The 143,471-nt window shown below is 45.1% G+C and overlaps 3 protein-coding genes, 3 long non-coding RNA genes, 11 other non-coding genes and 3 pseudogenes across 17 annotated transcripts; 7 read left to right on the top strand and 13 right to left on the bottom strand.

Annotated features, from left to right (window-relative positions):
- Nucleotides 1–9,750: 9,750 nt before the first annotated feature.
- Nucleotides 9,751–12,655, bottom strand: LOC148670617 (interferon-induced very large GTPase 1-like). Its single transcript, XM_088632450.1, has one exon. It carries the CDS (start codon nucleotides 12,609–12,611, stop codon nucleotides 10,737–10,739), a length of 1,875 nt encoding a protein of 624 aa, XP_088488576.1. The 5' UTR covers nucleotides 12,612–12,655; the 3' UTR covers nucleotides 9,751–10,736.
- Nucleotides 12,656–16,630: 3,975 nt separating this feature from the next.
- LOC148670616 (interferon-induced very large GTPase 1-like) lies at nucleotides 16,631–21,311 on the bottom strand. Its single transcript, XM_088631027.1, has 2 exons — nucleotides 20,688–21,311; nucleotides 16,631–19,204 (listed from the first exon to the last, which is right to left on the bottom strand). The coding sequence occupies exons 1-2, from the start codon at nucleotides 21,309–21,311 to the stop codon at nucleotides 16,631–16,633; spliced, it is 3,198 nt and encodes a 1,065-aa protein (XP_088487153.1).
- A 243-nt stretch (nucleotides 21,312–21,554) lies between these two features.
- On the bottom strand, nucleotides 21,555–25,030 carry LOC148670615 (uncharacterized). The gene is made up of 2 exons (XR_015936985.1): nucleotides 24,873–25,030; nucleotides 21,555–21,902 (listed from the first exon to the last, which is right to left on the bottom strand). It is a non-coding gene; the product is annotated as an uncharacterized LOC148670615 (long non-coding RNA).
- Nucleotides 25,031–40,098: 15,068 nt separating this feature from the next.
- LOC148670614 (5S ribosomal RNA) lies at nucleotides 40,099–40,217 on the bottom strand (annotated as a pseudogene).
- Nucleotides 40,218–40,749: 532 nt separating this feature from the next.
- Nucleotides 40,750–40,868, bottom strand: LOC148670613 (5S ribosomal RNA; annotated as a pseudogene).
- A 537-nt stretch (nucleotides 40,869–41,405) lies between these two features.
- On the bottom strand, nucleotides 41,406–41,524 carry LOC148670612 (5S ribosomal RNA). The gene has a single exon (XR_015937816.1). It is a non-coding gene; the product is annotated as a 5S ribosomal RNA (ribosomal RNA).
- A 3,208-nt stretch (nucleotides 41,525–44,732) lies between these two features.
- Nucleotides 44,733–44,897, top strand: LOC148670611 (U1 spliceosomal RNA). The gene has a single exon (XR_015938148.1). It is a non-coding gene; the product is annotated as a U1 spliceosomal RNA (small nuclear RNA).
- A 1,387-nt stretch (nucleotides 44,898–46,284) lies between these two features.
- Nucleotides 46,285–46,356, bottom strand: trnal-uaa (transfer RNA leucine (anticodon UAA)). Its single transcript has one exon. It is a non-coding gene; the product is annotated as a tRNA-Leu (tRNA).
- A 14,481-nt stretch (nucleotides 46,357–60,837) lies between these two features.
- On the top strand, nucleotides 60,838–60,956 carry LOC148670609 (5S ribosomal RNA; annotated as a pseudogene).
- A 9,861-nt stretch (nucleotides 60,957–70,817) lies between these two features.
- trnal-uaa (transfer RNA leucine (anticodon UAA)) lies at nucleotides 70,818–70,900 on the top strand. Its single transcript has one exon. It is a non-coding gene; the product is annotated as a tRNA-Leu (tRNA).
- Nucleotides 70,901–73,343: 2,443 nt separating this feature from the next.
- Nucleotides 73,344–73,415, top strand: trnaw-cca (transfer RNA tryptophan (anticodon CCA)). The gene has a single exon. It is a non-coding gene; the product is annotated as a tRNA-Trp (tRNA).
- Nucleotides 73,416–76,287: 2,872 nt separating this feature from the next.
- Nucleotides 76,288–78,055, bottom strand: LOC148670606 (uncharacterized). Its single transcript, XR_015937037.1, has 3 exons — nucleotides 77,721–78,055; nucleotides 77,520–77,633; nucleotides 76,288–76,839 (listed from the first exon to the last, which is right to left on the bottom strand). It is a non-coding gene; the product is annotated as an uncharacterized LOC148670606 (long non-coding RNA).
- A 16,050-nt stretch (nucleotides 78,056–94,105) lies between these two features.
- Nucleotides 94,106–94,177, bottom strand: trnaw-cca (transfer RNA tryptophan (anticodon CCA)). The gene has a single exon. It is a non-coding gene; the product is annotated as a tRNA-Trp (tRNA).
- Nucleotides 94,178–95,353: 1,176 nt separating this feature from the next.
- On the bottom strand, nucleotides 95,354–95,441 carry trnay-gua (transfer RNA tyrosine (anticodon GUA)). Its single transcript is given in 2 exon segments — nucleotides 95,354–95,389; nucleotides 95,405–95,441. It is a non-coding gene; the product is annotated as a tRNA-Tyr (tRNA).
- Nucleotides 95,442–99,945: 4,504 nt separating this feature from the next.
- Nucleotides 99,946–100,017, top strand: trnaw-cca (transfer RNA tryptophan (anticodon CCA)). Its single transcript has one exon. It is a non-coding gene; the product is annotated as a tRNA-Trp (tRNA).
- A 3,110-nt stretch (nucleotides 100,018–103,127) lies between these two features.
- Nucleotides 103,128–103,199, top strand: trnaw-cca (transfer RNA tryptophan (anticodon CCA)). The gene has a single exon. It is a non-coding gene; the product is annotated as a tRNA-Trp (tRNA).
- Nucleotides 103,200–120,686: 17,487 nt separating this feature from the next.
- On the bottom strand, nucleotides 120,687–120,769 carry trnal-uaa (transfer RNA leucine (anticodon UAA)). The gene has a single exon. It is a non-coding gene; the product is annotated as a tRNA-Leu (tRNA).
- Nucleotides 120,770–127,441: 6,672 nt separating this feature from the next.
- Nucleotides 127,442–128,627, bottom strand: LOC148670600 (uncharacterized). Its single transcript, XR_015937034.1, has 4 exons — nucleotides 128,564–128,627; nucleotides 128,311–128,445; nucleotides 127,997–128,062; nucleotides 127,442–127,524 (listed from the first exon to the last, which is right to left on the bottom strand). It is a non-coding gene; the product is annotated as an uncharacterized LOC148670600 (long non-coding RNA).
- A 4,811-nt stretch (nucleotides 128,628–133,438) lies between these two features.
- On the top strand, nucleotides 133,439–133,510 carry trnah-gug (transfer RNA histidin (anticodon GUG)). The gene has a single exon. It is a non-coding gene; the product is annotated as a tRNA-His (tRNA).
- Nucleotides 133,511–137,566: 4,056 nt separating this feature from the next.
- LOC148670598 (GTPase IMAP family member 1-like) lies at nucleotides 137,567–140,811 on the bottom strand. Its single transcript, XM_088631026.1, has 2 exons — nucleotides 140,753–140,811; nucleotides 137,567–138,540 (listed from the first exon to the last, which is right to left on the bottom strand). The coding sequence occupies exons 1-2, from the start codon at nucleotides 140,809–140,811 to the stop codon at nucleotides 137,712–137,714; spliced, it is 888 nt and encodes a 295-aa protein (XP_088487152.1). The 3' UTR covers nucleotides 137,567–137,711.
- Between the last annotated feature and the right edge of the window lie 2,660 nt (nucleotides 140,812–143,471).

Here is a 143,471-nt window from a genome sequence, read left to right as displayed (position 1 = left end):
ATGAGAGCAGCCTGTGGACCTGCTCTCCAGACAGTATCTGTTGATCCCGTTAGAGACACCTGTACTCATTTAAATCTCTTGCAGGGCAGCAGGCAGCTACTGTCTCAATAACAGGAGGTCCTACACTGAGGGGTCACTGTGCCCTGAGACTTACCTGCTCAGCGCTGTTTGTCGGTGGGTCAGGACGTCTCTCCAGGTGAGCTGTCTGTGCGATGTGTCTGTCTGTCTGTGTTCTTTATTCCTGACTCTCTCTCCTCCTCTCCTCTCGGACACAAACACAGACGCAGCCGGGATGCAAATCAGGGGGTTTCAGTGGGAACAGTGCGGAAGCACAAACCAGGCTGGAGGACGGATGGACACACACACACTCACTCACATACTCTCACACTCTCACACTCTCACACACACTCACACTCACACACAGCGCTGTGTTCTTTTCTCTTTCAAACACCAGAAATCTTGATCAAGGAGCTCCCTTCAGACTAAAGAGACTCAGTTCCTCCCGCCTGTCAGTGTGGGACACTCCCTTCAGACTAAAGAGACTCAGTTCCTCCCGCCTGTCAGTGTGGGACACTCCCTTCAGACTAAAGAGACTCAGTTCCTCCAGCCTGTCAGTGCGGGACACTCCCTACAGACTAAAGAGGCTCAGTTCCTCCGGCCTGTCAGTGCGAGACGCTCCCTTCAGACTAAAGAGACTCAGTTCCTCCAGCCTGTCAGTGCGGGACGCTCCCTACAGACTAAAGAGGCTCAGTTCCTCCGGCCTGTCAGTGCGAGACGCTCCCTTCAGACTGAAGAGACTCAGTTCCTCCCGCCTGTCAGTGTGGGACACTCCCTTCAGACTAAAGAGACTCAGTTCCTCCCGCCTGTCAGTGTGGGACACTCCCTTCAGACTAAAGAGACTCAGTTCCTCCAGCCTGTCAGTGCGGGACACTCCCTACAGACTAAAGAGGCTCAGTTCCTCCGGCCTGTCAGTGCGAGACGCTCCCTTCAGACTAAAGAGACTCAGTTCCTCCAGCCTGTCAGTGCGGGACGCTCCCTACAGACTAAAGAGGCTCAGTTTCTCCGGCCTGTCAGTGCGAGACGCTCCCTTCAGACTGAAGAGACTCAGTTCCTCCAGCCTGTCAGTGCGGGACGCTCCCTACAGACTAAAGAGGCTCAGTTCCTCCGGCCTGTCAGTGCGAGACGCTCCCTTCAGACTGAAGAGACTCAGTTCCTCCAGCCTGTCAGTGCGGGACGCTCCCTTCAGACTGAAGAGACTCAGTTCCTCCAGCCTGTCAGTGCGGGACGCTCCCTTCAGACTGAAGAGACTCAGTTCCTCCAGCCTGTCAGTGTGGGACACCCCCCTTCAGACTAAAGAGACTCAGTTCCTGTCGGTCCTCAAGCCCTCTACACTCTAGGGGAGACGGGGTCTCCTGCTGCTGCTGCACCCCAGAGCGCTGGAACCCTCTCCCCGTGGAACTCGGAGAGTCGCCCTCCCTGAGCTCGACGCCTGCGTCTTCAGAAACGCTCTCCGTTGGTTGTCTGCTCCCTTCCAACCCTCTACTACACTTCCAGTCCCTTGAATTTAATTGTACTACATCTGGTTTTTCCCATCCTTTGACATTGCTTTCCTCCTGAGGCTCACTTTGAGAAGCCACTTTCAGAGGTGTTCCAGTATTATTATCCAATTCAACTTGATTGTCATTATACTCACACAGGCACGTAGTTGAGTGAAAAGTGTTTCTCCTGAGTCACTCAGGTGCAGTAAGTAAATAGGACAGCAGATAAGACAATAGACAGTAACACAATAGCAATAACAGTAACATGTAATAACATAATAATATCATAATATAATTATATATTATTATTATATATAATAATTATTATTATAATTATTATTATTGGGATGAGACTGGGCAGTGGCTAACAGTGGCTCCACCCTGGCAGAAACACCCCCTGCTTTACAAGTTTACAATCCAACAGAACTTCAGCCGGAGCTCTTCCAGATCCTCTCTCTGGTTCCTTTCTCCTTGTGTCCCTTCGGAAGAGGGCAACAGAGGGGCTACAACTTCCTTTGCCTCGCCTGCAGACGACGGGAACGTGCCGCCACCACACAGCATGAGTGACAGTACGGGCACGGAGGGCCTGTTTCCCCACCCAGAGGGAGCGTCACACCCCCCCTTCTCTGGCTGCAGACGTGGGGGTGCACGGGGGTCTCCCCCAGAGCTCACAGCCGGTGCCCTCTGGCCGCCCTCTGGTGTCTTTCAGGACACACTGCGGTCCGAACCTTTGAGCGCAGCTTGTCTGAAAGGTGTTCACACCCGGTCTGGCTCCCAGGAAAGACTCTGATCTGGGCTTGAGTGACCTTTTGTAGAAAGATCGATACTTTATTGATCCCGTGAGGGGAAATTGCAGTGCGACAGCAGCTTAACACAGACAACACAGCCACAGTGTGCCGAATGATACAATAATAATAATAATACAATACAATACAATCAGTCCAGTGAGGGGTGCACTAAAAGAGTTTCTCACAGTCCAGGACACACAAAGAACAAACTAGAACAGCACAGCACGCAGACAAATTGTATCACACACATGAATATAAATATAGATGTAAATATAGATATAGATATAAATATAAATGTAAATGTATTTTTGTGTTGACAGCACAAAGACTGTCGAAGAATGTTTTGACTGAGAATTTAGGAGATCGTTCCTTTTGTCTATTTGCGTATTTGCTCCACTGTTATCTTCCTGTTTTTTTTAATTATTTGCTATATTTTCTCCTGTGATTCCTCCTATCGTTACCTTATATTGGGTCATTAAGCTACGGTGTTTCTTACCCATTCAGCCCTGTTTGCTGGGTTGTTAGATGGTCTGATTCCCAGTTTCGTCTCCTTTGTGTTTGATCGCAGCTCGTCTGGAAAAGGTCTTGACACCCTGTATCGTTCACACCACGCCGTGTCGCAGACAGTGGCTGCCGTCACCCACTTCATCTGTCTCTGGAGCTGTCATCGAGAGCACACGGAATTTGACCGGAAGCCAGTGCGGGGACTCCAGGATAGGAGTAACGTGAACACTTGCACTAGACCTGGTCAAATGACTTTATGTCATTGTCCAAAAATCATACATTCTGCACAACAAGCTAGGAAAAATGCCACTGGTGGGATGCGGACCCAGGATCTCCTGTTTACTAAACAGGCACTTTAGCCAACTAAGCTATGGCACCGCTCAGAGACATCTGTGCTCAGTGCGTGCTGAACCTGCTCAAAGAGCAAGTTGCCTCCTTTACATGCAATGGCAGCTCCGACACTAAGTGAAACGAAGAGAAATGGCTTTTATCTGCCACTTTTCATGTCCAATGGGCTTGACATCTCCCAAGGGCAACACAGTTCTTTTGTGAATTTTGGACCTACTGCAGCTTTCATGCAACCTTATCCTTCAGGTTAATTCATATAAGTACTCATAGACCGTAAACCTGTGCTGGTCTACTCATGTTAAGACTGTTTGCTCCAAAGGTCAGCAGCGTTAATATTTCCTGCGAAGACTACGAGTGTCTGTTGTTCGACAGGAAGTGATGCTTCTCTTCTGCCGCGCTGTAATCGAGAGCATGATCAGATACGGGATTTCAGTGTGGTTCGGTCATCTAGCAGTTCATTTTACATGGCAAATGACCCGACTCATCCAGACAGCTCTGAAGGTCAAGGGAGTGAGACAGCAGCCCCTCCCTGCTGACAATCTTTGAAAAATCAGCCAGGAAAAATGATATCAGGTCCTTCCCACATCCTCAGCCCTGACTACCAACTTCCTCCTTCTGGCCAACGTTTCAGGGCTCCCAAACGTAAGTCAAACAGATACAGACAGTTCCTTTGTTGCACTATGCGTGACGGCTGTCGCTGCAAATGTCCGGGATAAACACACTTTTGCCTCTTACAGCCCACTTGAGTGCGATATGTTTTGTCATGATGTGTCAGAAACGTCCCATGTTGTTATGTGTCCTACTGTACGTGTGCAATAGAGTGATGTGCCATGTTTTTCTGATTTTTTTGCGACAGTAAAATGTGCAACGATGTTCTTTTTTGCATGCTATTGAAGTGTACAGGAGTGCTTGGTGTCCATACAGACATTCCCTCGATGGGGACAGTAAAAGTCTTCTCTCTTTGCTGGACATTTTTTTTTCCCATCGGTTGAGAAAGTTTACATGTGAAAGAGTGTGGAGTGTTAAAGTAGTTTATTTTATTGCTGTTGCTTTGTGTGAATGTACTGTGATCTGTTGGGGGAATTTAAAGATGATCTCATCTGTGCCAGTGTGGGCATGACTCTGTAAATGGCTGGCTTAGCTTGTAACTCATAACTGCACACCAAGATAACGAGAAGCAGCAGACAAATGTCTCTTGTGATCTCTGTGATGGACTTGTCTCCTATCCAGGGTGTGTGAGTGTGTGTGTGTCCTGTGATGGACTGGTGTCCTGTCCAGGGTGTGTGAGTGTGTGTGTGTGTCCTGTGATGGACTGGTGTCCTGTCCAGGGTGTGTGTGTGTGTGTGTCCTGTGATGGAATGGTGTCCTGTCCAGGGTGTGTGTGTGTGTGTGTGTGTGTGTCCTGTGATGGACTTTATCCTGTCCAGGGTGTGTGTATGTGTCCTGTGATGGATTGTTGTCCTGTCCAGGGTGTGTGTGAGTGTGTCCTGTGATGGACTGGTGTCCTGTCCAGGGTGTGTGAGTGTGTGTCCTGTGATGGACTGGTGTCCTGTCCAGGGTGTGTGTGTGTGTGTGTGTGTGTCCTGTGATGGACTGATGTCCTGTCCAGGGTGTGTGTCCGTTTCTGCTTTTCTGCGTGGAATGAACCCGCGCCGCGCTCTTCCACGGAGCAGGGCTGTGGGTGTGTCGGGGTTCCTCTCCCACTCAGAAAAGTTCGGATCTGCGTCAGTGGTGGGTTTTTTTGTTTTAACGACCGATGCATGACGCAATCAGGATAAAAAGAGACACGCGCGTGGCTTTCTTGCGGGTTCCCCCGTCTCGCGTGAAGAGCACGAAAAAATGTCACTCGGTAAGAATTTGGACCTTCACTCCCACGATCCCCAGCAAACGCGGTAGAGGCAGCAGCTATAAGAGAAGATCAATTCACTTTATGATCACTTATGAGGAATTGGTCTTGTCGCAGAGCCCAGCTGGCTCTCCAGGAGACACACAGACAGGGAGAGAGAGAAGCTGGGGGTCAGAGCGCAGGGTCGGCCATTGTACAGCTCCACCTGGAGCAGCTGGGGTTTAGGGCCTCGCTCAGGGGCCCCAACGGAGTAGGATTCCTCTGCGGGCCGCGGGATTCGACCCGGCAAACTCCTTCCAGCCCCAGGCGCTGATCCTGAGCCACAGAGCCACCACTCCTTTGTATATAAGGAATTAATTCAACACACCAGCAACCCTGGAGCTGCCCCTATAATGAAGGATGCTGGAAAAAGTTTCCTCTTACACAAAAGGCAGCTCATATTATTCAACCCCCCCCGCCCCCCTGTACACCTATATAGCGCCTCTTCCGGACTCTCCAGCTCTCTCCGGGTCACGGGGATCCCCTCCACCGCAGCCCGGCCTGGATGACGTTTAGGGTATTGTTTTAAAAAAACAACAACAACAACAACAACAACAACATTTTGACTCCCCCGTCTCTTTCTTTTCCAGAAGTAGAGAAGATCAGCGACCGAAAATGGTCGGAGAACACGGGTAGGTGTGTCGGGAACCCCGAGGTCGAGAGGGACGCGCACAAGGCGGCTTAAAAGATCAGACGCTGTTAAATCCCGTTATATTAGAAGGACGGAAGTCTGAGAAAATCGAGGATATTCTTGAGCAGGAGCAGCGTTAAGTGAGATCTCATTTATAGACTTGAAACTTAATGCCCCCCCCCCAAACAGCCACGGGTGGGTATATTATCCTCGGGAATCTCTTCCCTCTGTCCAAATCGCTTCAACTGTGGGAACGCGTAGACCTGACGGAAGTCTGATAGGACTTTGGGCGCCCTCTGGCGGAAAAGGGCCGCATTACCAGCCGCCCGGCTGTTCAGCCATGAGGCGTCCTCAAACAACTAGTCAAAAAAAAAGTGTGTCCTCGTTACTGCTGAAGTTACGGCTCAAAGACCCGCTTATTAGATGTCAACTACCACCGTGTCCTCATCGATGTTCTAGCGAATTCATTTTTATTTCGGGATTTAAGCGAAAACGGCGCTGGGGTTCTCCTCCCGGGAAACCGCGCAAACTCCCGGCTCTCTCCTCCCTGTTGCCGGGACGAGCTTTTCCCGCAGCGGCCGAAGCAGCTGTATTTGAACACTCTCCCTCTCTCTCTCTCAAATCAATTCAAGGTGCTTTATTAGCATGACCGATGGGTACAATCAGTGTTGCCAAAGCAAATACAAATAATAAAATTAACATGGAACAAAACAAAAAATAGAAGTAAAATAAAATCTACAGACATGTTACAGACATTTACAACAAAGACATATTATAAAATATTGACATATACTGTAGGCGGCTGGAGCATTATTGGGAGACAGACTCACTGTTCCTCAGGCTGTGACAGGAGATCACATACTGGGCTGCCAGATCAGCTGAGTTCCCTCCTCCCTCTCCCAGTAGGATTGGGACCCGTTGTGATTCTGGCAGGTGTGGGAACTCTGGGATTAGATTTCTGAATTTCGGGAAGAATGTTTCTCTAATCCCAGAGTATCTGTCACAGTGCAGTAGGAAGTGCACCTCTGTCTCTATTTCTCCCCCTGGCAGTGGGAGCACAGCCTGTCCCCTCTGGGCAGCCAGGTCTGCCTGTGTCGCCCAGTTTCTATGGCCAGGTTGTGGTCACTGAGCCTGTACTTCATCAGGGTCTGTTTCTGTTTGCTATTTTTTATTTTGGTCAAATAATCAGGTAGTGTGTATTGTCTGTTTAGGGTTCTGTAGCATTCCAGTTGATGTTGTGTTTGTGTGTGTGTGTCCCAGTGTGTGAGATATTGCTGTTTGATCTGTGCTGTGATGTGGTTGAGTCTGGGTTGTGGTGCTCTAGCAGTGCTGTCCTGAGGCTGGTTAGGGTTGGTGTGGCTCAGGTCGGTGAGCCTCAGGACCAGCTGGCTCAGGGGGCTCTGTTTTGGGTTTAGCTCTTGGCTCAGCAGGGGTTTGTGGTGGTAGGAATTGTGGTCACTGTTTTTTAGGTGTAGCCAATACTTTAATATTCTTTTCTGTATGTTAATCAATAGTGGGTACTGGCCTAATTCGGCCCTGCACCCGTTGTTAGGTGTTTTTCTCTGCACACGGAGTATGTTTCTACAGATCTCCACGTGCAGAGTTTCTGTGGGGTGTTTGTCCCATTGAGTGTAATCCTGGTCTGTGAGGGGACCCCACACTTCACTGCCATATAGGGCAAGGGGTTGGATTACACTTTCAAATATTTGGAGCCAGATTCTTGTTGGTGGGTTGATGTTGAAGAGCCTCCTTCTTATTTCGTAGAAAGCCCTGAGTGCCTTCTCCCTCAGTGCCTTCACTGTCAGGTCAAAACTCCCGGAAGAGCTGATGGTGAGACCGAGATATGTGTAGCTGGATGTGTGCTCCAATGTGTTGTTGTTCAGTGTGAATTTGTACCTGTTTCCCTGAGGTCTGGCTTTCTTCTGGAAAACCATAACTCTGGTCTTGTCCAGATTGACTGTCAGCACCCAGGTCTGACAGTCCTGCTCCAGCAGTGCCAGGTTCTGCTGTTCTGGGTCCAGATGGGCTGTCAGTGCCCAGGTCTGACAGTCCTGTTGCAGCAGTGCCAGGTTCTGCTGTTCTGTGTCCAGATGGGCTGTCAGTGCCCAGGTCTGACAGTGCTGCTCCAGCAGTGCCAGGTTCTGCTGTTCTGGGTCCAGATTGACAGTCAGCGCCCAGGTCTGACAGTACTGCTCCAGCAGTGCCAGGTTCTGCTGCTCTGGGTCCAGATTGACAGCCAGATTGACTGCAGCCCCTGTTCTGTGGGCGACAGCAGGACCAGGTCATCTGCGTAGAGCAGGAACTTGATTTCTGTGTGGTGTAGTGTGAGACCAGGAGGTGCAGACTGCTCCAACATTCCTGCTAATTCGTTGATATAGATATTGAACAGTGTTGGGCCTCTCTCTCCCCTCTCCCCTTACTATCTCCTCTCTCTCCCCCTCATTCTCTCTCCTCTCTCTTTCTCCCCTCACTCTCTCCCCTCTCTCTCCCCTCTCTCCTTTCTCTAACAGGGACTGGAGGAGAGGCAGCAGCAGAGGGAGACAGAGCTGAGGCAGCAGCAGAGGGAGACAGAGCTGAGGCAGGAGCAGGAGGAGAGACAGAGACAGCAGCAGAGGGAGGCAGAGCTGAGGCAGGAGCTGGAGGAGAGGCAGAGGCAGCAGCAGAGGGAGGCAGAGCTGAGGCAGGAGCTGGAGGAGATACAGAGGCAGCAGCAGAGGGTGGCAGAGCTGAGGCAGGAGCTGGAGGAGATACAGAGGCAGCAGCAGAGGGAGTCAGAGCTGAGGCAGGAGCTGGAGGAGAAGCAGCAGCAGAGGGAGGCAGAGCTGAGGCAGGAGCTGGAGGAGAGGCAGCAGCAGAGGGAGGCAGAGCTGAGGCAGGAGCTGGAGGAGATACAGCAGTGGAGGCAGAAGAAATGGGCCCGGCCGAGGCAGAGGAGAGAGGAAGGCGCGCCGGACTCCGCCCAGCTCGGCCCGAAGCTGAGAATCCAGTACAAGCCTCCGCGCCGTGTTTCCCGCCGTAAGTACGCCTCCCGCTGGCACAGCCCTGCCACGACCAGAGCCTCGCGCCCTCAGTGCCTTCCTTACACTTCTGTATAGCGCCTTGCTGGACCCTCCCCTCAGAGCTCTTCCCAGGTCACGGGGAATCCCACTACCACCACCAGTGTGCAGCCCCCACCTGGAGGATGCTCCAGTCCGCTCCGCCCACAGCTGCTCTCTGGGGGGGAGGAGAGCAGAGGGATGCTCGTCACCCGCTGTGCTGCTCCCGTATTCCAGCCCCGTTTTCCCTGTGTTTTCCAGGATCCGGGACCGAAGGGACCGGGCCGGACTCGGGACACGTCCCGCACGGAGCGCAGCAGCCGGACAGCAGAGAAGCATCGCGCTGCAGCCTGCAGTAGCGTCGACAGCCAGCGACACACCCCACACAGAGACCCTCATCCAGGCAACTTAATCCACACAGAGACCTCATCCAGGCAACTTAATCCACACAGAGACCTCATCCAGCCAATTTAATCCGGACAGAGACCCACATCCACGCAAATTAATCCAGACAGAGACCTCAACCAGGCAATTTACTCGAGACAGAGACCCTCATCCAGGCAATTTAATCCACACAGACCCTCATCCAGGCAATTTAATCGAGACAGAGACCTCAACCAGGCAATTTAATCGAGACAGAGACCCTCATCCAGGCAATTTAATCGAGACAGCACCCTGATCAAGACAGCAGTTAAATCCAGACAGCAATCTCATCCGTGTTATTTCATCTCTGCCAGTGTGACTTTTGCAACTCCTGCTCTTAAAAAAGATGTATTCGGATTCTGAAGATTCTGACTTTGTAATGACAATAATAACTGTGATCATAAGAATGAAAAGCATAATAAAGACTGAAATGTTGGCTGTGCCCTCTTGAAATCTCTCTCCCAGAGCTTGTCAGGTGCGGAAGGAAGAACGGGCGGTAAGGTTTTGGGAGAGCAGATCCCATTTTCCGGTGGAATCTTCCGAGCCAAAACGTAACCTAGCATCTCTTTAAATAAAAAAAATCAACAGACAGACGCACTTTAATTCTATAAACAACCTTTACTTCCTTTAAATTCAATACAATCATAAGAAACAAATCAGATCATCAAAACCAAATAAGCGTTTGGCGCCTACAGCCCTGAATTGGAAAAAATGCTTCGAAAACAGATGGATGAACTATAAAAGTTACAACTGAGCAGTAATTCACACAACAGCATCAAATAGCAAACTGCAGGCATCAGATAGCATGGAAAATAACTCAGTCATCTATTATAAAGCTAGTCTTAAGGCTAAAGAATTTTTATACTAAAGTCTTGCTCTGAGTAAACATGCAGCAGTATATAAAATATCATTGGATTATAGAGCCTTGTAACTAAGATATGCTATTAAAGAATTGTTAAGATCTGTTTTGAAAATCGAGAAATAAACTTCATGCAAAATGCGAGTTAATCTCTGATGTTGCTTAAATACCCAATTTCTATGGAATTGGTCCATTTTTCAGTACAATGTACCATCGATGTCCCCTGGCTGTAGTTTGGTGTCCCACTGTTTCCCTCCTCTTCTGTCTCTGGAGTGAAGCACTGCCGGGTTTATGAGGCCCACGTCATGTGATCCAAGTCCACCAATCGCAACCAGACACCGGGCCATGAGGCTTTAAGACAGGTGTGCTTCAGCACAGGAAGTGACATCGACACTGTGTGTTGTGCACCCACCCAATCTGACTGGAGACAGAATAACTGGAAAACAGACAAAATAATCTAACAACCCAGTGAATATGGCTAAATACCTAAGAAACATTCAGAAATGAAATGAGAAATTATATAACAAACAAATAATCTTAGAGAAAATCTGATGAAGCAGTATAAAAAATGGATGAAAATAAACAAAACACAAGGTCACAATTGTCTTAAAATACCCAAGGTTTAAAACGGCAAAATATGGGATTGAAAGTTTGACCATGGGTTCTCCGACAATCTTACACAATAACTGTTATCTCTAGCATGTCACGTTTCTTATACCAATCTTTCACTTTTTTTGTAATTGCATTACAGAATCAATTTTTGACTTCCTCAGGCTTGTGTTGCACCCATGAATACCAGTGTTCACCAAAAGAGGACCAGCTCCGTGAAGCATTACTCTATTTGTTCTTAAACATGAACTTATGCACTGGCCTGATTTGCTGCGTTTTTCGAGGTCTTGTGGATGGACATGCTTCTTTTCACTGTCCAGAGAGCTCCACAATTTCACCGGTGCATCTATCTCCGCGTGGTCATACGTGTTAAATGTCTTCAGTTCTTCTATTGCGGATTTCTTGTCAATAGTTTTCCAGTATTCTGGTATCTCTCCTTTACCTTGAAAGGTCTTGCTATAACGCTTCTCCAGCTTGTCTTTAAAGGCACAGATGAACCACTTCCAATACATCTGTGCAGAGTTATCTGGGGTGATGTGCCATCTATTGAAGGGTGGACCTGCTTCTCTGTATCTCCTCCACGGAGTTTCTCTTGATTCGTCGTTATTGGGCAGGAAAGTCCCATCACTGCAGACGGAGGTGGTACAGATCTCTATGGAGAAGTTCTGAGTGCCGTGGTGAAACCAGCCATTCACAGCCCTGGGGCGATGAAATTGGACACAGTGATCTGTAGAGTGGTCAGGGATACTGTTGGTACAAACAGCGCAACAGAGAGGGCACTGCTCCCAGCACCCACTGAGCTGCTTCGACAGAATGTAATCGGGGCTTTCCCAGAACTTGTTGATGTCTACTCCACCTTTGGTTTCTTCTGATAAAGTGTGATGCATCGCTATGATGGATTCATATACCTTTTCTTTCAGACACTGCAGGTCAATGTCCTCTTTCTCAATAGTCCTAAAGTAATTCCGTGGAATGTCCATGTCACTCCCCAGTTCTGAACAAAATTCATCCAGCCACATGGAGACATTGCCCTGCTTATCTTCAACAAGCCCTGTTACTTTACAATCTGTGAATATAATGCGGTCTATCAGATATGTGAGATTATCGGTCAAGATCTCAGTAATTCTCTCCCTCCCACTGTGTTTACAGTATTTTTCAACACAGTCTGTTATATACCTGTCAAAACAATCCTTTGGTGCAACAAAGTATTCTTCATACAAATCAAATCTCTCCTTCTCAGCCAGGTATATCAGTAGGTGATTTTCCAGGTTGGATCTATTACTGTTGAAAGCTGGATGGGTCGACCTCATCTCGCCTGCAATTCTGATGCCAATTTTTTCATACACTGCCTGCTGGACAGCGGTTTTCAGTTTTCCATGAAGGAAATCAACAAGAATGTTGAGGGCTGTGCTTTGTTGGCAGAAACTCTTAAAGATTTGTAGATATTCCTCTCTCTTGCTTTTGAAGTACAGCATTGGGTCGTTTGCCTTCTTGAATGCTTCCTGCTTTACCTTGAACTGTTCTGTTGCAAACACACAAAGATGGGCAGATAACTCGATTCTGTAGTTATCTGTTAATGCAAAGTGTTTTGTATGTTCTTCAAAGTCTTTGATCCCTGATTGTATTAGATTTAGTATTGCATTGATGTAGCCCTCATCGAAGTCCAGTATCGCATCCTGCAGATCATCAATGTATTGTTTAATTGTTTTCGATATACTTGCTGAAAGATGGATTACACTTTCTTCATCTGTTGGAGTAAAAGAGTGTGTAAAAATTCCATATTTGGATTTTTTATGAATGTGTTTTTTCTCATCAAACTGAAAGGTTTGGGGACGCTCAGTAATTACTTGTCTGGAATTTGCTTTTGTTTTAAATGTTTCACAAAAGATTTTTTCCACTGCTGCATCGATGTTGACGTCTTTCTCTGCAGGGGTCTTTGAGGCAACTCTGGTCATCAGTTCCACCCAGAGTTTCTCAAACTCTTTATCCATTGTCTCATCACACTCGCTAATTAGATTAGAAGCCAGACATCTGCTTTTTGTGAGCAGCTCTGCCAGGTACTGGGATTTCTTTTGATCCAGTCCTGATCTAGACTTACGTTGTCCAATCCATTTTTTACATCTCCTCTGGGTGTCCTCGATGAGCTCCTCTTTCACTGTCTGTAATCTGAAATCAATGTTATTTTTCCACTGATTCAATATATGTGGATATTTCTCCTTTTTAAAGTACTCTTCAGTTTCTTCTGAAATGGCTTTTGCCTGCTGCTCAAACGACTTTTTAATGCTTGAGCTGTCTACTGCTTGCACTTGATCACTCATGATTTGGTGCCGCAGTGTCCTTTGCAGGTCAAGACCACATTTTCTCAGCTGCCATGTCCAATTTCCACAATTTACTTCTAACCTCTTATAAATATTCAAGATGGCGCCATGTTAGTGGCAGCCTGCTACAGCAGCTCCGTGTCTTTTTGTTGTCTTTTTGTTTCTTTCAGTTAGTTAATGCTAGTGTGTTAGTGTTTTTTCTTCATACCTTTCATGTTACTCTGCGTTTTTTCTTCATACCTTTGCCGGCAACTAGATTTGCGATCACAACATGATGGATACTAGGAAGCTGAGAAACTTTTTCTTGTTTTTTCTGATACTCGGACCTCTGTGGCTATCGAGTTGCAATGCCGATAGCCACAGAGGCATTGTCTACACGCGGGACCAGCTGATCGCGCTAGAGCGTCCGGCTCTACTCACTGGAGAGAAGCCATCGGTGCCGGAGGAGCTGAGGAGGAGAAGCCGAGGCTGTAGGGCTGGTGCGACGCGAAAGGCGAAGAGAAGGAGATTTAAACCCTACCTTCCTTCGATCATCATGGGAAATGTGCGGTCCTTAGTGAACAAGATGGACGAACTGGGAGCATTGGTGAGAAGCCAGAGGGAGTATCATGAATGCAGTATCATGTGTTTCACCGAGACGTGGCTGCAGGAACTTATTCCGGACTCGAACGTTACCATCGGCGGCTTTCAGACGGTGCGGGCGGACAGAAATACCGAAAGCGGTAAGAGGAAAGGAGGGGGGCTCGCGGTGCTTGTCAACAACAGATGGTGTAATCCTGGACATATTCATGTTAAGGAGCGCGTCTGTAACCCGGACATTGAACTGGTAGCCGTAGGACTGCGTCCGTACTATCTGCCGCGGGAGTTTACATGCGCCATCTTTGTTGTTGTTTACATTCCACCTACGGCAAATGCAGAGGTAGCGTGTGACGTCATAAACACAGTCACAGCCAGGCTACAAACAAAGCACCCAAGCGCTTTTATAGCTATTTCAGGAGACTTTAACCACGTATCTATTTCCACCACTCTGCCTACTTTCCACCAGTTTGTTAAGTGCCCGACCAGGGAAAACAAAACACTGGACTTATTATATGCCAATGCTAAGGATGCATATAGTTCCACAGCCCTTCCCCCCCTTGGCAGATCAGATCACAACCTTGTCTTGCTTACACCACTATACAAGCCTATTGTCCAGCGCCAACCTGTGACCATGAGGACCGTGAGGAGATGGTCTCAGGAGGCTATGGAGGATCTACGTGGTGCTTTGGAGGCCACCAACTGGGATGTGCTGTGCGAACCACATGGGGAGGACATAGACAGCATGGTGGACTGTGTCACTGACTATATTAACTTCTGCGTAGACAACACCATCCCCACCAAAGACGTACACTGCTTTTCAAATAACAAACCCTGGATCACCAGCGACCTGAAGGCTCTTCTGAATGACAAGAAGAGAGCCTTTAGGAGGGGAGATAAGGAAGAGGTCAAGCGTGTACAGAGGGAGCTAAAGCAGAAGTTAAGAGAGAGCAAGGATGCCTACAGGAGGAAGGTAGAGAACAAGCTGCAAAGGAATAGGGTGAGAGATGTATGGAGCAGCATGAGAGAGATCACTGGCTTCAAACAGGCTGGGGTTGCAACAGAAGGGAACCTGGAGATGGCCAACAAGTTGAACCAGTTCTTTAACAGGTTTGATTCTGGGTCCTCTGTGGCGCAACACCCATCCCCCCACAGCCACACGCTCCCTAACCCTTCACAGCTGCAACTGCCCAACACCTCCTCCATCCCCCCACAAACATGGCCGCCTACAGCTACAACCCCCGACGGCTGCTCACCCACCCATCCCCCACAGCTGCCACTCTCCAACACCTCCGCCATTAACACCTCCGGCACTGAAAGCACTATGAGCATCATCCCCCGGGCCAGGCTGACCATCACAGCTGACCAGGTGAAGAAGGAGCTGAAGAGGCTGCACGGGGGTAAGGCCACAGGACCAGATAACATCTGTCCCAGAGTTCTGAGGGCCTGTCCTGATCAGCTGAGCGGAGTGCTCCAGCGACTGTTCAACCTGAGCCTGCGCTTGGAGAGAGTCCCGGTGCTCTGGAAGACATCATGCCTGGTCCCGGTACCAAAGAAAGGGCGCCCCTCTGTCCTCAACGACTACAGACCAGTTGCACTGACTTCTCACATCATGAAGACACTGGAGAGGCTGGTCTTATCCCACCTGAGACCCATGGTCAGCTCATCACTGGACACCCTACAGTTTGCCTACCAGCCCAGTGTTGGTGTGGAGGATGCGATCATCTACATGCTGCAAAGGGCCTACTCACACCTGGACAGGGCTGGCAACACTGTAAGGATCATGTTTTTCGACTTCTCCAGTGCCTTCAATACCATCCAGCCCTTACTTCTAAGGAGGAAGCTGGAGGAGATGCAAGTCGATGCCTCCATGACCTCGTGGATCACTGACTACCTGACGGGCAGACCACAGTCTGTGAGACTTCAGAACTGCGTGTCTGAACTGGTAGTGAGTAACACAGGGGCACCTCAAGGGACAGTTCTTTCTCCATTCCTCTTCACCCTCTATACTTCGGACTTTAAGTACAACTCAAAGTCATGCCACCTGCAAAAGTTCTCAGATGACTCTGCAATTGTGGGATGTATCAAGGGTGAGCAGGAGGAGGAGTACAGAGGACTGGTCAGCAGCTTTGTGGAGTGGTGTGGGGTGAACCACTTGGAACTGAATGTTACAAAGACAAAGGAACTGGTGGTAGATTTCAGGAGGAAAAAGGTCAAACCTACTCCTGTCTACATCCATGGGAGTGGCGTGGAGATGGTGGACTCGTACAAGTACCTGGGAGTGCACATCGACGATAGACTGGAATGGTCTAAGAACATCGAGGCCATCTATAAGAACGGACAGAGCCGACTTTACTTCTTGAGGAGGCTGAGGTCCTTCAATGTGTGTAGTAAGATGCTACACATGTTTTATCAGTCGGTGGTAGCGAGTGACATTTTCTACGCAGTGGTGTGCTGGGGCTCTGGGATTAGAGCAGTAGATTCCAAAAGGCTGAACAAGCTCATCAGGAGAGCGAGCTCTGTCATTGGGTCTGACCTGGACCCCTTGGAGGTAGTGGCTGAGAGGAGAATGATGTCCAAACTGGAGGCCATCATGGACAACTTCTCCCATCCCCTCTATGACAGGCTTGCAGGAATGAAGAGCACGTTCAGCAATAGACTGATTCATCCACGGTGCGACAGGGAGCGCTACAGGAGGTCATTCTTGCCGTCTGCCATAAGACTGTACAACGCATCCACCTTGCGTCTTGGCAGAGGCAACAGCGACAGTGACCTGTTTCTGGACTAAACGCATATACACATATACTGCTACATCTGTTCTCTTTCTTTTTCTTTTTCCCGTTTACAACCACTTTTGTGCAATATATGCCAGGGACCTGTGCAATACAATTATATTTATATTTATATCTATGGTTACATCTATATTTATATTCATACGTGTGATACGATTTTCTGTTTACTGTTCTGTTCTAGTTTGTTCTTGTGTGTCCGGACTGTGAGTAACTCTTGTATTGTATGTATTGTACTATTAGTATATAATTCGTTACACTGTGGCTGTGTCGTGTGTGTTAAGCTGCTGTTGCACTGCAATTTCCCTCACGGGATCAATAAAGTATCTATCTATCTACCATGACTTCCAAACTGTTTCGAAAGCTGAAAACAAAGTTTTCCCCTAGCAGTGCATTCCACATGGCCACTATCCGCAATTTCATTTCTGAGATAGAAGCAAATCTACAGTCCGACTTCCATTCTCTTATTCCGAGTATTGTGCTCTTCAGTTCTTGGACGTTTTCGCTGTAGCTTGGGTTGGGAGGTGCTGTTGATGGGTTTCCTTCAAAAAGATTTTTGAAAAAGTAAACGTGCTTTCTTATGTCAAATTGAATGATGTCATTAAAACTTGTAGCATCAAACCCTTCTTCACTGGCTGCAATGCGAGCCATTTCATCCAGTGTCTCCTGTAGGCGCATCCTTCCTGTAATATTGTCTTCACTGGCAGATGGTTCTGCAACATTTTGATGCACAAAAAGGCAGGTTGGAGTGATACTGACTCTCTTCATCCTCATAAAAGCCTGGACACAAATCTGAAGAATATCTTGCATATCCAGTAAGCTCTCTCCCATGATGTTAATTAGGGTTGCATCAGCTATTCCAACGATAAATGTAGCGAGTTCATTGTCATGGGCCAGTGCAGTTGCATTATTAATCTCCGGTGATCGAAGGCCTTCTGTGTCCACTATTAGGACAAAGTCATACTGCAACTCATCTCTGATCTTTTGATCCACTGTCACTAACTGCATGAATGCTCCTCTTGTGCATCTTCCTGCACTCACTGGAAAGTGAAGACCAAACATAGTGTTCAGTAATGTGGACTTGCCAGAGCTTTGAACACCAAGAATGGACAGAACAAATATCTGTTTGTCACCAACTTTATGGATCAGTTTGTCCAGCACTGCTTCGATCCATCCAAGAGGGACGTAGGAAGCATCCCCATCCATCAGTTCAAGAGGATATCCTGCGATCAACATTTCAGCCCCTATCCCTGGAAGAGCAGTAAGATACTGTTTTTCATCTGCCATATCTGGTGACATTTTCAAAGTTTCATAGATCTGACTGACTTCTCGCAACAAATGCTGAAGGCCAAAGTTTGAAGCATCGAGTTCCCGAGATATATTCTCCGCTGTCTTTTGCAATTGACTTTCATCGCCTCCGTTTGAGGTGCGCTGCGATTTCATGTCCACCCATGTTGAGTGGTAGAGCGCTTGAAGTTTAGTGAGTGAATCTGTGGTAAGATCATCCAGGAGTGTTCCTAACCACTGCAGCATGTACAGTTTAGTGTCCGGAGAAAGTGAAGAGGAGCCGAGACACTCCAGGAAGGATCTCATGAGGTTGTTGAGAGGGAAAGCTTTGCCCAGCTGTTCTTTGCGTAAGTCTTCTTTCTTAGCTTGGATTTTACTCTTTTGCTGCTCAATACTGGTAAAGGCACTAGACTGTAGTCGATAAGACTCTTTATCTTTCCTGCACCATTCATACCAGAGATCACCTTGTAATGGTAGAAATGTCCTTTTCACATTGGCCAGGTCTTCTTTCTTTATTAGATCCATAAGTCTCTGGGCAATTTCATGACCTTCTCTGCATTTCTCATTGACTTCATCTGTTACAATGCTATGTCGTCTGGCTACTTCTATGCAGGCTTTTAAAGAGCACTTTTTATCCTTAGTACCTAGAAAATGTTTGATGTGAGAAATGATTTCATCTGTTAACTGGGCTTCATTCTTATTGTGAACTGCAAGTTTCACCTTAGTTGGATTAGGTCTGTGAGCAACCTTTTCTTTTTCTGCAAAGAGACAGATGACCGGTGTGGAGCTCTTGAGGAGAGAAGAGAGGGTCTCTTTTCTGGTGTCATTCAAAGAGGAATCCGAAACCAGAACCACGATAACAGCACTGACTTCCTGCAGAAACGCGATCTGCTCCTTGTGGTTGCTGGCGTCGCCGTGCAGATTAGTGAACGCCACGCAGCTGTTAAGAACGTCGTCTTCCATTCCACCTGGCCAGTACCACGCAATCTCCACCAGCCCATCCGTGAGAAGGCATTCCCTCGTACTGCCTTTGCAGTGCCGGTGGAAGAAAACATTGTGCTTCTGTCTGTTGATTACGCTGTTCAGGATTTTCGATTTAGATGTCGGGCATATTCCAAACCTAATGAAAGACACTATCGGTACAGATGCCTGGAACAAAAGTCCGCTTTTGACACTGTCTTTATTGGCACCTTTACTTTTCCAGCTCTTCTTAACCTGCTGAAATGCCCACATGGGAAATTTGGTCGTATCGTTTCGTGGGTCAGGTACTAGCAGAGGCAGGGCATATTGGCACTTGGTCAGTTTCATACACATCCACTGCCTCAGGAAATCGCTAGCACAAAGGAACACAGCCATCTGAATATCCATGGGATGGATCTGCAATTCTTCCTCTGTGTCATCATCACACACATTTGTATCACCCAGGAAATCATCAACATCACAGCTGACCTCTGCACTCTTGTGATGTGGCTGCCCTTTTTCCTTGACGCACAGCACACTCCTGGCTCGGTAGTCCAGCATCATGAGCTTGTACAGGTAATAAAAAGACAGCTCCTCTTCTGAGGTTGGCTGAGTGTTACTCAATGATAACTTGTTTACAGTTAGTACATCTGGCTTTGTCAATTTTTGCAGAATAGAACTTCTGGAGTCCGAGTCTTTCCAGTAGTTTCATAAAAATATGTGCTTTCTCCCCTGCTCCTGACGGCTGGGTTCCAATGCTCTCCTCTTTGTTTCTCGTGCCCAAGACGCTCGGCTTGTCCTCTTGTTCCCCCACCTGCAGCTGCCGCTTGCCTTCTTGTGAGGATTCGGAGAAGCGGATCTCTGTACACAGGAATACTTTGTCCAGCTGTTGTATCTCATTTTTCTCCGTCCCCAAGACGATGGAGTGTAGCTCTTTTTCAATTCTCTCCCAGTCTTGACGTGGACTGTCACAGTCCAGTATTGCAGAAAGGTCACTGGGAGGGGTCTCTCTGAAGTGTGCTTTAAAGAACTCCAGTCGTCTCCCCTTCTCTTCATAAGAAACTTTTCCTCCGTCAGAGGATATTGAAAGGGCTAAATGCCACAAGAAAGCCAGGGCTCTATCTGCACTCTTAGCACTCAGCTGGATGTACTGGGTATGTTTACTGAGCAGTGTTTCCTCAATGAAGTCAATTTCCGCCCACCCAAGAAGGTGAGAAAATATACCATCTTTTGCACTATATCCCAAAATGTTGACGATGGAAAGGATTAGCATCTCTTCCCTGTATTGATTGGTCTCCCTTTGCGTTCTCAGCAATGAGTTCAATGAGAGCAAGACTGTAAGTGTTGCTTTGATTTTTGCTTCCTGAACACTTTCCAGGTCACAGTGTGAAAATCTTTCACCTCTGGTCTCTTCTTTAGCTGTCTTGAGAATTTCTATGAAATGTGACAAATCAGCAACAACAACATCTTTGTGGATCTTCTCAGCGGACTGATGAGCCCATTTCAGTATTTGGGCCTTACTTGGGAAGCTTTTCACCTGAAACGAATAAGGCTCAATTAAATCACACATCAGTGCCCTGAGAGTTGTGGTTTCTGCAGAAGCAAGATGCTCGTTTTCTTGAGTCACTTGAAGTAAAAAATCTTGAAAGACTTTGTCAGAAAGACATGATTCTACCCAAATAGCATGGCTTCCCGTTTTTTCATACAACTTAATCTTGAATTCGAGTAATTCTTTCAGGCGCGCTTCACTGTCTGACGTCTGCCTGCCCCTCATGGAACTGAGAAGATTTTTAACGTCTGTGACTGCAGAGAGCACATTCTCACCCCATAGTGTCTCGGGGCTCAAGTTTGTGATCAACATGTACGCTTCCCTGAGAATGTTGCTCAGCATTGTGACGTCTTTAAAATCCTTTCTGTGAGCGGAGAGGATGATTTCCCAAACAGGCATGAGAGTTACTCCTCTGTCGATGACACACCAGGTTCTGTTACTGGATACAAGAGCGGATCTCCACTGTAGGTAGTTATCTGTTTCAGCTGGACCCCCAGTTTTACTCACAGAGAGCTGGATTTTGTTCAGAAGAGCTTCACTGTGCCCTCCAGAAAGGAATTCCTTCAGTTCAGATGAAAGGAACCCCACATTGACCTCAGCGGTCAACGAGGAAGCTACACTGCACCAGAAGCCAATGTAGGCGGACAGGACCTGAGACATGACTCCCTCCACCTCTGTGAGCTCGTTGTTCATGATGCCCTCAGCAGCTGCCTTCCAGCAGAACCTCCCGCCAAAGTGAAAAGGACCCTGGTTCACATGGGACCCAAACCTTTCAAAATACTGGCGAACTTCGGCAGTGAATTCAGAAGTTTTCTGAGCTTTGTTAATATTCAGCAGAATTTTTTCCAGGTTCTGCAGCTCACGCAAAGCTGCAGTTGATAGTTTCACCTGTTCCTTAGCAATAAAGGCAGAAGCCAGGGGTATGTACTTGTACACTGTAGTGCACTTGTAGGAGACCTCACAAGAAGACGCGCGTTTCTCTCCGAATTCTTCTGAATTGCGTTTTTCTCTTGTGCCCGCTAGGCTGACACCGCGGACACCAGTAGATACCGCGCAGTTGCTGCTGAAGCCGAGCCTTTCCACAATCTTCACGAAAAGCGCCTGAGATTCAAGGGTTGAAAAGTCTCTCTGTGCATAAAAGGAGCTCTGCTCCGGACCCTTCAGGCAGAACAGTTTCGGGACCTGAATGAGCTGCTGTCTTTTCTCCAGCATGTCCTCCAGTTTCCCAGTTTTAAATACCCCCTCCAGAGCCAGGCCACCAGACGCATGCAGCAACACCTCCTCGCTGGAGACACGTTCTGGAGGATTACGGGGAGTGATGTCTAGAACAGCGAGCTGTTGCAAGATGCTTTCTAGTTCCTTCCGAGGCTGTCGAGACTGCCCCCAGCTCTCTACAGGGAGCCCTAGAGATGAGCATAGCTCCTTCGCTCTTGCTTCAAGATCTGTGTGGCCGTGTTCTTTTTCCGTTCTGATCAGTTCAGTGAGAGCCCGTTTTGTTTTCTCTAGTTTCTCCTGCAGTCTCTCCATTTGCTCTTCCGCCAGGTCGCTAGATTTCACATTTGGATCGGGAGTTCTGACAAGTTTGTGAAGAGCACTTTTCTCCCACACTTCTCGCACGTGCAGTTCTAACTTTGCGTACTCCTCCTCCGTGACAAACTGTAAAGAGTTTGTGTTTGTAAGATGGAGACTATGTAGCTTTGGTAGCCAGTACTCTGCTTCGAGGCCCACGCTTTCAAGCTCTTTGGAAAGTTCCGCCTGTTTTTGGTCCATCGATCTTTTCAAATCTTCACTTTCCATACTTATCTGAAAAAAACAGACATTTGTCCATCAACAAGGTGACCAAATTCCCCAAAACGCGTCCCATTTCTCTTGTCTGCTCCTTTCCCCCATTTCAAATAGCCATCTTAGATCGCACAATTATTTGGTCAAAATGTAAATGATTTTTTGTAGACTCACTGCATCAATACAGTAACAGACAATCGAATTACGGTGTCATAATGACACCGATAATGATAAATATTTAGTCAATGACAAATATTTAGTGAAAAGCAGTATCAGGTAAAATAAAGTAGAAATTCCCTATATCATGAAAATATACTTTTTTCCAGTATTCGCTCTAAACACTACTTAACTATCTATTGTCAAAATGATCATTCGAGATGTTTTTACTGTTTAAGAAGTATAACTACGTATAACACTAGGTGACCGCCAAATCTGCTGTACTGACAGGCCTCCCGGGTACGAACCGCAGAGAGTTATCTTTTGTCCACAAAAACACCTTGTCTACATATCTGGAAATAAATGGGTTTTTTTTTCTCTCCAATTAGGAACATAATTCATCACTTGAAGACCCTTCGTAAGGTAAAACTGAATAAACCCAAAAACGAAAATCCCTTCACCTGTAAAATCTTCCTGTTCATTCACAGAATTCATTCCCAGATCAATATTTATCCTGACAGAACACTGAATCATCCATGTAGGAGTGGCAATAGCTCATCTCCAATTTACCCTGCTATAGTAGCTATCTTGCCGTAAACGTTTAACTTTTGTGGGAGGCTGTAAAGTCACATTACCTCACTAGGTGTCTTAAAATCACTGTGTGGGTAAAGGACCTATCTCCGTTCAAATGCACCTACCCACGTGTAACTGGAATTAACTGCCTGCTGAAAAAACACAGGGCTGTAAAACCTTCTACCAGCATGTCTTATATCCAGCAGCCATCTCACCCTGCAGCTCCCAGCTGGCAGCCCCCTCCTCACTGGAGCCCAGCAGGTGGGAGCCCGGCCAGTACCTGGAGGGGAGACTCCTGGGAAAAACTAAGGTTGCTGCTGGTTGAGGTGTTAGTGAGGCCAGCAGGGGGCGCTCTCACCCTGTGTTCTGTGTGGGTCCTGATGCCCCAGTATAGTGACGGGGGACACTGGGCTGTAAACAAGAGCCGTCCTTCGGATGAGACGTCAAACAGAGGTCCTGACTCTCTGTGGTCATTAACAATCCCGGGGTGTTTCTGGAGAAGAGTAGGGGTGTTACCCCAGTGTCCTGGCTTGATTCCCTCCCTGGTCTTGACCCATCATGGCCTCCTAATCACCCCCCTCTCTGACCCACTGAGAGCTGGTGTGTGGGGAGCGTTCTGGCGCACTATGGCTGCCGTCGCATCATCCAGGTGGGGCTGCACACTGGTGGTGGTAGTGGGATTCCCCATGACCTGTCAAGCGCTTTGAGTGGAGTGTCCAGAAAAGCGCTATATAAGTGTAAGCAATTATTATTATTATGTCTTGTAAACCAGCTCCTTATTGGACGAAGTGTATTACCAGTCAGCAGTGAATCAACTGATGCAGAAGTCGTGGTAGGTAATCTTTTGCTTAAAAATCACATGGTTTGCAAGAATGTGACAAGCTTTTGTTTTTTAATTTTAAATTACTATGGAATACTTTCATGGGTATACAGTTTATCAGAATATGTAGCACCTCTTCAATATATGTCATGTCTAGGAGTTGATACTTCCTTGTGATTATTATTTTCTATACACCCGTCTCCCCACTGCTCTCTCCAGTCCAGGGTCACAGACTGGGGGAGCTGGAGTCTGTCCCAGCAAGCAACAGGCACAAGGCAGGGAACACACTGGACAGAACAGCAGTCCATCACAGGACACACAAACACACACACACACACACACACACACACACACACACACACACACACACACACACACACACACACACCCTGGACAGGATACCAGTCCATCACAGGACACATACTCACACACCCTGGAGAGGACAGCAGTCTATCACAGGACACACACACACTCACACACCCTGGACAGGACACACACACACTCACACACCCTGGACAGGACACCAGTCCATCACAGGACACACACACACACACTCACACACCCTGGACAGGACACCAGTCCATCACAGGACACACACACACACACACACACACACACACACACACCCTGGACAGGACACCAGTCCATCACAGGACACACACACTCACACACCCTGGACTTGACACCAGTCCATCACAGGACACACACACACTTACACACCCTGGACAGGACACCAGTCACACCAGGGCCAGTTTTCCCAGAAGCGAATTCACCCAACAGCCTGTCATTGGACTGTGGGAGGAACCAGAGTCCCCGGAGCAAACCCACATGAACATGCAAACTCCAGACAGACAGCACCACAGGTTTAGAATCGATACTGTGCTGCCCCTACAGAGAGACCCCCCTTCTTAATATCCCCTCCCTGTGTAAAATATATATATATCCCTGCCTTGACAGCATGTTCGCGTATAATTTCATTAACATCGTTTCCTGTCTTGAGGATAGCAGTTTGCGTCTGCGGTTCGAATATTTCGATCTTCATTGGCTTACATCTCAGGAATCTTCCGAATTCGAAAGCAAGAGCAGGGCGGATGTGTTTTTTCTTTTTCAAGAAAAGAGAAAAAATGACGGTGAACATTATTTTGCTACTCAACAGAAGCAGAACTCTGATTGACGCCGGCAGTTTAGCATTCTGAACTGTGTTTCGTCATGAAATGCGTTCACACCAACATCAGCGCTTAAGAACGAGTGCGAAAGTGTATTAATTTCAACCCAGAAGGTGTACTGTATAGCGTCCAGAGCACGATACTGTTGTGAAACACCCCGTCCCCGCCTCCAAAATACAGCTTTTGTTCGAGAGCTTGATTTCAAGAGATTATACACCGGAAGCTTTCGTTTTCATTCATCATAGCTCGTCACGACGCCATTTCCCCCAACATTACCTGTACAGGCGAAGCCGCTCGCCGGAGACTTGGATCTTGTGTTTGTGCTGGAAACTGATCTCACGTGAACTGTACCTGACGGCAGTTTGAAATGGTGCAGGTCGCTGTTTCCGCATTTAACTCTGGACAAGGCTCTTAAAACGAAAGTATAAAGTAGAACTTGCAGTTCAGGAAGTGTGTGGGTTTCCTCAAGGTGTGTGTGTGTGTGTCTGTGTGTTTATGTGTGTGTCCTGTGATAGACAGTTGTCCTGTCCAGGGTGTGTGTGTGTGTGTGTGTGTGTGTGTGTGTGTGTGTGACTGTCCTGTGATGGACGGGTGTCCTGTCCAGGGTGTGTGAGTGTGTGTGTGTCCTGTGATGGACGGGTGTCCTGTCCAGGGTGGGTGTGTGTGTGTGTGTGTGTGTGTGTGTGTGTGTGTGTCCTGTGATGGACGGGTGTCCTGTCCAGGGTGTGTGACTGTGTCCTGTGATGGACCCTGGTGTTGTAAACCAGCTCCTTATTGGACGAAGTGTATTAACAGTCAGCAGTGAATCAACTGAAGCAGAAGTCGTGGTAGGTAATCTTTTGCTTAAAAATCACATGGTTTGCAAGAATGTGACAAGCTCTTGTTTTTTAATTTTAAATTACTATGGAATACTTTCATGGGTATACAGTTTATCAGAATATGTAGAACCTCTTCTATATATGTCATGTCTAGGAGTTGATACCTCCCTGTGATTATTATTTTCTATCCACCCGTCTCCCCACTGCTCTCTCCAGTCCAGGGTCACAGACTGGGGGAGCTGGAGTCTGTTCCAGCAAGCAACAGGCACAAGGCAGGGTACACACTGGACAGGACACCAGTCCATCACAGGACACACACACACTTACACACCCTGGACAGGACACCAGTCCATCACAGGACACACACACACACCCTGGACGGGACACACACTCACACCAGGGCCAGTTTTCCCAGAAGGTGTACTGTATAGCGTCCAGAGCACGATACTGTTGTGAAACACACCGTCCCCGCCTCCAAAATACAGCTTTTGTTCGAGAGCTTGATTTCAAGAGTTTATACACCGGAAGCTTTCGTTTTCATTCCTCATAGCTCGTCACGACGCCATTTCCCCCAACATTACCTGTACAGGCGAAGCCGCTCGCCGGAGACTTGGATCTTGTGTTTGTGCTGGAAACTGATCTCACGTGAACTGTACCTGACGGCAGTTTGAAATGGTGCAGGTCGCTGTTTCCGCATTTAACTCTGGACAAGGCTCTTAAAACGAAAGTATAAAGTAGAACTCGCAGTTCAGGAAGTGTGTGGGTTTCCTCAAGATGTGCGTGTGCGTGTGCGTGTGCGTGTGTGTGTGTCCTGTGATTGACAGTTGTCCTGTCCAGGGTGTGTGTCCTAGACATGACATATATTGAAGAGGTGCTACATATTCTTATAAAGTGGACGGACGAGGGGACAGACGAGAGGACAGACAAGTGGACGGATGAGTGGAAAGACGAGTGGACGGACGAGGGGACGAGGGGACAAGTGGACGGACAAGTGGACTAGGGGACAGATGAGTGGATGGACAAGTGGATGGATGAGTGGACAGACGAGGGGACGGATGAGGGGACAGACGAGGGGACAGACAAGTGTACAGTCGAGGGGACAGACGAGGGGACGGAAGAGGGGACGGACGAGAGGATAGACAAGTTGACGAGGGGACAGACAAGTGGATGGACGAGGGGACAGACGAGGGGACAAGTGGACAGGTGAGGGGACAGACGAGGGGACAGGTGAGAGGATAGGCGAGGGGACAGGCGAGGGGAAAGGCGAGGGCACTTGTCTGTCCCCTCGTCCGTCCACTCATCCGTCCACTCGTCCCCTCGTCCATCAACTTGTCTGTCCTCTCTTCTTTCCCCTCATCTGTCCCCTCGTCCGTCCATTTGTCCCCTCGTCCAGTTGTCTGTCCCCTCGTCCGTCCACTTGTCCCCTCGTCCATTTGTCTGTCCCCTCGTCTGTCCACTTGTCCACTCGTCCCCTCGTCTGTCCACTCGTCTGTCCACTTGTCCACTTGTCCCCTCGTCTGTCTCTGCTCCAGAAGCGCTGCTATGTCTTTTTAAAGTCCCTGAGCTGCGTGTCGGTGGAGACAGATGATCAGGACGAGCCGATGGAGGTGGTGGAGACCGTGGGTCAGGAGAGGAAGAGCGAGGGAGAGGAGGAGCAGGCTGCCGGGAAGGACAAGAAGAGGAAGAGGAGGTGCAGGTGAGCAGACAGGGGGGCGCCACCCGGTCGTGTCTGTGATTCAAGGAGGAGTCTCCTCTTGCTGTTTGATGTCATGGTGACGTCTGTGTCTGTGTCCCTCACACCTGCAATAACAATGTTCTTTCCAGGTTCCTTTCCTGGTTCTGTGCCAGCTAAGATTGGACTGGACTGGACTGGACTGGACTGGAGCTGAGGGGCCCCAGACTGGACTGGACTGGAGCTGAGGGGCCCCAGACTGGAATGGACCGAAGCTGAGGGACCCCAGACTGGACTGGACTGGAGCCTAGGGACCCCAGTCTGTGCTGGACTGAAGCTGAGGGACCCCAGGCTGGACTGCACTGGAGCTGAGGGACACCAGACTGGACTGGACTGGAGCTGAGGGGCCCCAGACTGGACTGGACCGAAGCTGAGGGACCCCAGACTGTGCTGGACTGAAGCTGAGGGACCCGACTGGACTGGACCAAAGCTGAGGGACCCAGACTGTGCTGGACCGAAGCTGAGGGACCCCAGACTGTGCTGGACCGAAGCTTAGAGACCCCAGACTGTGCTGGGCCGAAGCTGAGGGACCCCAGTCTGGACCGAAGCTGAGGGACCCCAGTCTGTGCTGGACCGAAGCTGAGGGACCCCAGACTGTGCTGGACCGAAGCTGAGGGACCCCAATCTGGACTGCACTGGAGCTGAGGGACACCAGACTGGACTGGAGCTGAGGGGCCCCAGACTGGGCTGGACTGGAGCTGAGGGACACCAGACTGGACTGGACTGAAGCTGAGGGGCCCCAGACTGGTCTGGACTGAAGCTGAGGGACCCCAGACCCCAGTCTGGACTGAAGCTGAGGGACCCCAGACCCCAGTCTGGACTGAAGCTGAGGGACCCCAGACTGGACTGTGGAAAACTTTCACATTATCTCCACCTGAGTCCTCAGATCGTCTGCATGACCTTGTATTATTAAGTATTATTTTAAGGTCCTGTGATGATCGTAAGATGGGGGGGGGGGGAGGGGGGGTCACTAAATAAACCCTTGACATTAATCTGTATTGTAATTTTTGTTCTTTTGTTAAGCATCAATAAAAAATTTAAAAAAAAATCTGTTTAGCTTTTGGTTCCCCCCCCCACTGAAACGAACGAACAGAGTCTGTCCTTCTCTTTCATCCCGGAGAGTTTGTGGTTGACGGATTGAGGCCGAGAGCCCTCGTCGTCGGCGTGCCACCAGTTGGCGGAGATATAGCAGGGGGAGCATCGTGTCCAATACTCCTTGAAACGAGACAGATTTCAAGCCACCTCCGTCTGAAGAGAAGGAAGTCGACCACGAATTCCAGGGTCCTAGGAAGCTCTTTAGCCATCGTTTGCCCAGCAGCCATCTCACCCTGCTGCTCCCAGCTGGCAGCCCCCTCCCCACTGGAGCCCAGCAGGTGGGAGCCCAGCCAGTACCTGGAGGGGAGACTCCTGGGAAAAACTAAGGTTGCTGCTGGGAGAGGTGTTAGTGGGGCCAGCAGGGGGCGCTCTCACCCTGCGGTCTGTGTGGGTCCTGATGCCCCAGTATAGTGACGGGGGACACAGGCGCCGTCCTTTGGATGAGACGTCAAACCGAGGTCCTGACTCTCTGTGCTCATTAACAATCCCGGGGTGTCTCTGGAGAAGAGTAGGGGTGTTACCCCAGTATCCTGGCCTGATTCCCCCCCTGGTCTTGACCCATCATGGCCTCCTAATCACCCCCCTCTCTGAACTGGCTCCATCCCTCTGCTCTCCTCCCCACTGAGAGCTGCTGTGTGCTGAGCGGACTGGAGCATCATCCAGGTGGGGCTGCACACTGGGGGGACTGGAGGGGATCCCCCTGACCTGGGAAGAGCTCTGAGGGGAGGGTCCAGACTTATTAATTATTATTATTATTCGTGCTGCACTGGGCTTCAGTCCTGGCAGTGAGAGGGGGACTCTGTGATCAGTACAGATACTTATGACTGTATAATAATACACGATAGGAATGGAAAACAGGGTAGCGCTGTAATCTCTTCGAAACGTTTTGAACTGCCAGAAGAAGTTTTCACAACCCGGACTCGTGAAGGAACAGGTCTTCTCCCATCGTCCGGAGCAAGGTGTACCGTGTCCTGGTGATTTCTCCCATTTCAAACGGAGTTTAATGTCGTGTTTCTACTTTATTAGAGAGAGGCACTGAACATCCTGTGATGGACAGGTGTCCTGTCCAGGTTGTGTGAGTGTGTGTGTGTCCTGTGATGGACTGGTGTCCTGTCCAGGGTGTGTGAGTGTGTGTGTGTCCTGTGATGGACTGCTGTCCTGTCCAGGGTGTATGAGTCTGTGTGTGTCCTGTGATGGACTGGTGTCCTGTCCAGGGTGTGTGTGTGTCCTGTGATGGACTGGTGGATCACAATATTGATTCTCCTCCTTGATTCCCTCCTTCATCGCCAGAATGAAAGCGGGACACGGCAGTAAAAGCTCAGCCCTGCGGGTGGTGGTCCTCTCGGCCCCACGGGGGGGGGGGGGTTATGTTCACGTCCCGCTGGGAATCGCACCGACGCGGCGGGGTTTGTGAACGTCCCAGACACCAAGAAAACGAGAGAGAGAGAGAGAAAAAAGGTCGTTTTCGGGGTTCAAGAAGCAACCCCGAGATTCAGGAAGTTTCCCCGCTGAGCTTACTCTGCCGAAAACACGCAGGTTTTATTTTTTTCCGTGTCTCCCCCCCCACACAGGCCGTTTCTGTAGCGTGAAGTTGTGTTTTTTTGCGCGGCGGTCGGTGAGGGGCGAAATTTTAATTATTTTTTTTTTCCCACGGTCTGAAACAGAAACGGCCGGGTGGTGTTGTAGAGAGGTTGACGTGCCTGGTTTTCCAGGTCTGCGAAGCCCGTTTGGCGTCTCTTTTCCCCGCAGGACGGGGGAACCCGTGGTTTTTGGACGTGGCGTGGCCAGAAATTTCCGCCCTTGGGCGCTAGAGGGGGGTGGAGGTTGGTCTTTCTTTCATTTGGGGGTCAGGGGGGGTGCTAATTTCACTGAACCAAACCCCACGGAAACCCGTGTTGGACGTGGGGGTGCTGAATGCGCCCTCGACGTGATTTTGTCTTTAAATTCAAGTGCAGCTTTTGTAACCCTTGGGCCGGAAACACCTGGACCCGTTTCCCCTGCCTGTCCGAGGTGGCGACTACCGGGGTCGTACAGGGACACCCGGCTGGCCGCTGAGAGTTGGAAAAATAAAATGTCCACCCCCAAAAAAAATAACCGCGAAAAATGTCGGCCATTTTTGTTTCGCGGCTGAGCCGTGAGCGCGTCGGGGGCGACGTCACGGGGGCGTCACAATGAGCCACCTGACGTCACAGAGCGGCGGATTCTAGCGGGGGGCGGCGCCGGAGCCCCGTGAGCTCAGAGGAGTGAAGAGAGAGGAGGAGGAAAGGACTATATAGCGCTTTCTAAACACGTGTTTCTTCCAAGAAAGATTCGCGGGTTACTTCGACTTACCGGGTTACCGTGAAATCGGTAAGTCGCTCAAAAGCGCCGCTGGCGAGAAATAACAAAATAAGTTGAGAAATAAGTTGTTTTTTTTACCGTTACTCCACTCTTATGGGTGTGATCGTGCTGTAAAAAGATATTGAGAGGAGGTGCACCTCTACACAGAGGGTGACGGGGGTGGGGAACAAGCTGCCCAGCCCTGTAGTTGAAGCCGATACCCTGGCTTCTCTCCAGACACAGCTGGGTGAGCTCCTCCAGTCAGGACAGGAGGCTCTACTATACACAGAGAGTGGCGGGGATGTGGAACAAAGCTGATACCCTGGCTTCTCTCCAGACACAGCTGGGTGAGCTCCTCCAGTCAGGACAGGAGGCTCTTCTGTACACAGAGGGGGGCGGGGGTGGGGAACAAGCCGCCCAGCTGTGTGGCTCCGCCCCCTCCCCTCCCCACTGTGACTCTGCTTGTCTCGGCAGGACGATGCACCGACAGAGATGCCGCATGGCCGTGCGCGGTCGCAGCAGGACGAGGGCCTGGCGAGGCGTCGTAAATCCACCCCTCCCGCCCGCCGTCCAGCGTCCAGCATCCAGCCCTCCTCCGACTGACCTCTCCGCCCCCAGCAGCGCTCGCTGTATTATAATAATAATAATAAACTTCACTGATAGAGCACCTTTCACACACATAGCAGCGCAAAGCGCTTGACAGACCAGGTCTCACGGTAACACCTCTAGACGAGGAGAGACACTTCCAGTGGTGATCTTGACTGAGGACACGCCCTCGGCTCAAGAGACAGGGTCACGTGTCCAGTATGGCCTTCTGAGAGCACAGATTGCCTCTGGACGTACCAGACTCTTCCTGGACACACTGTACACACTCACCTGTCCAGACTCTCACTGGACACACTGTAGAGACTCACCTGTCCACACTCTCACTGGACACACTGTACACACTCACCTGTCCACACTCTTACTGGACACACTGTACACACTCACCTTTCCAGACTCTTACTGGACACACTGGTCAGACTCACCTGTCCAGACTCTCACTGGACACATTGTAGAGACTTACCTGTCCAGACTCTTACTGGACACACTGGTCAGACTCACCTGTCCAGACTCTCACTGGACACACTGTACACACTCACCTGTCCACACTCTCACTGGACACACTGTAGAGACTGCCCAAGGCCCCTAGTCTCGACACGACTGGGCTGGGCTATTTGGTCAGAGCTGTCTCGGAGATGGGCTGTTTGGCGTCTTCACAGGTCACACCGGTCAGGCCGAACCCGGACTGGCAGCGGGAGAGGTCCCGGCCCAAGTCCCGGTGCTTTTCCGTAAGTCTGACCCGGTCGCCTTCCGCGAGACTGGACCGGCCGCCCTGTGGTGGGCCCGGTGCCCCACATCTACCCTACAGCTCCCCCACTGACCCCTAAACTCCCGATACCCTACAGCTCCCCCCACTGACCCCTAAACTCCCGATACCCTACAGCTCCCCACACTGACCCCTAAACTCCCGATACCCTACATCTCCCCACACTGACCCCTAAACTCCCGATACCCTACAGCTCCCCACTCTGACCCCCACAGTCCTGATGGCCGAGAGGTCTCTGCTTGCTGTAGTGATTGAGTGAGCTCTGTGGACCTAACCTCTGTCTTGTGTCCTCGTTTTCAGCGTCTCCTAGTGGTCCGTCATTTCACCAGAGCTGAAGGTGAGATCTAGGGAGGAGACAGAGCACCCCCTAACACCCCTGAGCTAGGTTGCAGGGTAAGACAGCTTCTTACTGTTGGACACACCTGTCCACACTTTTTCTGGACACACTGGACACACTCACCTGTCCGGACTCTTACTGGACACACTGGACACACTCGCCTGTCCGGACTCTTACTGGACACACTGTACACACCCACCTGTCCAGACTCTTACTGGACACACTGTACACACCCACCTGTCCAGACTCTCACTGGACACACTGTCCACACTCACCTGTCTGGGCTCTTATTGGACACACTGTCCACACTCACCTGTCCAGACTCTTACTGGACACACTGTACACACTCACCTGTCCACACTCTCACTGGACGCACTGGACACACTCACCTGTCCAGACTCTTACTGGACACACTGTACACACTCACCTGTCCAGACTCTTACTGGACACACTGTCCACACTCACCTGTCCAGACTCTTACTGGACACACTGTACACACTCACCTGTCCACACTCTCACTGGACACACTGGACACACTCACCTGTCCAGACTCTTACTGGACACACTGTACACACTCACCTGTCCAGACTCTTACTGGACACACTGTACACACTCACCTGTCCAGGCGTAGTCTCTGCTCCTCATCCCCCCTGCGTTGTGTCTCCCTCTCTCCCCGCTGGACAGAATCCCGTGGTGTCTTCGTGTTTCCCCGAGCTCGTCCAGAAGCTGGAGAGGGCGGCCGAGCTGCAGCTGGAGCTCCCGGGGTCGCCCGGCTCGTCCCGCTCGGGCTCGCCCAGCTCGTTCCGCTCGGTGTCCCCCCCCTCCTCGCCCGAGAGCCCCCTCCGCTCCCCGCCCCCGGCCCCCCCCTCCGGCCCCCTCAGGCCTCTGCCCGCCCCGCCCCGCTGCCCCGCCTTCATCCCCGCCATGCCCCTCGAGCCCCCCCTGATGCCCGGGGCGGTGCCCCTGCCCCTGCCCCCGCCCGTCCTGCCCCCCATCGCCCGCCCGGCCCCGCCAGGCCCCGCCTGGGACTCCCCAGTGCGGAGGGCAAGGAGAGAGGCTGAGATGTCTGACGAGGCAAGTGGGGCAGAGTCTGTCCGTCTGTCTGTCCATCTGTCCTTCTGTCCGTCTATCCTTCAGTCCATCTGTCCCTCTGTCCATCTGTCCCTCTGTCCTTCTGTTCTTTTCTCTGTCCATCTGTCTTTCTGTCCTTTTCTCTGCCTTTCTGTCCATCAGTCCATCTGTCCTTTTCTCTGTCTTTTTGTCCGTCTGTACTTCTCTCTTTCTGTCTTTCTGTCCTTCTGTCCGAGTCTCTCCATGTCTCCCTGCTCTCTGTCTGTCCTGCGTTGTCCAAGCTGGGCCTGTCTCCCTGTGTCTCTCCATGTGTCTCCCTGCTCTCTGTCTGTCCTGCGTTGTCCCAGCTGGGCCTGTCTCCCTGTGTCTCTCCGTGTGTCTCCCTGCTCTCTGTCTGTCCTGCGTTGTCCCAGCTGGGCCTGTCTCCCTGTGTCTCTCCGTGTGTCTCCCTGCTCTCTGTCTGTCCTGCGTTGTCCCAGCTGGGTCTCTCTCCCTGTGTCTCTCCGTGTGTCTCCCTGCCTGTCTCTCTGTCTGTCCTGCGTTGTCCCAGCTGTGTCTCCCTCTCTCCTCTCTCTCTCCGTGTGTCTCCCTGCTCTCTGTCTGTCCTGCGTTATCCCAAATGGGTCTCTCTCCCTGTGTCTCTCCTTGTGTCTCCCTGCTCTCTGTCTGTCCTGCGATGTCCCAGCTGGGCCTGTCTCCCTGTGTCTCTCCGTGTGTCTCCCTGTCTGTCTCTCTGTCTGTCCTGCGTTGTCCCAGCTGGGCCTGTCTCCTCTGCTCTTTGCCTTCAGCTCTGTTCGCCGATGTCCCGCCAGCCCGTCACTCTCTCAGCCTGTCTCTTGACTTGCAGGAGGAAGAGGAGGTGGAGACAGCTCTTCCGGCAGGAGAGAGGAAGGAGGTCAGTGCTGGTCCCACCCTGCCCCCTGTCCTGTCTGTGGTGGAGATTTGCCATCTTGTCTGTCCCTGGGTCTCAGTGTCTCTCTCTCTTTCAGCCCTGTCTGTCAGTGTCTCTCTCGGCCTGCTGTCTGCCTGTCCCTGCCTCTCTGTCTCTCTCTCTTTCAGCCCTCTCTGTCAGTGTCTCTCTCCTCCTCCTCTCTGTCCTCAGTGTGTCTCCTTCCTCCTCTCTGTCCTGTGGTGTCCAGGCAGCGTGTCTCTCTCCTCCTCCTCCTCTCTGTCATGTGGTGTCCAGTGGGTCAGTATTAGTGGGCTACACCCAGGCTCACTCACTGCGAGTGTGATCTCAGCAGAGTCTCTGTGCTCTTGGGACACTTGACTCACCTGTCTCTCTCTTTCTCTCCCTGTGCTGTCCCTCTCCTGCCCCCTCTCTCCCTCCACGGACTCCAGCTGGAGGAGGTCCAATCACCACCTCCTGTGAGACAGAAGAAAAAGAAGGTGGGTAATGCTCTGATCCTCTCTTTACTCCTGTCCAGTGTCCAATCAGTGTCCAGTCAGTGTGTCTGTATGAACCCCTCTCTCTCTCAGTGCAGTGTTCATGTCCTGGAGTGTCTAGTCAGTGTGTCTGTATCAACCCCTCTCTCTCTCAGTGCAGTGTTCATGTACTGGAGTGTCCAGTCCGACTCTTAACGTGACTCTCCTGTCTCTGCTTCAGAAGCGCTGATGCGTCTTTTTGAAGTCCCTGAGCTGCGTGTCAGTGGAGACAGAAGATCAGGACGAGCCGATGGAGGTGGCGGAGACCGTAGCTCAGGAGAGGAAGAGCGAGGGAGAGGAGGAGCAGGCTGCCGGGAAGGACAAGAAGAGGAAGAGGAGGTGCAGGTGAGCAGACAGGGGGGCGCCGCCCGGTCGTGTCTGTGATTCAAGGAGGAGTCTCCTCTTGCTGTTTGATGTCATGGTGACGTCTGTGTCTGTGTCTCTCACACCTGCAATAACAATATTCTTTCCAGGTTCCTTTCCTGGTTCTGTGCCTGCTAAGATCTGCACTGGACTGGACTGAATTGGACTGGATCGGAGCTGAGGGACACCAGACGACTGGACTGCAGCCTAGGGACACCAGACTGGACTGGACCAGAGCTGAGAGACACCAGACTGGACCGAAGCTGAGGGACCCCAGACTGTGCTGGACCGAAGCTGAGGGACCCCAGACTGGACTGGACAGGAGCTGAGGGACACCAGATTGTGCTGGACCGAAGCTGAGGGACCCCAGTCTGTGCTGGGCCGAAGCTGAGGGACACCAGACTGTGCTGGACCGAAGCTGAGGGACCCCAGACTGTGCTGGTCTGAAGCTGAGGGACCCCAGACTGGACAGCACTGGAGCTGAGGGACACCAGACTGGACTGGACTGGAGCTGAGGGGCCCCAGACTGGACTAGACTGGAGCTGAGAGGCCCCAGACTGGACTGGACCAAAGCTGAGGGACCTCAGGCTGTGCTGTACCGAAGCTGAGGGACCCCAGACTGTGCTGGACCGAAGCTTAGGGACCCCAGTCTGGACCGAAGCTGAGGGACCCCAGTCTGTGCTGGACCGAAGCTGAGGGACCCCAGACTGGACCGAAGCTGAGGGACCCCAGTCTGTGCTGGACCGAAGCTGAGGGACCTCAGACTGGACCGAAGCTGAGGGACCCCAGTCTGTGCTGGACCGAAGCTGAGGGACCCCAGACTGTGCTGGACCGATGCTGAGGGACCCCAGTCTGGACTGAAGCTGAGGGACCCCAGACTGCACTGGACTGAAGCTGAGGGGCCCCAGACTGGACTGAAGCTGAGGGGCCCCAGACTGGTCTGAACTGAAGCTGAGGGGCCCCAGACTGGACTGATGACCTTTTGTTAAGCATCAATAAAAATTTTTTTTTTAAAATCTGTTTAGCTTTTGGTTTCCCCCCCCCCCCCCCCCTAAGGTTGCTGCTGGGAGAGGTGTGAGTGGGGCCAGCAGGGGGCGCTCTCACCCTGCAGTCTGTGTGGGTCCTGATGCCCCAGTATAGTGACGGGGGACACTGGACTGTAAACAGGCGCCGTCCTTCGGATGAGACGTAAAACCGAGGTCCTGACTCTCTATGGTCATGAACAATCCCGGGGTGTTTCTGGAGAAGAGTAGGGGTGTTACCCCAGTGTCCTGGCCTGATTCCCCCCCTGGTCTTGACCCATCATGGCCTCCTAATCACCCCCCTCTCTGAACTGGCTCCATCCCTCTGCTCTCCTCCCCACTGGATCCCCCGGACCTGGGAAGAGCTCTGAGTGGAGAGTCCAGACGAATTAATTATTATTATTATTAGTGCTGCACTGGGCTCCTGTCCTGGCAGTGAGAGGGGGACTCTGTGATCAGTACAGATACTTATGACTGTCTAATAATACACGATAGGAATGGAAAACAGGGTAGCGCTGTAGTCCCTTCGAAACGTTTTGAACTGCCAGAAGAAGTTTTCACAACCCGGACTCGTGAAGGTACAGGTCTTCTCCCTTCGTCCGGAGTAAGGTGAGAGGTCACCCCCTCGGGGCGCAGTATCCCCGATGCACCCCCCCACCACCACCCAAAACGACACACACTTCTGTGACGATTGGGAGACCCCGGTTCGACCAGCCCCTGCGGTGGAGGAAACGACCCGCTGGAGAGAACACGCAGACTCCACACAGAAGGGTCACCTCGGCATTTATTCCAACAGCAAAACAACACCAGTGAGAAACGGTCTCCGAAAGATAAGCGCACACCGGGAAAAACACGACGGGGTCATTACAAATGGGAATAGGAGTTCTTTTTTTCTTTTCCGGACGTCAGTTGTATAGTGTCCTGGTGATTTCTCCCGTTTCGAACGGAGTTTAATGTCGCGTTTCTACTTTATTAGAGAGAGGCACTGAACTTTGGGGAACGTGACATCCACCCAGTATTACTAGTAGGTTGATAAATATAAATGTTCTTTTTCCCCCCGTATGATACCTCGCGAAATATAACGATGGCCAACTCCTTAAGTCGAAATTTAAACCCTTCTCACGCTACAAGACAGTCCGTCAACATCGCCGCGGCCCGAAGCGCGACCTTCGGTATGACGTTGGCGGAAAAGGGGGTAGGGTAAGTACGTCACAGCTGGGGGAAGCCCCTATTACGTGAGAGGGGTGCGGCGGGCGACGAGCCCCCGGGGGCGAAGAGAAGTTGATTTGCGTGGGGTGTGGAAACACTACACGACCGGGCAAGCGAGCCGTTTTTTTTTTCCAGAACATCAGAACAACCGCAGAGATGACCATCGATCCACCTCCAGACGTTTCCTTTTTTGTCCTCTTTGGCCCCCAAAATAAAAAAAAAAACTGGGATCCATCGTGGCGTTGCCAAATTAAAACGTCAACCACTTTTCGGGCTTTCGTGCTGTCCATGATTAAACCGTCATGGTTGTGTAAGCATACGTTACGTCACAGACCGGCGGCGCTCGGACGTGAGGAGTGTCGTAACGTTTTTGAAATGGCACGTCAGACAAGATCTCTGACAAGATCTCCGAATCACCGGCTTCTTTTAACAGATCACCTCGGGAATCGGGAACAACGGAGCTGTGTGCGGCCGTCTGTACGGAGGGGTTCAGCGCGGAAGGGCTCCGGGCTCGGGTCTGGACCCGGGGGGGGGGGGGGGGGACTGTCTGTGTGGAGTCTGCATGTTCTCCCTGTGTTCTTCGGGTCCAAAGACAGGCTTTTGGGCTAATTGGCTTCTGGGAAAACTGGCCCTGGTGTGTGTGTGTCCTATGATGGAGTGCTGTCCTGTCCAGGGTGTGTGAGTGAGTGTGTGTCCTGTGATGGACTGGTGTCCTATCTAGGGTGTGTGTATGTCCTGTGATGGACTGGTGTCCTGTCCAGGGTGTGTGAGTGAGTGTGTGTGTGTCCTGTGATGGACTGGTGTCCTGTCCAGGGTGTGTGAGTGTGTGTGTCTTTGTGTCCTGTGATGGACAGATGGTACCAAGCCTGGACACCCATGAGACACTGGCTTCCTCAGAAGACTCTCACGGAGGGCACACTGTCCCTAACCCGGGTCCAGAAGAAACTACAGTGATCTATAATTCCTGCGCCTCGGAAGGGTTTATGACGTCTATGTCCGGCGCCCGCGCCCGTGGACCGGCGGTTTGGCGTCGCGCTCCGCAGCTCGAGCTTCGGTGCGAGGCAGGGCGGGAGGGAGTCCATGTGGCCTCGGCGCCATCTTTGCTGGTGAGTCAATTGTGACCGTTGCGGTACAATAAACCATCTATAAACCTTTTCCCACCCCGTCCAGTATTTCTGTCGCGGCCCACGTCCCTTACAATCGACAAACTATAAAAAAAACAGTAGCCCTTCGCAACATTACACGCCATTTTTTGTATTTTAAACGTCCGCTAGATATGCAGGTGGCTCGATACCTGTCTTATCCTCGCCGGCGTCTTTATACCGGCAAGTGAATTTTATTTGGGGTCCCTCAGAATTGTGACAGAAATGTCAGTGAACCACAATAAAAAACGAAACTTTTTTTTTAAAGGCGGTGAATGGATTTTTTGAGTAACCGTGTAGCGACTAACGTAAGGAAAAAGAAGTTGTCTTTCCCTACGAAGACGTTTTGGTACAGGACTTTCTTTAAATATCAGTTGTGCATAGCGTTTTACAAAAAGTTGATGATGATCTTGGAGATAATTGCAAAGGAAAAATGAGATAACTACCAAAACATTACGTGTGAAACGACAGGACAGAACTTTGAACCCACAAAGAAACAAAGGTATGAAATATTGCCTCGTCATGGGGGGTTGATAATTGTAGTAAGTGTTCCTAATTTTCGTAAAGAAATGTATATTATGGGAGTCACACGTGAGATTTAGTGTATATACGTTTCATATTGTGCATATATACGGGGTTAAAAAGTGGAATGAGTATGATTATAAACTCGTGTGTCCTATAATCAGATAATTTTTGAACAAGCTTTGATTAGACAGGTGAAAAACAACATCAGATCCTTTTTTTTAATATATTCTCACGTCTGAATATCAGCTTCTCCCCTCTGGCCAACATTTCAGGGCTCCCAGGTGTAGATCCCAAATTGAAACAAATATTAATTTGTTACCCAGTTAAACAGTTAATAGACATGAGTGACCAGGGTAAATAAAGGTGGGTCAGTGTAAACTGTTTATTCTGGACCAGACTTCGTCATGTGTGATATGTCATGACTTCTTATATTAAGTTTTATCTTTATATTTAGTTCTACATGTGTAATAGATGCGATGTGTGTCCATAAAAAGGTTTCTCCAGGGGAAAATCAAGTTCGTTTTAAAACCGTGTTTCCTTTTTAGGGTACGTTTGCATTCCAAGTGTGGGGTTTTTGCCTTTTTATCATATTTTGGATGTGAATCCGTGGTATTTTTGCTGAGACAAGTTGCCTTTCTTATACGCGGAGGGATCTGCTCGTGAGATGTCCGCTTGGTCCATTTCTGAGCTCAGTATAAGGTGTAGAAAGCATGACTGTCATCATAACCCGCATCTCACCCAGGTGTGGAATAATGTTGTGACAATTGCTTCAGCAATAACATGCTGATTGCATGTTTCTAGATGGGTATAACAGAGATCTCAACTACTGAGGGGCCTTATTAATAAAGTCTCCACAGCCGAAGCGCTGTGTCTCTTTTCAGCTGGCGATAAACCTTTCCTCGATCCTTTGCGGACTTGTAAAACTGTTCCTGATCAGAATAAAAAACGCTCACGCTAATACACAAGCACCCGTGTCTCGCCAAAGCTGACAAATAAACAGACGGACAAGCCGCACTGCACGTGTGAACAGAGGAATGAGCGAGCGAGCGGGGATAGGGCGCCTCCTGCGCTTAAAAGCTTACAGCACCTGGTATTCCCAGGCGGTATCCCATCCAAGTACTAACCAGGCCCAATCCTGTTTAGCTTCCGAGATCAGACGAGATCAGGCGTGCTCAAGGGGGTGTGGCCGTAAGCGAGAGCAAGGCTCGCTGGCACCCTTCTTATTGAGAGGACAGCTCCGTCACCTCTTTTACGACGCTGCTTTTTTCCCTTGTGTTTTTCTCTTCTTTCCACGTTCTCTCTCTTCACTGCCTTCGTCCCCGCTCTATTTCACTTCAGCCTTTCACTCTTGCTTCCCTCCAATGAGGACGGAGCTGCGGGAGAAAGGGAGCTATAGAGGATCGCTGTGGAGAGCTGCTGCTGTGCTTTGACATCTGAGCTCTGTGGAAAACGATCTCAATACAATTCTGAAAAACGCGATTCCCCGAACGCCAGCCTAACAAGTCTCCACAGCCGAAGCGCTGTGTCTCTTTTCAGCTGGCGATAAACCTTTCCTCGATCCTTTGCGGACTTGTTAAACTGTTCCTGATCAGAATAAAAAACGCTCACGCTAATACACAAGCACCCGTGTCTCGCCAAAGCTGACAAACAGACGGACAAGCCGCACTGCACGTGTGAACAGGGGAATGAGCGAGCGAGCGGGGATAGGGCGCCTCCTGCGCTTAAAAGCTTACAGCACCTGGTATTCCCAGGCGGTCTCCCATCCAAGTACTAACCAGGCCCATCCCTGTTTAGCTTCCGAGATTAGACAAGATCAGGCGTGCTCCAGGGGGTGTGGCCGTAAACGAGAGCAAGGCTCGCTGGCACCCTTCTTATTGAGAGGACAGCTCCATCACCTCTTTTACGACGCTGCTTTTTTTCCCTTGCGTTTTTCTCTTCTTCCCACGTTCTCTCTCTTCACTGCCTTCGTCCCCGCTCTATTTCACTTCATCCTTTCACTCTTGCTTCCTTCCAATGAGGACGGAGCTGCGGGAGAAAGGGCGCTATAGAGGATCGCTGTGGAGAGCTGCTGCTGTGCTTTGACATCTGAGCTCTGTGGAAAACGATCTCAATACAATTCTGAAAAACGCGACTCTCCGAACGCCAGCCGAACAAGTCTCCACAGCCGAAGCGCTGTGTCTCTTTTCAGCTGGCGATAAACCTTTCCTCGATCCTTTGCGGACTTGTAAAACTGTTCCTGATCAGAATAAAAAACGCTCACGCTAATACACAAGCACCCGTGTCTCGCCAAAGCTGACAAATAAACAGACGGACAAGCCGCACTGCACGTGTGAACAGGGGAATGAGCGAGCAAGCGGGGATAGGGCGCCTCCTGCGCTTAAAAGCTTACAGCACCTGGTATTCCCAGGCGGTCTCCCATCCAAGTACTAACCAGGCCCATCCCTGTTTAGCTTCCGAGATCAGACGAGATCAGGCGTGCTCAAGGGGGTGTGGCCGTAAGCGAGAGCAAGGCTCGCTGGCACCCTTCTTATTGAGAGGACAGCTCCGTCACCTCTTTTACGACGCTGCTTTTTTTCCCTTGCGTTTTTCTCTTCTTCCCACGTTCTCTCTCTTCACTACCTTTGTCCCCGCTCTATTTCACTTCAGCCTTTCACTCTTGCTTCCTTCCAATGAGGACGGAGCTGCGGGAGAAAGGGCGTTACAGAGGATCGCTGTGGAGAGCTGCTGCTGTGCTTTGACATCTGTGCTCTGTGGAAAACGATCTCAATACAATTCTGAAAAACGCGACTCCCCGAACGCCAGCCGAACAAGTCTTTAAGTGGAAATCTAATAAGTAAATTGATTCTTAAAATGTAGAGAGCTTTGCAAAGAAATATATTGGGGCTTTTAGATAATATATTTCAAGGATGTAATTGCTGTGCTACAGTACGTGCAGAATTTTAGAAAACAGTGCGTCAACAAAGTACACTGTTTAGGTTACTTTAGAAGACAATGTACCAAAACAATATATGCTGTCTGGGTCGTTAGAATTAGCTGAAAGTAACTGATTAGCTTTGAATAACATATCTAGTGCTTCTTCTTTCGCTTTTTGATGTAATTTGTTTTCTCTTAGGGAAAGTGGAAGTTTTAGAATGGACAACGCGCTGAGCTTTTTTACAGCGCAACGTCTTATGAAAACCCTGTACTGCTTGTAACAAATTGAGTCTCTGGTTGCTCCCAATATTGAAATAAAGACCTTACTCAGGTGAGAACTCTCTCTTGTGGCTTCCTTGATAGTTATATTTCCATGACACTGGTTTTAATGTCTGTAGATTGTATCTTATTTTTATTTTTTGTTTTGTTTCATGTTCATATTATGTGTTTTCACCCAGTTGACTCCAGTTAATAACAGTTCACCCAGTTAATAGCCACTTTTTATGCGCGAAAAACGGGTGATCTTTCTATCTCATGATCAGCTTAGTATCTTTCTGTAAGTTTTTTTCTTCTTAATTAAACGTTTAAAATACATGAATTTCATAAAGACAACACACGTTTCGAACAGAAAAAAATCATATTCTGTTCTCTTCCTGGTATGTATAACAGATCAGCAGGTCTTATTTTCCCAATTGCTTTTTTCCACTGTATTTATCATATTGGCTAGCCAATGTCCTCTCTTAGCTAGGTAATGTTACTTGTGGATGTGCTTCTGCGTTGCGTAGAAGCACATGTATCCATAGAAAGTGTATTATACTACTATTTGAGCTACAGTACATAAAAATAATTATATCGTTATTAATTTCTTTAGGTACGTGATTCCATATTATATTCCCTATTAATCAAATTCTAAAAGTAAATTAATTAATCAAATTCTAAAAGCTTTTGTTTACTCCGATAACGAGCACATTCACAGAAAATGTGAATATCTTATGACTTTTCACAAAGTATATAAAGTTAAGATGGTCAGAAGGAGCATGTAAAAACGTTTCCGAAACGTGGTAAAATCTTACTACATGTAAGACTTTGATGCTTAAAATGTTTAGGAAGAAAGTGGAATACTGGTGTGTATTTTTTCTTTAAACTACCAATACCAGCCATATACAGTTTACACTATATGTTTATGTTCCTAAATTAATATAGTTTATGGTGGTGTATCGTGGTTGTAGAGGTTTGATGGGTTTACTGAGACAATTATTAATTGTAGCAGTAATCACGAGGTTGTTCGTTGTGGCTTTTAGAAAATCAATCGTCAGAACAACTAACAACGCACACACACGGGTTCAATACACGAGATACATTTATTCATATAAATTGTGCACCAAACATATACTAGTCTGCCTGGATACGAGCGGCAGACCTTACTGTGAGGGTTATCAATATACAAGGTATATAATCTCGAAGAGATGCCAACACAAAGAGATACACAACAGAGAATATATGTCAATATATATCGTTCGGTTACCAAATCGCTAATCAGTGTTATTACCCACTGTTACTCTAAACTCGGAAGTAAATACATTACTCATGAATTAAATTGATAACAACTTGTGTTGAGGTACAATTGAATTCTCGAGACACAATGTAGAACATGGGGTTTACTTATCCACTGTGTATGGATTTGGAATCTCCCGGCACGAACACCAAGTCACTCTTTTGCCTGGGAAGAAGCTGGTTCGTTCCTGGTCCAGCGCTGCTTCTGAATAAGCTATTCAGGTTGTCGATGAGGGTCCAACTGTAGGCTGCCGTTGATCAAGCGGATCATTCACGTTGGTAGAATTCTGAGTACGTATGGGATCCTCGGCCTCGCGCTTAGAACAAAGTCCAAGTCCCTTTGCAGACAACAGCAGTTGTCACGTGATTGTCTCTGAGGATACGCGAAAATGGCCAAGGAGAGCCCCGATCTGAGCTTGCGCTCCCTTTTTGACCAAGACATAGATGTGTGCTGATTGGTTGAGAGTTTGGCGGGCATTAGAGACCCACGTGGTATTACCACGCCCTGCCAGTCCCTGATTGGTTGGTCAAGGTGAGATATGAGTCACTTACTCTTGACACTTAGGAATGCAGTCCAGATGTCCATTCGGCACTCCCTAGACAGATAGGCACCAATTTATGACCATTGATCATGATAGCCAGGCTAAGCTAAGTGCATCCCCATCTGGGAGCTGTCCATTATCAAAAGAAAACATCTTAAATCAACCTGCATGAATACTTTCTCTGTGGCTGCACCACAAAGATGGAGGGTGAGATGGGGCCTCATTTAGGACAGAATACCACCGCCTAATTCTGTCTTATTAACAAGCATTGCCGCTACAACGGCATCTCTCCTGTCAAACGTCCTCCTGACGTGTTTGACAGGATCTGGGCCGTGGTGAACAGTGGGAAAGACGCCCTGTGGAGAGTGAGGAACATGGGGCTGTTCAAAGGCATCGAGGTCCCAGTCAAGGCAGCAGGTAGCCTGGCCCTGTTCATCACCCGAGAGAACTATTACCTCAGAGATCTGTGGAGAGAAGGGAGGGAGGAAGCAGAAAATCCGTGGGAAATTGAGAGCATAGGTCAATATCTCAAGAAACTGTGAAAAACATTATCATGTTTAAGTAAAGAATGTGATTTGCACCAGAAAAAAATAAATTGTTGCTATATAACTGGTACCGTGTCAAAATGTAATGAGATGTGATTATATATACTGTTTTAAGTATGTATATTAATGTAAAGCTTTCTAATTTGTGATGTCCTGTATTTTTTTGTGAAAAGAAAATAAAGTTCTTAAAAAATCGATTCACCCAGGGCGAGGCTCGGCCATTGCACTCCGGCTGTGCTGACCCCTGCGAATTCCCCAAATGTGGGAATCTCGACTGCATAATTTCTGGTAGTGGGGGACTGCGTTCGCGCTCTCTCCTGATGTGCTTGGTCCAATATCAGATACGGGAGAGTTAGGACACCATGAGCTGCGATAGGATCCCAGTTCGAAAGGAGTCGATGCCACTGCTGGTTCCCGGTTTCTTTTAGTTAGAGGTCCGGAGAAGCATTTCAAGCTGGTTACACTACTCCTTCCGGACATTCATTCCCTTTTCAAAGTCAGTCGTTTTGCTGTTGTCTGCATTATTTAGGCTGATTATCGAGGTTAGCCTTTATTTGGTCATGGGGGCCTCGGTACTGTATGCTAATTCTCAAAACAGTTTCACCCGTTTTCTGATTGCTAGGTTCTGTACCAGTGCAGACATGTCAAACAGTGAATGGCTGTACCTCTATTGTATCCGTGCTCAATGAATGAAATCAGTATTAAATGAATATATGTAAAGTTATATGAAAAACAAGTGGTTTGTCGACTCATCTTCATTTGCAGATTTAGAGGCAGCTTCGATATTCGGGGGAGGCGTAAAACATGGTGCTGATCTTTGGAAAGCAGGAGGCAAAACTGACACGTTCTCATACAAGGAGCTGAAACCAGGCCACCTGGGTGAAGATCAGGTATCGTAACCGCTAGACCATATGGGAGCATACAGCCATGTTGTGCGTGCGTCATGTAAGCAAACTGTAATTGCTGCCTTCATGACCTGCTTGATGGAGAAAACACACAAGAGAGTTGGCACTCAGAGTGTCGAAGGGTTGATGTATACTAGGGCTCAGTTGAAATGCAGCGTCAGGACTTTTCCGACTAGTGTCACACAAAGAGAGTACATCCTTTCCTACTGGCTGTGTATGTCTCGGTAACTCGCTGTGATCGTATAGTGCTCAGAATTTGTGTTGTGGCCGCAACAACCCCGGTTCGAATCCGCATACTGGCAGAATAGGAGGAGTACTGCCTGACTGGATCGTTGATGAACGACAGAGGCCACTCCGACCTCTTCTTGGTTTTCTTCAATGACTTACTAAGGATCTTCTTCACATTCGCCCATGCAGGGGAAGCCAGTTACACCAAAGCAAACGCAGGAAAGTGCATTTCAAGCAGAGACCAGGAGGGACTTGTTTACACCGAGAGTGGTCGGAGAATGGAACAATGCGCCCAGCCCTGTTGCTGGAGCCGATTCTTGATGAGATCTTGGGCTCACTAAGAGGCCCCCGCTGGATGCTAATCTTTCTGTTGTTCTTGCAGGTCCTGCGCTGCTTTTGAGCCGACAGAGCTCGTCCTGGTCTGTCGGCACAGCCCAATTGCAAATGATCGGCTCCACGTACAGAAGGAACGTGCGTTTGGTACAAGAGTGCACAAAGGCACCAGAAATACAATGGAAACAAATGACCGGTCGTTCAAGACCTCTGTGAACTACAGGAGCGTGCAAAACGAGGCTGCTTCCACCCGGTCTCGAACCGGGGACCTTTCGCGTTAGGCGAACGTGATAGCCGCTACACTATGGAAAGCTGCAGGGACCGCTGCTGGTGTCTTGCTTTCATTTCGGGCTGAGAAAGGGACGCGTCACTTTAGGCAGGGTGCGCTGGAGAGAGGAACAAAGGGCGCGATGAAACAAAATACCAAAACCCGGGATCAAACCAGGGACCTTTAGATCTTCAGTCTAACGCTCTCCCAACTGAGCTATTTTGGCGGTGCGCAGAGCCCACAGCCACCTGCTCCAGCCTTCCTGTGTTGCGGCATGAGCGCACCAAGAGTAGCGGGAGAGTGTTGCAGGAACGTCACTCTGAAGGAAAGCCACCCAGGTGCGCCCTCTGAGCTCTGTCCAGCGCATCTTCCTCGCATGGACTCCTGCCTGCGACGGGCAGGAAACAATTAACAATAACAGAACGACACCCCATGGGTGTCTCATGACCACACCTTAGGTTGTGACACGTGCAGGTGTGAGGGGTTGCCGGGCTACTTTGGAGCAGAGCTTGGGCGGAGGGAGGGCGGGAAAGCAGACAAAGAGGTGACACCTCAAGGTCTGCACGATCACAGCTCTCCGCCGCCCCAGGCTTCCGCTCGATAAGCTACTGGACACACCCGCCCCTCCTCACACAGACCGTGGAAAAGCCCCCGAGTGTGAGGGCTCTCTCTTCCTCCCAGGAGCTCTTGGACACGACGCACAGACAGGGCGCGGGGAGCCGCCGCCTGCAAACACGGCTCCAGGCAGGACTCCACTCCGCAGGAGCCGCAGAGCAGAGGAGATGGGGGCAGCTTAGCTCCTGTGCAGAGACCTGAGCTGTTGTTGCTGCGGACGCTGTCTTTTCTGCACTCGGGGTAGGAGTGAATGTTGAGTTGCCCTTAGAAATGAAGCAGAGTACTTCAACGGCACGGGTGTGTGTGTGTGTGCGCCCTGGTGATTCTGGGAGACAGATCGAACCTGGGCTGTGGTTTAAATGCTATTGGTTTGTGAACAGAATACCCTTATCCCAGTGCATTGTGCCACATTAAATAAACGCACGAGAAAAAGAGATTCAGAACGCAAAGCTGTGTCAGTGTTCTGTGTAAAAAATCGGTTTGAACATCACGGGAGCTGTTTTTAATAAGCTGCTGAGTAAAGAATATTGTAGCATTTACAGGTTCTTTTCAGAACAAAGGACGAGTGGAGACGCGATTAACAAACAAGCGCTTTGTTATTAATACTCACACTTTGTTATGAACACTACCATTAAAACTACCAGTTGTACTCTCACTAATGTTAAAATGAATACACTAGTAGTAGAATTAGTTGCTGCCCGTGACGTCACATACACTCTCTGTGACGAATGCGAGACACCTAGACACATACAGTGACGTGCCGGCTGTTGCCGTGGTTACCATACTTATGATTTATAAACACTGGAAAAAATGCATTTAAACTGTTACTTACATACATTTATCAACTTGGAATATAATTTTCTAGCTCTAGGATAGAGTTACCTAAATAATAATATGAATAATCATTGTTTAATTTCGGATTGAACATTATTAACACTAAACGCACTATGGTAATTGATCGATACAGTCTTTATTGACTGTTTTCTAGATATTTAAACAGGGTCAAGAAAAGAATCAGTACTCACCAATCGGTTAAGTTAATCGATTATTCTATGGTCCTTCAGCTGAATAAATTGGTTGTCGATACATAAGTGATCAATAATTCTCCTCCGTTCCCTCCGCGCGTCTCCCGCGGTCTCGCTCTCTGATCCCGGCGCTCTGGCTGGTGTCTGTGACGTCACAGCGCTCTTTCTGACAAAGCAGAGCTGGAGGAGACTCCTGTCCGGAGCCCGGGGGGCTTTTCTTACAGATATAAAATCTCCCCCCAAAAAAAAAACACACCGGACTGTGAAGAGAAGTGAATCATCACAGTTGGAGAAGGAGAGCGACAAACCTAGGAATAAAATTCATTAAACAGAAAAAAAAGTTTACATCGCAGATTATTGCGTTAAAAAGCGTACCCGTGTGGAGCAGTAGAGGACAAGCACGAGTCCCTGAAATAAGCGCTTTTAAGAGTTTTACACAAATCTTCAGAGTATAGAAGCCAGGAGGATCAGACTCCTGATCCTGGAGGTTAAAATGTGTATCCTGGTTTTATTTCCACCCAGCTCTCAGTTCCATCAGTGGTCTGATGATTTTAATTAACTGTATAACTGTTACCAGACTTAATCTAAATTGTAAATTTATAAGACTGGCTACTAATAATAAATATACTGATCAAAGTGTCAATACTGGTGTTTATAAAATAAATACTGTAGCATTTGCAGGTTCTTTTCAGAACAAAGGACGAGTGAAGACGCGATTAACAAACAAGCATTAACACAAAACCAAACACAGGATATACACACACATGAGGAGACTGAGGGAACAAGTACACATAGTTAGGGTGGTAATTACCTAACAACACACTATACTTTTACAAGACTACACAGGGCACTAGAACTACTAGGACATTATTTACACAGGTAGGGTCAGCCGCTGGTCATCGTGCTGACCCTCAGACTCTCCCCGGCTACCACTCCCAGCATGCCCAGCGGTACTACGAGCGCCTAGGGGCACTTTCTCCTCACCACCAGGCGAGGGCATTACACTGCCCCCACCTGAAGCGTCTGGCGTCTGGCATCTGGCGTCTGGCGTCTCGCCGACTTCGAACACCCCCTCAGGCTGTACTCGTACTGGGCTAACTGCTGTGGAACCCTGCACCGCAGTGACGGCTGGCGACCCACGGACGCCCCACTATCGTCCGGCTCCAGCCCCGGCTGCTCCTGTAGAGCCTCCCCACACGGCTCCTCCTCCCGGGCCCGGTAGGGGGCCAGGCGGTCTCGGTGCAGGACCACCACTCTCCCCCGTGTTCGCAACCGGACACGGTAGCAGACCTCACCCACCACCCCGAGTACCTCAGCGGGACCCTCCCACGACGGCGCCAGCTTAAGGCTGAGGCCTTTGCAGCGGCGCGGGTTGTACACCCAAACCGAGTCCCCGGGCTGGAAGGCAGGCCCCCTGCAGCGCAGGTCGTAGTGCCGCTTCTGCCGGACCCCCGCCTGTGTCAGGTGGGTCCGTGCAAAGCTGTGCACCTGCTGCATCCGCTGCCGCAGGTCCCACTCGTAGTCCGGTCCAGCTGGCGGTGCCGACCCGTCTACGGGCGGCGGGCCGAAGACCAGGTCCACCAGGGTTCGCATTTCCCGGCCCAGCATGAGCGAGGCCGGGGTGCACCCGGTGGATTCCTGGACCGCGGTCCTATACGCCCAGAGCGCAAGGGGGAGGTGGCGGTCCCAGTCCCGTTGGTGCCGGGACACCAGGGTGGCCAGCTGGGTGGCGAGCGTCCGATTAAACCGCTCCACCAACCCGTCGCTCTGGGGATGCAGCGGTGTGGTCCGCGTCTTAGTGATCCCCAGGCGCTGGCACACTCTGGCGAAGACCTCGAAGTTACGCCCCTGGTCACTGTGTAACTCCTCCGGCCCCCCCCCAGCCTGGCAAACATCCCCTCCAGCAGTGCATCGGCCACCGTGGGGGCACTCTGGTCCGGGAGGGCGTAGGCCTCCGGCCACTTCGGAAAAATGGCCACCAAGACGTAGCGCTTCCCAGCCTCGGTGCGCGGAAACGGGCCCAAAACATCCACCCCCACCCGCTCCATAGGAGCCCCCACCTGGTGTTGTTGGAGGGGGGCCCGAGAGCGCTCGGGGGGACCCTTCTGCGCCACGCACACCGCACACGTTCGGCAGTACCGCTGTACGTCCCGGTGGCAAAGACCCCAATAAAAATGGCCTCGGAGACGCTGCAGGGTTTCTTACCGCCGAAGTGCCCCATGCCCGGCTGGCCGTGCACCGCTCGGAGCACCGCCCCGCGGAGCGACCGAGGCACCACCAGCTGCCACCGTACCTTGCCACTGTAGGGTACCCGCCACCCCTGGCGCAGCACCCCGTCCTTTACCTCCAAGGCCTCCCACAGGGTGCAGAGGGCCTTGACGGACTTCGGGTGCGGGGCGAGCTTCTCTCGCGTAGGCCGCACTCCTGCTGCCCTCCAGCGGAGCACCGGCCCCACGTCAGGATCAGCTGCCTGACGCTGCGCCAGGTCTGGCAGGCCCACCCCCAGCGGCCCCTCCCGGGCCGTGGCCGCGGTGCTCACCCCCGCCACGGTGCGGACAGCCTCCTCACGCTGCTCCCGCCAGGCGCAGTGGTGGCAGTCCGCGGCCTCGCAGGGGCGCCGCGAGAGAGCGTCGGCATTGAGATGGCGAGACCCCACACGGTGCACGACAGTGAAGTCGTACTCCTGCAGGATCTCTATCCATCGCGCCATCTGCCCCTTCGGCTCCTTAAAGTGGAGCAACCAGGTGAGGGACGCATGGTCGGTCCTCAGCCGGAACCGGGTCCCGAACAGGTACGGCCTGAAGTGGTGGACCGCCGCCATCACCGCCAGCAGCTGGCGACGGGTCACGCAGTAGTTCCGCTCAGGCCTAGTCAAAGCCCGACTATAGTAGGCCACTACGCGCTCCCCATCCGGCCCCTCCTGCGCCAACACCGCACCCACCCCCGAGTCACTCGCGTCGGTGTCGAGAACATACGGCAACCGCGGGTCGGGGTAGGCCAGCACGGGGGCCCCCACCAGAGCTTCACGCAACCGGCCGAAGGCAGTCTCACAGCCCGAGTCCCAGTCGAAACGGCGGCCCTTGTCGGTGAGGCAGTGCAGCGGGGCAGCGATGCTGGCAAAGTCCCGGACGAACCTCCGGTAGTACGAGGCCAACCCCAGAAAGCTGCGGAGCTCCGTGACGGTGCGTGGAGTCGGCCAGTCCCTCACTGCGGCGACCTTACCTGGGTCCGTAGCCACCCCTTGCGGTCCAACAACATGTCCCAGGAAGCTCACCTCCCGCCGCAGGAGCTCGCACTTGCGGGGGTTGAGCCTCAGGCCAGCACCGCCTGGAGGTTCGTCAAGGCCTGGTCGAAGCCCCGGGCATGAACCAGCAGATCATCCAGATACAGCACACACTGGTTCCGCGGGACAGATGCCAGCACCCTCTCCATCAGCCTCTCGAACGTCGCCTGGACATTGCACAGGCCAAAAGGCATGACCGTAAACTGCCAGAGGCCCTGGCCGATAGAAAAGGCCGTCTTCGGGCGAGCATCGGGAGCAAGCGGTACCTGCCAGAAGCCGCAGCGGAGGTCCAGGGAGCTGAACCAGGTCGATCCAGTGATGTAGTCTAGGGCATCATCTATCCTCGGCAGGGGGTAGGAATCTTTCCGGGTGACCTCGTTCACCTTGCGGTAGTTGACGCAGAACCTCCACGAGCCGTCTTTTATTTTTACCAGTACAGCTGGCGCCGACCACGGGCTCGCGGAGGGCTCAATCACCCCCGCTGTGGCCATCTCCCGGATCTTTTCCTCGGCGGCGGTCCGCTTGGCGTGAACCATGCGTCCTGGTGGGATGCGGATGGGCCGAGCGTCGCCGGTGTTGATCTCGTGTTGGACCAGGGCAGTGCGGGTGCAGTCCTCATCTATCGCCGCAAAGAGATCCTCGTTCTGGGCGAGTAGCGCCTGGAGCCGCTGCCGCTGGTCCTGATCGAGGCCCTCGCAGCTCCGCTGGTAGAGATCCTCAACGGCGCGCCTCGCTCCCACGCAACGCTCGGCTCCCGCCGCCGCCGCCTTGTCTGGCCCCCCGGCTGACTCGGGAGCAGGATCCAGCACGCTCGCTCCCCGGCTCACAGGCCTGGTCTGCCCCGGCGACTGCCGCCGCCGCCGCCGCCACTGCCTCTTTTTCTCCCAGCTCCGGCAAGCCCGCGTCCCTCAGCCTTCGCCGGGCCTGCCCTCCACCAGGTGAAGTCACCCCTGCCACACCAACTCCTGCCAGCTCAAGTCCAAACTGGCCCCCACTCGCTGCAGTACGTCCAGCCCCAGAATGCAGTCCTCCTGGATGGGTGCGAGGTAGCAGGGGTGGCGCACCGTCGCTGCACCTAGATGGAAGGCAAGCACCTGTTTCCCCTGGACTGCAGCGAGCTGTCCCGTCACGGTCCATAGCCGCAGGCTGGAGGCCTCCCATCCTGGGGGGTTGGTGCCCTCGGTGTCGGGGAGGACGCCCGGCCGGTGTAGGGTTACCGATGAACCGGTGTCAAGTAGGGCCAGGCAGGGTTGGTCCTCGATCCGGCAGTGTAGGTACAGGCCCCGGCTACAGCCGACTCGCCCCACGGTGGCGTGAGGGGCGCCGGTTTTTACAGCGCTCTCCGGAGCGGGGGTTGAGGTGTTCGAGGGGCGGCCTTCCCCACGCTGAGTCGCCCCGTTCCCGTTTCCCGACGCCGATCGAGGAGTGCGAGGTTCGGGTGCCCGGCAGAACCGGGCTCGGTGTCCTCTCTTCCCCTCGCTGGATTCCTCCGTCGCCGTCTTTGGTCAGCCGGCAGGGCGCACTGCGTCTGCTGCCACTTCCAGTCACCCCGAACACGGCCTCAGCCCATGTAGCAAGGGCCAAGGCCTGCTCCAGCGATGTTGGCGCGGCCAGCTGCACGTAGCGCCGCAGCTCCTCGGGTGAGAGGGCCTTGAGAAAAGCCTGGAGAGCCATCTCCCGCTGCGCCTCCCGGGGGAAAGTTGGGTATCCTCGGCGGGCGAGGAACGCGACATCAGCGGCAACCGGGCCCAGTCGCTCTCCTGGTCGGCACCGCAGCAGGGCCAGCCTCTCCCGCATCAAGTCCGGCGCCTCCTCCACACCGAAACGCAGCTGGAGAGCCGCCGCCAGCGCCGTGTATTCGCCTCTGTCCTCCTCCGGGACATCCAGGAGCACCTGGCAGGCCACTCGTTCCATCTCCGCCCGGCTCCAGCCATTCGTCCGGGCCGCGAGCTGGAACTGCGCCTCGTAGATTTCCCACGGCGCTTCCCCATTGTAGCGACCTGGTCGCACCCGCGCTGATGGGTGTGGGAATCTCTGATCGGCTCCAGCAGGGAGAGTATCCTCTATCTGGGGTGCCCGCTGACCAGGAGTAGCGGCCAGTTGCCCCAATTCTACCGGCAGAACTACTATTGAATAGCCCTGGTAAGGGCTGTGGCTATCTGTCGCACCCAGGAGTTGCTCAGGCTCCCTATGTGCGCTGCCGATGGGTTCTGTTTCTTCCAGCGTCAGCCGGCGCTTAACAGAATCGGGTAGTGTCTGCCACGAGTTGTCCATTCTGCCCACTTCTGACACTAATGTAGTGTTTGCAGGTTCTTTTCAGAAAAAGAACGAGTGGAGACGCGATTAACAAACAAGCATTAGCTTTATTCGTTTACAACCACACAAAACCGAACACAGGATCTACACACACATGAGGAGACTGACGGAACACGTACACATATTTAGGGTGGTAATTACCTAACAACACACTATACTTTTACAGGACTACACAGGGCACTAGAATTACTAGGACATTATTTACACAGGTAGGGTCAGCCGCTGGTCATCGTGCTGACCCTCAGACTCTCCCCGGCTACCACTCCCAGCATGCCCAGCGGAACTACGAGCGCCTAGGGGCGCTTCCTCCTCACCACCAGGCGAGGGCGTTACAATATGGACTCCTGGGAGGCTCCCATACTTCGGATTCTTGCGTTCTTATCAGAACATACTGATGCGCAAACATATTCATTACCATATTTCAAAGCATTGGAATAATATATGTCGTACAGCAACACAAAAACAGGAAGACAAGTATCACAGCTACTATAATCGGTGTTAGTAACTTAAAGAAAAACATTCCCCCTGGCCCAAACAGTGATTCTAACCAGGAGAGAAAGGGGTGAGGCTGTAGAATGAGGCATTAAAGCACATACATAACAAGATGCATTAAATTTCTTTAACTTTACAGTATGATTTATAAGTTTATACCACAAATTACTCATATCACCCTCATTATCAGTTTCATTCAGCCAGTTTGTATACAAAGAGGCTTCGCATTTAGATTCTTCCTCTTTCTGGGTGGTGACAGGCTTCCACATAAAAAGGAAAAAGGCTGTGCACATCAGTCCCAAGCATGTGATCCCCATCTAACCCTGTGGAGACATCACTCCTGCGCTTTGCTCAGTTCGTTTGTGACCTTTTTACAGTGGAAGCATGAATTCAGGGCACCCTTTCCGTGACTTTCACAGCAGTCGCAGTGGTCAGCAGCCTTGGTACGGCCCCCTCCACCTGAGTGAACACCACTTCTTTTTCCTGAAGTCTTTCACCAGAAGAGTAATAACTCTTAGAAAAATCTACACATTGTTCCACTGCCTCAGCTGTGCCATTTTGCAGAACAATTCTAGCTGAAGTTGTAAAATTTCTCATTGGCCCGTTCCTGCAAAACATCTTATTATGAACAAACAAATCATAATAATAATGTGCATCTAGGGGAATCACTCCCAAGGGTAACCCCCCCTTAAAACTATATTGTTCTACCCATCAGGTTCTGCCACTAGATAAGAGAACCTTTCCCATGAAATCATTTGTTGACCTTCATGATCCCTTCAGGGCGTACAATTAGCACAGAAGCAGCAGCTTTAGTCCACATGTTTTTCAAGCAGAATATTAACAGTATGATTATAACGAATAATACCAGACACACAAATATGTATTGAACCAGAGACCCTCTCCAGGTTCCTAGCACAGACTGTAGCCATGCACCAATGCCCCAATCATCTGGATTATAATTATGATATATATTTTTCTTCATCATAGATGTGCTTTGCTAAGTCATTAATTTGCTAATAATTGTCTAGAATACAAGTACTGTTTAGTCTTTGCTCACCTAAACAGCTGTCTATCACCCTAATAGAGAATGGCCTAAAACTGTGATTATAGCGAGGAGCATACAGTTATTTCCATTCTAATACATCTGAGTTACACTCAGACTAAAAGCAGGGCTATTTACCCATGCCAATACACCTAAATAATCACCTCTATCAAAGGGGATTACTCCCATGAGCATCTTTTATAGCAATACAATCCCAACAGGAGCTCTGATTATTATTTGTGGCTGACTGATAAAGTATTGATTCCATATCCCCATTTATAAAAGTAAAACTCATTACACTTAACAGGTACACTGTCACCCCCCCTCAGGAAGCTCAACAAACACAGAAACAGTGACAATATAATAATGTTCACTCAGTCTCTGGTGCAGTGGTTCGGTGTCAGCGCAATGCGTAGATCCAGTGATCTCATCCTGTCACTCAGATGGCAGAGTCGGTAGTCAGTTGCACTTGATATGGTCCTTCCCAGCAGGGTTGCAACATCTGGCAGGGTATATCTTCCTCACCCACACCCACTCGCCAAGTATCAGATCGTGTCTTCCCTCTACTGGAGGTCTCCAAGCATCCAGCACCTGTTCACCAGCCCCGTGCACCACTTCAATTAACAACCTACAATACTACAATAGAGAATTAGCAAATTCAACAATCCATTAGCCAAATTCATCCCTCCAGGAAGTTTCGTTGATTGGCCTGTGATGATATCAAACAGGCTCTATTACACAGTTCTGTTTGATCCAGCCCGCATCCCATGGCGTTCCTTCAGTCTGATGTCTAGTCAATCTTTTCTGTTCCTTCATTCCACTGTTCCAGCAGACTGAGGGTGATCTCAGTCCATCTCACCCCGAATAATCCAGCCACAGCCTGTCTCTTGATCATAATACATGCGGTAGGGCAGTGCCCACCAAGGGCTTATCTCCATCATCAAGTGTTTGGTAGACACAGAGGCAGTGACAGCAACCCACTGAGAAAACAGATTATAAGAGCCAAGGTTGTAAACATTTGCTACTGCATGAAAGGTTTCTCAGGAGCAGGCCTTTTGAGCTGTAGCACCTGCACCTGAACTGTAGTTGAGTTCCTTTGATAAGCACATAAGTGGCTACTGCTTCAAACACGGTCCCCACCCAGGTTTGGGTAACCGGCACACCATTTGACTCACACCCAGGTGTCCGACAGAGTGCATTAGTCGAGCTACAAAGGGCATTAGGCTGTGAGGGCATGCAGAGCGTCCAGTGTGCTGGCAGCACCACACTCTTTTCTAACCATGTCCTTTTCTCTGCTTTAGAGGCCTCAGCCTGAATATCCTGTAGCTGTCCCCTTTTCACCAACAGAGGTCTCACAGGGGTCTCAGACTCCTGTTCTACCAGGACTGTGCACCTGACAGCTACATCTGCAAAGTTGTTCCCTCGAGTTACTGGAAACATTTCTTTATTATGTGATTTATACTTTACCACAGCTACTTCAGTCAGTAGCTGCAAAGCTTCTAACAGTTCAGAGACAAACCCAGCATTCTTGACTGGAGTCCCTGCCATGTTGGGGAAATCCCTATTCCTTCACTGCCATCCAAAATTGTGGCATACACCAAATGTATATATACAGTCTATATAAATTGCTACAATTTTCCATTTAGCATATTTACAAGTTTCAATTAAATATTTTCATTCGGTCTGCTAGTTCTACACCAGATTATTCACAGTTTATACAGCCAGGCAGGTAGCCTGCACAACACATAAACACGGCCCCTTGGCCACCGCATCAAGGGGTCCTGAATAATAATAACCCACCAGACGATGCCTATCTCCATGCTACTGCACCAGCACAACGGCTCACAACCCATTTCTTTCACTTACAGACAGATTACATACAGATGATCCGTCTGAGGGAATACAGTCCAGGGCCAGTGTCTGCAAGAAAGCTTGTTTCAAAACATCAAAAACGGTTTCTGCTGCAGGGGTCAAGGCAATTTTGTCTTTAGACTGCACTACCCCCCTTAAACCAATACGTCACTGGACAAGCTCGTTCTGAGAAGGCATTCACCCTGGCTTTATCATGTAGTTGGTTTTATACTCCTTTTTTTCCTCTTTAGATCCAATACTTGGAGAAGCCCCGCCTTATGGATTCCCTGATTAGGTAAAACAATCACAATATCACATAACTCTATTGAGTTAGTTTACATAAATGCTATTTCATGCAGTAATTCCTTATAAAATGCTGCAGTCTGGGCCTAAAATAGGTCTGGGGTGTCCCCCACCCACATCAGTAGTTGAAACTGTACATCTTTTCCCAAGCAGACTGTGACAGCTTATATTTGCTTTAAACACAACCCTTGCACCCCTTCTCCTGTAGCCTCCTGTTACCCGTTAGAAAACTTTATATCACATCTTTATGCTGTTTTAGTTTAAAAACAGGACAGCTGTGCTCCTGTGTCCCCCAGTTTCTGGTTACAGTTAAGATTATTTCACTTTTATTTAAATCCTGAGATAAATTTAGGAAGGCTACAGAGGGGTTTACTAGATTAAAACTGTTAGTTCACGCACGGCTCTCGTTTCAGCTTCTGACATGTTCTTTAATTGTGAAATCAAGCCTCTTTCTTACAATTTCTCCAAAAAACACCTTTTTTTTAGTAACTGCACACCAGCTTATTAGTAGTTTTGTCTTTGGGGTTTTATATCTCGGTATAACATTAAAGTCGCACAATAATTTCGACAAACTGGCGGCTCCCTTTTCTCCTCCTTGGGAGTCTTTTTACCTCCCATTTGCAGCGCTCGCACTTCTGCATGCATGCTTCGCGAGTTATTAAATCAAATCTGTTTCCGCTGTCCATAATATCAGGAAAGCATAGTTGTACATTCTTGGCAACATCAGGTTTTAACCCACTCAAGTAAATTTGTTTTATTACTGTGGAAGTATCTTCATTCACTTCCTTCTCATCGACTAACCCCGAGTATACTATCCATAAAGCTATAAACCTTTCTGTAAAATCTGAAAAAATCCTCACTTCCTTCTGCTGACATGCTGTTACTTTTCTCTAATCAGTTTTCGGTGGGTAATGCTCTTTCAAAAATCTCCACACTAATTCCCACCCTTCTCCTAGATTCTCTCTTAAGGCATTCTATTTCTTCTTTTGCTGTTTCTTTTTCTGCATATATAACTTCGTTTCGTTCAGCCATTGCTTTTAGCTTTTCCATCAGAGATTTTTGCGTCTCATCTATGACATTCTGTTGAATTCTCAAATATTCCTCTAAATATTGTTTATTTTTATCCAAATGTTCATACACTTTTCTACATTCCTGTTCAGCCTAAATTCCGTCTGACACATTTCTTTTAAGTTTCACTTTGGATTAATCAAACTTTTTTTTTTCTTCACACCAAACCATTTTCACGTCTCCCACGCGCCCCGCGGAACCCCCCAGTCGAGACAAACTGACGAACTATCACAATTCGGGAACACGGACCAGGTTCCAAATCCTGGCTTTAAACACACAGTTGAATCGAGTTACCATTTTCGGCTCTTCTGCGAGTACAGTTCTAGTTACTACCTTCAGCCGTACTGCAGTCGTGTACCAGGATGCAACACCTGGATTGTTTCGCACGGGCAGGGCGAGACGCTATTCCTTCAGCAATCCCTCCTTTTCTACCCCACCTTCACAAAACAGGCATCTAAAAACACATACACCATTAACTCATTTTTCTGTTGTACTTGCTTCAGCACCACAGCAACATGGAGAGGACAAGGGACTTTTTAGAAAAGAGGAGTCCTTACCTCTTTTTAGAAGCGGACGCCTAACTTTTCCTCTCCATGTCCGTGTGGATTAATTTAGATGGATACTTCTTCATCATTTGGGTCACGTATCCGCCAATCTGACTCCTCCTTTTTAGAGGACGTTGTAAACCTTTAGGAGCAATATGATCTAGCAACAAGGTTATGTCACTGTAATTAGGCTTAAGACAATCAAGAACAAGGCTTGGCTTTCTTCGAAATTCTTTACGGTCATCAGGCAATTTAGGAAAAGACTTAACTAATGCAAATAATTCACTAGGAGACCAATGTCAATGTACATATGCTGGAGTTCCTTCTGGACCTGTAAAAGTGCACATTGGCATTTCACGAACAAGTGAAAAGGCTTTGGCTCCGGACCGCTTTCTAGTTTCGGTGGAGACTTTTTCTTTTTAGAAGGCATGGCCATGACTTTAGCTGCAGCTTGCTGTTCTTTAGTTTCAAGACTAGTCTTTTTTGAAGCTTCCCATTATTTCTGTGATTCCTCTTTCCATTACGTAAGTATTCCAATTCACTTTCTTTCCTTTCTTCTCCTTCTCTTCTAAGTTTCCCCTTCTTCAGGAAACTTCTTTTTCCTAATTCAACTTTCCTCTGTCCATTCTGATTCACTTACAAAGATCCTATATAGTTATGGGCCCCTAATTATCATATATAAATTATGTGCAAGTTCCCTTACACCTATTACCCTAGCTTTACAGTTCATGAACATAAAACATTTTTTTTACTCTAACCCAGGCTATAATTGTTTCTCTGAATTTGTCGTACATGTACTTTTGCTGGACTGCTCGGTCCCATTTTCATCTTTGAATTTTAATTTCCCATTTTTACCGATCGGTGCCTTACTTAGAACCTTATCACATCAACTACTCCGCAGAGCAAAAACCACACGTCTGTGTTAAGATAAGTTCTTTATATGAGTCCCAGACTCATCAAACCCGCGTGAGAACACCCCTGTGGCTCGCTTCTCAAACTATTAATTTTTAAGGATCACTTACTGGCGTCAGACAGCTGCCAATTCTCCAGACGCGTCTCTGGAAGGATAAACAATTTATCCTCCGAGGTTCGTCCAATTTTGCTAAAATTGTCAGGGACGGATGGAGTTTCAGCAGCCGTTCGCGTTCAGGTTTCTGATCCCGGACGAGCCCTCAAATTGTCATGGAACTATCAAGGAAGCCACAAGAGAAAGTTCTCACCTGAGTAAGGTCTTTATTTCAATATTGCAAGCCCTGCTGCCACTTCGCAAAGTGCAACCAGAGACTCAATTTGTTACAAGCAGTACAGGGTTTGTATAAGACGTTGCGCTGTAAAAAAGCTCAGCGCTTTGTCCCTTCTAAAAGTTCCCCTTTCCCTAAGAGAAAACAGATTACATCAAAAAGCGAGAGAAGAAGCAATAAGATTTGTTATTCAAAGCTAATAAGTTACTTTCAGCTAATTCTAATGACCCAGACAGCATATATTGTTTTGGTACATTGTCTTCTAAAGTAACCTAAACAGTGTACTTTGTTGATGCACTGTTTTCTAAAATTCTGCACGTACTGTAGCACAGCATTTACATCCTTGAAATATATTATCTTAAAGCACCAATATATTTTTTGCAAAGCTCTCTACATTTTAAGAATCAATTTACTTATTAGATTTCCACTTCAAGACTTGTTCAGCTGGCGTTCTAGGAGTCGCGTTTTTCAAAATTGTATTGAGATCGTTTTCCACAGAGCTCAGATGTCAAAGCACAGCAGCAGCTCTCCACAGCGATCCTCTATAGTGCCCTTTCTCTCGCAGCTCCGTCCTCATTGGAAGGAAGCAAGAGTGAAAGGCTGAAGTGAAATAGAGCGGGGACGAAGGCAGTGAAGAGAGAGAACGTGGGAAGAAGAGAAAAACGCAAGGGAAAAAAAGCAGTGTCGTAAAAGAGGTGACGGAGCTGTCCTCTCTATAAGAAGGGTGCCAGCGAGCCTTGCTCTCGCTTACGGCCACACCCCCTTGAGCACGCCTGATCTCGTCTGATCTTGGAAACTAAACAGGGATGGGCCTGGTTAGTACTTGGATGGGAGACCGCCTGAGAATACCAGGTGCTATAAGCATTTAAGCGCAGGAGGCGACCTATCCCCGCTCGCTCATTCCCCTGTTCACACGAGCAGTGCGGCTTGTCCGTCTGTTTATTTGTCAGCTTTGGAGAGACACGGGTGCTTGTGTATTAGCGTGAGCGTTTTTTATTCTGATCAGGAACAGTTTTACAAGTCCGCAAAGGATCGAGGAAAGGTTTATCGCCAGCTGAAAAGAGACACAGCGCTTCGGCTGTGGAGACTTGTTCGGCTGGCGTTCGGGGAGTCGCGTTTTTCAGAATTGTATTGAGATCGTTTTCCACAGAGCTCAGATGTCAAAGCACAGCAGCAGCTCTCCACAGCGATCCTCTATAGCGCCCTTTCTCCCGCAGCTCTGTCCTCATTGGAAGGAAGCAAGAGTGAAAGGCTGAAGTGAAATACAGATGCAGCCATTCAAAATGAGCGTTAAAAACCCGCGGTAAAGTAACCAACCCGCAGGGCACCGTAGGGCACCGCGGTAAGTGATTGGCTGGCCAAAATGACCGACAGGGGCACTCGTGGTGCATTGGTTGGTAGTGAAAAGATTTAATAATTTAATGTCTTTACTGTGCACGTTTCAATCCGCTTAGTTTTGAATATTTATATGGAATTTTACCACTAAAGGGAAATTTTAGTAGCTGAGCATAAAAAGAAGAGGAGCATAACGCATCTGAAGGTCATAAACGATATTAATTTAGGGACATAAACATTACTGTATGTACATAAACTGTACTGTGTATGGCTGGTCTTGAAAGTTTAAAGAAAAAATACACACCAGTCTTCCATTTCTCCCTAAACATTTTATGCATGAAAGTTTTATGAAACGGTACCCAAATATGTGATTGCTGTATAGAATTAATTTTAATTTTTAAAAATTATTTAACACGAAAATTAAGCTGTTTACATCTTCCGCCTGAGAACAGTCACCCGTTGCTACCCAACGCAGAAACACAGCCACTAACTAGCAAAGAGAGGACATTAGCTAGCCAATATGATAAAGAAATAAATGATTATTTTGTTTATTTCTTTTGCACATTTATTTGAACATTTCCATCGATTGTACAAGCACTTGGAAACTGTCCAATCCCTAGTTCATCAAGCATTTACCAGTCTGGCGCCGGTCTGTGTCTTCTAGGATATAATGCCAGCGAACTCTTGTTTTTATGTCCACTATAACTACGCTGGGCAAACGTTCCGGGGTCAAATTCTTCCAGCACGGGGGTACCTTTAAAGCGGAGATGACGGCACCGAAATATTTTGGCGTGCCTTCTCTTTAAAGCCCTGGCCAAATATGAAGACAGTACGTACAGTTATAATTCAAACGGAATTAAAAACTACACATCCCAGTTACCATGGTGGTGCTTGTGATCATTGCGTTTAACCAACGAAACAGGGCGAAAAATCAGTCACATGACTTTGGGGCAGAGTTTCGAAAGCTTAACCTATCAGCAACAAAGCTAAATTTACACGATAGGCTACCTCAAACTGTCAGTTACACGACTGTGTATGTCGCTTAAGCCACACCTATTTGGCATTTTAGTTATGGAGGCGAGAAGACGCCCCCCCCCCTCTCTCTGGGTGTCTGATTTGCCGCCATCTTTAACTGTTCGGTGTCCGAATCGGAGTAGCTACGCGTACGAAATAAAGTTAATCCCAACTACAAAACATATATTTTTGTGGTAGGAGGGTGCAAAACATCAGTATTTTCTGCTATTAATTACTGTACGATTTATAGTTGAAATCTGAGCCTAGATATAAAGTTAGATATAAAGTTAAAATCTCGACAAAGCAATGTAGGAAATACAGAGAAAATAAATCCTTTCTGACATCTAAAATCAGTTTCGATCAAGGTCTCTAAAACGAACAAGAAAAAGAGGATTTTCGGAGGGCAATTACTCTGTGTTTATATAGAATAACTGATTTTTGAGCAATCTAATTTCTTGTTCGTTTAAAACAGTGAAATGTCAGCTGCAAAAGATCGCACCAGAAACAGCACTCTCTCTGCCTGTCATAGACGTTCAGGAAAGGCTGGATGAAGTCATGTCAAGTACAATAATTCGGTGATCAATAATAACAGTTGTAGGACAGTATATAAGGAGGATAAGGATTTTGAAGTTGACTCGAAATCTGATAGGTAACCAGTGCAAGGACTTGAAAACAGGTATAATGCATCCCTGATAGGATTCTTGCTGTCATATTCTGAACATATTGAAGATTGCTCAGTGTGGATTTAATTTCCCCAGTGAACAGGATGTGCATTTATTAATTCTAGAAAAAAAGCCTTTCTTGATTTCTCTAGTTCTTAGTTTCTCTAGTTCCCTTTAAAATAAACTATTATTCCACAATGCAGAGTATTACATGGCCAGTATTTACACATGATATTTGTGATTTAAAGAAATTAACACAAGCAGCTTTTGGAGATTTAAGTGTTGGCTGAGTTATTGCAGGATAAAAGACTAGAGATGTTGGCAAGAAGAAGATAATTTGGGGAAAGCTGAGGAATACACTTATAACAAGAACACTTCCTAATGGGGTTAGGCATACTTTTGATGAAGATGATGAAGTTAACAGACTATATGTTTACATAGATACTGAAATAAGGATTGTATTTTAGATTATGTGTAGTTGCTGGCATTGAACTGTGTGTTGGATGCACATGAATTGAAGGAATGGGCAAACATAGCTGATGCGGATCCACAGAGCCAGCATATTAAGATGTTTATAATTAGAGGCAATTTGTTTAAATAACTAGGTATGGATACTGATGTGCAAGAGAGGTGGAAAGGCTGTTTCCTTAAGCCAGCACTATAAGATATTTTATTCTCAGTGAGATGCTGCCATTTCATAGTGGGTTTCTAACACTGTGTATAGTTCCATCCACACAGTGCCTTTACTTCCATCCATTTCTAATCTTTTTATCCAGTACAGAGGATTTGGAGCCTATCCCAGTAAGCAACGGACACAAGGCAGAATACACCCTGGACATAGTGCCAGTCCATCACAGGACAGACAGACACAAACACACACACACCAGGGCCAGTTTTCCCATAAACCAATTAACTTACCAGTATGTTTTGGAGTGCGAGAGAGAGTCATATCACACATATGGAGAAAAACCATCTAACCCAGAGAGAACATGTAAACCCCACACACACAGGATGGCAGGAATTGAACCTAGGACCCCACTACTGCAAGATAGCAATGCTAACCACTTTGTCACCATTATAAATGGATGGATATCTTAGTTATCTTTCTAGTTCACAGGTTTGCATGCATAATTTAATTTTGAAAGCCACTGAGACATCAGGTACTACTGTTGTATTTATGAAAAAGAAACAAAACAAAAAACATACTAACAACTGTGCCATCCTACTTCTTAGTTAATACATTGTATTATTCATAAACAGTTAACATTGTTAGCAAAATATTTTGAATTATATTTAACCCTATTTTTTCTTTATTGTTGTATTTAACTTATTATATGATAGTCAGACTTAATGTATATTTGAACAATGAAAATATATTTTTACAAGATGCGGGGGAAAGTGCAACAGCTTATTACAGAGCTTAATTTAATATTATTGATTGCTAAGAGTTTATGCTAACACCTAACTTTCTTAATTAGATGTATTTAAAACAGTGAACTAAGTGTAACATACTATTCAGAAATACAATCGAAAATAGTTTTGTGGTGTTTGTATGGATGAAACGTTTCTAAAATGTATAACGTAACAAAATTAAAGATGATTCTTTAATCTACTTTACGAGTACAACCCCCTCTCTGCCGGAGTGCTGGCTGTGACGAATTAAACCGGTTTCACAGGTTTCAATCACAGACCATGTGACATGGGAGTCAGGAAACTAACACACAGCGCCACCGGATTTGATAACGCTATAAAAACGCTATAAAATAATGTGACTAGGCACCGAACAAGTTTACAGCACAGTACAATAATAAATGCTGACCATGACTTTAGAAGCATAAATTGCCTTACACTCAATTTAAACACAAGCTGTCTTTAGCCCTCTAAGCTGGTTCATACAGAAATGTAGAGATCCAGGCTCAGAACACACAGCTTCATTAGCGAATACATATGCAGGACAACTAGAGAAGACGTTTTACAGAGGATGGATTTTTAGAAACATCCCATCAGTGACATCACTGAAGTCAACTCCTAGGTACTGTAACTGTCGTGTGGATAGTTTCACAAGAATCAGACAAAGGTTTAAGCATCACTTGTTCTAGATAAAACTGCAAAAAAAAAACAACAACCCATAATGTACTTCTTTGCGGCTCTGTTTGCCCAAATCATATATTCACAACTTCAAATTTAGAAAATAATATTACGTACCCAAAATCCGCAATATGGAAACAGAACCTGTGTAATTGTTGATAGATGATGTACTCGTAACATTTTTACAAGACGAACTACAACATTTAAAAAATGTATGTACTTGATATCTCTAATCAATCCACGGCGACATTGTTAAAGCAGAGTCCCAGTAAAACGAAACTAAAGCGCCCTGCGCATACCGTTTCGCGCTTCTTATTAGTTGCTCAAAAGTAATTTGACCGTATGAAATGCATAATATAAACCTAGAAACATATACGTGAGCAGTATTTACGTACTGTAGTATCGGTGTTAAGACATACCTCTCAAATACTGTAAATCAAGTTAAAAATATCTCAAGACCGATTCTGGTCATAATGAAACCATGTTTCGTGTATGTTTTCTTTAAAGTACCGAGACCAGCCATATACTGTATGTTTATGTTCCAAAATTAATATAGTTTATGGCCTTCACACGCGTTGCAGTATGCTCCTATTCTTTTTATGCTCAGCTACTAAGATTTCCCTTCAGTGGTAAAATTAGATATGAATATTCAATACTTAAACGGGCACAGTTAAGACATTAAATATACATATACATACTGTATACAGTACAGTTTTCATACAGTAATATGTTTATGTTCCTAAATCAATCTCTTTTATGAGCATGTGAAAGGCATGGTGAATCGATTATCAAAAATTACTGTACTTTGCATGATTGGAAACAAATGCGTGATTGCGAAATGCTGTGGTGTTACTTTTACAAAGACAGTCAATGAAAAAAAGAATGTTGACCAGGGCAATACTTTGAGTTTACACTTACAGCTTGTCCAAGGTCATTCATTATTAATACTATTAGTAATATCTTCGTTAAAGACTTTGATGGCCACAGCTCAAACATGAGAGGTTGAGCTTTATTAGCTCCACCTTGCCGAAATTCTGGATACTATTATTTTGCTTGTCATATTATAGGAGAATTTACGGTAACTAGCTGTATTTACCGGTAACTCGCGGTATTTACCGGTAACTTGCGGTAGACTGCGTACAGCGTACCGGAAAATAATGCGGTATCGCCCACGCATTTTGAATGGCAGCATCTGTATGTCCCCCAGCTCTGAGCCCATTGGGCCTGCTGGTGTGACCAGAGCTGCAGCGTCGCCATGCTGGTGGGGGTCAGTTCGGCTTTTCTGTTGGAATGAACAGGGGGGTTACATGATGGTGCTGTCTGTGGTCTGGCTGTCCTGCTGGTCTGGATGAGGGGTGCGTAGTGTGGTGCAGGTTCTTGTCCCATCCTGCTCTTGGTCCAGGTTGGAGGGTTGCACCGATTCTGAGTCTTGTTAGCTGGTATGGATGGGTTTGGGGGTGTTGATACCAGAGTGGTCCGGGGGGGTGCAGGTGTCTCGGGGGCATTCTTGTTTTTCTGTGAGTTCAGGTTGATTCTGTTGGTTTTGCCACGAATCTCCCTCACGCAGGCAAGAGCTCCCGCATTCCTACGAGCTCTCCCCGTACCAAACGTGCACGTGTCAATCAGGCCTCTGCTTAAACCTTCATCTGCCCCTCGGTCATTGCTCACGATTGAGATTCTCTCCCGGAGCTTACGTACTAACTACACCTTTGCCTTACTACGACTTCTCCCCTGGACCTCGACCCCGCTTTTCCGACTACCGCTTTAGCCACTCGATTTTGTACCTTCGCCTGTTTTACGCTTTCTCGGATCCTGACCCCAGCCTGACTTTTCGTTTACGCCTCTGCCTTCTGAATCCACACCGACGCAACTTCTACGCCTTCCCGGACTCTGACCCCTGCCAGTCCCTCGACTACACTTTCGCCTGTCGATTCTGTGCCTACGCCTGTGCTACGTGTGGAAGACCGAGTCAAAAGGTCAGGACAGTGACTATGCGTGGGAAAGGTTTTCTGTTCGCACCTAAGACCACTGTCTTAGGTGCAAACTAAAGCCTGTGATTCCTCACACCCATTCAACCAGAGAAAATTGAAACAGATTGTAGGATGCCAAATGGCACCCCCCTGTCCTGTTTGTTTGACTTCTGACACTGCCCCTTTCCCTGTATGTTCCTTTGATATGTTAAAGTATTGCCTACTTTTAATGTATAAAAAAGGACAGTATAACTTCAGTCCAGTGAGCATGTCTTGAGTGCTAGGGGAAACCCTTTCTCTGTGATATGCTCCCCTTCAGCTGATTGTATTAAAGATCTCTGTTGACAATCTCCCAACCTGAGTGAAGACTGAGTTTTATTCGTCATACGCCTTCCCGGACTCGGACCCCTGCCTGTTTACTCCGACTACGCCTGCGTCTCGCGCCAACCCTACCAAGGGCACCGCATTGGATCCCTATCCTCTGCAGTCAGCCCCTGTGTGACAGGTTCTGAGTGTCTTGGTTACATCCGTTTGTGTGTATAGATGAAAAAGCTATTGAAGAGCACCCCGACACCCCCCACCCATCTCGGTGGAAGTTGCCATGTTCAAAAAATCCTAAAAAGATAATTAAAGTTTCACACAACAAAGCATGACTGTGAAAGGTCAGGAGGCCTGCCTAATGGTGGTGCTGGCCCCACTAGCACCTCTTCCAGCAGCAACCTTAGTTTTTCCCAGGAGGTCTCCCATCCAGGTACTGACCAGGCTCACACCTGCTTCAGTACTGAAGGCTGCTGATTATGGCCAGCAGCCATATCACCCTGCAACTCACAACTGGCAACCCACTGAAGCTAAGCAGGTATGAGCCTGGTCAGTACCTGGATGGTAGACCTCCTGGGAAAAACTAAGGTTTCTGCGGGAAGAGGTGCTAGTGGGGCCAGCAAGGGGCGCTCACCCTGCGGTCCATGTGGGTCCTAATGCCCCCAGTATAGTGATGGGGACACTATACTGTAAACAGGCGCCTTCCTTCGAATGAGATGTAAAACTGAGGTCCTGACTCTCTGTGGTCATTAAAAATCCCATGGCGTTTCTTGAAAAGAGTAGGGGTGTAACCCCGGCGTCCTGGCCAAATTTCCCCATTGGCCCTTACCAATCATGGCCTCCTAATAATCCCCCTCTTTGAATTGGCTACATTTCTCTTCCCTCCTCCTCACTGATAGTGGTGAGTGTTCTGGCGCACTATGGCTGCCGTCGCATCATCAAGGTGGATGCTGCACATTGGTGGTGGTGGAGGGGAGTCCCCATTACCTGTAAAGCGCTTTGAGTGGAGTGTTCAGAAAAGCGCTATATAAGTGTAAGCAATTATTATTATTATTATTATTAATGAGCACAACACTTGATTACAGTAAAAAAATCATTAAAAAATAAAGAAATGTTCCACAACTCAAAGCAAGGTTGTATAAGGTTAGGGGAGCTGTCTGATGTGTAAAACACCTGGTTGCAGCACTGTGGCTGTTGTGCTTGAAGAGCAATTGACTCGTGAATAGCACCCTCCTATCACCATGTACCGCCTGTCTAATGGTGCCATATTGAAAACATCATAAAAAAATGAATAAAGGGGCCGCTGCCACAGCAAGGTTGAATAAGGTTAGGGGGTCTGTCTGGTGTGTAAAACATATGGTTTCAGCAGTGTGGCTGTTGTATTTGAATTGCTATTGAGCCATGAAGAAGACCCACATATCCCAATGTATTACCTGTAGTGTTACCTTCAGAAAATCATAAAAAAATAAAGAAAGGGGTCACAGCCACAGCAAGGTTGTATGAGGTTAGGGGGCCTGTCTGGTGTGTAAAACATATGGTTTCAGCAGTGTGGCGGTTGTATTTGAATTGCTATTGTAGCGGCAATGCTTGTTAATAAGACAGAATTAAGCGTTGGTATGCTGTCCTAAAGGAGGCCCCATCTCACCCTCCATCTCTGTGGTGCAGCCACAGAGAAAGTATTCATGCAGGCTGATTTAAGATGTTTTCTTTTGATAAGGAACAAGCTCCCAGACGGGGATGCACTTAGCTAAGCCTGGCTATCATGATCAATGGTCATCCATTGGCGCCTATCAGTCTAGGGAGTGCCGAATGGACATCTGGACTGCATTCCTAAGTGTCAAGAGTAAGTGAATTATATCTCATCTTGACCAACCAATCAGGGACTGGCAGGGCGTGGTAATACCATGTGGGTCTCCAATGCCCGCCAAACTCTCAACCAATCAGCACACATCTGGGTCTTGGTCAAAAAGGGAGCGCAAGCTCAGATCGGGGCTCTCCTTGGCCATTTTCGCGCATCCTCAGAGACAATCACGTGACAACTGCTGTTGTCTGCAAAAGGACTTGGACTTTGTTCTAAGCGCGAGGCCGAGGATCCCGTACGTACTCAGAATTCTACCAACGTGAATGCTCCGCTTGATCAACGGCCGCCTACAGTTGGACCCTCGTCGACAACCTGAATAGCTTATTCAGAAGCAGCGCTGGACCGGGAACGAACCATCAAACCACTACACTATTGAGCCATGAAGAAGACCCACCTGTCCCAGTGTATTACCTGTAGTGTTACTTTCAGAAAATCATAAAAAAATAAAGAAAGAGGCCACAGCCACAGCAAGGTTGTATGAGGTTAGGGGCCCTGTCTGGTGTGTAAAACATATGGTTTCAGCAGTGTGGCTGTTGTATTTGAATTACTATTGAGCCATGAAAAAGACCCACCTATCCCAGTGTATACCTGTAGTGTTATCTTCAGAAAATCATAAAAAATAAAGGTTCCACAACCCAAAACAAAGCTGGGAAAAGTCAGAAGACCTGCTTAGTGTGCAAAACACTTACTTGCAGCATTGTGGGTGCTGTGATTTAAAGGCTATTGGTTTGTGAACAGAATACCCCTATCCCAGTGCATTGTGCCATATTAAATAAAAGCACGAGAAAAAGAGATTCAGAACGCAAAGCTGTGTCAGTGTTCTGTGTAAAAAATCGGTTTGAACATCATGGGAGCTGTTTTTAATAAGCTGCTGAGTAAAGAATATTTTAATCTTCCTGCTGTCAGTAGTATTGTCAATATAGTTGACCCTTACCTGAATGAAAACAGGGCGTAAAGGAAGGGTTTCAGAAATCAAACAAAGCTTTATTTCTGTGCTTACAGTCTGGGTAATTGGACACTGCGCTGTTCTGCTTCCTATGGTCATATACGGGTTATTCGCACGAAGCCGTATTGAACAGTATTTCTCGCGTTGTGAACGTCTGTACACAGCGGTCCTCCGGGTTCCAGTAAGTGTGTAATTACGCATCGATGAAAAACCGGAGGTTTAAAAAAAGATAATTAGCCCACTGATAGTTTGATGTAGAGGCTGTGGAAATATCCACAAGTCTTGGTCTTTAAAATGCATTTGGTTTGACGGCGTTCTGTGCTTCCATTGGGAAGATATGGACAAAAGAATATTCGTGCTCGGTCCAAAAAATGTCATAAAAACGAAAAAGTAAAGGCTGAGAAAGCATTCACAATGTATTTTATACACAAAGGAAGTATTCTCGCAACTCTAAGAGGTTTCGTGGTTTAATTTTTTTTAATTGTTAAATCATATTTAAATGTTAAACAACTGAAAAGCTTCTCGCTGTAGACCAGGATGGCCGAGTGGTTAAGGCGTTGGACTTAATATCTAATGGACAAATGTCCACCTGGGTTCAATCCCCACTTCTGGTAGTGTTGTAATAAGCTTTAAGTGACAGAACACTTTGATGATTTACACTCTATTTAAATATGAATTTACTAAATTTCAGTTCAGTTCTCTTCACTCCCACTCCCTGGCGTAACTGAGCTCTCACTATTGCATACTGAAGGCTTTACATGCATTAGCTGTGATACAGCTCCCAATAAAGACGGAATCAAACAGTTTGTTCTATTTCTCATGGTGATCCTCTTCTTGATCCAAATGAAATGGATCATTTAATATGATGCCTCGAGAAAAAAAAGGAGTGAATTTCCGCCTGTAATGATTGATGCCCCATCAAACATTTTGTAACATCACCGGAAGATTATACAGTAGAATCCTGGTTTGTTGCTTAAATTCAAGGTAAACAAGACTAAAGAAACGAGTTGGAAACTTGATGTCGAACTGGAATTTAAGTACCCGGAATATTTCACTACATTGGGCAATATGTGCCAGAGAGGAGCACTTTAAATCCCTTCGATAGCTCAGTTGGTAGCGCGGCTGACTGTATTAGAAACAGTTAGGAATCCTTAAGTTGCTGTTTCGACTCGAGCTCGAAGGAAGGTGCTTTTGTGAACTTTAATCAAATAGTTAAAATAGCGAATCTTTTTCACTCAGACGTTGATCAAAAGCTCAATAAACGATGAAGCAGAGGCTCCGAATTCAGCTAACATCTGGTTGTCTTGTTTTGGCCAAGATCTGATCTTTGAATTAAGGGACTACACTGTCTGATTTGTAATTCAAAAGTAGATACAAATGTCACTGTTTTCAAAGGATAGGTACTTAATTGGCTTTATGATTTGGTATTGATTTTGTATCATTATATTATTACGTTTGTGCTTTCTGTGTTTTTTATCGTATTGTGAACTTATTTTTTAAACAAATGCTAACAAAGGCAAACACAGCACAAATCTGTTTATACCAGCGGTGAATTGTACATTTTTATTAAGTACAATCTACTGTATTTTTTAAAAAAATGGCATACTGTGCACGATATGTTGCAGAAACACAACCTGATATTTTCATAATTATTATTTTAATCATTTGACAAGTATGAGGTCCCGGATCCAAATCTTCAGTTCTGATTTTTTTTAAAGTGATATCTTCTCTTCCTATCGTGGAAATCACAAGATATGAGCAAATGTTTTTTGTTCTTTGTTTTTCACGTTGCGATCCAAAGAGCCTCAGACGCACAGTCTGACAGTAACCAAACCAGAATGGATTCTGCTGGGAGCCGGACTGAGCTCATTCTCACTCCCTGTGCTGAAAACAGAATTATCTCTTCCCCGAACATCGTCAACAGCTGCTAGATATTGCTCTGTGTCCTACTGCTCCAGCAATTCCTTTGACCAAAGACAGATCACTTGTGCGCTTTTAAACTTCTTGCCGCGACAGGCTCTTTGATGGCTCATGCTGATCCTCCTGTGGATCCAAAAGAAAATATTAAATCTGATACTGATATTTTCGATTGTAATTTGCATCTAGCTACAACGTCCCTGGAAAAGAGATTTTATTCGTTGCGTGCAATTGCTATCTTTTACTTTACGTATGGTAGTGGAAATAGTTTTAAAAATGTTTTCTAAAGAAGATTGTATTGCCAGGACCTGCCTTTAGCACTCAGTAGCGATTACGCTGTTGATATAGATGGAGAAGAAATGTAAGATGAATTGATGATCTAAGCTAAAATATCCCTAACACGCCTCCTGTAACAGTGTTTGTATTCATAGCAAGTAATATTTTTTTTCAAATCCTAACGTTGCTTTTGCATTAAGTGTTATGTAACCATTAGCGGTTTTGGTAGCTTCTGAAGAGCGCACTTTTCCAAACTGAAGCCTATAAGAACATTATTCAAGATGCACCATGGCCCAGAACGTGCATCGGGACAAGGATTAACATCAATTGAAAGTACTCCCAAATAAAAGACTTGACGGAAAAATTGAAAGAGTAGGCAAGTATTAAAAAAACACCATAACTTCTCGGCTTCCAATCTCTTTCCAGGTTCAGGCTTCGTAAAATGACATGATTAGTGGAGTCATGCCGCGGTTGTGAGTTCAAGCCTCACCTGGAGCAGCCCGGTTTTCTGTCTTGACAGGTAAACAGTGTTTTGTGTTATTTGCTAAATGGAGAGAGGATTCTGTGTTAATTGTGCTCCTCCTGGGAGAGGTCAAGATGAGAAGTTCACCAGGCTGGTGGTAAATATCCTGTCCAGGAATATCGGGGCTGTAGGGGGTCAGATCTATAGATGTAGTAAACACATAAGTGGAGACGGTGTGTCTGCTCTCCGTGAGAGAGCCGGGCGGAAAGAATAATCTGTGATCGGGGAAGAAGAGACCCTTGTTGGAAGAGCGGCGCTCCACACAGGAGAGAATGAAAAAAAAGATTTTTCAGGGACGCTGATTGTTCTCTTTGGGGGAATTAAAAGCACGTGTGGTGAGCGACCTTGTGGCGCAACGGTAGCGTGTCTGACTCCAGATCAGAAGGTTGCGTGTTCAAATCACGTCGAGGTCAGCTGATGAGTTTGCAGGTGCTGCTGGTGCCGAACCCAGAAATTACACCATGCAGTCTGGTTTTATCTGTACACCACATAGGTAATTGTACGAAGTAACAGTGCAGTACAGAACACCCAGTCAGGAGCTTATTCAGCGAATCATCATGACCACGACAAGAGAAAAGGCACACTGCACATCCGTGAAACATCATGTCCGGCTTTGGAGACAGTGACATCAGAGAACGGAAGTTTCAGACCGCTTTCTTTGTTACAGGTTCAAGCAAACCTGAAAGTTAGGGAGTGTTTGGTCACTTTTGTATGAAAAAGTGTCTGAAGCCTGTAATTATAATTTGTCATTTTTTAATTGTGGTTGAAATCCACTCCCATGTACCAAGACCTACAGTATATTCATGTTTGCTGACTAACGCTATTGGACATTAGCTGGTGTTTTTTGTAACGATTTGCTATTTCATGCAGGAAAGAAAGGAAACCAGACCCAACGTTTGCTTTCAGGTGCGGTCTATTTACATAACGGACATCTATTTCTGAGGAGCCTGATTTAAATCACACAACCCCGGTAGAACTCGATTCGACAATCTAATAAACCGAAATCAGACGCGTTATCCATTAAACCACTAGTCCGTCACGTAAATGAATTGCACCATGGTGAGTTCAGCACCACTACTAGTAATACCCCACCCCCATTTTAAATTTCTACGTGAGAAATTTTTATCAGTTTTTAAAAATCATCAATTTTATGCAGACAAAGCCTTTATGTGTCGCTCTGAATTTCTAATTGATTTATAATTAAAAGAAAATAGCGTTTTGTTCCACAACGGCGTGAAATTATCACGTCTTTCACTCTACGTCTCTCTAGTAGTAAAGCAGACCTTGCTAGGTGAGCATTTGCTCCGGTAAATTAGGTCACTTTTCATGTTAACTCACTTCTTCTAAACACAACATTTCCTAGTGCACGTTTTCTCCATGAAAAAAGACATTTTCCCTTACATGATTACTCGTTTTTTTTTTCAACAAAGAGTACAGAAAGAAGAAAGAAAGAAAGGAAAAGTGTCGTAAATGAACTTTGTCGCCCGTGGGAGATGTCAAGCGCATTGGACATGAAAAGTGCCCGATAAAAGCCATTTCTGTACGTTTCTCTTAGTGTCGGGGCCCGAATGTAAAGGAGGCAACATGCTCAGCCAGGCGACTCAGCTTACTGAACGCAGGTGTCTCCGAGTGGTGTGTCCAAGGGGCAGTAAAAGAGGAGAATTCTGCCGGCGCTGTGGCTTAGTTGGTTAAAGCACCTGTCTAGTTAACGGGAAATCCTGGCTCCAAATCCCAGCAGTCCATCGCCTGTGTTGCACTAGACACCCTGTAGATAATCAAAAGCATATTGAGCTCCTTGGTAATGAAATTGGCGGATAAAAGCCATTTCACATCCTTTCTCAACTTGCTCAGTGAGCAGGCTCACCGCACACCGAACGAAGATATAACAGAGCAGTGTGTCCAACTGGCTGAAAAAGGGCAGTGCTTTGCCGGTGCGGTGGCTTAGTTGGTTAAAATGCCTGTCTAGTAAACAGGAGATCCTGGGTTCAAATCCCAGCAGTGCCTTACTTCCTGTCTTCACCCACTGTTTATTGTTACAGACAATATGCTTCTGCATTATGTTTAAATTAAGTTTTCATTTCACTTTTGGCACAACTTGTTTTTCAAGAAATCCACACATTGCGAAAGATAAAATGCTCATCTTTCTTATCAGTGCAAAAGAATTACTGCCAGCTGGCAAGAAAATGACAACTATTTTTTTTACTTTAGCCAAAAATCTGTGAATGTAGAAAAAATACAAAAAATGTCAGTTTCTACGGCACACTCAGTTAGGGTGTCCTTCAGTTAAACACAACGTTGGTAGATCAAACGCACCCGGAGACACACTTCGAATTAATCCGATCTAAAGATTACCTTCTCTAAATGTGATTGAGTTTCTTTCCACGTCCTTAGCCATCTTGATGTTTGCAGAGATTTTCAACTTTTGACACCAGTCAAACTACAAGTAAATAGTGGAGTACCTAAGTCAATATCACCGGGAATGTGAATATAAATGTAAACATCAATATTTCTGCTGTCTCCTGAGAAACACAAGTATAGAGTCAAAACACAATAAATAATGCTAAAAAGTTATTCAGTTAACACCCAGATGTGACAAAACACATTTAATACTTACATCCCCTTTAAATATGTATTTCCTTAATATCAGTTCTCTTCCCTCCCCAGGATACCTGGAAATTCTCTACAGCATATTAAAAGCTGTGTGTAAGTCTTACATGTGTTCTGAGTAGTATAAAGCGACACCTTTCGTCAAACTTTTGACAGGTACCACGCCCCCTTTTCCAGCCAATGGGAGTCAGCGGTGGTTGGCTGTCCCGCCCCCTTGCCAGCCAATGGCGTGTTGTTATTTGTGCATGTCCCGCCCCCTCAGGAGCCAATGGTGTGTTGTTAAGGGTCGGAACTCCCGCCTTCCCCCCCGGCCAGTCGGTCCGGAGCCTCAGGGTCCCAGAGCCCAAAGGCGGCGCATCCCTTGCTTTAGGTGTGTGAAAGTGTGTATTGGTTTGGAAGGGGACCATGTCTGCAGCGGGGTTGAGTGCGCTCTATTATAAACCTAGGGAATCGGGTAGTTACAGCGGAACGGAGAGTCTGGTGTGAGCTGCGAGATCCCGGGGTGTGAGCGGCGCCAGCCGCGGCCGGGTGGCCGAGTGGTTGTCCGGCCAGGCTGCTTATACGCTGCACAAGCCGTGTCTCAAAAGCAGCAGGGTTGTAAGCACACACACACTGACTGCGTAAAGTCTCACGGAAAGAACTCGCAGGACAAACACCATGTGAAATGTGAACCGCTTTATTTCAACAGTAGGTGTTTCAAACACTGAAACAACGCAGCACACACGTGTTACCGGCTCCTGTTTGCATTCAACAATTAAATGTTGGTGTGGACAATTAGTTCGGTACACGTAACCACCACCCCAACATTGCTGAGAAACTTTGAGGCATCTGAAAAAGCATTCATAACCCCCTTCCGCTCCCCGTGTCTAAAGCCATGCGAACCACACTGGGCGATCCGATCTAGCAGGGCAAAAACATTTGCCTGCGTAATCAGCGGGATGGTGTTACCACAGATTCTGTGCAAAACACACTGTATTTTGGAATACACACTGTAGGCTTCCCCTACACCCCAGGCTTCCATTTCTGATCTGAAAACATCAGATCTGCAATAATTTCACTCAAGTTCTTGACATACACATCTATCTCTTTAACAAATTTAAGGATATTAGCATTCGACTCTTTGTTTTGCATATCAAGCTTTGTAGAGAGAAGTGTGTAAAGCACTCTTAGTAAGAATTCAGACGTATACATTCGAAATTCTTCATTCTTCGGACGATGGCACACCCGGGTCTGTAAAACAGAGTGAAATCTGTATTCATATTTTACATAGATCTTTTTTTTTGCGTCTGTAAAAATAAGAATAGTGTTTCTTTTGCAAAGCATCAAAAGTCACATCTACTAATTTTTCATCCAGCTGTTCAAGTATGGTGTGTACATGCTCGTATGGGGAGCAGTCCTCAATTATATTTTTCAGCAACTGTTTTATGCACCGCTCAGTGTCATTTCTAATGGTGTACGAACCCAGACACCTGGCGGTGTACAGAACAGTCGATAAAATTCAGGCTAAACTGAGAGACTTATAAATTTCTAAAGCGGCAAACGTCACATCTTCAAACCCATCTGTGTAGCCGACAGACAGGCATGTGTGACCCCGCTGCCCAGGGTGGTCAATCAAACAGGCCGGGCAGTCATCAACCAGGACCCCCTTTAAACAGTGTTTGAAGATGCAATAAACTACTGCTTTCACAATCTGGGGCAAAACATCGGGCTCATTAGGGACATCGTTAGCTAAACCTGGTTGGGCATCAGCTTTATTAACATTTGGCTGAACACACAAGCATAGACACGAAACATTCAGTTGTGCCGGTAGGCTGAAGATTGACCCGTCCACATCCTCTTTATTCTATTAAAGGAAAAAGAAAAGAAAGGCTTAAAAAACTTTTGAGCTAAGGTTTTTCGTTAATATTTACCATTTGTAGTGTGGTATCATCGCTAGCACCCGGCAGTTCTTCAACATCTGGTACCCCAGCTGAACTCACACCCCCGCCGCTGTCACAGGGTGCAGAGGGTGGGGTCGGGTTTTGCTAAGAAGAAGACCAAGTATTAAAATGACATACGCTAAGCACCGATACAACAATTCCACGATCAGAAAAAATATTTTAGCCGCCTACCTCTTCACTTTGTAGAGTAGCAGACCCCGTTGTTTCTCCACACAAAGAAGCCATCTCCGCAGCTCCTAACAAGGGGCGGTGTCTGACAGCTCCAAGGACGCGCTGCGACCCTGTCAGTCCGGAGCATTTAAGAATATGCGCCAATGGTGTAACCACGCCTACATAACACAAGTCAAGACATTTTTCAATTGGTTGTGATGCTTTAAAACGCATCACAATCAATGTTTTGATGACCCCCCCCCCTTGTTTTATCGAGAGCGAAAAGTATTCACATATCAGTTTATAAGTTTTAAACTTTAAAAGTATTAACACACAACGCAAACACAAATGATGTGTTTGCCCAGAAAAGAAATTTTAAACACGCGGGTTTGGTCTTAAAGTTTTTAAAATAATGTAATAAGACACAGTTTATTTTTAATAACACGTTCGCGACAGCTTTTTCGAAAGTTTGAGATAAATTTCCACACATCGCAAGCGTAAAAGTCTTTAAGGTATTAATAGGCAACAAATGATGGGGTGTTGTTCTTTATACTTAAACGGATTGGTCTTAAAGTTTTAAAATCACGTATTAGAGATAATTTGAGATGTTTTGGAGACGTGCGGTGTGTGTGTGGGGGGGTTAGTTAAAGTGGCTTATGTACATCGAACACACAGAGCCCGTTAAAATCCAACACGCGTTAACCACGGCCAGTGAGTTCAAGGTTGGCCCATATTTTCTGGATGGTTATGCTGTAATTGACGGAGTGCCGACAGCCTTTGAGTTCAACGGTTGCTTTTTTCATGGTTGTAGCGTTTGTTATTGTGAAAACGATTTTAATCCGCTGACAAACACTACTTTTGGCTGGTTGTACAGAAAGACGATGGTTAAAATTAATTTTCTCAAAATGAGAGGTTTTAACGTGCGTGTTTTGTGGGAGCACGAGTTCAGAGACATGCTTGTTGAAAATGGAGACTTGGGTAAATTTCTAACAGCTGCGCAGTTACCAGAGCCTCTGCAACCGCGCGAGTCGCTTTTTCGGGGGAGAACAAATGCTATTTGTTTGCATTACACAGCGCAGCCCGGTGAAAAAATTCATTACTATGATTTCACCAGTCTGTATCCGTTTGTGAACAAAACTAAAAAATACCCACTGGGGCACCCCCGAATAATTTATAACAACTTTGGAGATTTAAAACGGTATTTCAGTTTAGCGAAGGTGAAAGTTTACCCACCCAGACGTTTATACTTTCCAGTTCTTCTTACCAAAATTGACAAAAAACTGTTTTTCACACTGTGTCGTATGTGTGCTGAAACAAAACAGACCACCCCCTGTGAGCACGGTGATGAAGATCGCGCCTTGACTGGTGTCTGGTGCACCCCTGAATTACAGATGGCCTTAGATCTGGGGTATTGAGTGTGTAAAATTTACGAAATTTGGCATTTCGAAAAGGCCTCACACGATCTTTTTACCGACTACATCAAACTGCATCTGAAAGGGAAACAGGAAGCTTCGGGGTTTCCAGAGGGGTGTACAGATGTCGCGAAACAACAAAGATATATCAGCGAATATTATGAAAAAGAGGGTGTCCGGCTGGACCCCGGCAACATTAAAAAGAATCCGGCCAAAAGACAGCTTTCAAAAATTGCCTTGAACAGTTTGTGGGGGAAGTATGGACAAAGAGACAATTTACCACAGACCACCATTGTGAGAAACCCCGATGAATTGTTCAGGTACTTATTTACGCCATATCATGAGGTGTCAGCCTGCGAGTTTATCAATGAAAACACAGCCTGTGTTACGTGGAAACACTAAACACCACTATACAGGCCATTCAAACACTAACATTTTCATCGCTAGCTTTACAACCGCCCATGCTCGCTTGGAGTTATACAATCTGCTAAATGCTTTGCAAGGCCGCTGTCTGTACCACGACACAGATTCCGTTATCTTTGTGAGCCGGGAGGGTGAGTGGAATCCGGGGCTGGGTGACTACTTGGGTGAGCTGACCAGCGAAATAGCTGCTGGACAACACATCACCGAGTTTGGGACCCTGAAGAGAAAGCATAAGCTTTTAAAGACTTTGAGTCAAAAGGGTCTTTCTCTTAAAAGAAAGAGACTCTTGGTGAACCAGTCCGGCAGTTTTATTGGAACACTGTTGAGTACTGCAGTACCATTGATTACGGAGCTTCTACAACACCGATAATGACCACACTGAAAAAAAATGTACCTTGTACCTCAAAAACAGCTCGATCGACTCCTAGACCGGTCCGGCAAAGAAACCGATGTGAGAAAAATAACCCGCAGGTTGGATGACGAAATGAGAGACATTTTTCAGAACTCACATCAACCTGAATATGAAAACGTGAAATTGTATAGTCAGGTGTTACAACGGTATTTGACATTAGTATGCCAGGAGGTTTCTGAAGAGGGGACTTTAACTGTTGTACGACCCGAAAATGCACCCGCCGATCTATCACACGCATCACCACAACAGCCGTCATCGACCGACGCTGACTTTGGGTATATTTTAGACAGTGCGTCTCAGTGGTTCCAGAGAAATGCCGAGATATTGTTAAAGACTATGGCAAGCAATAAACCGTTAATAGCCGGGAATTATAGAAAATGTGTGTACAAGGGGGCACCCGTTGAGGGCTCTCACATGATTGATCTTGTCAGGGCTCTCACACAACAGCAATCAGTTGCGGCCGGTAAGAAGCTAAAAGATTGGGATGTGTTCACAGGGGCAATGGCCGAAATCAACGTACCGGGCACCTTGCTAGCCAACTCTGGTAACCAAGAGCTACTTGAAAAACTCAAGTCTGCCCCATTGTGGTGTGCAGCGTCTGTCAAACTTTAAAACCCCATGTCCCACCCCCTTTTCAACCAATGGTGTTGTTATAGGGTGGATGTCCCGCCTTCCCCCACAGAGCAGTAGTGTGATAGAGAGGTTTAACCAAACTATTAAAACAAAAATGTGGAGGTACCTGACACACAAAAACACCTTTTGATATATCGATCTGTCTGATCTTATTTACTTTTATAATCATAGTTACCACATGACTATTAAACGAACCACGGCTTCTGTTACGACTGATAACTCCCTTGAGATGTGGAGAACCGTCAATGGCGAACACTTTAAGCGAAAACCGTCAAAGTTTTCATTTAATGTAGGTGATCATGTGCTGGTGTCCAAAATAAAAGGGAATGTTTGAGAAGGGGTATGAACAGACCTTCACAGATGAAATTTTCATTGTCAAAGAGCAGACCCCGGCTCTGAGACCCTATTACAAACTGCAGGACTACGCAGGCGATGACATTAAGGGCTCCTTCTACACAGAAGAGCTACAGAAGATAAACCCCACTGCTGAGAGCGTCTGTCGCATCCAAAAGATTTAAGGGGTGTGGTTAAAACAAACAGCTTTTGGTAAAGTAGCGCAGATAGAGCGATAAATTCAATAGTTGGGTAAAGGCTTCTGAGGTCAGAGAAATATAGAGGTGCTGAAAAATGAACCCCAATGTCTTCTATGTTACGCTGCCCAGTAATTCATCCTCAAAGATGTTTCCAAAGAACACTAACGCGTGCTTCACAGAGCATCTGGCAAAGGCAATTGATCTGGACGGGAACTGTGAAGTGGGTCTGGTCGAGCTACACTATCCGCATACGCTAAACACATTTGATCAAGATGAAGATTTTCTGTCCATGTAGTCTCATCGCTGATGAACATGTACCTTACCTAGAGGGTACTACTGCAACATCGATCAGCTCATACATGAAATGAAACGTGCTGTGGAAAAAGTTCTGTTAAACCTCTCTATTACACTAACCTTCACATCACTGGCCATAATGAATTGTTCAATATTCTCACATTTGAGAAAATTTTGGAAGGTCCTGTAAAGAAATTCTTTTCTGTCATCAGTTTGTAGCATTTTAGGAGTACGACCCTCTTGAAATATATTTCGGAAAGCGCTTGTCACGACACCTCCAGACTTTTCAGTGGCACGGCCCAGGAATATTTAGACAACATGTCTATACGTGATAAGATGTAACAGAAACCATCGTTGAACTCACTGTAGTCTCTCATGTTCACCAAGTCGGCCTGCCACTGCCAGTCCATTTCGGGTACCAGCGTCCTGTTTCTCTTAAAGCTCACACGTGCTGGCTTGTGCAGCGTATAAGTCAGCTGGCCGGATAACTAGTCTGACACCAGGCCGCGGCTGGCGCTCACACCCGGGGAAGTCGCGGCCCTCACCAGACTCCCCACGCTGCCGTAACTCCCCGGTTCCTTAGGGTTATAATAGAGCACGCTCAACCCTGCGGCAGACATGATCACCTTCCAACCCTCGTCGCTAATACGTGCTTTCAAACACTTATTCATAAATCGAGGGGAATGCAGTGGGTATTTGGGTATTTGGACCCTGAGGCTCAGGACTGCTCGGTGGGGGTAGGCGGAACATCCGCTCCACAATGTCACACCATTGGCTCGGGTGGAGGGCGGGACAGCCGACCATAACAACACACCATTGGTTGAAAAGGGGGCTGGACATCTGACCACCACGGCCTCCCATTGGCTGAAAAAGGGGGCATGGTACCTGTCAAAAAGTTTGACGAAAGGCGTCGCTTTATACTACTTACAGGTCTTACTTAATATTATTTTGATTAAAAATAGTATTTTAATAAGCAATAAATGGCACATAAAATAGTTTGAAAGTGAAGACCACATAAAATCAACTACAAATGTGGGAACTTAAAATTTGTAAGATTATTAATTGCATGTAGCACATTAGCAACACTACAGTAATGCTAATATAACAATAGTGTAAGAAAATCCTGATCCAATTTCTTGATTTACTAGTTTTTATGCCTATAAAATCTCTTTGATGTATAATAGTCCTCTAAAGTTATCTGTATAATAGAACTCCAACCATTTATATATAATGAACATATAATCATAGATGTATAATTGACATATAACAATATACATATATTAGAATTTCATTCTAGACAAATTACGGACCACATTTATACGTCTAAGGTATACATTTAATAGAGTTATATTCTACATCCTTTGCCCTCTGGGCCAATTGCTGTTCATGAGCTCCTAGCTCCACTTGTACCCAGTGGAACCAGCCTGGAGCAGCAGAACAGAGGTTTTGTTTCATTATACTGTCTGCCATTGTAAAACCTTTAGGGATAAAAACTCTCCCTCGAGTCATGTGTATCTCCTGTATTTGTCCTATACTCCCAGGGCTCATCTCTCAGCTGAGTGATCAAAAGTTGAACTCCAAGATACTGAATTTCACATTGGGGTACAACAGAGCCTGCTGTGAAATTGGGCAGGGGAGGGCCGGTTGTGCTCCTGAACTAGTCCCTCCTCTCTTAGTTGTTCCTGTATTTGCATCACAGTCTATAAACTCCAGCAGTGCCCTATTGCTTTTTTATTTATTTTGTTCAAAAAAACATCTCTGATGAGTTATGTATTTAACAATAACATTTCACAAATCTATCCAAAACAATTCTGGTACAATTCTTTTTTCACTCGAAGGTCTTTAGCTTAGTGGGCAAGACCTGGGTTCAAGCCTATACAGTGAGGCACGAACTAGGGTGGGAGTGGCGGGGGTACAAGCCCTAGAACCCAAATCCCTTACAATAAGAAAAGGACAGCCGTGGGTATACAGGGAGTAGAGCAATGGACTAAGCACACACCCCTGGGGGACCCCAGTGTTCAGTGTACTATTCAGTAACTTTAAATTCCTTGGTGTCCATATCACCGAGGACCTCACATGGTCTCTCAACACCACCTGTCTGATCAAGAAAGCGCAACAGCGCCTGTACTTCCTAAGGCAGTTGAAGAAGGCTAAGACATGTCCCCAGATCCTTTATAACTTTTACAGATGCACTACAGAAAGCACACTGACAGGCTGCATCACAGTGTGGTATGGCAACTGCAGTGCTGCTGACTGCAAAGCCCTACAGCGGGTGATGAAAACTCCCCAGTCCATCACTGGGGTTACCCTCCCATCTATCCAGGACATTTATGACAGACGGTGCTTGAGGAAAGCTCTAAGCATTATCAAAGACCCCACACACCCCAGCTACAGACTTTATGATCTGCTACCATCTGGAAAACGGTACCGGAGCATTCGGGCCCGGACTACCAGACTCAGAGACAGTTTTTACCCCTGCACTATCAAACTGTTAAATTCCCAGCCTTTCTCACTCTCACACTCACCTCACCTCTCACCTATGATCCGAACCTCACAGTGCCTTCTTCCTTTCTTTCTTACCAAAAACCCAAACACACATCTACCTCTACCATACATGTCAAAAGCTCACTCCCCATAATTTCTATCCCTTTATTTTATTCTGTTGATGCATATTTTTGCACATAACCTGTTACCTTTTTGTTGTTTTGCACATTGCCTGTTGTTGTTTTTTGCACATTGCCTGTTGTTGTTTTTTGCACATTGCCTGTTGTCTCTGTCTTTCTTTTGCTACACAATTGTATTGTTGTTGTTGTTGTTGTTGTTTTTTTCTCTTTGTACTACTTATGTCCAAGAGCTAGCTAAATAGCATTTCGTTATACCATATACCATGTATATGAGTGTCAAGACAATAAACTTGAACTTGAACAGACAGTTAAATGGGGATAATTTCAAAGTTGCAAATATGAGATACCATAGCGCGTTTTTTTTTTCACTCCCTGGCGAGACGGGCTTCCATAGTTATGTGTATTCTTGATATATTAGAAGGGGGCACTCTTCTCTTTATCGCACGTAGTCCCGAATACCATGTATGGAGTTTGCGTGAGTGAGGTCAGTAACGAGCTTGATCAGACCCAATCTACTGCTTTCATCCAAAACAGCCCTTTATTTGGGCTTTAACCACTTAACAACATTGACATATTTAGACAATGTCTGTTTGGAATTTCCTCCCCCTTAAACATTTGTTATATCTCTGCAGCAGAACATAGCAGGAGTCTGGTTCAGGTCTTAAATTGAGGCTAGCCCCCTTGGCTTTGAGTGTGAATAGTTTAATTTCTTATATTTCTTAATGTGGCCACTCAGCAGACAAACATATGAAAAAAAAAACCCAAAAAACAGCTGGCGAACATGTTTTTTTGGTCTTCAGAGGTCAGATTTATCAACTATATGCATGTCAAGGGCCTGGGAATGATTTGAAAACTTTGTTCTAGGTAACTAATAGCTTGGATAAAAATCTGGGACAAACTGATCAATTAGAAAAAATTCTACATCATGTTTTGTGAAGACTGGACCTGGAATGAAATTTCACGCCTATAGTAAAAAATCATAAAAATATTGAAAATAATAAGAATAAAAACCATTGCAATCGCTATAAAAACCTTAAGACACTGCTAGAGAGCCTTTATCTGCTGTTATGCAATGAAAAAAAAACCTCAGAGTTGCCTTCTGGTGTGGAAAAAAAGGAGCACTGATAAGAAACTGATAAAAAACTGATTGATTACCCCTTCTGAGTCAATGATTGACAGCTAAAAATGCAGCCTGTAGCTTCTAGAGGAAGTCTCACCCCCTAAGGGCTCTGAAGGGCTGAAAATACAATGAATGACAGAGGTTTTTACCAATCAAATCGCCTTATTTCTAGCGGTCGTTCTTCAAACATTCACTACGTTATCAATAACGTTTACTAGTTTCTAGCTCTTGAGATAAACTAGTCTGGGTTATTTTGGACATATATCATGCTCCAGAATAAGGTAAAAACATGGGATATATATATATTTTTTTGCTGGTTTTTGCTTTTGCGGTTTTGTTGGTAAAAATGTATGATATTGACATGCTGGGCTGGCCAGGTGTTTTTATTGGGATTCTGCTAGTTCACTAATTTATTGGTTTATTGCATAATAGTGTCATGTCTGTGGGAACACACTTTATGGTTTTGTTGTGGTGATATTGGAGAATACGTGTGTAGCGGTGAGGCTTAATAATAAGGCAGAATTAAGTGTTCTGAGCCTTCCCAAATGAGGCCCCATTTCTCTGTTCATCTCTGTGGTGCAGCCACAGAGAAACCATTCATGCAAGATGTTTTCTTTTGATAAGGACAGCTCCCAAAGGGGGATGCACTTAGCTAAACCTGGCTATCATGATCAATGGTCATCCATTGGCGCCTATCTGTCTAGGGAGTGCCAGTTGGACATCTGGACTGCATTACTAAGTGTCAGGACTAAGTGACTCATATCTCACCTTGATCAACCAATCAGGGACTGGTAGGGCCGAGTAACCCACGTGGGACTCTGATGCCCATGGAACTTTCAGCCAATCAATGAGCTGAAGTTCCTCCAGGTAAAAACAGGCAACACAGAGAGCCTGCGAGATTCAGATTGAGATTCAGATTCAGATTCAGATTCAACAAGATTCAGTAAGATTCTGGAGAGGATTCTGTGGACTGTTCTAAAGGGAATTCAAAGGAGAATTCCAGGGCAGGACGGCCCAGGAGCAGAAGGCTCCCAAGGGCAGGACATTCTCGCAGCGCGCCTCCTGACCATCCTGAGACTCAGCCCGGACAACCACGGAACGGCCAGTGTGTCCGAGTGCCAGAACTTTCCTTTGTTCTAAGAGTCTAGAGTGGAGGTTGCCAGAGAGTAACCAGCAGCAGGCCTCGTGAACAGGTCGGAACTGTGGACAGCTGAATCGCTATTCAGAACTAGCTCTTCATCAGGAACGAACCGGTCCTCTTCCTGACTTGCTGGGACCCACAGTCATCTTTTCTCCTGTGCACAAACTTTGCTAGTTAAAGCCAACAATGAGCATCAGCAGCGCACCGTCGCAAGCTGCACAGCACAGCCTGGCACGGAGCCAGAGAGCGCGGATTGGACAGCAACAGCCTGCAACTGTTTCTTTGTGCCCGCAGGAGATCTGAATCCCCAAAGATTGGATGAGTATTCAACTTCAATGCATTACAGCTCGAGAATTCAATTGTTATCCAAACCAGTTGATATCAATTTAATTCCTAAGAGTTATGTACTTGTTTGAGTATCTAATGTAGAAGTTATAACTAAGTTCATTTACGAAACGGTCTTAATGAATGATATACTGAACGTATGTCCTCTTGATATGTGTAACACTTTGTAACTGATTGAATATATACCTTTTGTATTCTGATAACCCTCTCGATAAGATCTGTTAGGTTTAAATGCATATTCTATGTATTAATAAATGTATCCTCGTGTATTAGTACCTGTGTGTGCGCGTTGTTTGAGTTATGTCGCATGGTTGGATTCTAAAGCCATCAAAAGAATCAACTTTGTGATTTACTGCTACAATTAATAATTGTCTCAGTAAATGCCCAAACCCTACAGAACTGGTGCCTTCAGAGAGCCACTATGATTACATATTTGGCGTCCCTGAACCGGTTTTCCCTACACGTGCATGTGAGAAAATTTGTGGAGTGGTTTCAAACAAACGTTGTTTATCTCGCGTTTATCTTAAAAATAAAAAGTGTCATCTGGGGAGACAGGAGTACCCCCCGGTGACCTCCATACAGACTATCTCCACCTGTTACCCCTCACACTCAATGTTTCAGAAAAAGGGTTTTAATTTAAGCTTTGCCCAGCAGTGTTTGAGCAGAGAAAAGAAATAGAAGCGCTTTTCGCGCCGGTCTAGCTCAGTATCCACTAACTCAAATAATCCACTAATAATAATAATAACGAAAGAACTCCATCTTTTGCTTAAAAAAAAAAACTATTGACATTGTGCGTCTCCAACACTGGCTGGAGACTCTGTGTATCCGGGCTCAGCGGTTATATAGAACAGGACTCGGCGAGCTGCAGGTGAAACTCATTGCTCTGCGCTCCCAGTGCGGAATGTGCGTCTCTTCCCTCCAGACTCGTCACACCGCCTTCTACAGCGGGAAAAAAAAAACAAACAAACTCCCCTCTACTGTCTTCATACATCCCTCTTAAATCCCAGAAACACAGAAACTCCGGGGCGTTTCTGTGAGTCAGTACTGGGTTTCTCTGTTCGAGGTTACAAGCAGAAACAATAAAAGCGCTGAAAGCAGGAAGTTATTTCTGCTCGTAGGCATAAACGTGTAAAAATACATTTTCTGATTCATAAAACCTAATAAAATCCACGTACAGTAAGTCTCCCTTTTGTTCCCAATGCACATAACTGAATATAAACCAGTCAAGTTCAGGTACGTTTCTGCTGAATATGAATACACTAGTTCTGGTGCAGTTGTTACAACAAAGATACTTACGAACTATTTTTTTCATACGAGCTATTGCCGTTTTTAAATTTAATATTTTTTCAATTCGCTAAATCACACGAAACACCAACAACACTCATCGTAAGCATCTGACCAATCACATTCCTGAATTTTAAAAGTATTTAGTATTTATTTTTAACTTGTTTTATTTAAAAAGAAAATTATACACCTGTTTTACATATTCTTGCCATTTTTGGCATATTGTAAGTGGATTGTAACTTCAAATTGATAATTCCTGATCTTTATAACTGTGTATCATTTCTTTTTCCTTGTTTTAATGTGTTTTAATCATATTTGCATTTTATAGAACTTTTTTAATATATTGTGAGCATTTTAGAAAAAAATTTAAATAGGACTATCAATGCTCCTGACTTTTAAACCTGTATTTATTCTGACATTATTCTCTCCAACTGCAGATGAGGAGGGATGCATTTGATTTTTAAATTGGTTGATTTTGGGGGAAAATGTACATTAATTTCTTTCTACGTATCAACAGTGGGAAACTTGGCATTTAGGGATGAATTGCAATCTTTACTGCAAGGCCTTCAGACTGATATAGAAATGATGGGAGATTTAAATGACACATTTGATAAATCAGACAGGCACAGTACAACATCTAAAATGGCAGAACCCTCTAAAGTACTGAAATATTTTAGGCAGATTCATAATCTACAAGATGTTTGGTGGTTACTGTGTCCTGCTACCCTTTCGTATTTTTTAGTGTGCATGAATGTGTCCCACTTCTTTTACTAGTTTTTAAGGAAGATTCTGAAATATCTGATTACGAGATCAAGCCAGAAAAATAATGATGACAATTAGTAGGAAGAAAGATACAATGTATTGACAATGTAATATGCTTTAAAGGATTAAAAGGAAAATAAATACTTTATCTATGCAAACTAATTCAACTGAGCTCCTCTTAACACTATAGCCTGAAGAATTGCCAAAGCACAATGTATCACTTTGGGTGACACTAAGGGAAGAGGAACACAACACTCAAAACCACAAACCACTTATTTTCAACAGCAAAAATATGCTTGAAAATATTTGACAAAAAAAAGAAACCTTACACGCATGGAAACCAATATTTATCTGCTAGGGTAGAATGCAGCAGAGAACAGTAGGGCAGAAGGTTAGTGTAACTCTATAGTGCATCACAGAGGCCGGTCTCTTCCCCTCATTATGCAGGCTGACTTGTTCACAGTGAACTGTCCTCCAGCGATCCTCTTCGTCAGCTGCAATCACTGACATCAGACATGATGTTAATACTCTGACAGCACTTTGGCTGATTTGGTTAATGCGTTTTCCTATTAAACAGGAGATCTTGAGTTCAAATCCCAGTGTTGCCTTTCTTCCCGTCTTGTCTTATAGAATGTATCACTATGGATGATCACGTGTGGCTTGATTTTGTTAAATGCAAGTTTTCATTTTCTTTCTAGAACAACTTGCTTTTCATGAAATTCATACAGCTTGCGAAAGATGAAACACAGATCTTGCTTATCAGTGCAAAACAAATATCACAGGCTGGCAAGAATAAAGTCTTTTTTTTTAACCAAAAGCTTGCAAATAGAGAAAAGGGATGCACGTGAATCTCTGGGAGCTGTTAACTGAAAGGTTAGTGGTTCGAGCCCATTTCTCTTTATTGGAGATAATTGGATTTCTTTGTAAAACCTTAACCCACTTGATATTTGCAGGAAATGCAGTTGTTTTGTGTGGCGAACTACAACAAGTAAACAAGTGAGTACATTAGTCATTATCACTGGGAATGACCACTCATGGCCAACATTCAAGGGAATCGTATTCAGCCATGGACTTTGACCTTCAAATGGCTGGCAGGAGAATTCATTTATACTCTCGTTGCACCCTTAGTTAAAATATTTAAAATTACAAAACAGATTTGTTGGAGAACTTGAAAAGCAAAAAAGACAGTTGGACAGCATGATTATGTTAGGACTGTACATTTGTATTTCAATCCTTTTGTATATTTATCTTAATTTTAATATAGATGTAACCATAAATGCTGTTCTATATATATATAAAGATTGTTGTATTTTATAATATTTTAGCAGAGGGCACAAGGGGGTCTATTATACCTTGCGAAACATCCAAGACAACTATAATAGAGGCTCATATTTTAATAAAATTTGCTTTAAAAGAAAACCAAAATTTGTATGATATCATCCCTCAATATCGACGTTCAGTTGAAGGATTTGAAGAAGCAACACCAATAGGTGAGTACATTGATTTTGGACCCATGTTTGCATCTGAATAATCTTTCCTCCTGGAAAGAATTAAAAATAGGTCTGTTTTGAGTCTCATGATGATTCTCTTCTGGATCTGAAAAAAACAATTTGTTTCCGATGTATTTTTCAATTTTATCAGATTTTTTCAGGTGAATGCAGTCGATACGTTCAAGTTTTTATATGATGACAGCATCTACACTTAGGGCTCAGTACTGATAACACTGCTGATATTGATGGAGTAGAAATAAGTGATGTATTGGCAGCTTTATCTGAGGCAAGAAGCCCTAGAACACCTACAAAAATGTTAGGATTCAGAGGAAGAAATATTTTTCAGCATTAACGAGGCTGAAGTTGGCTGCTTATCCGCCAGCTTCTTATTCGCGTTTTTTGTTCCACCTTAAGTGCTGCTGCTGTGATGTTATGCCGCCTTTCGCCTGTAGATGGCTCTCTATAGTCATTTTTAAAAATACTAATCCGAGTGGATCACTGGGCATAGCCTCAGTAAAGGGGAATATGTAAATACTGATTATCCAAATTGCATTATTGTATGAAACACATTTCAGAAAATCGAAAACCAATTTTCAAAACTCACAATAACACAAACTGGCATGTTAGACAACAAGTAAATAAGACAAAGGCAAAACGTGAATTCTCTAAGTCTTAAAATCTTGCATTTTGCAAGAAATGTTATTATAGCAGTTTACAATGGGACATTTAGAACATGACATATGAGAATATATGGTTAACGGAGGATGAGCAAAGGGTGATGACACTTTCTTGCTATGACCCTCCCTCCTGATTATAAAATTGTCTCACAATTCTGCCAATGAGGTCTTAGACACAATGTAACAGACTCTCAAAATCCTGAACTTCAGGAAATGTTGCTGTACCATTTTTAAGATATGACCTTCTGAATATGGCATGAGAGAATTCATAGGGAAAAGCTAATTGCTCTTTCTGTTGTATTGCGATGGCCCCTGTTTAGAAAAAAACATCTCAGAATTCTGACACAAAGGTGTGAGACACAATGTAACAAATTATGAAAATCATGAACTATAAGAAATTTACTGTACCTTTTTTTAATATGACCCTCTGAACATGGCATGTGAGGATTTATAGTCAACAAAATAGCACCCCTTCTGCTGAATTACTTTTTCCCTCCTTCCTCATTACCAAAACATCTTAGTATTCTGACACTAAGGTAAGAGAGACAAAATCACTCACCACGAACATTTGTAATGACAAAACTTCACTGTTGCATTTCTGTGTTGTGACATTCTGAACATGGCATGTTGAAGTATATAGAAAACCTAGATCAGAACAGGCTAAATGTAATTCATAGTGATTTATATTTTTTTAATTCTTTCTAAATGAAAAAATATGTTTTTCAGTGATTATGATACTTCGGTATTACATAAAATATGCTTCAATGCCAAAATAAATAATAATGGAAAAAATACCCACAGTGGACATTCATAGTTGTGATTATAGGAATGTTATATATCAGGTGGGTAGCTGTGTCAGCATGCATAGGCTGCAAAGGAAAAAGTAAAGGATTATTCCATGCTGAAAAGAGAAGAAAGGAAACATAACGTGTTGGCTGTGGAGCCTTCTTCAGGTGTGAGAAAGACAGGGCAGTAAGCAAAGATAATTTCCTTTATCTTTGCTTACTGCAGTTTAAAGACGTTAGGAAGTTTTACGGCTAACAGCTCCACATCAACTTCCTTTTATAACTAACCTCATCAGATCCCTCAACTCCCAACTCTTCCAATTTCTCACTTCAGAGAAGGATAAAAAACTCAATCATCCTCTACAGAGAAAAACCATCAACACCCCTACCACCTCCACCAATCCTAACCTTGTTTTTACTATACCCTCTGACCTTTCCCTTTCACCCCTTTGCTTGCTCAGCTAACTTATTTTAAAATAACAATAGACTGTATAGTATTTATGTTTAAAATTAAGGTAAATATGTCAAAATATCAAAATCCAACTGCACAGTGCTATCGTAACAATGCTTGTCAAGTTCTCAAACAAACCTGCATTGTATTTTTAAAATATTTCAGCAGAGGATTCAACTGGAGTATAAATGAAGATTCAACGATAATTTTTTTTGAGTGAATATGGTTTTCTGGGGAGTTGCAATGTTGGGCATTATTGGACATTTCCCGGTGACCCTGAAACGTGTTAAACACTCGCATTTCCTGCAAATATTAAAATGGTTATGGTTTCGCTGAGAAATCCAATTGATTTAAGACAACATTTACATTGCAGAAGAATCCCATCGCTAGGTGGACTCGAACCACCAACCTTTCAGTTAACAGCCGAACGCGCTAACTGATTGCGCCACAGAGACTGACTGTCAGGTTCTTCTCTCGAATCACAAGTTTTCGGTTAAAAAAAATAATCTTACCGTTTATTTTGCCAGCCTGTAATATTTCTTCTGCACTGATAACCAAGAATTGAATTTCATTTTTCGCAAGCTGTGTGAATTTCATCAAAAACAAGTTTTCCAGAAAGAAAATGAACACCTGCATTTAACGAAATTAAGCCCTTTGTGATTGCCCGAAATGATACGTTCTGTACTACAAGACAGGAAGAAAGACACGGCTGGGATTTGAATCTCGGTTCTTTTGGTTAATAGAAAAGCGCTTTAACCAACTAGGCTACGGTGACAGGACAACCATCACCTTTTACAGCCACTTGGACACACCGCTCTGAGACATCTGCGTTCAGTAAGCGCTGAACCTGAGCTCAGAGCAAATTGCCTTTTTTACATAGCAGCCCCGACACTGAGAAACGAAGAGAACTGGCTTTTATCTGGCATTTTCATGTCCACTGCGTTTGACATCTCCCAAGGGTGACAGAGTTCTTTTGCGACACTATTTCTTCTTCTTTTTTATTTTTGTACGCTTTGATAAAAAACGAGAAATCGTGCAAGGGAAAAATGTCTTTTTTTTCCATAGAGAAAACGTGCACCAGGAAATGTTGTGTTGAGAAGAAATGATTTAACATGATACGTGACCTAATTTATCAGAGCAATTGCTCACCCAGCAAGGTCTGGAGAGGTTGGAGAGTCTGGTGGATGTGATAATTATACGGTGTTGTGGAAGAAAACAGTCTTTGAATTCTCAGTCAATCGGAATTTCAGTGCGAAACATAAACCCCTTGTCTGATTTAAAGAGATTATATTTTAAAACTCATAAAAAATCAGAAAACACATGTTTCTCACTTTGAAATTTTAGACGTAGCGGTGCATTACTAGTAGCGGCGCTGAGCACACTATGGGGAAATTCAAGTCATGTGAAATGCCAGCGGTTTAATAAACAACGCGTCTGATTTCGGATCATAAGATTGTAGGTTCGACTTCTACCTGGCTCGTGTAAATTTTATTCAAGCTCCTCAGTAATAGATGTATATTATGTAATGAACCGCACCTGAAAGCAAACGTTGGGTCTGTTTCCTTTGTTTTCCAGCATGAAATAGCAAATCGTTACAAAAAGCACCTGCTAATGTCCAATAGCGGTTTTTTTTTCAAATTACATTTTCAGGCTTCAGACACTTTTTAATAAAACAAAAGTGTCCGGAAACTCATTAACTTTCAGGTTTGCTTGAACCTGTATTAAAAAAAAAGTTATCTGAAACTTCCGTGATTCCATTATCTGATGTAGCTGTCTCTAAAGTTGGACGTGACGTTAAGCAGATGTGAACTGTGCCTTTTCTCTTTAAAAAAAACAAAGTTATTTTTTTCCTCCTCACTCCAATGCTGGAGACTGTAAGCCTGTGTGAGCTCCACACTGCGTGTCCTGCACTGCTCTATTTTGTCTGCTGCTCACATTATCTATGTGGTGTATAGATAGAACTCAACTGCATGATGTGAATTCCGTGTTCAGGACCAGCACAACCTGAAAAAGTAACAGCTGACCTCGACGTGATTTGAACACGCAGCCTTCTGATCTGGAGTCAGACGCGCTACCGTTGCGCCACGAAGTCACGGCTGTCCGTACCTTTGAATTCCCCAAAGGAGACAAATCAGCTTCACAAAAAAAAAATTCCTATGAAGAGCGCAGCTCTTCCGAAGAGAGTCTCTTCTTCCCAGACCACATTTTATTCTTCCTGCGCAGCTCTTGTGCAGGTGTTGTTCTCAATTACAGATCCAGAAACACTGATTGTTTTTTCTAATTTTTTAAATTAAGTGCCCCATGGTGCAAGGGTAGCACGTCTGACTCTAAATCCCCAAGTTCATTTTCAAAGTATATCGGAGTCAACTGATACTGATCAGGTTCTGCTGCTACTGAACCCACAGTCTTCACCTTAAAGTTCAGTTCCCCAAGCCTTTTGACCTTATATGTCCATCCCTTCTCGTCAAAACTCGTATTTTCACAGGGTACCCTTCAGAAATCGCAGTATAGAATGAAAAAACTCCAGTAGATCTCGGCCGCTGTTGGTGATTTTCCTTTTAAAATAAATGAATCTCTGGAAATTTTACGGAGTGTATCACTTTCACTGAGACGGAGAAGTGTTAAGCTGTACATGCGTCTTTGTGGTTCGGTTGTTAACCAAAACTGTGGTGGTTTGAGCCCTTCCAGGGACGCTATGAGCCTTTTAATGTACACACCCTCCTCACTTCATTTCTCCACGGCCGGTCTTGTACCGCTAACAAATACAGAGCCCGTAGGAGGCAGTAAGCTCGCATATATAGCTCACTGTGTATATAATGAAGAAGCAGAGGTTAGTTTCTCATCTGCGCGTTACAGAGCCTTACGCAACTCGTAGTGTACCAACAGCTAGGGTTTGATCCCTGCACGGGCTATTAGTTGAAAGGCCATTGTAAATGACATATAAGAGATTTATAGATAGATACTTTATTGATCCCGTGAGGGAAATTAATAAAGCTTATCCAGCTGGCTTTTATGTTTCACACTAAATTGCGATCTTGAAACCAAAATGAAATTGACATTTGTACTGTATGTTTTTTTTTTTAATTACAAAGCAAACAGAGTATTCCCTTAATTCAAAGATCAGATATTGGTCAAAACAAGACAATCAGACGTGGGCTGAGTTCGGAACAGGAGCCTCTGCTTCGTCGTTTATTGAGCTTTTGATCAACGTCTGAGTGAAAAAGATTCGCTATTTTAACTCTTTCGTTAAAGTACACAAAAAGCACCGTCCTTCGAGCCGGAATCGAACCAGCGACCTAAGGATTCCCTACTGATTCCACTACAGTCCTCCGCTTTACCAACTGACCTATCGAAGGAATGTCAAGCAATGCTCCCTGGCACATACTGCCCAATGTAGTGAAATTTTCCGGGTGATTTAAATCCCAGTTCGACATCAAGTTTCCAACTCGTTTCCTTAGTCTTGTTTACCTTGAATTTAAGCCACGAACCAGGATTCTACTGTATAAACTTCCGGGGATATTACAAAATGTTTGATGGGGCATCAATCATTCCAGGCGGAAATGGACTTCTTTTTGTTTCTCGAGGGATCATATTAAACATTTCATTAGGATCGAAAGGAGGATCACCATGAAACACAAAACAAACAGTTTCATTCTGTCTTTTTTAGAAAGTAGCGTTTGTGCTACATTAATTATATTTTCGTGGAAATATAGAAGTTGTAAATGTTAAAATTTATATTTGAATCGAAATGTGGTTTTGAGTTAAATATTAGCATGTTCATGTAATTAGTTTGTTTGTCATTACTATATATATTGCCATGTTACTAGAATTTGTAACTGAAGTTTACTAGTTGTGTTTTTATGATGATTAGCCATTTGTTGATAACAATATTGTATATAATGTATAATTTGAACTACATATTTTTCAGGTGTGAATAATTGTATATTTTAAGAATAGATTTCTAAAACAAATCATTGGCTTTATTTACTAGTTTCTACACCTATAAAATATGTATTTGATGTATAATAGACCTTTAACTAGATATGTATATTAGTACTCTAAATTTATCCGTATAATAGAACTCCAACCATTTATGTATAATAAACATATAATCATAGATGTCTAATTGACGTATAACGATATACGTATATTAGAATTCCATTCTAGACCAGTTACGGAGCACATTTATACGTCTAAAGTATGCGTTTTATAGTCGTATATTCTACATCTTTTGTCCACTGGGATGTGCCGATTTTAATTTAACAAAGCTAGATACACATTTTCTAATGCAGCCTTCATTACAAGACAGTTTGTTTCTCGAAAGCGTGTTATGTAAAAAAGAGAAAAACGAAAATATATAGATGACAATCTTTCAAAGCTGAAGATTTTACTTTTGAAAAATTGACATTTTATGTATGCAGATGCATTCGCTGGTTTTAGAACTTTGCTGTGTTTCCTGAATCATTTTCAGCGTTATAAAGTGGGTGTAGAGGGAGCGATCACTTTGTAGAGCAGTTGACAGGCTGGAGATGTTCAGACTACTCTCGTTATTTCTCAAATGCTTACATCATTTTTCTTTCACGCTAGGACGCGAGTGTGTACATGGGCTTGGTTTTCATTTCACTGATTCTTATTGAAGATTTGGGAATTAACGATGAAAGATTCAGTTTGGCAGAAGGTTTGGTTCACAACGATCTTGAAGACACGCCCATGTAGAGCAGCGTATGATGATTTGTATTATAAAAGACCAAGTGCTCAAAGTGATGTCTGCGTTTACCGTTTAGACTTTTCCATCTCGGGCGCACTTTTAGAAAGCAAAGATAGAGTAGTTGTGTTGAATCACCCTAAGACATCTGTTAGAGTGGCGCAGTGGAACCGTGCTGGGCCTGTAACCCAGAGATCAATTGATTGAAACCATCCTTAGCTATGTACATTTTATGCACGATTGATAAGCACACCATCAGTTTAATGAAGTACATTAAAACTGATTTTTCTTTCATCTTTACATTATAGCAGATGCCCAAATGTATCTTTGGTTGTTCTGAGATCCTTGATAGTTTCCTCAAATCCTTCAAATGAACATCCATATCAAAGCAATTATGTTTAATTTTATTACAATTAAGGTACATATACAAAATATCAACGCACATTTGTATAATGCTCATTTAATAATGATTGTCAAGGATTGTCAAGTTCTCCAACAAATCTGTGTTCTAAGTTTAAAATATTTTTGCTAAGGATACAACGGGTGTATACATGAATTCTCCTGACAGCCAGTTGAAGATAAAATCCCACACAAAAAAATGGTTTTCTTGGACATTGACAGGTACTTAATTGTTTACTTGTAGTTCCACATGAACAAAATAGATATTTCCTGCAAATTTCAAAAGGGCTTGCGAAGAAATCGCGTCATGTTTTAGCAGAGATTATGGTTACAGCGGAACAGTCTGAAGCTCGTCCCTTAGTGGGTTTGAACCACCAGCCCTTCATTTACCACCTCCACAGAGACACACTCCCGTTTCTTTTGGGCATTCACACGTTTGTAGTTAAAGAATTATAAAATACTGACATTTTCCTGCCAGCCGGCAGTATTTCTTCTGCACTGACCATGAATAACCAATAACTTTATTTCATCTTTCGCAGTCTGTAATCCACAGAAAAGGAAGTGAATACTTGTTTAAAGCTAAATCAAGCCGACGGAGATGCACTATTCTCCAATTTTCGTTAAAAGGAGAAAAATCACTGACATTTTCTTGCGGTATTTCTTCTGTCCTGATTAGCAAGACTTATATTTTATCTTTCAGAAGTTGTATGAATTTCTTGAAGTTCAGAAACAACTTGTTCCACAAAGGAAATGAACACTTGTTTCAAAGTTAATCAAGACGTATGTCTCCCTCGCTGTGTGTGCTCTTATCTGTCCATCTCTCTACTTTTCTCTCACTCTGACAGTCTGTGCAGAGTTTCTGAAGGGGATGTAACACCACTTGGCAAAGAGAAAAATTATCAGAGGCAGAATAAAAAATCATTATTCTCTTCTTAGTCAGATTCACAGCTCAGAGACAATTGGACAGAAGCTCCATACTTCTTTTTATCCGTCAATCCAGAACCAGAGGACATTCAGACAATCAGTTCTGCTACATGAATAATATCAGACAGAACAGCCTGGATTCAGGTCACATCTCCCCATTTTCTCCTTCCTCACAGCCACTTAGAGACAGAGAAGAGCTCCTGGTTCTCCTCTCTGTGAACTGGGCTCAAGACTCACTGATCTGTCAGCTGTGGACTCTGCTCCAGGTCAGAAGCAAGAGCTTCTATTAACCCTTTCAAGGACCTCCAGCCCTTCAGTATTACTTTCTTTACTGTATGTCAATCTCCAAACATGTTTTATAAATGTTTTCTAACACATGTGAGTGTGGAATTATCTTTTTATGTAATAAACACAAGTAGTGACACTCTGTTCAGTACACTGTATATTGATTATTAGTAGCCGATGGGCCGATGGCCGTGTCTACAGTAGTGACCAGTTGACCAGTCTGTAGCTCTCAGCAGTGGGACTCAGATCACACAGAAGAAGACCTGTCTTGTGTGATTCCACACCAGCCCAGGGAATCACCAGCTCTCATATGTCTCTCACAGGTGTCTCACAGTCTTATAAATTTACAATTAGATGAATTATTGTAACATTTATACAGTTAATTTAAATAATCAGACTACCTATGGAACTGAGAGCAGGCTGGAAATAAAACCAGGATACACATTTTAACCTCCAGGATCAGGTTCCTGATCCTCCTGGCTTCTATTCTCTGATGATTCGTTTAAAACATTTAAAAGCACTTATTACAGGGACTTGTGCTCGTTCTCTACTGCTCCACACGGGTACGCCTTGTAACACATTAATCTGTGAAGTAAACTATTTTTTTTCCTATTTAATGAATTTCATTCCTTGGTTTGTCGCTCTTCTTTTACAACTGTTATGATTTGTTTCTCTTCACAGCCCAGTGTGTTCTTTTTTGGGGGGGATGTTATATCTGTAAGAAAAGCCCCCCAGGCTCCGGACAGGAGTCTCTTCCAGCGGAGACGCGCTCTGCTCTGTTAGAAAGAGCGCTGCGATGTCATAGACACCAGCCTGAGCACCTGGATCAGAGCGCGAGACCGCGGGAGGCGCAGAGCACGCACGGAGGAGAGTTATTGATCACTTATCTATTGAAAACCAATTAATTCAATTGAAAAACCGTAGAATAAATGATTAACTTCACCGATTGGTGAGTACTGGTTCTTTTTCTGTTTTTGATCTTGTTTTAAATATCTAGAAAACAGTCAATAAAGACTGTATCGATCAATTACCACAGTGCGTTTAGTGTAAAAAATGTTCAAACCGAAATTAAACAATGATTATTCTTATTATTATTTAGGTAACTGTATCCTAGAGCTAAAAAAATATATTCCAAGTTGATAAATGTATGTAAGTAACAGTTTACATGTATTTTTTCCCGTGTTTATAAATCATAAGTATGGTAACCACGGGGACAGGCGCCACATCACTGTGCACGTCTAGGTGTATCGCGTTCATCACAAAGAGCGATGTGACGTCATGGGTAGCAACAAATACTAATACTAGTGTATTCATATTAATATTAATGAGAGTACAACTGGTTGTTTTAATGCTAGTGTTCATGTGAGTATTAATGATGATAGCGCTACTGATAGTTTTAGTTTTAATGTTCATATTCATGTTAATATTAAATATAATTATAGTGTTACTGTTAGAGAATTAACAGTAGTAGTAGTAGTTTCAATACTACTGTTATTCCAGCATTACTGTTATTCTCTTTGGGGGAATTAAAAGCACACGTGGCGAGTGACCTCGTGGTGCAACGGTAGCGCGTCTGACTCCAGATCAGAAGGTTGTGTATTCAAATCACATCGAGGTCAGCTGATGTGTTTGCAGGTGCTGCTGGTGCTGAACCTGGAAATTACACCATGCAGTCGGGTTCTAGCTGTACACCACATAAGCAATCTGAACAAAATAACAGCGCAGTACAGAATACCCAGTCAGGAGCTTATGCAGCGAATTATCTTGAACACGGCAAGAGAAAAAGCATACTGCACATCTGTAAAACATCATGTCCGACTTTAGAGACAGTAACATCAGAGAATGGAAGTTTCAGACCTTGTTTTTTTTACAGGTTCAAGCAAACCTGAAAGTTAGGGAGTGGTTGGTCACTTTTGTATGAAAAAGTGTCTGAAGCCTGTAATTATAATTTGCCCTTTTTTAATTGTGGTTGAAATCCACTCCCATGTACCAATACCTTACAGTATATTCATGTTTACTTAAATGACTAACTATTGGACTATTGGACATTAGTTGGTGTTTTCTTTTTTTGTAACGATTTGCTATTTCATGCAGGAAAGAAAGGAACCCAGACCCAACGTTTGCTTTCAGGTGGGGTTCATTTACATAACAGACATCTATTTCTGAGGAGCCTGATTTGAATCACACAACCCCGGTAAAAGTCGAATCGACAATCTTATAAACCGAAATCAGACGCGTTATCCATTAAACCACTAGCCTGTCACGTAAATTAATTGCACCATGGTGAGTTCAGTACCGCTACTAGTAATACCCCACCCCCATCTTAAATTTCTAAGTGAGAAACGTGTTTTCTACATTTTTTTTAGTTTTAAAAAATCATCACTTTTAAGCAGACAAAGCCTTTATGTGTCGCTCTGAATTTCTAATTGATTTAGAATTCCAAGACAAAAGCGTTTCGTTCCACAGCGGTGTGAAATGATCACGTCTTTCACTCTACTTCTCTCTAGTAGTAAAGCAGATCTTGCTTGGTGAGCATTTGCTCCGGTAAATTAGGTCACTTTTCATGTTAACTCACTTCTTCTAAACACAACATTTCCTGGTGCATGTTTTCTCCATGAAAAAATACATTTTCCCTTACATGATTTCTCGTTTTGTTTCATCAAAGTGTACAGAAAGAAGAAAGAAAGGAAAAGTGTCGTTAATGAACTCTGTCCCCCTTGGGAGATGTCAAGCGCATTGGACATGAAAAGTGCCCAATAAAAGCCATTTCTCTTCATTTCTCTTACGGTCAGGGCTCCTGTTCCGTGTAAAGGAGGCAGCTTGCTCAGCCGGCAGACTCAGGGCTTCGTGAACGCAGATGGCTCAGAGCGGTGTGTCCAAGTGGCTATAAAAGAGGAGAATTCTGCCGGCACCGTAGCTGAGTCGGTTTAAGTACCTGTCTCGTTAACTGGAGATCCAGGCTCCACATCCCAGCTGTGCCTTTCTTCCTGTCTTTTTGTGCAGAAACTACCATCTTGGACAACCGCATAGGGCTTGATTTAGTTTAAAGCATGAATGCATTTCCTTTCTGCAACAACTTGTTTTTCAAGAAATTCATACAGCTTGTGAAAAATGAAATGTAATTCTTGGCTATCAGAGCAGTAGGAATATTGCCGACTGGCAAGAAAATGCAAGCAATGTTTATTTTTTGACCGGAAAGGTGCGAATGGAGAAAAACCTCTCTCATCAGTCTCTGTGGCGCAATCGGCGAGTGCGTTTGGCTGTTAACTGAAAGGTTGGTGGTTCAAACCCACCCAGGGACGATCTTCTTATTATTGTCAATGTAAACACTGTCTCCGCTAAAGCCGAAACCTTAACCCTCTTTATATTTGCAGAAAATGCGAGTCTTTTGCCCGTGTCCAACAACAACACTTGAGACCGGGGAAGTCCAATAGTGATCAACACCGCAACTCCCCAGAAATCCATATTCACCCTTGGAAAAGTATCTTTGAATGGCTGGCGGGAGATATCATTTATACTCCTGTTGCGTCCTCTGCTAAAAGAATTTAGAAATACAACGCAGATTTGTTTGAGAATTTGACAAGCACTGTTACAGTACGATAGCACTGTGAAGTTGGATGTTGATATTTTGATATATTTACCTTAATTTTAACATAAATGTAAACATACATGCTGTACAATCAAACACAGGTATATTTTGAGTCTCATGCTGATCGTCCTGTGGATCCAAAAGAAAATTTTAAAGCTGATACATTTTCGATTGGAATTTGCATCTAGCTACAACGTCCTTGGATAAGAGATTTTATTAGTTGCGTGCAATCGGTATCTTTTACTTTATGTATGGTAGTGGAAATAGTTTTAAAAATGTTTTCTAAAGAAGATTGTATTGCCAGGACCTGCCTTTAGCGCTCAGTAGCGATGACGCTGTTGATATAGATGGAGAAGAAATGTAAGATGAATTGATGATCTAAGCTAAAATAGCCCTAACACGCCTCCTGTAACAGTGTTTGTATTCATAGCAAGTAATATTTTTTTTTCAAACCCGAACGTTGCTTTTGCATTAAGTGTTATGTAACCATTAGCGGTTTCGGTAGCTTCTGAAGAGCGCACTTTTCCAAACTGAAGCCTATAAGAACATTATTCAAGACACACCATGGCCCAGAATCGTGCATCGGGACAAAGATTAACATCCATTGAAAGTACTCCCAAATAAAAGATTTGACCGAAAAATTAAAAGAGTAGGCAAGTATTAAAACAAAACCATAACTTCTTGACTTCCAATCTCTTTCCTGGTTCAGGCCATGTAAAATGACATATTCAGTGGACTCATGCCGAGGTTGTGAGTTTAAGCCTCACCTGGAGCAGCCTGGTTTTCTGTCTTGACAGGTAAACAGTGTTTTGTGTTATTTGCTAAATGGAGAGAGGATTCTGTGTTAATTGTGCTCCTCCTGGGAGAGGTCAAGATGAGAAGTTCACCAGGCTGGTGGTAAATATCCTGTCCAGGAATATCGGGGCTGTAGGGGGTCAGATCTATAGATGTAGTAAACACATTAGTGGAGACGGTGTGTCTGCTCTCCGTGAGAGAGCCGGGCGGGAAGAATAATCTGTGGTCTGGGAAGAAGAGACCCTCGTTGGAAGAGCGGCGCTCCTCACAGGAGAGAATGAAAACAATCTTTTTCAGGGACGCTGATTTTTCTCTTTGGGTGAATTAAAAGCACTTGTCGCAAGTGACCTCGTGGCGCAACGGTAGCGCGTCTGACTCCAGATCAGAAGGTTGCGTGTTCAAATCACGTCGAGGTCAGCTGATGTGTTTGCAGGTGCTGCTGGTGCCGAACCCGGAATTTACACCATGCAGTCGGGTTTTAGCTGTACACCACCTAGGTAATCCGAATGAAGTAACAGAACACCCAGTCAGGGTCTTATGCAGCATTTCATCTTGAACACGACGAGAGAAAAGGCACACTGCACATCCGCGAAACATCACATCTGACTTTAGAGACAGTGACATCAGAGAATGGAAGTTTCAAACCGCTTTTCTGTTACAGGTTCAAGCAAACCTGAAAGTTAGGGAGTGTTTGGTCACTTTTGTATGAAAAAGTGTCTGAAGCCTGTAATTATAATTTGCCCTTCTTTTAATTGTGGTTGAAATCCACTCCCATGTTCCAAGAGCTTACAGTATATTCATGTTTACTTAAATGACTAACTATTGGACTATTGGACATTAGTTGGTGTTTTTTTTTTGTAACGATTTGCTATTTCATGCAGGAAAGAAAGGAACCCAGACCCAACGTTTGCTTTCAGGTGGGGTTCATTTACATAACAGACATCTATTTCTGAGGAGCCTGATTTGAATCACACAACCCCGGTAGAAGTCGAATCGACAATCTTATAAACCGAAATCAGACGCGTTATCCATTAAACCACTAGCCTGTCACGTAAATTAATTGCACCATGGTGAGTTCAGTGCCGCTACTAGTAATACCCCACCCCCATCTTAAATTTCTAAGTGAGTTTTAAAAAATCATCACTTTTAAGCAGACAAAGCCTTTATGTGTCGCTCTGAATTTCTAATTGATTTAGAATTCCAAGACAAAAGCGTTTCGTTCCACAACGGCGTGAAATGATCACGTCTTTCACTCTACTTCTCTCTAGTAGTAAAGCAGATCTTGCTTGGTGAGCATTTGCTCCGGTAAATTAGGTCACTTTTCATGTTAACTCACTTCTTCTAAACACAACATTTCCCGGTGCATGTTTTCTCCATGAAAAAAGACATTTTCCCTTACATGATTTCTCGTTTTGTTTCATCAAAGTGTACAGAAAGAAGAAAGAAAGGAAAAGTGTCGTTAATGAACTCTGTCCTCCTTGGGAGATGTCAAGCGCATTGGACATGAAAAGTGCCCAATAAAAGCCATTTCTCTTCATTTCTCTTACGGTCAGGGCTCCTGTTCCGTGTAAAGGAGGCAGCTTGCTCAGTCGGCAGACTCAGGGCTTCGTGAACGCAAATGGCTCAGAGCGGTGTGTCCAAGCGGCTATAAAAGAGGAGAATTCTGCCGGCACCGTAGCTGAGTCGGTTTAAGTACCTGTCTCGTTAACTGGAGATCCTGGCTCCACATCCCAGCTGTGCCTTTCTTCCTGTCTTTTTGTGCAGAAACTACCATCTTGGACAACCGCATAGGGCTTGATTTAGTTTAAAGCATGAATGCATTTCCTTGGAAAAGAGATTTTATTAGTTGCGTGCAATCGGTATCTTTTACTTTACGTATGGTAGTGGCAATAGTTTGAAAAATGTTTTCTAAAGAAGATTGTATTGCCAGGACCTGCCTTTAGCGCTCAGTAGCGATGACGCTGTTGATATAGATGGAGAAGAAATGTAAGTCTATTAAACTCTTAGCTAGACTGGGATCCTCCACTTGCAGGTTAGTGTTTTTTAGGATGAAGAGCAGGAATCTGATGATATTAATGATATAATCTGCAATGGTCTGGTGAGACAGCCCAGTCATCTTCAACTGGGAAACAAATGTCTGCATTTTGGGAATGTCCTTCAGAAAACTTAAGGAAACTTCCGATGGATCCATAAAAAACAGGAACCTGGAGACATTTTCAACCTGAAAAACATATATAGAGAAAGTCATTATTTTTATGACCAACATCCAACATGGATATAATTTCCACACCTCCTCCCTCCTCATCCAACTTCTCTGGTTCCCGTCTCTCCAGCTTCTCTCTTCTTGACTCAGCATCCCTAAACAAACTAGTTACGCGCATGAAACCCACCACATCTATTTTAGATCCCATTCCCACCACTTTATTCCAGTCCTGTTTCTCTTCTCTCTGTCCCATTGTCCTCAATATAATACATGAATCCTTGAGAACCGGCATTGTACCAACGGTCCTCAAAACTGCTGCTATTACCCCAGTGCCAAAGAAGCCTAACATGGCTCTCGACAATCTTAACAACTTTCGCCCCATCTCCAACTTACCCTTTCTCTCTAAAATTCTAGAACGTGCTGTCACACTTCAGTTACATAACCACCTCATGACAAACAACCTTTTCGAACCCCTCCAATCTGGCTTCCATCAACTTCACAGCACAGAAACCGCCCTAGTCAAAGTCACCAACGATCTCCTAATAGCTTCTGATTCTGTTTCTCTTTCCATACTCATCCTTCTTGATCTCAGTGCTGCCTTTGACACTGTTGACCATAACATCTTGCTTTCTCGTCTCGAGACTGTGTTTGGAGTCTCTGACACTGCCCTCAAATGGTTTAAGTCTTACCTCACTGATCGCTGTCACTTTGTCTCTCTCAATGGGTACAGGTCTGAAATCGGTCTTGTCAAGTCTGGTGTCCCCCAGGGCTCAATACTGGGCCCCTTGCTCTTCAGCATTTACATGTTCCCACTTGGTCAGCTTTTAAGATCACATGGCCTCAGCTTTCATTTTTACGCTGACGATACTCAAATATACATCCATACCAAACCCGACACTGACGTGGCTGTCTCTATTCTATCTAATTGCATCTCTGACATAAAAATTTGGATGACTCAAAACTTCCTTCATCTTAACTGTGACAAGACTGAAGTCATGTTTATTGGTACCCCCCATCAACTTCGTAAAGCCAGTCCTGTAACCCTGTCTGTAGATGGCTCTGTACTAGAGCTTCAATCAAAATTGAAAAACCTTGGGGTTATATTCGATTCTGGCTTAACATTCGACCCACATGTACAGCATACTGTCAAAACATCTTTTTTTCACCTTAGAAATATCGCAAGACTACGCCCTATGCTATCATTAACTGTGGCTGAAAAGCTGATCAACATATTTGTATTCTCCCGAATTGACTACTGCAATGCTCTGCTCCCTGGTGTATCTAAATCTACTCTGAACAAGCTGCAGTATGCCCAAAATTCAGCAGCCAGAATCCTGACCAGGTCTAGTACAAGTGTTCACATTACTCCTATCCTGGAGTCCTTGCACTGGCTTCCGGTCAAATTCCGCGTAGACTTTAAAATCCTCATGCTCACCTACAAGGCTTTACATGGCTTGGCACCTCAATACCTGTCTGAACTTTTATCACCCTACTCCCCACCTCGCAACCTCCGCTCTTCAAATTCTGCCCTCCTTACTGTCCCCCAAGCCCGTCTACATTGTATGGGCGACAGGGCCTTCTCCTGCTATGCCCCCAAGCTCTGGAACTCTTTGCCCAAGGATATTAGAGAGTCACCTTCTCTAAACTCCTTCAAATCCAGACTCAAAACCTTCTTCTTCAGAAAAGCCTTTACTTAACTGGTTCCATTCTTCACCCCTCTGCTCTTCTTAATACCATCTTCCACGGTCTCCTCTATTTTTATTGTTGTATTGTTGTAATTATAATTGTGTCCTCTTGTGAAATTTTCTTATTTATTGTTGTAGTCTTCTTATTTATTGTTATTGTCATCCTGTAAAGCGCTTTGAGAAGCCACCTTTAAAGGCGCTATATAAAATAAAGTTTATTATTATTATTATTATCCATGGTATGTGAAGTTTAAGCCGAGTAAAACCCATGTACCAAATACCTACCTCCTTGGAGCAGTTTACCATTCCCAGGCCCTGGATAAGGTATTGTTTAAAGCCAGCCAGGAGAGGAGAATCAAGAGTGTTTTCTGTAAAGTCCAGCCAGGGCAACTCTTTTTTTGGAGAGCTTTTAGATTACCTTTAACTGACACCCTGTAGATATAAGACACATGGACAATTACATGTATTATAAGTGTTTCCGTTTTCTTAGTTGGCTTCTGGGAGAAAATAGCTTTAATTGTGGCCCCGTGTGACTATGTATATCTACCAATTCACTGACATCCCAATTAAGGCTACATTTTTTCTTGCCTCTGTGAAACAAAATCAATTTTTATACATACAACGCGCAAATAAAAAATAAAGCACTAGAAACCCTATTGAGCAGAGAGTCTTACTGTTCCCCATCTTCCCCTTCCTCCTCCGCTTCTGCTTCAGTTTCTGGAGCAGCCTCTGGCATCTCTTCCTCCTGGACAGCAGCCTCTTGCTCAGGGCCACTGGAATACAGGTAGATGCTTTTACATAATATGTTGTAACAATGATTTCAAAAAGAAACTACAGAAGCCTTACAAATTAAAAATATCTCACCTTACCAATGTGTCTTCAGGCTTCCCATATACAAAAAGGCCCAAGGACTCTAGCAGTCTTACAACCGCTATCCTGTTTGCCTCACCAGACACGATCTCTATTCTGTTGTAATCCACGATGACCCCGTTCTTCAGGTGATTTATCATGTCCTTCCTCGCCTGTTGAGAGGCCATCGTGATCTCCTCTGCCAAGGTGTGCTTCATACACGCCCTCTTCAAGTGAGCAGGAAGCTGATCAAAAGTATTCAGGCACATCTTGCACACCAGGGGAATCCTCGCGGGTTTCCTTTTAAAATAAATAATCTAATTTGTGTATAGAAACAAGCTAAGACTGATTTCTTAAATTATCCTTAATTTTCTCTCTCATAGTTTGAGCATAATGATTTTATTGTATTGCTCATTGCTCCAAAATAAATAATGGTTTCATAAAAAAGTGAACATTCTCATCTATATTCATTTGCAGTTACACTATTGCAATTAATCTGTATCCATTCTGCATTCATATCTACAAGAAAGAGCTCTCAATTAATTAAATGCCCCATTGAACTGGCCCTGATTATACAATGCAAGGAGAAGTCTTCTAAGCCAATACTTGTCACCAGAAAGAGGCTGTATTTCAATTATACAATATACAAAACAATACCATTTAACACAAAGATATATTCCACACCTCAGCATGCACATGATGAGATTCTTGATATTAGATTAGTAAAAACAATATCAATGCACCGAGAGACGCTTAAGAATAAAGATGCATCTGCCTGACTGCATATTAGTTTTAAAAGGTTATCAGCAAATGCATTTAAAAGTAAAAATGTAAAGTCTTACCTCTTGATCGTATTGGTGATTCAATATCCAGGACCTTAGTCAAGTCTCAGAGTTACTGTATCTCCTGTCTCGATTGCAGGTGAAAAGTGAAAAGTATATTGCACTCAGCAGAAAGTTACCCCGAGCAAAGACTCCACCCCTCCCAGAAAACAGGACTCCCCTTTGGCAAAGCAGTGGGTGGAGGAAGCCTTTGCTACCATTATCAAACACATAAATCGTTATAATTTAATTTTAAAAACATGGCTAAGCATGGGTTTAAAGTATATTCAACAGTGCAGGTGCATCAAAAGAAATAGATTTTCCCAAGCCCTCGGAAAGAATTACCATTTCCAAAGATGTCTAGTTTCAAGCATTAACATCCAAAGTACCTGTCTTAGCTGGGGCAGGTAGTTTGCCTAGCCATCTGAAAGAATTACCATTTCCAAAGATGTCTGTTGTAAGCCAGGTTCAATCATTACCATCCAAAGTATCGGTCTTCCCTTGGGGCAAGGGAGTTTCCTGTGTGTCTAGGATGTGTACTTCCCTTAAATAAAGGATGAATATGGGTACCATAGGTAGTAAATCTCTCAAAGCTCAGAGTTAAACTAAAAAACCCTTGGTGAGTGTGTTATTACATGGATGGGTATTTATAGTCCAGTGCCTCCTATTTGGTGTCCCCCGAAGGCATTTTGAACCCAGCAGGTGACACTGATTTAGTTTTATTTGGCCCTGATTATGCAATAAATTATAAGTAACCAGAAAGAGGTGGTATTTCGATTTTACAGTATATAAAACAATACATATATTCCACAGCTCAGCATGCACATGGTGAGATTCTTGATATTAGATTAGTAAAAAATACCAAGGCACTGAGGCTTATTAATAAAGATGCTTTTGACTGACTGGACCTTGGGGCAAGGTGTGTAAATTACAACAGACATCTTTGGAAATGGTAATTCTTTCAGGTTGCTTGGTAAACTTCCTGCCCCAGCTAAGACAGGTACTTTGGATGTTAATGCTTTTCTGCAATTTTAATGCAATTTCTGTGTTTGATAATGGCAGTAGAGGCTTCCTCCACCCACTGCTTTGCCAAAGGGGAGTGCTGTTTTCTGGGAGGGGTGGAGTCTTCGCTCGGGGTAACTTTCTGCTGAGTGCAATATACCTTTCACTTTTCACCTGCAATCGAGACAGGAGGTACAGTAACTCTGAGACTTGACTAAGGTCCTGGATATTGAATCACCACTACGATCAAGAGGTAAGACTTTCCATCTGATAACCTTTTAAAACTAATATGCAGTCAGGCAGATGCATCTTTATTAATAAGCCTCTCTCAGTGCATTGATATTTGTTTTCTAATCTAATATCAAGAATCTCATCATGTGCATGCTGAGGTTTGGAATATATCTTTGTGTTAAATGGTATTGTTTTGTATATTGTACAATTGAAATAAAGCCTCTTTCTGGTTACAAGTATTGGCTTAGAAGACTTCTCCTTGCATTGTATGATCAGGGCCAGTTCAATGGGGCATTTAATTTATTGAGAGCTCTTTCTAGTATTTAAGAATGCATATTAAATTTATGGCGTATTAAATAAAGGGTGAATATGGGTACCATAGGTATTACACCTCTATAATCTCAGGGTTAAAATAAAAAAAACAAGGTGAATGAGGTGTAACATGGCTTACATGGATTATTTAGTAGAACTTTAACTTTACTAGAAAGTGGCTTTCAACAGCCATCTCTGGAAATGGTCAGTCTTTTAGACAGTTGGGGAGAAGGTACAGAGTAATTTACACACCTTCCTGCTACCATGATCAGAGCAGTATTAGATTAAACTTGTCATTTATTGAAAGCCCAGTTTTTAACAATCATTTTCATTTTAACTTACTTTTTTCAAAGAAGAATCTGAGGTTCACTTCTTGAATTAAATCTTTTGACAAGAGGTAAGACTTCTATTTTACATTTAAACCCATGTTTAGCTGTGTTTTTTAGATTCAACTGAACCAATTTCTGTGTGTGATAATGTCCTTTAATTCTTGTCACGCCCCATACTCTCCCTCGCAAACGACGTTACATTCCCGGAACCTCTGCTTCCCAATCTCATCCCTGATTGAACCCAGCACATTCTCACATGCATCAGATTCCTCAAATTCTCACTCCCTAACCAATCATCCAATCACACCCCTTTCCTTTCAGTATTTAAACCCCCTTCGCACACCTTCCCACGCTCACTATTGAGAAGCCTATCTTAGTATTCTCCAGTGTGTGTTTCCTAACCTTTTTGACTGATCTCCCGTTACGAATCTTCTGCTTCTGCCTCTTGACCTCGCCTTCTGGATTTTGCCTTTGAATTGTTTGACTATCTCTTGTTACCGGACCCTTTGCCTCCCTTATCGACCCTGCCTTTGGATTTTGTCTTTTGGATTGTCCCTTTGCTACTCTGTGTCCTGTGGGATTCCGGTCACGCATAAGGATCCTCCTATTCCACGTATTGGTTCCCTGACAGAATAGTGAGCCCTATTAAAATGGATCCAGCGGACCAGAGTCAACTTTCTATTCTCCTTGAACACTCCCGGAATCTGGACCTGCTAACTACTGCAGTCCAGCAACTAGCTGACCACTTTGCACTTCCGCCGTCTCCCCCACCTGCAGCTCCTGCCCCTGCACCCCTGCTTCAAACACAAACTAATCTTCTACCCCCTCCCCTCCCGGAAAAATTTGATGGCGACTCCTCCAGTTGTCAGGGCTTTGTGACTCAATGTCAGATGGCTTTCCACATCCATCCAGACTGCTTCCCCACCGATGGAGAAAGAATTGCTTTTATGGTTTCTTGCCTCTCTGGACGAGCTCTGGAATGGGCTGGACATCTCCTCTCTCGAAACGCTCCTGAGACTGCTAACTTCCACCTTTTTCAGACAGCTCTACAATCTGCCTTTGGGCAGTTGCACTCTCGCCACCTCATTGTTGCACGCCTCACTTCCCTTACTCAAGGATCTCGCTCTTTTCAGGACTACTCTTCCGAATTCCGTTTTCTGGCTGCTCAACTCGCTTGGGATCACAATGCCCTGATTCACTACTTCCGCCTTGGATTATCTGCTGAACTCAAGGATCACGTTGTGCACCTGCCCCTGGACTTCCCATCACTTGACTCCTTCATTTCTCGAGTTTTTGAACTAGAGCTCAGGCTGCAACAGCGAAGGTCGGACAATCGGACCCCTCCCACACCCTCCCAACTGCCTTCCTTCCATAGACTGACCTCCGAGGAAAGAGATTGCCGACGTCGTGAGGGGCGTTGCCTTTACTGCGGTTCCCCTGATCACCTCCGAGCTGCCTGCCCCAGTCGCCCTCCTTGCTCCTATCCACCTGCTGTTATGGCCAGTGTCACTTCTTCCTCTCCCAGATCTGGACTCTTTCTCCCAGCCACCCTGTCATGGACTACTAGACAGACCTCTCTCTCTGCTTTTGTTGATTCGGGCTCCGAAGAGAACTTCCTTGACTCTGGACTCGCTTCGTCCTGGAATATTCCCCGGTTGCCAGTCACCCAGCCCTTTCGGCTCCTCACTCTTGATGGCTCCCCCCTCTCCCCTGGTCTGGTGAAGTGGCAGACCCCTCCCCTCACTCTTCGCATCGGCGCCACCCACCAGGAGGTCATTCGGTTCTTTCTCATTCAATCCCCTTCTCACCCATTGGTTCTTGGTTTCCCGTGGTTACGGATTCACAACCCACACATCTCCTGGTCACAAGGGGAACTCACAGCCTGGGGTTCCCATTGCCTTTCGCATTGTTGTCAGCTTCCTCAGAAAGTTTCCGTCTCCTACATATCTCAAGATAACCTCCCCAATATCCCTTCCCAGTACTCGGATCTACACCTAGCCTTCAGTAAACAGAAGGCCCTATCCCTCCCGCCTCATCGCCCATCTGACTGTCCTATAGACCTAATTCCAGGGGTCCTACCCCCTAAGGGCCATGTCTATTCACTCTCCAACGAAGAGACTCAGGCTATGGAAGATTATATCCAGGAGTCCTTGGAATCTGGTTTCATCCGCCCCTCTTCCTCACCTGCCTGCGCCGGTTTCTTCTTTGTTAAAAAGAAAGACGGCTCTCTCAGACCCTGCATTGATTATCGCGGTCTGAATAACATAACTATCAAGAACAGTTATCCCCTCCCTCTGATTTCATCGGCTTTGGAATCACTCCGGGGCGCCACTATTTTTTCTAAACTGGATCTCCGCGGTGCGTATAATTTGATCCGCATTCGGGAGGGTGACGAATGGAAGACGGCATTCATTACTACCCACGGTCATTATGAATACCAAGTAATGCCGTTTGGACTGATTAATGCTCCTGCTGTTTTTCAGGGGTTCATGAATGACATCTTTAGGGATATCTTGCACAAATATGTCCTGGTATACCTGGATGATATTCTGATCTTTTCCCAAAGTCCCCAGGAACATGTCTCTCATGTGCGTGAGGTTCTTCATCGTTTGATTCAGAACAAACTCTACGCCAAATTGGAAAAGTGTACTTTCCATGTTACCAGAATCCACTTCCTTGGCTACATCCTCTCACCCCTGGGCATTGAAATTGACCCTGCCAAGACTGAATCCATACAAAACTGGCCAACCCCCCAGAATTTAAAACAAATTCAACGTTTCCTAGGATTTTCCAATTTTTACCGCCGTTTTATTAGGAATTTCAGCTCTGTCGTCTCCCCCATTACAGCCCTGACCCGAAAAGGTCATGATCAAGGGAAATGGACTCCTGAGGCAGACCAAGCTTTCCTTCATCTCAAGAGACTGTTCACCACTGCCCCCCTCCTCCATCACCCAGACCCCAACCTTCCATTCATTCTTGAGGTGGATGCCTCAGCCAACGGAGTCGGTGCCATATTATCTCAACGTCATGGAGAGAAGGGTATCCTCCACCCCTGCGCCTTTTTCTCCAAAAAATTGTCCCGGGCCGAGACTAATTATGATGTTGGAGACCGAGAACTACTGGCTATCAAGCTCGCCCTGGAGGAATGGAGACACTGGTTGGAGGGGGCCCTACACCCTTTTACTATTCTTACAGATCATAAGAATCTCTCTTACCTACAAACTGCCAAACGTTTGAATCCACGCCAGGCCCGCTGGTCACTTTTCTTTTCTAGGTTCCATTTTTTTATTACTTATACACCGGGATCCAAGAACATAAAGGCTGACGCCCTATCTCGCCTCCATGATCCCCCTGGCTTTTTGGACCCTCCTGAACCCATTATACCCCCTGAGAGAATTGTGGCTGCTATTAGATGGGACCTGGAGAACCAAATCAAACGTGCACTTCACAACCAAACCGTTCCCCCTCAGTGTCCTCCAGACAGACTCTTTGTTCCGGATACCTTACGCTCCACTGTTCTTCGCTGGGGTCATGACTCACTATTTGCAGGTCACCCCGGTGTCAAACGTTCCTTGGAATTCATCTCTAGACATTTCTGGTGGCCTTCTATGAGGACTGATGTTACTGGGTTCGTGGAGGCCTGTCCCATCTGTGCCATGTCCAAATCCTCCCGTCTCAAGAAGCCCGGTTTACTCCAACCACTCCCAACCCCTAGAAGACCTTGGTCCCACATCTCAGTGGATTTTCTTACAGATCTTCCTGAGAGTCAAGGCAAAACTACCATTATGGTCGTGGTAGATAGATTCTCGAAGTCGGCTCATTTCATTCCTCTTCCTGCCCTCCCATCTGCTCAAGACATGGCTGACCTCTTCATTCTTCATGTCTTCAGACTTCACGGCATTCCTGAGGATATCGTATCAGATCGAGGACCTCAATTCATTTCAAGATTCTGGAGAACTTTTTGCAAATCTCTCGGGACTTCCACATCTCTCACGTCTGGCTATCATCCTGAATCCAATGGACTGACGGAAAGAACCAACCAGGACCTTCTTACTTACCTTCGATCTTACGTCTCTGCTTCTCAAGATGACTGGGTCTCTCTCCTCCCCTGGGCTGAGTATGCTCATAACTCTCTCTCTTCCTCCACCACTGGGATGTCTCCCTTCTATTGCTCCCTGGGATACCAACCCTCTCTTCTCCCAGACTCTATCCCTGATTCGGATATTCCCTGCCTCCAGACGCGCCTCACTTTCCTCAAGAGGATTTGGAGACAAGCCAGATCCGCCCTCCTGAAGACCTCCTTGCGGCAGAAGACCACCGCTGACCGTCATCGACGACCTGTGCCCAGACTACGACGAGGACAGTTTGTCTGGCTGTCTACTAAAAACTTGCCCCTTAGACAGCCTTCACATAAGTTGGGACCCCGTTTTATTGGACCTTTTCGCATCCTCTCCCAGCTCACCCCTGTAACCTATCGTCTTGCTCTTCCTCCAACTCTCAGGGTGCACCCCTCCTTCCACGTCTCTCTCCTGAAACCCTACCACAGATCCCCCCTCTCCCGGCCTCGGCCACCTCCACCCCCACCACGACTCATTGATGGTCTGCCTTCCTACACGGTCAATAAGATCTTGGATGCCCGCTGGCTCCGAGGTCGCCAACAATTTCTAGTCGACTGGGAGGGCTATGGTCCTGAGGAACGTTCCTGGGTCTGGGAGAAAGATATTTTGGATCGCAGCCTCATTGATGACTTTGTTCGTACTCGCTCTCTGAGGTCGTCAGGAGCCGACCCTAAAGGGGGGGGTACTGTCACGCCCCACACTCTCCCTCGCAAACGACGTTACATTCCCGGAACCTCTGCTTCCCAATCTCATCCCTGATTGAACCCAGCACATTCTCACATGCATCAGATTCCTCAAATTCTCACTCCCTAACCAATCATCCAATCACACCCCTTTCCTTTCAGTATTTAAACCCCCTTCGCACACCTTCCCACGCTCACTATTGAGAAGCCTATCTTAGTATTCTCCAGTGCGTGTTTCCTAACCTTTTTGACTGATCTCCCGTTACGAATCTTCTGCTTCTGCCTCTTGACCTCGCCTTCTGGATTTTGCCTTTGAATTGTTTGACTATCTCTTGTTACCGGACCCTTTGCCTCCCTTATCGACCCTGCCTTTGGATTTTGTCTTTTGGATTGTCCCTTTGCTACTCTGTGTCCTGTGGGATTCCGGTCACGCATAAGGATCCTCCTATTCCACGTATTGGTTCCCTGACAATTCTGACAACATCACACTAAATTACATGATATAAAACAGCTAATGTTTCTAGAGATAAAGTTTCTGGGATGCTTCTCATTACTTTGCATTACCAGGGACAGTTTAATTCACCTTGTACAGCATTGAAAGACCAAGATGCTTTTTTAAAGTTATTTAACATTTTATAGAACTTTGTCTACTATGGCAACACGATGAGCTTGGTGAAATTTGGAAAAATACTGCTTGGCCACTTATCTTAAGATAAAGATAGGATAAAGGTTTATCTTTTGCACCTACCTGCCCCCCAGGGAAGGCCGATGCTTTCTGAGTTGATGGTTCCCTACAGTAGACTGTACCTTATCTTCTAAGGTAATGTATATTGACCCAAATCAGTTTTGGAATCCAATCTACTGACGAGATGGAGCACATCTTTTTTTGGATACAGATTCATTGCAATAATGTAACTGCAAATGAATATGAGCATGTATGTTTGTTCATATACAGTGGCAGGAGCAGTCTCTCATTGCAGTGAATTTTCAGGGCCAATTCATCTCTCCATCTTATACTGAATATGAAAGGTAGCTGTGTCTATATGGACTCCTCACTAGTTGGAATTTGTATATATTCCAGTGTTCCCTCAGCCAGTCCTTCTGTTGTAATTCAATTTATCTCATAAAATTCCTTCCCCACTTCTAGGACCAGCAGTTTTTGAACTCCACAATGGCTCCTATTGGAAAGTCTGTGACTGAGACCAAGTAAGAGTTCACTTTTTTATATTAAGCCATTATTTTGTTTGGAGCAATGAGCAATTCTGATATAATTACAATAAAATCATTATGCTCAAACTATGAGAGAGAAAATTAAGGATAATTTAAGAAATCAGTCTTAGCTTGTTTCTATACACAAATTATATTATTTATTTTCAAAGGAAACCTGCTAGGATTCCCCTGGTGTGCAAGATGTGCCAGAATACTTTTGATCAGCTTCCTGCTCACTTGAAGAGGGCGTGTATGAAGCACACCACGGCAGAGGAGATCAGGATGGCCTCTCAACAGGTGAGGAAGGACATGATAAATCACCTGAAGAATGGGGTCATCGTGGATTACAACAGAATAGAGATCGTGTCTGGTGAGGCAAACAGGACAGTGGTTGTAAGACTGCTGGACTCCTTGGGCCTTTTTGTACGTGGGAAGCCTGGTAAATGATTTGAACTAATTTAACATCATATTCGGGAAATCCAGAGACCGTCTTCACACTTGCAGTGGCTGTTGCAGGAAACACCTGTTGAATCTCACTCTGGATCTCTTGAGAGATCATTCAGCGAGCGAGTCGCAATTAGGAGATAATTTGGTATTTCTTAAGAGAACTCAGAGAACAACAGCACCGATAAATGCTGGGGAGACAAGACAGGTAGTTTTTTTTGTAATCAGATTCCAATGTCGAATACTGTGTATGAGAGCTTACTGTACGTAACTTTCCTTTTCTCACATTTTCTGATGGCTATTCCGAAGGGGCACCCTGTCAACTCCTAATACATTTAAAAAATCTGTCTGCGTGTTTGATTATTGTCGTTTAATTTTTTAAAAAGTTCAATGTTGATTATAACTAAATAAATAAATGATCACAAACAAAAAAAGGGCTGAAGATGCGAGTCGCTTTTGTATTAGAGCTGGATGACACGAGCTTATAAATAAAAAACGTTTTCTTCCAATAAATCATACATTTTGTTCCATCCTTCTTACTATACTTCTCTCTTGTAGTAGTAAAGCATTTTGATTGAAACCGAACAATACATTAAAGGTTTCATCTATACACTTATACTTACGCTGCTGTGCAGCGGAGCCTGATACACCCCAGTGGGCAAAAGACATATAATATCCGTCTATTAAACGCATACCTTAGGCGTATAAATGTGGTCTGCAATTCGCCTAGAATGAAATTCTAATATACGTCTATTGTTATACGTCAATTATACGTCTATGATTAGATGTTCATTATACATAAATGGTTGGAGTTCTATTATATGGATAAATTTAGAGGTCTATTATATGGATAACTTTCGAGGACTATTATACGTATATGGTTAGAGGTCTATTATACGTATATGGTTAGAGGTCTATTATACGGATAACTTTAGAGGACTATTATACGTATATGGTTAGAGGTCTATTATACGGATAACTTTAGAGGTCTATTATACGTATATGGTTAGAGGTCTATTATATGGATAACTTTAGAGGTCTATTATACGTTTATGGGTAGAGGTCTATTATACATCAAAGATAGGTTTTACAGGTGTAGAAACTAGTAAATCAAGCCTATGATTTGGTTTAGAAATTTATTCAGAAAATACACATTCACACCTGAAAAATATGTATTTCAAATTATACATTGTATACAATCAATCAACAATCAACATATGGGCAATAATCATAAAAAACACAACTAGTCTTAAACTTCAGCTACAAATTCTGGTAACATGGCAATATACAGTATAGTAATGACAAACACAAACTAATTACATTAACGCACTCAATCAAAACCACATTTTGATTCAAATATAAATTTTAAAATGCACAACTTCTGCATTTCCAAGAAAAAAAAATATTACAATGGAAGTTAAGACGATTTTTGTCCACCATTTGCAAACCCTGTCTAATTGTCCTAACAGTTAGAACCAGAAACTTATTTTCAGGGTCCAGATCTCCTGGCCCCCTGCCTTGCATATGCATTCTTCAAGTAACGCATTTTGTGCTCCTTTATTTCTTTTAATGTCGACGTAGGGTGGGACTATATTTACTATATTTAGTATACACGTGTAAATAAAGTAATTACTGCTAAAATAATTTACTTCGTACACTATGCAGATTGCCGTATACTCCTAGTTGCGGTACACAAGACATTAACAGTAAAAAGCCTCAGGTACTGTGTTAGATGTGTTTTCAACGTAATATATATGCGTTTATTAATGTCGGCAATTTTATGGTTGCAATTCGACGTTGATTATATGTCGCGGCAACGTATATATACGTATAGCCGTATTTTCGCCGTGAAATATACGTATATTCGACGAATCACTGCCCACTGGACGGTACCGTCCGGTTTCAGCCGCACAGACACGCCCGGACCCCCGCTGAACGATCAGCAATCAATAACATTTGAACGATACAGGCTCCTGCGCTCCGGATCATGTGAGAGAGAAGACACTGAAAAAGTTGTGTGAAAGTGGATTTTGCACCTGCACCAGTGCTGTAGTGGTATCATACAGATGCCCATACAAATCCACCATAAAATATTGCTCTGCCCATTGGTGGATTAGGTATGCACGCTATATTTCAATTTAAATATAAATTGAATCTATTAAAAATTCGATTTTAGATTCAAAATCGATTAATGTTAACACTGATAAAGCTAATGCTTTTTTTCAGGGCTATATCTACTTTTTTTTAAAGAAGTCTATCGCAATTGTGAAAATTAGATAAGGTGTACCAGCACAGGGAGTGAGAATGACCTCAGTCCGGCTCCCAGCAGAATCCGTCCTGGTTTGGTCACTGTCAGACTGTTTGGATCGCAACGTGGAAAAAAAATAGCTCTCATCGTGTGACTTCAACTAGAGGAAGGGAAGATCTCATGTTTAAAAAAAATTAGGACTGAAGATAACGTGAACTGAATCCGGGGCCTCACACTTATTATAAAATAATAATTATTAAAATATCAGGTTGTTTTATGCAGCATTTTGTGCACAGTACGTCATATTTATCTAACAATAGAACAACAGCCTACCTCAAGGAGGAATTCACACGCAGTCTGGGGTATTTTCCCCTTTTACATTTTTGCGATTTTATATCGAACCTGTTATACTCCCAAAAGTGCAGAGTAGCTTGTACTGTGTGCCCTGTTTGCCTTTGTAAGCATTTGATTAAAAAATAAGTTCACAATACGATAAAAACAGAGAAAGCACAAACTTAATAATATAACTATACAAAATCAATACCAAATCATAAAGCCAATTAAGTGCCTACTTTTGAAAACAGACAACACTTTATCTACAAAAAACTTGACATTGGTATCTATTTTTGAATTACAAAGCAGACAGAGCAGTCCCTGAATTCAAAGACCAGATTAGTTAAAATCCCTCCCACCAATTTAGATTGATCTCGGTCAGAACAAGACCATCAGACGTGAGGGGAATTCGGAACAGGAGCCTCTGCTTCGTCGTTTATTGAGCTTCTGATCAACGTGTGAGTGATAGTTATTTATTGTCTTTGATTAAAGTACACAAAAGTCGCCTTCCTTAGAGCCGGAGTCGAATCAGCAACCTAAAGATTCCCAGGTGTTCCTACTACAGTCCTCCGCTCTACCATCTGAGCTATCAAAGGGATAACAGGAGCTGTTTCCTCGCACACACTGCACAATGTAGTGAAATCTTGCAGGTTATTTAAATCCCAGTAAGACATCAAGTTTCCAACTCGTTTCCTTAGTCTTGGTTACCTTGAATTTAAGCTACGAACCAGGATTCTACTGTATACACTTCCAGGGATATTACAAAATGTTTGGTGGGCCATCAATCATTCCAGGCGGAAATTGACTCTTTTCTTTCTCGAGGGATCATATTAAACCTTTCATTTCGATCGAGAAGAGGATCGGCATGAGACACAAAACATACCTGTCTTTTTTCTTAAAATCGAAGAATTATTTAACTTAACACTACAACGAACTCGGCCGCAGAAATCAGTCCACAGCTCCTTAATTAACCTGTTCTTAACTTCAAGGAACCCAATCCTGCGCCCTCTAGAGGTTACTGATATAGAGGACAGACTGAAAAGAAGAAATTCAGAAGCAGACTAAGCAGAACACTGGATCTACATTAGAATATTACCCTTTATAGTGGGAATAAAATTGTCGCGACATAAGGAATTTACGCATCAGTTGCTTGGAATATTATTGTAATATTTAATTTGCTTTCCTGTCACACCACTTTTATTAATTATGAAGTTTATCAATACACGTTTATTTTAAACAATGTCGTTTATTATTAATACACTTTCATTCCTTTCTTATTAGAAGCTGTATCACAGATAATGCATGTAAAGCCTTCAGTATGCGATTGTGAGTTCAGTTATCCCAGGGAGTGAAGAGAACTGAAATTAAGTGAAATGACATTTAAATAGAGGGTGAATCTTCAAAGTTATCTCTCACTTCAGAATATTTACAAGAACCTACCAGGCATGGGGTTTGAACCCATGTAGAAATTTGCTTATTGGATCTTAAATCCAATGCCTTAACCACTCGGCCATCCTGGTCAACAGCACGTTTCTCTCCGTTCTTTAACATTTCAATATGATTCAACAATTTAAAAAAATAAACCACGGCCCTTTCACAGAAATGTACCCCGTTCTGCCGCGCACCAAACAGGGGTACTTAGCACTGTGCTAAAGAGGAGCTGTTTACTGTCAGCAGACATTTCCTCATTTCGAAAGGCGTTTTCGCCTGCTCTCAGCTTTTTAAAGACGGTCATAAACGCTCAAGAAGTAATTAATTTCAGTTTGAAGTCTGTTTCTTTTGTCTCCGCTCTTGATGAAGAAAAGCCGTGCGTGGGAGACTCCCTCTCTAAAGAAGTTTGCCGTCACCCTGCAAGAGAGAAGATCCATCATTCACCGAGGCAACCACTGAAATATTAACATTAAACACGTGAAATGCAAGATGCTTTCTACAGATGCAGCCATTCAAAATGGGTGAGGTATTTCGCGGCATACCCCGGTGGGCGTGTCACAGTATCACGCAGTATCACGCGGTATCACGCATGTCACGTGTGTCACGTGACTAACTATCCGGCGTCGCCTTGTAAAACCGCCAGGGGGAGCTTAACCTCTCATGTACAGCATTTGAGCCTTTAATTTTGAACTGTGTATTACAGCATGTTAATCATCAGTCATTAAAATGTTGGTATATATTATGAAAGCAAGATTGCTCAGTTGGACAGAAGTACACAACCTACCTTTATCAGAAATATTTATGCATCAAAGCCTTTACTGAAGATATTACTAATAGTATTAATAATGGATGACTTTGGACAAGCTGTATACTCAAAGTATAATTTCTTTAGCACATTTGTACAAGCACTTGGAATCTGTCCAAGCCATACTTTGTCAGGCATTTTGTTTTACTTCAACGGGGCATAAAAACTTCCTTGCTTTTAACAGGGCATTTCATAATTTCTAGCTACGAAAATGATTTAAAATGCGACACCTATCATTCAACTAGAGCTTAAAATATCACAAGGAAAAATACACACCGGTATTCCATTTCTCCCTAAACATTGTAAGCTTCGAAGTCTTTAACTAACGTGATACCGGAGTCAACAAGCATACTTTTAGAATTTGATTAAAAGGGAATATAATATGGAATCGCGTATCTAAAGAATTTAATAACGGTATGATTATATCCGTGTACTGCGGCAGTACTGTGTAAGGCTGTTTCGCCTACCTGATCATGAGAGCTGTCGTGTAGCCTACTGGTCTAGGTGCGTAACTACCAACTGGCTGGTTGTGTGTTCGAATCCAGCTGGTGCTGGACTTTTAACAAACATTTCTTCGAAAAAATAGGTAAGCGATATTATGGACAATCAATTGACTTTTATATTTCAAAATATCGCAACATGATCGATATTTGCGATATTTTGAATATATCTTCCCTTCTGACAGGGGTTCCTGCTTCTATTGTGTGTGTGTGCAACAGTAAATTTTTATAGAGAAATGGAGGCTGGACAGTATGCGTTACAATATAAACATTTATATTGATTTAAATCGTGTTCTGATTTAAATCGCAAACGCGTGTTTAATTATGTGTTTTTTAATCATGATCAGGCTAATGCATTTCTACATTTTCTGTATGAACCAGCTTAGAGGTTCATACAGAAAGACAGCTTGTGTTTAAATTGAGTGTAAGGTAATTTATGCTTCTAAAGTCATGGTCAGTATTGTTGTACTGTGCTGTACTGTGTCACATTATTTTATAGCGTTTTTATTGCGTTATTAAATCCGGTGGCGCTGTGTTAGTTTCCTGACTCACATTATTTAAACTGCGACACTGATCATTCATCTCTAAATAAACTTTATTTTATATAGCGTTTAAAGCGAATAGGTAATTAGATTGCTCATAAACGTAATCACTTTTTCTACATAAACACAGCGTGATTGCTCTCTGAAAATGCTTTTCCTTTATTTTTAAAGTAGGCTCAGTTTTCAACTATAGATCGTATTATTATAAACTTTCTTGGAAAACTGTATTTTATGTAAACCATGTTTGCTATTAATTCATTTAGGGCTAAAATACGTTCATTGTCTTCTAATCGAGTCGAGTTGACATTGGAAGCCTGCCACAGCCGGACCGTTAAACCAACGCATTAGCACGTCAAAGCCCATTGAGCCAGTATTGGCTTTAGTATCCCCCCCTTCTCCCCTCAATTCAATTCAATTCAAGGTGTTTTATTTGCATGACAGATGGGTACAAGCAGTGTTGGGTACTGTATGTATATTGTAACGCTTACGGCAGACAGGCACTGTGTAGGAGCCGACGCACCAGAGCAGCGCCTGCAATTTTTATATTTATAACTTAGTTTTTAAAATTAGTCAAGCAATACGAAGCATCTCCTTTTACTTAGTGCCTGAGCATACTGCAACGCGTGTGAAGCCCATAAACGATATTAATTTTGGAACTTAAACATACAGTATATGGCTGGTCTCGGTACTTTAAAGAAAACATACACACCAGTATTCCATTTCTCCCTAAACATTTTAAGCATCGAAGTCTTTAACTAACGCGATACCGGAGTCAACAAGCATACTTTTAGAATTTGATTAAAAGGGAATATAATATGGAATCGCGTATCTCCAGAATTTAAAGACCAGACAATCGCAAACTCGTTTTCAATAAAATTATTTTATTCATTCAGCACTTTGTGAGAAGGACATCCAGCAGGGAGAGACACACACACCGGTTTTCATTGACAACATTGTTTTTTTTTTCAATTCCTCTTGTCTAACAGGAATGTTTTGTTTGTGGACAGACTGTTAGACAAGAGGAAAAGACCACCTCCTCCTACGAAGCATTTCGTTGATCCGATCACGAATTCTTTTCCAGTCGTACGCAGCAAGGGTTGAGAATCTCCGATTCACCATCGTACTAATGGTTTCCCGGAGATTGGGTTAAAAAAAAAAACATACTAACAACTGTGCCATCCTACTCCTTAGTTAATACATTTTATTATTCATAAACAGTTAACATTGTTAGCAAAATATTTTGAATTATATTTAACCCTATTTTTTCTTTAGTTTTGTATTTAACTTATTATATGATAGTCAGACTTAATGTATATTTGAACAATGAAAATATATTTTTACAAGATTTTACATTAAGCACTTAAAATTAATATGGTTAAGAATAGTAAACTGTAACATGCTGTAACAAGATCGGTTACAAGAAGAAAATGCTTTCAGAGAAAATGTTTCAACCAAACCTGTTCCCACACACCCCGCCCCCACTACCATTAGAATATACACAAACATTTTAGCGTTTCATTCTGAGCAGAAGACCCACACACCTGAAGAGTGCTGGCGGTGACGAATTAAACCGGTTTTACAGGTTTCAATCACAGACCATGTGACATGGGACTCAGTAAACTACAGTAACGCCGTATTTGATAACGCTTTAAAAACGCTATAAAATAATGTGACTTGGCACAGAAGTTTACAACACAGTACAAAGATAAATGCTGACCATGACTTTAGAAGCATAAATTGCCTTACACTCAATTTAAACACAAGCTGTCTTTAGCCCTCTAAGCTGGTTCATACAGAAATGTAGAGATCTAGGCTCAGAACACACAGCTTCATTAGCGAATACATATGCAGGACAACTAGAGAAGACGTTTTACAGAGGGTGGATTTTTAGAAACATCCCATCAGACATCCCATCATATTCACAACGTGAAATCTAGAAAATAATATTACGTAACCAAAATCCGCAATATGGAAACAGAACCTGTGTAATTGTTGATAGATGATGTACTCGTAACATTTTTTCAAGACGAACTACAACATTTAAAAAATGACTTGTATGTACTTGATATCTCTAATCAATCCACGGGTCCCAGCACAAAACGAAAGTAAAACGCATACCGTTTCTCGCTTCTTATTGCTCAAAAGTAATTTGACCGTATGAAATGCATAATATAAACCTAGAAACATATACGTGAGCAGTACTTAAGCACTGTAGTATCGGTGTTAAGACATACCTCTCAAATACTGTAAATCAAGTTAAAAATATCTCAAGACCGATTCTGGTCGTAATGAAACCATGCAAGGGAGTTTTTATGTCCGTGGCAGTTCTTTTGCAACATGAATATAATTATATCGTTATTAATTTCTTTAGATACGCGATTCCATATTATATTCCCTTTTAATCAAATTCTAAAAGTATGCTTGTTGACTCCGGTATCACGTTAGTTAAAGACTTCGAAGCTTACAATGTTTAGGGAGAAATGGAATACCGGTGTGTATTTTTTTCTTTAAAGTACCCAGACCAGCCATATACTGTATGTTTATGTTAAGATTTCCCTTCAGTGGTAAAATTAGATATGAATATTCAATACTTAAATGGGCACAGTTAAGACATTAAATATACATATACATATTGTATACAGTACAGTTTGCATACGGTAATATGTTTATGTTACGCGATTAAAAAATAAATAAATTAAAACTGGAAGGTCCAGCACCACCATTATGTTTATATGGTTGTTTTTGTTGGTTGGTTGTTATTATGGTTATTAATAATACGATCTATAGTTGAAATCTGAGCCTAAATAAAAAGAAAAAGCAAGTGATTAGGTTTATGAGCAATCTAATTAATTATTCGTTTAAAACGCTATATAAAATAAAGTTTATTATTAATGTGCTGGACAGAGCGGTGAACATTATTATGCATAAGACAAAGATAACGATCCTGATCAGTTTAGAAATCTGTGTACGCTGTAAGGTTTTTACTTCTTAAACTTTTAAAATACACGTTTTGAATAGAAAGAAATCCTCTTCCTGGTAGTGTGTATAGCACGCCAGCACGTCTTTTTTCTCCAATCAGAGGGGTGTCAGATAGTGTCAGCCAATCACCATTCTGCGTTGGGTAGCAACGGGTGACTGTTCTCAGGCAGAAGATGTAAACAGCTTAATGTTCGTGTAAAATAATTTTTTTTTAATTCAATTAAACGGGCACAGTTAAGACATCAAATATACAGTACAGTTTGCATACGGTAATATGTTTATGTTACGTGATTAAAAAATAAATAAATAAAAATGAAAAGTCCAACACCAGCTGGATTCGAACACCCAACCAGCCAGTTGGTAGTCACGCACCTAGACCAGTAGGCTACAAGACAGCTCACATGATCAGGCAGGCGAAACAGCCTTAAACAGTCCTGCCGCAGTACACGGATATAATCATACCGTTATTAAATTCTTTAGATACGCGATTCCATATTATATTCCCTATTAATCAAATTCTAAAAGTATGCTTGTTGACTCCGGTATCACGTTAGTTAAAGACTTCGAAGCTTACAATGTTTAGGGAGAAATGGAATACTGGTGTGTATTTTTTTCTTTAAAGTACCAAGACCAGCCATATACTGTATGTTTACGTTCCAAAATTAATATCGTTTATGGCCTTCACACGCGTTACAGTATGCTCCTATTCTTTTTATGCTCAGCTACTAAGATTTCCCTTCAGTGGTAAAATTCAATATCTACAACGGGCACAGTAAAGACGTTTACAGTACAGTAAGTCTTTCTACGACAGACTAACGGACCACGAGTGCCCCTGTCGGTCAACCAATCACGCACCGCGGTATCGCGTGTCATCTTACCTGCGGTATCTGTACTGCGGTGTCTGTACCGCGCACTTTGAATGGCTGCATCTGTATAATAAACATGCCAAATAGACTGATTTTTCCAATGTTATCTACAGATCATTGTTGCATAATTGAAGACAGTTTGATAGAGACCTTTTCGTATGCACTTTCCTGATTAGGTGTTCTACTGCTTCTTAAACCGCACATTGTCATGTCTCAGAATACTCCTGTCAACACCTGTTACCCTTTTTTGCGTCAGCGTGTGTTGCTATGATTTTAAGGGGGCACATGATAACACAGCTATCATGTTTCAGTTTGCTTTGCTTCACTATGGGCAATTTAGACCCACACTTTTCCCAGACAATGGTTGTGTCAACCACGACGAAGGCCAAAGTGTCATTGAATTTTAACTGTGTGAAATGTGATTTAATTAACTTTTCATCACTGTGTTATATAGTACAAAAAGAATACCCAAATGAGTTCTGCATATAAATAAATTGAGAATCTTTTTCATCCAGACTTGTTACAGAGAGAGAACATGCTTCAGGAAAATAATATACACCAAGAAAAGTAGGCAATGAGGATCAAATGGTACAATACCTGAAGCCTCAAGAATTCTGATTGACAGGTCTTCCCCCAACTTTCTTATTTCTTTGGCACTGCTGTTTATTTCGATATATGTTGGAATTTCCGGGAAATTGTTAATGATGTCTGCGCCCATCTAATAGACAAAAGTTTGTTGCAATTATTTCCCTAAAAATCTCTCATACAATAGTTTTAAGTCCAAAATTTCGGCGTGGAAAGGTTATGCTGACCTGCATCACAAAGACCCCACAGCTTGAGGCATCTGCTTGCCTGGTGTGACCAATCACGCTTGGGTGCAAGTTGATATTCAACCAGTCTTCTTTTCCTAGGACATTCCTTCGCATCTTAAAAAAGTCCCTGTGAATCAAAACAATAGGTTATTGATAAATGAGGAAATATTTGTCATGCTGAACTTGAACCTGAAATGTATGTGTGCCCCTGCAGAATTTCACCACGAAACTAATGCTTGATTTCTTACCTGAACCTTTTTGCCGCTGCAGTGGAGTCTCCCATCTCGTCACTCCCCATAGGGTCGACCACAAAGACTTTCTGGGATGGAGCATACAGATACTGCAAGAAACAAAGGGCCCATCATCAGACATGAAGTTGCATTTAATGTGGGGCCAGACACACAGGCAGTTTCAGGAGTTTTATGTTGTTTAAACAAAGGTTTTTAATATTTGAATATTTTATATATATAATATTTATATTTATATATTATTTAATATTTAATATTTTGCAAACCTCGGCAAAGACAGTCAGGAAATGACCTAACAGTACTTTTTTTCCTACATGACACTTTGACTTGTTTGGTTGTCTGTTCATTACACAGCAGTATTCACAATAATAATTTAGGAAAAGTGCACTATCACCATTGCCTTGGACACTCACTATCAATGTCCACCTTTTTTAACAGGAGAGGAACGCATACATTGTGACTTTGTAATTTTTTTAGATGCAACAAGGATAATCACTTGAACTGTAATGGTTCCAGGTGTAATTATAAACCTACGCTGTTTTGGATTACCTGCACCACACTTACCAACAATTTCCAGTGGACACCAGTGTTAAAAAAGCTAATAATGGCTTCATAGTTTTCAAAGTTGACCTGTAATGAAAAGAATGACAAGATTAGTACAACAGGCTGCCTCACAGGGATGGTGTGCTACCTTTGAATTTTGATTTCTGACTATAAAGGTAGTTTCTTTAGGCAGCACCATGGGCACAGTTGTGACCTGTTTTGATTGCTTGTAGCTCTCCTTGTTTCTCTATTGATAAAACAATCATCAGTTAGTGAAAAACCATGTTTGCCCCTCACTAATGTAATCCATCAACATTTGTGTTTGATGTCCTTACCTTGGACAAACGTTGTCTAGCCATGCGCTCTCTATTCCCACTCATGATTACACCAGTTGTGTAGTGGTTCATTAGGAAAACCTTCTTCCCCAAGTCCATGGATTCTTTCGCTACTTGAAAGTAACACTCAATGGTCTTATGGAAAAAGCAAACACAATTGAAGAAGATGTGATTTCACGCACTCACACACATTTGATTACACAAAAGCTCAGAAACCTTAACAAATGCATGCAATCAAACACTTTCATCTTACCTCGCCTATGAGCCACTCATCTGGTTTCAGAGACACAAACTCCGAGTGTCTGAGAATATATGTGTCTGATCTGTGCATGGATGGCAAAACTGCAACCACTAATTCACTCGGATTGATGTTCCAAAGGGCGTGAACCTAAAAAAGATTTACCAAGCCAAAAGCATACACAAGAGATCACTGGACCTAACATAATGAAAATTGAGATTACACACCACAAGTATAACACAAGTATGTCAACAAGTATAACAAGTTAGAGAGAAACGACAAAGAACACCTACAGTAGTAGAAGATGACATTCATAAGCTCTGAAAAAGAAGTGAATGTCCACACAGAGAAATATTTGAAATACAAATCCTACCTTCTTTTTGAAATCTGTTTTCTCTTTTATAAGTTTTGAGATGGGGCGTGCATCACAGTGTGGTGTGATCACTTCAGCCATGCCCACGGCAGCTTGCTTGGGTGACACTTTCCTTTCTTCTTTGTGCTGCCATTCTTTATATTCTGTGGTTCCTGCTTTCCCCTGCTGTACTTGCAGGCCGTTGCTGTCATCTGGCGACTTTTCATTTGTTTCAATATTTCTTTTGCTAACTTTTTTTTCCTGTGTTCTCATTTTTTTGGGGATTGGAATTTTCTGTGGTGCGCTGTAGAATTTATTTTTTGTTTCTTTGCCTACACCTGGTGCTCTCTTTGCCCATTGTTCCTGTGCATGTTCATGACGTGTCTTAGTGGTGATCAATGGAGCCGTCAAAACCTTTTTGGGGAGAGCATTTTGGATTATATGTTCTCTGTACCGGCCTTGGAGGGATTGTCTCATTATCGTAATAAACTCTGCTGGCCTCAGTTTCCTCCTGTGCTGAAGTATCGAATGCTTGACAATGCCAAACCAGGTCTCAACATGACAATTAGTGTCTCTTGTTTGTGCTACCTCTGACATTGATATGTCTTTTTTGCTGTCTGAAGCATATCTTGCCAGGTCACCCAACAAAATTCCACTCCACAGTGGAAATAGTGCCATGTATCTTTGCAACAGAAATCTTATTATGTCTTCACAGAAATAGGGGTTCACATTGTGTTGTGTCCCATAGTCATCATGTCCTTGAGCTGGTATGCTGTCTTCATAAATACCTTTGAACTCCACAGCGAAAGGAGAGCGGCCCAGGCTGCCTCTCATTTTTGGGTACAGTACCTCATCTGTGTCTTTGACTTCTGCTTCCTTTTCCATCTGGTCTGGTGTGGTTGTTTGAGAAATGTAAGCGTTAAGGAGGCAGACACTAGATTGGACTTCATTTGTGAACCTCCTGCTTGAGAGTACAATACACATGTGTTTGAAAACATTTCTGGCGACACTCAAAGTTGTGCTGTTTTGCAGGATGGCAAAGGAAAATGTTGCAAAGTCTCGCAGTCCTTTGTCTGTTGTTTTTTTACTAATTGCTTGAGAGACAGCCTTTATGACATGGGCAGAGCAAAGGTGCAGATAAGTGAACATCTGAAGTTCTGTGTACTTAAGTTTGCCTTGGCAGACTTTCATTGCACGATTTAAGTATGCATGGATGGTGTCCCCATTGAAGGCAAAAAGAACACTGTGAATCAGGGCCCAGCTGTAGTCAGTTTCTACATGCTGCACTCTCTTGGTAGTACATGTTGAGATGTCAAACATGAATTTCCGTAGCCAACGTTCTATACTGACAATGGTGTGGTCAGTTGTCAACATTTCAGACACTGGTAATGGAGGCTTTCTTTTTCCACCTCCAGGTAACGTAAGACTGTAGTACAAAATTCTTTTGTTCTCCGATGGAATTTTTCTGACTACCCCTCCTGTCGCATCCAGGTAAAGGCTGACTTTCTCCTTCATCTTTAGATGGGCAATAAGAATTCACATACTCTGTTCTGTGTAAAGATAGGCAGCAAATGTGTCTAACTGCAAAATCTGTATATATCCTGAAAAATGGACAGTGTTGAAGTCGCATGCTTTCATATATTTTTGTGCCATATGTAATTCAATCACTGGATCATAGTGAATGCGTTTACTGTTCCTGAACTCTGATGAAATGACTTTCAGGACATTCTGTGTTAGTGGTTTAGATAAATTGCCTGCTGCAATTTCAGCAAGCGGAGTTCTGCTCAGGTTCCTGTAGTATACATTGCTGATTCTTTTTGTGAGGGTCTGGCAATCTTTCTATGATAAGGCTGACGTGCTTGTTGAAATTGTTTCCCTTTTACTGTGCTGTATTTGCCCTACTTGTACAACATCAATTGTGATGTCATCATTGCCCATTGGTTTGTGTCTTGTTGTCATTATGTATTTTACATTGCAGGACCTGAAGGTACAGACTGCTTTTATCATCAGAAAGTTTTTTTTTTCTGCTGTTCTCTTTCCTGATGTATTGGTATTTGAAGGCTATTGGGCAGCAAGGATTTATCTTCATGAACTCCCTATATAAGATCTGGGTCCATGGTCGTCTTAGTTTAGATGTACCTTTTAGAGGTGCTATTTTTCTCCATTGTTCAGCCCTTAGACATACTTTGAAAGTTTTAGGCACAGACATAATCTTTCTTAATCCCCTTTTATCCTGAGGTGACGTCCCAGACGAGCTTGCGCCCTGGGAATATTCACTGTGCTCTTCAGGCTTTTTTTCTGATTCTACACAGATTTTTTTTCTCCCTCTAACATGTCACCACTGTCTGTGTTGCCGTGTGCTGCCCATGCATGTTTTGTATCTTCTGATGAACTTCTGAGCTCTGTGTTGCCTTCCAAACTATGTCCCTCACTTTGACTTGAAATACTGACTATAGATTGTTTACTGTCATCTGGTTTGGAATCTCTACCAATACTCTCCTCTTTCTGCATCCTAAGCACTTGGGTTCTTACTTTTTTTCTATCTTCATGCCAAATCACTGATAACCATTTCTTGTTGCTGGGGCAATCCTCTCCAAGGACTCTGTTTGACAGTGTTGACCACATCTTGTCATTCCAACTATTTTTTTTTTCGAGTTTAGAAAACTTCAGAAATTCGTTGATCATATTCCCTACTCCACCAGCCCTTGACCACAGGTCTGAGGGGTGCGTAGTGTGGTACAGGTTCTTGTCCCATCCTGCTCTTGGTCCAAGTTGGAGGGTTGCACCGATTCTGAGTCTTGTTAGCTGGTATGGATTGGTTTGGGGGTGTTGATACCAGAGTGGTCCAGGAGGGGGGTGCAGGTGTCTCGGGGGCATTCTTGATTTTCTATGACTTCAGGTTGATTCTGGTGGTTCTGAGTGTCTTGGTTATATACGCTTGTGTGTATAGATGAAAAAGCTATTGAAGAGCACCCCATTCATCTCGGTGGAAGTTGGAAGTTTTGATGTTCAAAAAATCCTAAAAAGAGAATTAAAGTTTCACACAACAAAGCATGACTGTGAAAGGTCAGGAGGCCTGCCTTGTGTGCACAACACTTGATTACAGTCAAAAAATCATGAAGCCATGAAGAAGACCCACCTGTCCCAGTGTATTACCTGTAGTGTTATCTTCAGAAAATCATAAAAAATAAAGAAAGGGGCCACAGCCACAGCAAGGTTGTATGAGGTTCGGGGGCCTGTCTGGTGTGTAAAACACTTGGTTTCAGCAGTGTGGCTGTTGTATTTGAATTGCTATTGAGCCATGAAAAAGACCCACCTATCCCAGTGTGTTACCTTTAGTGTTATCTTAAAATCATAAAAAAATAAAGGGGCCACAACCCAAAACAAAGCTGGGAAAAGTCAGAGGACCTGCTTAGTGTGCGAAACACTTACATTCAGCATTGTGGGTGCTGTGATTTAAATGCTATTGGTTTGTGAACAGAATACCCCTATCCCAGTGCATTGTGCCACATTAAATAAAAGCACGATAAAAAGATTCAGAACACAAAGCTGTGTCAGTGTTCTGTATAAAAAGTCTCTTGAAACATCATGGGAGCTGTTTTTAATAAGCCGCTGAGTAAAGAATATTTTAATCCTCCTGCTGTCAGTAGTATTGTCAATATAGTTGACCCATACCTGAATGAAAACAGGACGTAAAGGAGGGGTTTCAGAAATCAAACAAAGCTTTATTCCCATGCTTACAGTCTGGGTAATTGGAGACTGCGATGTTCTGCTTCCTATGGTCATATTGACAGTATTGAACAGTATTTCTCGTGTTGTGAATGTGTGCACACAGCTGTCCCCGGGTTCCAGTTCGTGCGTAATCACGCATCGATGAAAAACCAGAGGTTTAAAAAAAGATAATTAGCACACTGATAGTTTGGTGTTGAGACTGTGGAAATATCCACAAGTCGTGGTCTTTAAAATGCATTTGGTTTGAAGGCGTTCTATGCTTCCATTGCGAAAATATGGACAAATGAATATTCGAGTGTGGTCAAAAAAACGTCATAAAGATGACAAAGTGAAGGCTGAGAAAGCATTCACACTGTATTTTATACACAAAGCATGTGTTTTTGTAATTCTAAGAGATTTCGCGAAAGCCCTACAGGCGCGCCAAAATCATTCTCTAACTTCAAGCTAACTTTACCCTGGTCACGTTTTGCACGTTCGAGTGGTTTTAATGCGGCTCCTTCGTACACGGTGCTGATCTTTTGGAAAGCAGGAGGCAAAACCGACACGTTCTCATACCGGGAGTCGAGCCTGGGTGAAAACCAGGAATCCTAACCCCTAGACCATATGGCAGAGAACAACCACGCTGTTCCCGGCATCATGCAAGCAAACTACATATGAGAAAACACGCAAGAGAGTTGTCACTCAGAGTGTCGAAGGGTCGATGTATACTGGGGCTCAGTTGAAATGCAACGTCAGGACTTTTCCGAATTATGTCACACGAAGAGAGCACAGCCTTTTCCACCCTGCCACGTGTGTATCTGTAACTCGCCGTGATCGTATAGTGGTCAGTACTTTGTGTTGTGGCCGCAACAACCCTGGTTCAAATCCGGGTCACGGCAGAATATGGGCGTCTGCTTTTACTACTTGCACGAATGAAGGCAAAAAAAAGCCAATCGATGTGAACGAACGGTGCTTTCCAGAGGAGTACTGCCTGACTGGATCGCTGATGAACGACAGAGGCCACTCCGACCTCTTCTCGGTTTTCTTCAATGACTTACTAAGGATCTTCTTCACATTCGCCCATGCAGGGGAAGCCAGTTACACCAAAGCAAACGCAGGAAAGTGCATTTCAAGCAGAGACCAGGAGGGACTTGTTTACACCGAGAGTGGTCGGAGAATGGAACAATGGGCCCAGCCCTGTTGCTGGAGCCGATTCTTGATGAGATCTTGGGCTTACTAAGAGGCCCCCGCTGGATGCTAATCTTTCTGTTGTACTTGCAGGTCCTGCACTGCTTTTGAGCCGACAGAGCTCGTCCTGGTCTGTCGGCACAGCCCAATTGCAAATGATCGGCTCCGGTTACAGAAGAAACGTGCGTTTGGTACTGTTGTAACAGAAGGAATAAGGTTCTTGATCCCAAGATGAAGAAAAATAGATGAGTTTATTGCATGCAAGGAGCAATAAAGCTGAAGTCTTGTTTCCCGCAAGAAACAACAAAACCGAAGTGTTGTTCGATGTGCCGGTACAAACTTTTAGGTTATATAGTTCTTGCTTGCTACTTTAGACGTCATTCGATGTTATGGTAAGGGGGGGGGTCATGGTATTTGGCCAGTTAAGAGGCCCTGGCCAAATGGTCAGTTTAAGATTATGCCCCCAGGGGGTTCCTTGTTCGCATCTGGAATCCTTATCAGTTAACCCCCTTTCCTGCCATAAACCCCTGTTGCTTAGAAGTCTAATTTTCAGACAGAACTGACTTAAGTTATTAACCCTTTTTACATCTTGTCTCTTACTTCATTCCCCCCCTTATAAAATATGGCATACGTCAGGACTGCCTATTTTTACACATACAATGTCAGGGCAGATCTTTCCTTTTTAGATGTACAGGCATTACCATGACATTGTGTGTTCCATGGTTACAACAAGATGTTATTGATGTTTTTGTACAAGTGATAGTTACAATTATACATATAAAACAACCCTAATCCTACAAATACATAAAGTCCTACTCCAGGACCCAAACGCAGACCTCAGCCATGTGGAGATGTTTTTAATAAAATGCTTTTATTCATTCAGCAGAGAGTGAGAGGGACATCCAGCAGAGAGAGACACACACACACACACCGGTTTCCATTGACAAAATTGTTTTTTTTCAATTCCTCTTGTCTAACAGGAATGTTTTGTTTGTGGACAGACTGTTAGACTAGAGGAAAAGAGCGCCTCCTTCTACGAAGCATTTTGTTGATCTGATCATGAATTATTTTCCAGTCGCACGAAGTAAGGGTTGAGAATCTCCGATTCACCATGCTACTAATGGTTTCCCGGAGATTGCAAGGCAAGGCACGTGGTCCACCCCCAGTAAATTTCAAAAGTCACAAGATTTCGAAACACGAGGGCGGCGTAGCGGTCGGCTCTTGCTTTCCCGTCTATGCCGATGCACTACAAGTACAATCCCCCCTCCATCTCCTGAGTGATGGGTAACAGTTGGATATCTGGGAGAATTATTCGTCCCACTGGCGTCTGTGAATTCCGCTCCGTAAACGGTGCTTCCTGGGGGGAGATAGACGGCGGGGACAGCATCAACAAATTCCTGCACGGTGGTGAGCGGAGAGGCCGGGATGGAGTGTCCTGAGGCGGTGTATGCTCTGCGGGGGGCAGAGCTTCCGCCAGGCATTGCAACCTGCGCGGCGGGGAGAGGCACTTTTCGGGAGACAGCTGCTCAACTGTTTGACTGCTGGAACATACTGTCTCCTTCCTCTGCATTTTCAGGAGTGTTTCTAGCCTCCCAATCCTCCCCAGTAATGCGTCATACTGCTCCCGCTGCTGCCGAAAAGTCTCCACACAGGTGCTGCTTCTACAGGTTGGCACCCTGGCCAGTGGCCGAGAGCAGAGACCCACGGCCTGTGGCAAAATAACAATTCATGTAAGAAATAAAGTCACACAGTAGTATTCATCAGTCACAGAACAGACTTCAAAATAAACTTTTCTTTTTTTCCGTCTTACCGCTTTCTTTTTTACTGTCCTGGTGGTAGATTTCGAAGATCGTTTCGCCTGTGCAGTGTTTTCTTGAAGAACAGGCTACGAAGAAATAATTATAATGTAATTTAAAATTCAAAATGGCAATAATACCTTGTAATATGCGCTGTAATCGCGTATTTCAGATGAAGTCTGCTGTATTTGCTTACCCTTCGCTCTTTGGAAGCTGGGGCGGCAGAAGCACACCGTCTCACCCCTTCCCTACAGTGAAGCATGGCGGAGGTTCAGTAATCGGGGTTACTTTTTTTTTGCCAAAGTTTAATTAAATGCACAACGACACAGCGGGCAGCAGTAGTTTGCGGGCAACGAAACGTCTTTTCTGCGGGCTCACCGGTGGAGGGGGACAAAATTAAAGTTGTTTTTATTTATGCTTAACAAAAGAACACAAATTACAATCCAAACAAGCGTACACATAACAATTCAAGACAAAAAGATCGTCAGGGGTACATATTACTACATAGATTCAAGTTATGAAAAAAGATTAAACGCATTATATTGAAATAATGCCCACACCGCTTTCAGATTTTTGCACTTCGAAATCTGCAAATACCCCCGTACATCCAGTTTAAAATGCTCAAGCAAAGGGTTCTTTCCAGACCACTTCATTTTATGTATATAATAACGTGCCGTTATAATAATTAAATTTATTACAAACAAAATTTTAATATTGTTTTCGATGGGGCTGAAACTTTTCCCACCTTTTCCCATCAAAACAAATACTACTATTGGTCTCTCTCTTTTTTTAAATAGAAGTCTGCAACTTAATCCAGAACATTTTTTACCCCGGGACATAACCAAAACACATGCTGAATAGTTTCAGGGCTATTGTCACAAATTTAAAAAGTTACAAAAGGAGGTTACAGAAGACATGATCATCACGGAAGCCGGGTCGGTCTCCCGTGGAGAGTGGAGTTTAGACCCCCCCACGCCAGGCGGCGATTCGGAAAAAAGACAGGGTTCAGGGAATACACACACGGGGGGGTTTATTGGGGCTTACGGTGAAGTAGGGAAAATCCGTAGGCAAAGATATCCAGGGACGTCCAAAGGGAAGTGAGGAAGCAGTCCATAGCCGGGACATCTATCGGGAGACAACCAGAGACCAAGAAATACGGAGCTCAGTGGGTCGGGAAGCATTAACAGGAGGTTGGGGGCGGGGGAGTATACTTAAATAGTGAAGCTGAAACAAGGCACACCAGGCAATACTGCAGGCAGTCATTAAGAGAACTAATGCGAGGAGGTTGGAGCGCCCTCTGGCGGAGAGGATGGGGGCCGTGACCATCAGAGCGCAATAGAAACTGAATAAAATGAACTCCGCCCAGGCTCAATATCAACAGAGCTGCGATCTGTCAAGGGGGTGTGTGGTACGTTATGTTTAAGTAGTGCAGTTATGCTGAATACAGTGAAAACTCTGTGTCCCTGTAGGCATTACGGGTGATCTGCTGAAGGAGCTACAGGTGGGCTGTTCAGGAGTCTTACTGCCTGGAGGTAGGAGCTGTTATGAAAACCAGCCCACTAAGAGTGTGCATTCTCTGTCTGTCTGTCTGTCCTGTGATCATCCGGCTTCTCCTCCCAGACCTCTCCCACCTTGTGCTGTTTTTTTTTTTGGGGTGGGGGGCGTTGCCGAGACCCCTTCTGCGCCCCTTTGCACGGGGAAGAAGCCTTCTATGAACACAGCTCGGGTGGGCTAGGAAAGAGGAGAAAAAACCCCAATAACATCCACCACTGGAAAAAACAATCCAAATCTCTCTCTCTCTCATATCAGCAGACACAATATCGGGTTTCCACAACTTACACAACACATACATGCTCGTACGTGCGGGTAGCGGGGGCATCTGTGGTCCGAAACGATACTGGGAACATTTTATACAGAAGTAAAAAAAGAAAACCACAACAACATTCATTTAAAATCAGGGCGGGGGGGGGGGGGCGGTTCATGGATTTCTGAAATGCAATCAAGGCGGGGGGGGACGCAGGACAGGGAAAAAAAAACGAGAACAGGTTCAAACGTTAGAAAGCAGTTTTGGGTGGGGCGCACATGCAAAAGCAGCGCCGACAGACCGGTGCTCCTCTTACGATCGCGCGTTTAATTCTTCCAGCAGAACAGATTGAGTCCCTGCTGCCTTCTCCTCCCGGGACATTTCCTCCTTCTGAAGGACCGCAGGCACGCGACACATCGGCAGAAGAATTTCCAGATCGGGTTGCTCCCTTCCTCCAGGTCCCGAGACGGCGCCCCCCCCACATCCAGGTTCGCCGGGGTTCTCTTCCTCGATGAGGGGACGCCCGTCCGCGGTGGGGTCTTCTTCGCGTCTCCCGGGGCCTGTCCCCTGGGTGTAGTAGGCGCCCCCGTTCTCCCGCACCAGCTCCTCGATCTTGTCCAGCAGCTGGGACACCTGCCGGTGGTCGCCGGCGTCCCGGTTGTTGAAGACGTGGTACCGGTTCCCGCAGGCCTCCAGCAGAGCCTTCAGCCCTGCCTGGGTCCCCCGCAGGAAGTCCTCGACGGGGACTCCTCCCAGGTCGTCGCCGTAGGTGAACAGGACCACGGCGTGCCGGGTGACCCCGGGCCCGAAGGCCTGTTTCATCTGCCCCCCAATCCTCTTCTCCCCCTTGGCGAAACGCCCCAGCTGCAGCACCAGCAGGAAGGCGTGGGGCCCCGGGGCTGACAGGGCCAGGCAGTCCCGGACGTGGGCCTGGCGATCGGGGAGACCTTCGTCGAAGAGGTCCGGGGTGTCGACGACGTGGAGCCGTCTCCCCCCGGCGCGGGCCGCGTGGGCACTCCCGCACGCGTCGTCACGGGGGTGGAGCTGAGCACCGAGGGGAACTCCGTCCTGCCCAGCAGGGTGTTCCCCACTGAGCTCTTCCCTGTGCCCCGCCTGCCCAACAGCACCACCTGCAGGTGAGCTGGCACAATTACAAAGAGGGAAAACAATGGAGACTTTGATTATTGTGTTCGTCCCTTATTATAATAATAATAATTGCTTACACTTATATAGCGCTTTTCTGGACACTCCACTCAAAGCGCTTGACAGGTCATGGGGGATCCCACTACCACCACCAATGTGCAGCCCCACCTGGATGATGCGACGGCAGCCATAGTGCACCAGAACGCTCCCCACACACCAGCTCTCAGTGGGGAGGAGAGCAGAGTGATGAAGCCAGTTCAGAGAGGGTGATTGTTAGGAGGCCATGATTGATAAAGGCCAATGGGAAATTTGGCCAGGACACCAGGGTTACACCCCCTACTCTTTTCGAGAAACACCCTGGGATTTTTAATGACCACAGAGAGTCAGGACCTCGGTTTTTACATCTCATCCGAAGGACGGCGCCTGTTTACAGTCCAGTGTCCCCCGTCACTATACTGGGGCATTAGGACCCACACGGACCGCAAGGTGAGCGCCCCCTGCTGGCCCCACTAACACCTCTTCCAGCAGCAACCCTAGTTTTTCCCAGGAGGTCTCCCATCCAGGTACTGACCAGGCTCACACCTGCTGAGCTTCAGTGGGGGCTGCCAGTTGTGAGTTGCAGGGTGATATGGCTGCTGGTGTAAACTATTATAGATAGTCTACGACTACCCATTCACCTCATGTGTATTGATCTATTGCTCCAGTCCAACAATTATTATCGCTTAAACTTCCCAATAATTTTCTTTTCCCCTTTTTTTTAATTCCATCATTCCATCATCTAAGATGACAATTTTGTTGTTGTTTTTTTTACAATTGGTGCGATCTAATACGACTGACTGCTCCCTCACAGTTATTGTCACCTTTCTCACTGAAATCCTTTTTTTTTTTTTTAACGGTCATCCTGGTAAAACCGGAATTCTTTCGCTAAACGTATTTAAAAAATGAACGTCCGTGCTAACGCAGTGCCGTGTGAGAACTCTCACATGCCGGTGAAACATATTCAGAGTGATTTTTTTGGGGGGGGGTAAAGTGTGCATACAGTGGCTTTTTGGCCCCCAGCTCAACATCAGACAAAGTAATCCACTAACCCCCCCCTGAAAAGGAACTCGGCAGGCATTTATACTCACAACTTCTCTTCCTTGTTGAGGTGCAAACGATAGATTCACTCCATACTTGAGCCCAATAGCATAAGGTTTGTAACTACAAATACTCCTAATTAATTGACTAATTAATTGTTTTACATCGATCCTCTTTTAACTGTTTCATCCGACCCAGAGGAGAAGCAGATTCTATCCTAGCAGGCTGGACAGGACAGCAGTCCATCACGGGGCGCAAAAACACACACACACACACACACACACACACACACACACACACACACACACACACACACACACACACACACACACACACACACACACACACACACACACACACACACACACACACTTTTCCAGAAGCCTACCCTAACCTAGGTTCTACCCTACCAGTGTGTCTTTGGACTGTGATAGGAAATCCACACACAAAACCTGAACAGAACATGCAAGCTCCACCCAGACAGCACCGCAGGAATTGAACCCAGAGCCCTAGGGCTGTCACTGGGTTGGGGACACTGGATTGTAAAAAGACGCCGTCCTTCAGACAAGACATAAAACCAAGGTCCTGACTCTCTGTGGCCATTAACAATCCCAGGGTGTTTCTTGAAATGAGTAGGGGTGTAACCCCGGCATCCTGGCCAAATTTCCCATTGGCCCTTACCAATCATGGCCTCCTAATAACCCCCCCTCTCTGAACTGGCTTCATCCCTCTGCTCTCCTCCCCACTGAGAGCTGCTGTGTGGGGAGCGTTCTGGCGCACTATGGCTGCCGTCGCATCATCCAGGTGGGGCTGCACACTGGTGGCGGTAGTGGGATTCCCCATGACCTGTAAAGCGGTTTGAGTGGAGTGTCCAGAAAAACACCCTACAAGTGTAAGGAATTATTATAACTTGAGCTCATCCACTACACCGTAATGGATGCTGAGTGAATCAACACCATAGAAACTAAACACACTCATTCGGGTTACACCTAGATCGCCCGGATTTTCACCGCTGGAATGGGATTTTGAGATTTTCTGGCTCTCCGAGCTTCTGCAGACAGAAACTTGTCGAGCATAGATAGGTTTGCAGGGGGGGAGGGCGTGTTTCTCCTGCATGTAACTACCACGCCTACCTGTGACTGAGGTATGAACTCAGGTATGTCAGAGGAATGTACCCCGAACAGTTCCTCATTCTCCTTGCCCTGCCTGTGGTTTCAAGAATAATAACGTCACTTTATTAACCCTAGAAAAGATCATTCCTCATGCAAGAACCTTTCACAGAGCCCAGTTGCATCTCCAGGAGACACAGACGGGGAGAGAGAGAGAAGCTGGGGGGTCAGAGCGCAGGGTCAGCCATTGTACAGCGCCACCTGGAGCAGTTGGGGTTCAGGGCCTCGCTCAGGGGGGGCCCCAACGGAGTAGGATTCCTCTGCCGGCCGCAGGATTTGAACTGGCAAACCCCTCCCAGCCACAGAGCGCAGATCCTGAGCAGCAGATCTTTCTAGTGATTTGGGAGCGGTCAGAGTATCGACTGGAGTTTTTTTTTTAAATTAAAATAGCACAAGAGCGCATTCAGCAATAGGCTGATCCACCCCCGGTGCGACAGGGGGCTCTACAGGAGGTCCTTCTGGCCTCAGACTGTACAACGCCTCCGCCTTGCGTCTGGGCAGAGGCCACACTGACAGGGACCCATTTCTGGACTGAACGCATCTAGACATCTACTGCGACATCGGTTCTCTTTCTTTTCCCTGTTTACAACCGTTTTCTTGGGGGGGCAATATACGCCAGGGACCCGTGCAATAATACATTTATATTTACATCTATATTATATTCATATGTGCGATACGATTTTTCTGTGTGCTGTTCTGTTCTAGTTTGTTCTTCATGTGTCCTGGACTGTAATGCTTTTAGTGCACCCCTCACTGTACTGATTGTATTATTATTATTAATAATTATTATTATTGTATCATTCGTTACACTGTGGCTGTGTTAAGCTGCTGTTGCACTGCAATTTCCCTCACGGGATCAATAAAGTATCTACCTTTGCCGATTAAAACTGGCTCAAGCCCCACAGTACTGTAACGCAACGGGGGCTCAGGCTGGCGCCCTTGCCGCATCTGGTCGGCCCCATCCTGACTGGAGGCTCGAACCCGGGACTTCCGCGTCTCTCTGCAGCGACCCAGCCCCGTGAGCTAAAGAGAGATCTCTCTACAGCCCAGTAGCTGTAGTCCTGCTATCACAGGGAAGGGCGGTGACGTCACCTGCTCTGGTACGCCGGCTCTTACACAGTGCTTGTCGGCCGTAAGCGTTACAGTACGATGAAAAAAAAGGGGGGCGTCGCAGCACGTTATATACATGAAATCAATGTATCTCCGTGCCTATCGGATCCAAGCCTTTGTTAGCGACGCACCCGCCCCTTGTTAATAACCGCGGGACTGTTTCTTCATCTATCGGCACGGAAGGTGTCCGCGGCGCTTCAACACACCTCGAAGGGTCTCCCGATGATACGCTTTTAGAAAAACAAAAAGGGGGTTCATCTGTAACCCCGGTTCACATCGCCTGAAACAATATCGACGAGAGCATACCAACACTGAGAAACGGTGGTTTGAAATGGAAATCTAATAAGTAAATCGATTCTTAAAAGGTAAAGAGCTTTAGGGAAATATATAACAAGGGTTCAACTGCTGCAGATTCTTAGAAGACAGTTTGTAAACACAGTACGTACCGTGTAGATGACTAAATTAGCCGAGGGTAACTGATAAGCTTGCCAAAATATATATTGGCGCTTCTTTTTTCGTTTCTATGGTGTGATCCGTTTTGTCTTTCCCTTGCATTAAAACATCTTTCTAAAAAGCCCATAACAAGTTGAGTCTCCGACGCACTCTGCAGAGAGTGACTGCAGGGCTCCCGGTATTGCAATACTGAGATAAAGACCTTACTCAGGTGAGAGCACTCTCTCGTGGCTTCCTTGACAGGTATATTTCCAGGACAGATTGAAAAAAAAAAAAACTTACTGTTCTCCATCACTGCTCCACTGTTATCAGGTTTCGCGACTGCAGGGAACACACACACACACACACACACCTGATTGAATTGTGAAGGGGGAGTGGTTGGGACTGTGTGATTAGGTTTTTGGGTGAGTGAAAGTATGTCACCTACTTTCATACTTGCGACTGCCCGGCTCAGATGATCCCAGGCAAGGGCAGCTCGGAGCTACTGAACGGGTTGGTTCATTTGAGGAGGAGAATCTTGAAGTCATTCCAGTCGGAGCTGCGTTTGACACTATTTCCCCCCCCTCTTATTGTGCCCTTCCGGAAAGGTTGCAGGATAAAAATAAATAAAATAAAATCTGACGAATTAATAATACCCACGAGGGGGGGGGGGGGGGGTTTGGGGAGGGGAGGGGTTACACACTTCTGGTCTCCGGGAGGAGGAGGAAAAAAAATAAAAAGTCACAAATATTTAACACGGACAATAGAAAAAACAATGACAATTATGTCCGACCCGGACAGAAAGCAGCCCGTAACAAAAAAAAAAAGGACTTTTTGAACAGCTTCCCAGAGGACATAAAAGAACTGGTTTGCTATTAAGGAAAACCTTAGAAGTGTCACCGAGAGAAACCGTCCCATCCCAGTTTATACCGTGTATACTGTGCTCTTCGCGGGGCAGCGATCGATAGGGTTGCAGGTTCAAATCCTCAGTGGGACAGTGCTGTGGCACCCCGGAGCAGGGCGCACATTGCCTCCCTAATATACCCCCCCCACTATGGAAATAGGGTCATGTGTACAGTATGTTGCTCTGGATAAACGCCTCCATCGATCAAATCAATCATTAGTGCTTGGTTTCGTCGGT

This window comes from Lepisosteus platostomus, chromosome 5 (assembly GCF_059453375.1).
Source record: "Lepisosteus platostomus isolate fLepPlt1 chromosome 5, fLepPlt1.hap1, whole genome shotgun sequence".
Taxonomy (NCBI): Eukaryota; Metazoa; Chordata; class Actinopteri; order Semionotiformes; family Lepisosteidae; genus Lepisosteus; species Lepisosteus platostomus.
Note: the sequence above shows the minus strand (reverse complement) of the source record. Positions and strands in the feature narration are given on the sequence as shown.

Coding starts and splice junctions, on each gene's coding strand:
- LOC148670598 (XM_088631026.1), bottom strand. CDS start 140,811: ATGAGGAACTGTTCGGGGTACATTCCTCTGACATACCTGAGTTCATAC. Junction 138,541..140,752: donor AGTTCATACCTCAGTCACAG/GTAGGCGTGGTA, acceptor TAATTGTGCCAG/CTCACCTGCAGGTGGTGCTG.
- LOC148670616 (XM_088631027.1), bottom strand. CDS start 21,311: ATGCTGGAGAAAAGACAGCAGCTCATTCAGGTCCCGAAACTGTTCTGC. Junction 19,205..20,687: donor CGTTGACCGCTGAGGTCAAT/GTGGGGTTCCTT, acceptor AAATTGACAAAG/CCAGATGTACTAACTGTAAA.
- LOC148670617 (XM_088632450.1), bottom strand. CDS start 12,611: ATGGATAAAGAGTTTGAGAAACTCTGGGTGGAACTGATGACCAGAGTT.